Below are 144,179 nucleotides of genomic sequence, written 5' to 3'. Positions count from 1 at the left end.
CATCATAGTCAACAAGATTTTCATCATCATTGGAATAGGAGGTGGTGGGAGCAAGGACAATACGACCAAACACATCATGATAGGTTTGGGATTTCATGTTTTGATGATGATTCAGATGGGAATGGGGTCTTGCATATGGATGAACACAGAAGCTCATGGTTGGATTTGGATTAAGTGTAGATTTTGGATTGGCTGATGAAGGATTTCCTAGGGAGAGTCAAAGCTGTATGATAGACCTAAGGAGGATTGGCTGGAGATTTTTGGCTTTCCTGTGGATGGAAGTCTTCAAGGGCATGCTATCAAAAAGTGAGAGTTTTGCTTTCCTATGCACTGGATTGGTGGAGATTGTGTCAACTTAAGGATAGACTAATGATCCTATGGGCATGACACGAGATTGACTACTTGTGGATCCCAACCTTTAGCTCAAGGTGATGAGGGATAACAAGTGACAAAGCTAGATTACCCTAGACAAAGCTCTGTCAAAGGGATAACCTTGGTGAGGCTGGTGGATTGGTTGGATTGATTGGATAGCAAATTCTAGCAGAATGACAACAACTCTCTAAAGGCTTGGGTGTGATTTTGGATTGGGTTGCTAGCTGGCTGGGGGGGGATGATTTGGAGAGACTTTGGATTTTGGATTGTTCTAAAGCAAGGAACTAGATAGATTCGGTTGCAGCAGGGGAGCTTGGATGATTTTTTGATGAGGCAGTGACTATGCTAAGTATGCCTTGAGCTGGGAGATTTCTGCTTTTTTGGGATTTTGACCAAAGTTGGCAAACATTCATTCAAAAGCTATGAACAAACAAGCAGACAAAATTTTGGAGCAAGCATGTCAAACACACCAACATCCTAGGAAGCTTTCTATAGGATGAAATTTGTTATAGCTAGGGAGTCCTCAATATACGCAAGGTACGTGAGGCCCAAATCCGTAGATGAAACCAAAAAGATGTCACATAGCCGAGAGGAGCGGTAACCCACTTCTCCTCTTTCACTTCTCAAGGGTATAAAGTTCCTTGAGGCTTAGCCCGAGTGACAAAATCTTGATTCCAAGAGAGGTGTCTTTGGATTCACCTCCCGATTTTTATACTCCGTCGAAATGCTGGAGTTGAGGTTGTCCCAAGGGGTCCCCAAGAAGGCCTCCTAAAAAGTGTAAAACCAGACCACATACATGATCTAGGGCTTTAAAAGACACACGTTTATTCCAATTGATGATTTAGATTTTGTAAGCTATGATTGAAGACACTTGTGATTATGGCATACAATGTTCATTCCAATTTGACAGCATCGTCAGCATAATGAAAGTCGAGAGATCGTCAACATAAAAAATGTGAGCGTCATTGAAAATGCATCCAAACCATGCAATGTTCATTGATTGTTAGGCATTCAAGATTGAGTGTGAGTTTTTTTTAAGCCCAAAACAAAGATGTGTGAAACTCGATTGCCAAGCGTGCACCCAGAGGCCCTCCACGTCAATATTTGTCCAATTTTTATGCCCAAATGAAGTGTGAGCAAGATTAATGCGCATTTAAGAAATTTTCTAACTTAAAAAAACCACTAAAGACCCAAGTGAGTGGAGTTTGATCTTTGTGGAGCACTTAACACCCTTTTAGGTCGACCCATCCCCATAGATGGTGCTGAGATTGCAACCAATGGTTAAATTGATGGGTGATTAAAGAGGGTGAGTCCAACTACAAACTTACTCAAAGCGTCTTTATTAGTTTTTATAACTTAGAAGATTTCAAAAATGTGGATTCTTTTTATGCCCCAAAAGATGATTATTTTATCTATGGCATTCAAGATTGGATTTGTTGTTTTAATAATGCATTCATAAAAAAAACAAACTTGATTTTAATCCATGGCACTCAAGAGTGATTTTAGCAACATGCATTCAAAGACAAGTGATTAAACATTCAAGTTTTTTCCTTTGAGCATTCAAGATTGAGATTTTGTGTGTTGTTTTAAGAACTTTGAAGTGCTTTGTTTTAACCTTAGATCATTCAAGATTGTTTTTGACTTAAAAGTGAAAATGACTCTTTGGACATTGGTTTTCATTCAAGATTTTGTGTTCTAGTTTGCATATTTTAAGCCCAAAAATGATATTCCTAGATTGTTTTGATGCATAAAAAACCTAAGAAACATTCAAGATTTTGCAACAAGACATTTGTTTGTAACAAATAACAAAGCTTTTAGGACAATTTTTGGCAACCATTTAGGACTCTTAGTTTTCATGAGATTTTTAAAAGAACTTTAAAATACTTGCAAATGAGGTTCATTTTATCTTTGATTGATGCTTTGAGTTTGATTTAGATTTTAGTGTGTACTTAGTGTTGATTTTGAACCTTTTGAAATGGAAACTTGAAGTTCTTTTTAAATTTCCAAAAATGAAGTGTTCCTAACTTTGCATGAATACATCTAAAACCTTGATGTTGCAAGGATGCAAATGATTGGATTGGTTTAGTTTCACTTGTTAAAAGATTTTTTCTTTTTTGCAAATTTTTAATTTTTTAATGGATTTAAGTATGATTTGGGGGTTCATGTTAAGCACTAAAAAGAAGTGTGTATGATTTTGCTTCCTTAAAAAAAAATGGCCAAGATCTCCCACAAGAAGAAGAAGAAGAAGTAGATGGAATAAGAAGAATATAGACAAGAAGAGGAAGAAGAATTCCAAGTGCTTTGTCCACCTATAAGCTTGAAAAATCTGCAAATACTATGAGATAGACTATGACTTCCTTTGTCTTCTTCATGTTCATGTGGACCTACAAAACCAATTTATACAATCCTACCAATCACAAAAACAAGAAAAATTAGCAAATGACATACAAAACTTGACTAAAAAAGCTAATGAAGATGACCCATGCGGGGTCCCACTGGGCGTGCCAAAATGTATATGACCAATGTTAGTATGCTAATAGAAACCAAATTTAAATAAAGCTTCTACAAACTAAACAAAATTCATAAACTTCAAGATAGACTAAGATGAGCTCTCAATTGAGAATATGAGCCATTAATGGACTCTCTCAATAAGAAGCTCTCTTGTTGAGTGGCTTTGTCTAAATAGATAGGATGTATGCTCAAGCTTATGCTTCAAAAATGGCTTCAAATGGAGTTGGAATTTGGGTGTGAGTGTATGGTTTTGATGTAAAATGGCTTCTTAAAATGGCATTATGACTTTATTTCATGGATTGTGTTATTTTGCAAAGGAGAAGGATCCAATTTGTAGGCAAGAGGCTTGAGGGATTGAGGGCTAAGATGCAAGGATGGGAAAAAGCTCATGGAGGGCTCATATTGCATGAGAGGAGAGCACATGGATTGTGCTTCCTTACAGCCAATCAGGGAGTGACACATGTCAGAGGGTGAGAGGATGGAGGAAAGGGGAAAGATGAGTCAACAAAGGAGGCTCAAGGGATAAAATCTTCATAAAGACCCTCATAATGGCTTGTAAGAGCAATAAAAGGGCTTTGGAAGAGTCATTTATGACCTTGTGGGCTTCATAAAATTTTATGGTTGAGATATTTTGAGGGAGATGAGAGCAATTTTGACTTGGGCTTGATTAGGAAGGTTTTAAGCTTGCTTAGGATTGTGCAAATTATTAGAGGATGGATTAGGATGGTTTAGGATTAGCTTAGGGATAGGCAAGTGGATGTCATTTAATGAGGGTGGGTGAAGGAGGAAATATTTGTTAACTTTGGCTTGGGTTAGTAAGTTTTAACCCATGTTTAGGGAATGTGACAAGGTTAGGAGGGGATTAGGATTATGTTTAAAGACATCTTCTAGAAGAGTCTAGACTTTGGATGAGGATAAAGACTTTCTAGAATAGTCTAGAATTTCCTAGGATGAGGATGAAGACTTTCTAGAAGAGTCTAGAACTTCTTAGGATGAGGATAAATTAGATTTTTAGGAAATAAATAAAATTTTATTTATTTCAAGGGTTTGGGTTGAGGAGATATTTATTAAAACTTTTTTAATAAACACGAGGATTAATATTTAATCTTAATTAAATATTTTGAGTTGGGATTAAGGGTAGGAAATGATGGGATTAGCCTTTAATCAAAATTAAAGAAGGATTAGAAGATTTTGGAAGAGGTTAGCGGTCTTAAGGAAATTGGTCAAGTTTTGGGCAAAAAATAATTTATTTATTTATTTTGGGTTTTTTGGTCAATTTATTAATTAAATAATTAATTAATCAATAAATGATGATGTCATCAAGAATTTTTCAAAAAATAAAAATACTTTATTTTCTAAAGGTTTTTAGGTGTCTACACAAAGAACCTGTTATCATTTACTGTGATAATACAAGTACAGTAAACATGTCTAAGAATCTTGTTTTGCATTCTAAGACTAAGCACATTGCTATAAAGTACCATGTATTGAAAGAGAAAGTTGTAGAGAAAGAACTTAGACTGGAGTACATTAACACTAAGGAACCGATTGCAAATATTTTCACAAAGGCCTTACCAAAGGATACTTTTGCGTACCTAAGAGGTATGCTTGGGGTTATGCCCCTGCTTATTTTAGAATAAAAGATGCAAAAGTACATTAGTCTAGGGTACATAGCATCATTGTTATATTGGATTGAATGTTGATGCTTATTCAATGGGGGAGTGTTTATGGTGAACAGAGTCAGCAAATGACTCTTCATTATTGTTAATTGGTATACAATAGTGTCTTGAGACACTTGAGTTGTTTATGGATTTGTATACAAAGTTGTAAAGCAATAAACTAGCTTGTGTTCGTACTAATAAATTATTAGATGTTCAAGAAAATTGAACCATTTGTGTACTATCTTTGACATTGATGTCAATGGGGGAGAAGTATGGCATGAAAAAAATTATGGGGGAGAAGTGTTGTAATAAAGGATTTGCATAAAGCAAGATTTGAGTGATGAAGAGGATTTGAAAAGACTTGTTGGTATTCTTGGAACTAGATGGTTTTCATCTATGTTGCCATCAATGCCAAAGGGAGAGATTGTTAGCATGAATGTTGATGCTATGGGGGAGCATTGCAAAACATTATTATGATGTATTTATAACTGTGTTTGTCATTGATGACAACATAGTAATAAGTTTGTAAGAGACTGACAAAGTAGCATACTGTGATTTTTGTATTGAGAACATTATATTACTTATCTGATGATGCACAATTATCAACACATACTACAATGTCTATTTATTACATGGGCAAGTGCATAGAACCTGAATCGACAGTGTATGGAAGATATGATTGATTTATAGAGAACTATATAGAAACAAAGTATCAGGAAAGCATTTTCTATTACATGATTGCTATAGTTTGTTACAATTGCAATGAAGGGATGCATAGTGAACTAGAGATAGTTTACTTATTGTTGATGACATCAGAGGGTGCGCATGTACGAAAGTTACACGTGTAAAATTTTGTGTATAACTGTGAGCTGACATCATTAATTAAATGTACATTTCATTTAATTAACATATGATAATAAAGTATGAAGCTGACTTGAGGTTTTATTAATTAAGTATGGTATAAAGGAAAGATGTTTTTCATTTTTTATAAACAAGGAAAAAGAGAAGACTTATGAATTACTAAGCAACAGAGTAGAGTGATATACTAATGCGTGTAAGTGACCTTAAGGGTTACTATTACTGATCACAGATTTCTAGGTCTGATTACATGATCTAAAGCTGAAGGAGTCTGACATATTGGATAGAGGAAGAAGTAAAATCCTTTTACACATCTATTATTCTGAAAGGAATAATATTGAGGTCAATTTGACAGTGGGTTCATTGATTTGATCCTGAATCTATTTGGACAGTGGGTTCAATTGCTTTCCACAACTCCTAACAAGGTTGGCACAACTCCTAATAGGGTTGGAATCTTCTAATAAGGATTCAAAGTCTCTTAACAGGGACTCTTTGTACTAAATATTTTAATAAACTCCTAACATGATCCATTCTCTAACAAGAAATTTTTATATTAGTACATCATTTTGTGGGCATCATTCCCACTGGGGTTTTCCCTCTGATCAAGGGTTTCCATAGTCAACACATCTGGTGTAATTGTTTATATGCATCTCTTTATGATTATTGTTTACTTTGGTTGAATGGTAAAGATTTTTTAAAAGGATAAATGTTTTAAATTATCATATAGCTAATTCACACCCCCCTAGTTATATTGGTGGACTATTGTTTCTAACAGGTTCAATCAAGTGGGATTCTCTTCAGGTAGCAATATTGCTACATGATCAGTCTCCAAGTGTGAGATTGTTGTTTAGTGTGGAGCTTAACTAGTTAGTAAGTGGGAGATTTTTATCTTATGGTGACTAATCAAGTAAGTATTGTACGCTCACCATGTGTCCACATCAAGATTTAGGGGTGAGATACTTTGACTACCAAGTTTAGAGGTAGAGCCCCCAAGGAATGTTTTTGGCTATTGGTTGACATATTGTAATTGAGACAAGCTTGCTTTAAGTGGCTTAGGGATATGGATTTGTATTGGAATGATGATCTACTAGCTTCTTGCAATGATATTGAGTTGCAAGGGATTGAAGATTATAATCACATTGAAATCATTAGATAATAATATTTAACTCATTGTTTGGTGAACGTAGCCCAAGTATTGGATGAACCTCATTAAATATTTGTGTCTTGTGTTATCTTCTGTGCACTTTAATTTTTTTCTAATGTTGGTTATATTTGGATGTGATTATTATTCTATCTTTCTAATCCTAGTACTAAAGTCCTATTATAGACTACCCCATCAAAGTGTTTTATCCCATTATTACAGTGTTTGGCATGTTAATGGGTTTGCATAAAAGTTTATGTTAAGAACTACCTTGCGTAAAGGATTTCATAAATAACTTGTTGAAACTGTTAGGAATACAACAAGAAAATGACGTATATAATGTACTCTTCAAATGTTGATAAGATCTACTAAGCTATGTTCTTGACCATTACTTGATCATGTAGCCTCTTTATAAGTTATTTAGTGACCTTATCTCAATTCTCTAATTCTTTCACCTATCAGGAACTCTTTTCAACTACTTGTTCCACATCACAACTAAATCCTTATAAAGTTTCTTTACCTTTGACATTTAAGCCTAATTAGGGTTTTAAATATCTATAAAGCTTTCTTTACAATCCACAACTACCTCAAATATTCTCCATTTTTTGAGCACATTAGCTAGATATGACTCTTGTTGTCATTCCCTTGGTAAATTATTTCTTTGTTCTTACTTGAAAAAATATGCCTTGAACTTGTCATTTAGATTTTTTTACCATTCCCTATAAATTATTTCAATTGGCTCTTCAATCTATGTCCAATATTTTCCTTTTTTTGTCAAATTCACTGAATCTAACTTCAACATGATTGGTTTTATCAATTTCTCAAAATTATTTATCTATCACCTTCTTGTTGTCTAGTTAGATAGTGGTATTCATTTGTTTACGTATTTTCCTATTCATTGGTATCTCTCGTTCACTGATAACATAATCTTTTCCTTTTTACTGCCCAATCTTCACCTATTGACCTATTCTATTTACCTATAAGTCTTTACTTGTTTGCCTTTATCAATAATATTGTTCACCCATTGACCCTTAACATTTTCCTATTCACCTAGTTGTATATCTGTTTACTTGTTCATTAAAATTTCTCACCTATGTAATGATTTTCCAACAATGCTAACCATATCTTCCAAAATCATCATCAATGTGAATATTTGGCCTCTATAATCAACACTTTTACCTAATCCCAAGCTATTTTCTTTAAATAGAGATTGCATTTGTGTTGAATATTTTTTCCTAGAGAATACATTCCTATAATAAGGTTAGTTATTTAAAATGCTTGTTTTTTTAATCCATTCTAAAGAAAAACATTGGACACATGAAGAAAATATTAACCTCATACAATTTTTTAATAATAGGCCTTTTCTATTTAATTTGTTCTCATAATCCATTCACAAGACATTATTTATTAGGGACATTTCATTTTATTAAAAAATGGAAATTAGTAAGATCGACTCAAGAAAATGATTAATGGTAATATAAATTTATGAACCCAAAAGTCAAAGCACCTGTAAATGTAATCTAGAAAATCCTTACAAAGTTACAGATCAACTATTCTAATTAGTTTGAAGATGTAACTAAAGATAAACTAGATCTATTTTTTGAATGATAATTTATTTCACCCATGCATTAAAATGAAACTTCTAGTTAACAATTGAATTATCTTGTCCAAAACCAATAAAATTAGATCTATTTCAACTTTAAATGTTGGTTAAGTTGCTTTTTCTTCTCTAACAATTTGGTCTTCATGCTCTAAAATAGATATAACAGGTATGACCACTTTTTTGGGAATGATCAATGACAATACACTACATGTACAATAGAAAATAGTCTAGTCAAAATCCATCAAATCATTAGTAATAACCAAATTTGAAGTGAATGGTATTTCATGTAATTTCTAATTAGTCACTAATTAAAAATAAAATAACTTGTGCTAAAAATATTGTAAGACTACACACATACTGTTGAGATTATGTGTGTTGCACACATTGCATAATATTATTTATATTTTTTTTATTTATTTAATACGTAATTTTGCAACTAGGAACACCTAGATAGATGTGCAACATTGGGAGATTTCCATGGAATATTATTGATGAGTTATATTGACACATTTTGATAATATTGATGTAATTATTTAATATTGGGGAAAATAATTAAATGCCCAGTATTAAATGTGGGTTAGTGAAGGTTTGGTATCACATGGTTTATGTACTACCACTTAGTGGTTTTGTGGGAGCTTGCTTCTATATTAAAAAAAAAATAACAAGGGTAGTTGTTGAGTAGAGATAGGTTAGCCAAGAGAGTACTTGTGAAGGTTAGAAGGATGGCATGGGATGTGCGGACTCATGTTTGTTCACATGGATTTCTTGGTTGTGGCTATGAATTTGAAGGCTAACATGGTTGTATTGTAGTATTATTTTGTTGAATAATACATGGTGTTGGATGCTTTTGGAGGCAGGTTTTTTCTATAAATGAGGGTTTCAAAGAGTATATCTTGTGTCATATTTTGTGGGCATGTTATATTTTCTCTTTCATGTGGATTCTAAGTATTTATTTGATTCAAATCTGTTATGGGTTAAGTGGAAAAAATGATATTTTTGGTCATAAGTTTCCTTACATATACAAAATACTTAATATTAGTAACATAACAAAAATTAAAAGATGCAAAAACATTGGTAGAAAAATATCTACTAGTGACACCGCCACCTCCCCCCCCCCCCCCCCCCACCTCTATATATACCACTTAATGCAGAGAAAACAAAGGAGAATGAAGTTCATATTGCTACTATGGAAGGACTGATAAGTACTTTTCATATGTTGAGTATGCTAGTGTAGAATACCTTGAGGATACCTATGAAATTTGGGAGAAGCTTAAGATTATGTATGGAGGAGACAAGCATGTCCAAAAGGCAAAGGTTGACAATTTGAGAGGAAAACACAATAACGTAAGGATGAAAGGAGAAAAACATTGAGGAATATAGCAAGAGAATAAAAGACATGGTGATTAGCATAAGAGTAGTTGGAGGTAGACTGGAAGAAGATGATGTAGTAAGAAAAATACTAAGGAATCTACAACCTCAATGTGCAATAATGGTCTCATCCATTAAATAACTCGGATCACTGGAGAAAGTTGAGGTATCTCTTAACTCCTTCATAGGTAGGTTGACTACATTTGAGTTCAAAAACTGACAACAATCAACCAAAGGGTGAATTCATATTCAAAGCTTTAGTCACACCTGTTGCACCTAACAAAAGAAAAGAAGTGGAAAGAACTTCCAAATACATAATAGATCTTGAAAGTCTCTTTACTAAGGAATCTAGGCAAGAAGAACTAGAGGCTTTGTTTACAATAAAATGCCAAGAGGTAAAGGGAAGTACAAATCTAAACTTTCTTTTAATTGTTTTTACTATAGCAAGATAGGTCGCATAATTGCAAGATGTCATGAGCCGATTAAGAAAGAAAAGAGCAAGAGATAAACAAGATTCAAAGGAAAATAGAAGAATTGTTATTATATTGGTTAAGAAGGTGTGACTAATGAGGAGTCAACCTATTCTAATGATGAGGAGTAGGAAATACCATTTTTTTACTATAAAGGAAGAAAGGGTGGAGAGATCCCTACTAACAAGAACCAACCACAATAAAAGATAGATCATAGATAGTTGTTAATCTCACCACATAACTGGTGATCAATTTTTTTTTAACAAGGTAGAAGAGTATGATAGAGAAATGGTAAAATTTGATAGTGATTCTTCATGCATGGTAATAGGTAATGGTACCATATCCTTAAATAACTCCATTGATTGTGAATATTTTTATCTAGTGGAAGGTCTAAAATATAATCTATTGACTATATCTCACATGAGAAATAAAGGTCATAGGTTTGAGTTTAACAAAGGGTCTTGAAGGATTCTTGAAAAGATAGGTAACCTACTGGCTATAGGTAAGAAAAGAAAATGTATTCTATTTTATCTAAATACTTATGTAAACAATTATTCAATAGCTAAGTTTGATAATAGATTGTTGTGGCATAAAAGGTTATGTCATGTAAATTTTGAAGGCATTGTTAAGGTAGGAAAAAAATGTGTAAAAGGCTTGTGTCCAATCACAAATCCTAACAATGTCGTTTGCAAAGATTGTCAACTAGGTAAGTTGGCTAGTTCTAGCTTTTCTAGTAAGTCATTTCCTTCTGAACATATATTAGAGTTAGTGCACTCTAACATCTATGGTCCTATGAGGATTAAGAGTGTATCTAATGATAGATATTTCATGATGTTCATGAATGATTTTTCTAGGATGATGAGGATTGTTTATTTAAAGGAAAATTCAAAAGCCTTTCACATGTTCAAAGCCTTCAAAGACAAATTAGAAAGAGAGACTAGTAAGGCATTGATGTGCTTGAGATCAGACCGAGGATGTGAGTTCACCTCACATGAATTTGAGAACCACTATGAGGATCATGACATCAAAAGATAGGTGTCAGATCCCAAGATACCATAATATAATGGTGTTGTAGAAAGAAGGAATTTTAGATGTCCATTATTAGATAATTCAAGTTCTACATTAGGTTACAAGTGTCCTAACTGAAGGGAGGAATCTTCATAAGTTAGACAAAATATGTGAAGGAGATTCTAAAGACATTTGGTCGAGAGGATGCCAAATTGGTGGGAACCTTGATGGTGACCCATTGTAAATTTTCAAAGGAGGATGAGAGCTTGGAATTAATGAGACTCTACCAATCTATGATTGGTAAAATTTAGTATGGAGTGCACTATAGATCATACATTATACAATTTGTTAGAATTGTGGCTAGATTCATAGCCAATCCAAAGGAATATCATTTAGTCACTATGCAAAGGATCTTCAAATACCTTAAGGGCACAAAAGAGTATGGTCTATGGTATCCCCACATGGGAAAATTTGAACTCATTTTTTTCACTGAGAAAATTGGGCAAGGAGCATAGATGACATAAAGACCATGAATAGTGGTGCATTATTTCTTAGAGCAAGGCTAGTGGCTTGAACTAGTAAGAAGAACTACATATCTTAGTCAACAAAAAAAATAGTATGCAGAAGCAACAATGAACTCTACTAGCCTTTGTATGCCTTGAGTGTTTTTAAAATTCCTAGGAAGTTTTCTTTGGCAATTGAGAAAATTTAGAAATAATTCTTATGGAAGAAGTATAGAATGGCTTTAATTTCTTAGGACAAAGTTTGCATGCTAATCAATAAAGGAGGATTTGGCCTTCGAAGGTGATATCTATGAATGAATATCTGCTTGCTAATCTTATTTGGAGATGGCATCAATGGGAGGGAGAATGGAGAGACATTTGGAATGATAAATATAATAGGAAGAATCAAGGGTAGCCTATTCCTTAGTAATGAGGCTTCCCAAGGAGGTTCTATAATCTAGGAACATGTTTAGAAAAATAAGTAGATTATTAATAAAGGGGTCAGATGGAAGGTTGGAAATTGTAGGGCTATTCATTTTTGGGATGATATTTGGATTCTTGATTGAAGGATTTGAGAAAATATGCAAATCAAATCCATGAAGCCCTCAAATACTTGCATGTAGAAAATGTGTCACAAAGAAGAAAAAGACAAGAAAAGGCAAGGGTTTTCTCTAAAAACACACAAATTGTATATTCAGATAAAGAAAAGATAAAATATTACAAAGAGATCAATCCTTATAAAAGGAGATCGAAACCCATAAAAGGTAACCTAATAAGTTACTAAGGGTAACCTAAAGGTAAAAGCTATTTTGTGAGGCCTCGCCCCCAACCCATCGTAGCATAGTGATACATTACTCTTATTTTGTTATCCGCGACTCGAGATGTCGAGACATTATCTGATGCTTAGAACATATTTTATTATTTCATGTTGTGTGATGTTATTTTTTTCATATATATTTGATGATTGTCATTTAATGTTCATGTATCTGTATGTTGACGAAATCAGTAGATGTAGGATTGAGATGTGATTTAAGATATTTCAAATGGTTAAGAATTATATAGGATGAAGAAACTCTTATTTGATGCATTTTTTAATTTATGAAATTTTTTGATACATATACGTTTATATACATGTGATTTTCAGGACTACTGATGTGTGCAATGAGTGTGCAGATATTTAGCCGAGAAACCCTACGGAGGAACAAAACTGATCTCCATGTGCTAAAATTTGGAAACCCTATTGTTCGTAATTATGTTCTTTCAGTGTCGCTTGACACTCGTAAAATGTTATGTGCTTCGGTATGCTGGTTAGGGTTAATTGTTTAACCTTTGGTTTCAAGTTAGTGTCAATTTTCTATTAGATTCTTAATGAGGGTTAGTCGTCCCTAATTCGATTTAGGGCTAGATTGCAAGTTAGAGTTGTTAGATAGACCTATTTTATCTCTAGATTTTTATTTGACTCTAACCTCTTCCCTAAGGCTTTAAAACATGTTTTATTCTAACCTAAGGGTATGGGTATGGGTTAGGGGTCTTTTCCAACCCCTAAGACCCTAGCTTTGACTTTTGAGGGCACTCAAAAAGTCCCTTTTTGCCTTTGTGCGAAAATTGCAAGTGGTTGTCATGAGTTGTCTTACCCACCTCCTTTTAGGGTTTAACCAAGGTGTAGGTTGAGTTAGGAGGTTCTAGTGTGGCTAGTGGGTGGAAATAGTTATTGCTCCTTTTGGGTGGTTGAGTTGGAGGCTTATTTAGAGGCCTTCCTTGGTCTAGTGGGGGGGGGTTACCCAATCTCTAAATTTGGAGAAGACTTCTTGAAGCTTGAAGGAAGGAGGGATACTCTACTCAAATTTGTTCATTGCCATTACCTCTTTGAGAAGGTAGGAAACTCCCATCTCCCTTATTCAGTTTTTATGTTTTGTTTCATGTTCTTGTTACCTTGTTGTTATTTTACTGTTGTATGGTTGTGGGTATGTTGGGAAGCTTTGTAAACCATGTCTTTTTGGTTGTTTTCCTTTCTTGTTTATGTTTAAAATTTTGAGTTTTCCTTGCATGGGTGTTTTGGTATTACTCACCCTAGGAGAGGGCAGAAGTGACCAATTTTGGGAGAGGTCTGTTTAGTTGGACTCAAACCTGTGTAGAGTCTCTTCTCAGGATGAGAAGAGGGATAAAGGGTAGGGTGTTATGGGCCCCTACCCGTCAGCACAAACCTGGTATGAGTCTGGCAAGTTTAAATGGAAGAACGGAAGTTCTTGGTTATTGGCCCCGATTGGGCATCTGAATTGGTGTTGTGCTTGACTTCTCCAGTTGAAAGAATCCACCTCTCCCTAGTCTTGATTCATTGTGAATCTTAATGTGTAAACCATGTGTGATTATGCATGCTCGATGTTCTTTGATTTAGCTTGGTTGTCACCCGATCAGTTATTGTTTTCCTCCATGATTCTTGAAATGAGATTCAGAAAATATAACTAACTCCTTGATTGGATCATGAAGAAAATTTCATAAAGTTGTTGATATTTGGGATTGAGATCCTACTGTAAATTTGTATTTTAAACCTTATTGCATATGGAAATGAAGCCAGGTTTTCTTCCTGATTCTTTCCCGGCTGAGCCTTGAATCAGGTTGATAATAAGATAAGTGATTGATTAAATTTACTTCTCTTAAAATTTTCGTATTCTATGTTGTCATATGAATGTGTATCATAGATAGGATGCAACAATGATGTTCAAATTATGTATGAATAAATTTGTGATGTATGGTGATGCCTCTATTCATATGGACGGTAGTGAGAATTATTACTAATCCATGTAAATGCATGATGCCTTTATCAAGTGTGAAATGATTTAGTTCATGGTTGATTGTGTTGAAATTAAATTTGCAAGAACATGTGGGAAGAATTATGTCAAGATATCCAAGCTACAATTGAAAACATGATAGAGAAATAACTTTGTGTATTTTGATACTCCTTTCAAAAGGAATGGAACATTATCATTTTGATCTCTTATTTTCTCAATTGCTTTAAGACTAGTTTAGTCATTATGTTGTTCCAATGTTGCTCCATCAGTTTTATTAGATAGTTAAATGAATACGTAGATGATTATTTCATGTAATGTGGTTTCATTGAAATGCATGGCCATTTGAGGTTCATGGAATTAATAAACTAGAAATTTATAAGAGAATGCATACACCTAGTGTGGTAATATAGTTGCAAAAGAAAAAAAAATATACATTGAGTTTCAAGAGAGAGTAGACAAATTATCAAATAATCCACCTACAGGATGCTGGAGTTTGTATGAGAGAATGTAATAATTCTTGTTTTGTAACAGAGAATATTCTAAGAATCTATTAGTGTTTAAAATTAGAAATAAAACAATATATATATAAATGATATCTAATAAAATGCATAAGTTATTAAACCTTTATAACTTAAATATCCTAAATATCTATCATCTACCTAATAAACTTTATGCCTTAAATTCTTACTCTAGTCCCCTTGGGCGTCAGCCTTTTGGTTGTTTATTTTTAATTGGCTTTTTTTTAGCAAAGTCAATTTGCTATGATGGGAGGGTGACGTCACCTGTCACCACATCCCATCCCCATCCGCTTTTCGAATGTGTTGCCCTCTTATCATGGTCGAATTTTGATTTGGTTATATCTTGTTTAAGTCTTGTTTTTTTTCCCCACGTTACCTTGGTCTCCACCTTTTATGTGATGGGTTTGCGTGTGGTTTGAAGTCTGGGACAGAGTGCTGTACCCTGGCCAGCGCTTGGGAAGCGCTTGGCCTTGGGACGCGCATGGAAGGGAGTAGGGGGTAGTGTTAGGATTTGTATAGGTTAGTGTTAGGTATGTTAGGTGTGGTGGTTAGTTAAATTGAGTTAGATAGTTTTTTTTTGTTAGGAAACGTTATTAAGTTAGATTTGTGATTAATTTAATATATTAGTTAGGTTAATTTAGGTTTTATATTATGTTAGTTAATTTTAAATTTTAAGATTAAATTAGTTTTAATATGTTAGTTTAGGTTTAGGTAATTATTGTGTTGTTTATTGTTAATACATTTATGTATGTTAATCGTTTTAAAATTTATATTAATGTAATATAGTTTAGATTTTAATTAGTTAGTAATTTTAAAATAGATATATATTTTAATATAGTTAGTAGCTATTATAGTTTTAATTTGGCGTTATTTGAAATGGTTGTAGAATGGTGATTTTATTTGAATTAAAAGGATAAGTTTAATTTTGTTATAATGTAAGTATCATGTTAAAATTATATTATATTATAGGTTCTATCATCATTTAACTTATGCAACTTTAGTTCTCTACTAATATGTTTTTTTTTAAAACTAATTGTCGAAATGTTCAAAATTAATAAATTTTTGATATATATATTCAGTTTTAAATTTTAGTTAATCGTTTTTTTTTAAGAGTGACTTTACAATATCGGTTAGATTGTTAATCAACAATTGTCAAAGAGATTTATAGTTGTTTTTGATTTAGATACCTTTCAATTAATCTAAATCTCAAATACATTACATTTTCATTTCAATAATTGTTTCTTATTGTTGAAAGTAAATGTAGGACATGAGTTTATCAATATCAATCTTATAACAAAAGTTTCAAATTTTAAATAATGTAATCGCCCTCATGTTTGTAACCTTAAGACGTAATGTAGAGAACCTTTACTAAAACTATTATCAATCATTTCAAACCTAGGGCATGTTTAATTATTAATTCAAAAAAAAAATTGTGTGTGTTTTTGCCATCAAGTTTTGGGCATGACATATTTAATAATTACTAATTAATTATTAAATAGAGAAAGCAAAAAATGCATAAAGTGAAATCTTAAGAAGGGAGAAAAGGTAATTTAATTAATGAAATTAAATTAACCTTTTTCTCTAACACCCCCCCCTTTAGATGAGAAAAAATGCAATTACAAACAAGCTAGAAAGAGCAAGGAAAATACAATGCAATGCAGAAAGCAAACTTCGGTCCCGACAACAAGGCTTGATGAGGTACCCAATCACAAAAAAATCTCTATGAAATGGAGAAACAAAGAAAACCCAATGGGAAAAAATCTACTCCAAAAAGAGATACCTAAAAACCCAGTGAAGGACTACATAAGCCTCTATCTAGAGGAATGTTCTAGAAAATAGGAACATAGAGTGATCATGAAGAAAACCACTAAAGCATGAAGAAGTTGCAAACTTTGTTAAAACAAAATTGCTGACCTATAGAACCTCCTCTGAAATGAAACATCAAAGCCTAAAGAGATGATCAATCAAACCAAGGAAGCATGAGAAACAATAGGAACCCCCCCTAATGCAGACAAGGCAGAGGTGATAGGCAACTAAAAAGTGGGCCAAAAGAGCTGCATGTTAAGGAATCACAATCAAGATGCACAAAAAAGTACATAAGTGTGTACTGAGGTGATCAATCTCAAATGCATCATGAAGCTAATGTCATAGAAAGGACACTCATTGGACAAAGGAAGATGGCAAACAAAGGCAAACATCAACCTCCCTATGGCACTTTATCAAAGTAGTGTATGTACAATAGGACACAAGGCATAATGAATCCCAAGAATACAATAATCTATACGAATGTCCTCATATGAGACTACTTGAATCAGAAGGCTAAACAAGGAAAACAACTAAAATGAAAATACAAATGCAATATGGCACTTTATCTTAGTGCATTTGCATAAAAATGCTTATAGATGATACCAAAAATGATAAGAAAGGGAAAAGAGCTAATACAATAGATAGTACAACCCAAAAGAAGAGATCCCATGCCATGAAAATGATCCCTGGACCTAAAATATCCAAGATATCCACCATATTGCAATAAAACAAAAAAAATGATAGAAAGAGCATGGAGTAGAATCTAGAAAAAATTACAACATTTTTGAAAAGTGGATGGAACCAACTTTCCAAAAATATAACATTTTCAAAAAATGGAGATGGGATGCTCAAGATATGCCCTTCGAAGTGAAAAAATGAACATCCAACTTTGACTGCCAAAAATGGAAACTAAAATATATCAAAACCAAAAAAATCTTGCACCATTGTTTCCATCTTAGAATCAGCTTTCTAGCGCTTCTTTTGGATTGGAAAAAGACCTCCATATGCTCAAGTTATGGCCAAAAAATGATAGTAGGTCAAAAAAGGACCTAAAGGGCATGCAAGAGTGCTAATGCAGTATTGACTTCATTATTTTATTTCATTAAATTTGATGGCTTACTCATCATCACAACAAAAATAGATTTCCACATGGCATCCATGCAGCAGTGTGGGCCCAGATGCTGACTTGGCACTTGACACGTGGCAGGTGCTAGTGATGCAATGCAGGCGAAGGCAACTGGGCTCTGGGGATGATGGAACAATGGCCATAGAGTGGAGTAGGGCAGTGGAGGCAAAGCACTGTGGGGGCATCGCTTGTTGAGCTATGATCATAGTGGAGGTAGGGTGGGCCACCGGTGGCTGGCAGTGCCAGGACCACTGGCAGTCTACCAAAACCTCTAGTAGTTTCAGTGGTTGCCAGTGGTTTTTGCTAACTGCAATGACCAAAAAAGATATTTTAATTTTTTTAATGATTTTTTTAAATTTTTGCATCTTGAACTACGTGCAGAGGCCGTATGACCTTGCTAGGCAAAAAATATTTGTCTCCCAGATCAACATTGTCAAAATGGACAAACTTTATATGGAAACAAGGGTTTTGACACCTTCTAGATTTATCCATGAGGTTTGTTTGGCCTCAAGCAGCTCCAAAAATTAGTAACCCCCTTATTTCCTTAGAAAATACCCTTGTTCTTCTTTTTTCTCTAAATGTTGAACAAGCTATAGCAGATCTGACTTTGATACCATGAAGGATTTGAGCAAATATGTAAATCAAATCCATGAAGACCTCGAATACTTGCATGTAGAAAACCTATCACATAGAAGAAAAAGACAAGAAGAGGCAAGGGTTTGCTCTGAATACATGCAAATTGTATATTCAGATAAAGAAAAGATAAAAGATTACAAAGAGATCAATCATTATAAAAGGAGATCGAAACCCAAAAAGGGTAACCTAAAGGTATAAGCTATTTAATAATTACTAATTAATTATTAAATAGAGAAAGCAAAAAATGCATAAAGTGAAATCTTAAGAAGGGAGACAAGGTAATTTAATTAATGAAATTAAATTAACCTTTTTCTCTAACATTGATCATACCCTCAATTTTGATCAAAGGTGGAATGGATTTATGGATCAATGCAAGAACTTGTTTGGAATTTTTGTTGTTAGTTATTGGGAAGAGGAAAAATGGGTTAACCTTAATAGAGTGGATAACAATCTTAATGATCTCAATAAAATCTTGAATTTTATTTTTTTAGTTCAAGAGGAGGATGCTTTAATATAGAAATATAACTCCAATGGACTATTTTTTGTTTCTTCTTTGTATGCCAATGCTTTTGAGGAGTATCAGGCACCTTGTTGGGCTAAAGCTTGGTATAAAGGAATTTTTCCTAAGGTTAATATATATATTTGGATTCTTTTGCAGGATAAAATTCTAACCACTAATAATTTGATGAAGAGAGGTGTGAATTTTTTCAATAGATTCTATCTTTGCAAGAAAGTAGAAGAGTAGGTTAATCATTTGACTATTCACTATTCTTATACTAGAAGGTTATGGGAAAGGATATGTGGTTTACTGGAGTTCGTTTGGGTCTCCCCCTTACTATTCAAGAGTTCTTTAAAGGATGGAAGTCTCCCTCTCATAATACATTGATTATGAAGCTTTGGGATTTCATCCTCCCTTTTCTTTGCTAAGATGTGTGGAAGGAAATGAATGATAGGGTGTTCAAGGGTAAGGCGACTAATTCTATCCAATTATTCTATAAGATTAAACATATGGTGATTGAGAACATTAGGACTATTGGGAAAGGGCATCAACCTCAGAATGAGTGGGAAGAAAAATTGATTTAGAATTGGAACTTGGAAGGGTTAAGTGTTTCTCAAAATGAGAATAACCTTAGGAATTTGACTAGGTGGGATTTCCCTCCTCAGGGTTGGTGTAAGATTAATTTTGATGGGGCCTCAAAGGGAAACCCAAGGATGATAGGTTGTGGTGTCATCATCATAAATATGAATGGGGATAGTTTGGGTGTGATGGCCATCCCTATTAGGGAACAAACAAATCATGTGGAAGAAGCTAGTGCTGCTCCCTATGGTCTTTAGCTATGCAAGAGTATAAATTTGGACAATATTATTAATTATCTTAATAAAATTAACAACCCTTCATGGACAATTTAAAATATTATTTGTAAGTTCATTTGTTTAATTAATTCATTTGAGACTTGTATTATCACTCATAACTATAGACAAACTAACCATGTTGCTGATTGGGTTGCGAACATGGCATGCAAAAGTGATGAAAAGTTGATTTGGAATCAAGATGATAATATCCCCATTGAGAGGTTATCCTTGATTGAGTATGAAAAGGTAAGAAGTAGGCAAAAAATTTTTATTAATGATGATTAAGGAAATAAGGATTAATTATTATTTGGGTAGATTTGGGGTGTGGCAGATTGTGATTAGGTTGGCACGAACTTTTCATTCATTGCCACACAGATTGTAGACACATTTATTTATCAATTTCCTTTGCTATGATATCAACATTGGGCTTTTCTTTCTAAATTTTTATTCTAAGATAGTGAGAATCCACAATAGATTAAAGAAGATGGGAGGAAGGAGAAAGAGGGTCAAGCCAACTAGCTATAAGGACTGGAAGAAGAAGAAGAAGATTTGGGAAATTCTGGAACAAGGGAAGTTCATGGGTTTTATGGAGAAGCTTAAAGGTAGCAACCCTTCTATTACCTGCCAATTCATTAAGACTTTCAAGGATTTGAGCATTTTGGTGGGTAATAAGAGAATGGAGGTTATTGAGGATATCATTATGGAAGCTACGAGATTGGACATAGAGGGAATCATTTTTTACAGAGACAAGAAGCTTTTGAATTAGGTTGTGGAAGAATTTGTGGATACTACTAAAGAGCATAATAGACTGGTTAAAATTGGTAATTCTTAGCCCTAGCTCTATATCTCACTCTTGGAGGTTTTTCATGTTTGTTGTTATTAAATACTTAACTTTGGATAGCTGCTTTATTAAGTTATTTGGGTACCATTTTATGCTGTTAAACCATTTTAGGCATAGGGTGAGGCTTAATCTTCCCTTCTATGTTAGGCAATTGTTGTGTAATACAATGTTAGCTCTTAAGAATGATCCTGAGGGTGAACATGTGTGTCATGAGGGTTTAATGGTGCTATTTATGAACCTCCTCAAATGAGAGAATTTGTGGATATAGCTAAAGAGCATAACAAACTGGTTACAATTCATAATTCTTAGCCCTGGCTCTATATCTCACTCTTGGAGGTTTTTCATGCTCATTTTTATTGAATACTTAACTTTGGATAGCTGCTTTATTAAGTTATTTGGGTACCATTTTATGCTAGTAAACCATTTTAGGCATAGGGTTAGGCTCAATCTTCCCTTCTACCTTAGGCAATTATTGGGTAATACAATGTTAGCTCTTCAAAATGATCCTAAGGGTGACCATGTGTGTCATGAGGGTTTAATGGTGCTGGTTATGAACCTCCTCAAATTAAAAAAAGTGGATAGACCCTGTTACATTAAGAAAACTTTGGAGTGTGAGACTGATGGGAGTAAACAAGATGAGGTATTTGATGAGGATACATATGATGAGCTTGAGGAGTTAGAGGTTAAGAAGACCAAAAAGCTTGATCCTAGAAGCTTTCCTAGGAAGGAAAGGAAGATTAGGAGGCTGATTCTTAGATGGATATGGATTCTGAAGAGGAGCATGGAATAGGGTAATAGGAAAAGTGGCACTGTTGGTAGGGTTTCTAGAAATAAGGGGAAGAATATGGACATGGTTTCAAGCATACCTTTTGATGATTAACATCTGATTAAGAGGATGGTGAAAAGAGAAAAATGCATTATCTCAAGGGAAGGTGGATGTTAAAGGGCTTGAGGAGACTGATTGTGAATGAGACAATTTAGGCGAGGATGACAATGAACTTACTCATAACAATGTCAATGATGTATAGGGGTTTTTGAAAGGGATCTTTGGTAATCCAGGGCTTATGAAGGACATTAGTAGTATGTAGTAGCAGATGTAGGACATCTTGAGAGAATTTGACCAACTCAACAAAACTACTAGAGGGGAGAGAACTCCAGGACAATATATTGATAAAATTTTTGAGGTGATTGGTAATACTGAAGGGTTTAAGAATCTTATGAAATGTATTCCACCCATGGAAGCCAAGAAAAAAGCTTTGCATCAACTGATTAAATATTTTCAAAAAAAGTTGGATGGTCTAGATAACATAATGGTTTATATAGAGAAGATAGTTAAGAAACTGGTTGATCAAAATTGTTCTATTCTGAAGACTATGGTAGATAACATTAATACTCTTTTGAATAAATTTGAACAAGGGAAAGGTCAAGGCTCCAAGGAATTGAAAGATGACCATGGACCTAGCAAGCACACCAGGGCTAACTCAAAAAAGATAAAGGTTATTAAAGCCAAAGAAATGAATGATTTGAAGGCTTCTGCATAAAACATGAATATCCTTGCAAATAGGTAGTGGATTTGTTGAAGACCTTGTAGCTATTTTTTTGCTATCATTTCCTATTGGTTATTTTTGGCTACTTGTTTTAGCTAGTTCTACTCTTAGGCGCTAATGCACAGTTCTTTTGGGTTTTTCAATTTTTTTTACCTTGTTCCTATGTAAAAGGTTTTGGGTCCTTTAAACCTATTTTTACTTAATCAAAACAATGAAATCCACTTCGATTACTTGGATAAATAACTAGTTGAATGAATTTGAGAGAAATTAGAGGAACCAATGGTTATCAACCATTATAATAGAAGTGCAATAGACATACCAAAGAACCTAGTTATTCACTCTAAGACAAAGCTCATATCAATCAAATATCATATTCTCAGGGAGAAAGTATAGGAGAAAGAGGTAACATTGGAATACATACCAACAAAAGTAAAACTAGAAAATATACTAACAAAACCTTTTCAGAAGGATACCTTTTAGTATCTTAGAGAAAATCTAGGGATGTTACTCCTATGAAGTCCAAAGTAGAACAAAGGATCAGAGACCAATCCTAATCTCCAATGACTAACCATATAGTGGATTGATGAAAAATATGGGACTACACTATAGGGGGATAAATCATTAAGACAAAATATGTACCTTTGGCATTGTTGTTAAAGAGGGGAAGTAAGAAAGGCACAAAGTTCCAAGAAAACAAGATAGAAAAGGGGAAGGGCAAGATATTCAAGGAGAGAAGTTAAGAAAGTGATGTTTAACAAGAAGAGAGTGACATACTATAGAAGAAGAAAAAGAATAACTTGAGTAAAGAAAGGGGCAAAGCAACCAAGGACAAGGCAGGAAAAGGTAGAACAAGTCCATGAGCACAGAGATGAGAAATTAAAAAATGACAAGAAATGAACTTGCAACAAGTGACATCACCCCAGAGGGGATATGTGGATCAAGAAAAGAACAAGGTAAAGTCATGAATTTATTTGGTATGAATTAGTCAATTATAGATATGAAAAAGGGATGGTTATCAATATAAAAGTGTTGTCATCAATGACAAAGTGAGACATTATTGACATATGTATAAAAATAATGAGGACCAAGACCATTGGAGCTTACTGGTGTGACCAATTATGAGTTGGTTTTTAGTCATATCAAAGAGTAAGACATAGTATCAACTAGTACACAGTTGTGACCAATGATGTAATGTGTGCACATTAGTGCATCTCTTGTCCATAGGTGACTAGAGACAAGACACAATTATGACAAGTGAAGGAAGTCATAAGGAAATTGAAATTTAGTCACACTAAGCTATGTATGTAGGCACAAGTTGCAATAAGTCAAGGAAGCATAAAGGATGAAGTGATAGGAGGCCACAAAGACAAGTTTGAGCCAAGGTAGCTAGATAAAGTACAAAACAAAGATGCATGTGATTGATACATCATGAAGTAGGTGGATTGTGCCTAACATCCCAATTAATAGAGTTTGTACTATTACATCAAGGGGAGATGAAATAATTTTATTTGAATTCTTTCCAAATGGACAAGCTATAAAAATCATAGAACATCCCCAACTTCTATTTGTACAAGGTACACCTGATGAGAATGGCACATGATAGTGACATGAGTACGTGCTAAACATAGGCAGGTGAATCCAAATTCTAAATTTTTCAAGTAAGGACTATAGCCAAGTGATCAAGGACCATGTGTAAAATATTAGATTGCTATTTCAAAGAAGAAGATTGGATTTCTATTTTAAAGAAGAAGATTAGATTGTAGATTGACAAGAAAAATGCTAGAAAGTTGAGTTGAGTGTACTCCCCAAGAAACAAAGAAGAGGAAGAGATTAGAGCAAGGTGTGAAGGTGAAGTGTGTTGATGAGAGACGATGTGCCAAACAAAAACAATGATGAAGTGTGCTATAGCTAGAAAATCCAAGAATATTAAAGAATGTGTCAAAGTTGAAGACTCAAGAGAGAGTAGAGCATGTTGTAACTGGGTCAAAGAGGCATAAACATGATCTATTTCAAGCTAAGTGAATTTTAGAGGTGCGATGGCAATTTAGGCATCATAATTACATAGGTGATTTTCAAACAATGATATCTTGAGCATTTGAACTCTTTTTTTGAGATTTTTTTAAATTTGGGTTAGAATTTCATATTTGGGATGTTTTAGGTGATTTATTCATCTATGTTTAAATATTTTAGAAAAGTGCATAATCACATTTCTAAAAAATCCAAGGTCTCATTCAGGTTCATATAAACTCCTCTTCGGGTGTATTTTTTTTGTAAGTGGGATTTTTTTTTTATAGTAGTGCTATCAATTTATAATGATCATGAACATAAATTATACTTTTATAATATGTATTATTTTTTCAATTATAATGTATAGACCTTAGTTTAATCTTTTTCATAATGATCTATGTCTATTAAATAATCTGATTGCAATAATTATATACATTGAATGGAGAGTTTAAGAAATGAAACAAAAAAGAGAAAAAAATATTTAATAAAAAATATAGTAATAAAATGTTATTAAATTTTTGTTATAAGTTTTTTAAAAAAATAAAAAATAAAAATTCAAATTAGGAACAATTTTTTTTTGTTCACCTAATAGCTATTAAACTTATCCATCTTTTAGTTGGTATCTATATAAGGTCCAACTACTTCTACATGTTCTTGTGATGCAGAGAATCCTACAAACCAAACAAACAATATGATATTTCTAATCCATTCATCATCAATTAAATAATTTCATTATATAGAGGCATTTTGTGAGGTAAAACACAACATGTTTTAATACAAAAACATCAACCTTTCTCCATTTACATATCCTGATTTCTATATCTGATTACATTATTCGTAACTTCTAATCCTAAAAATTTATTGCCAAACCCTTTTATGGAATAGTTCCAAATTAGGAATAGTAAAACATATCCAAAGACGAGCCAAAAAAAATCCATTACAAGTTATAGTCTCTCCACATAGACCCATTTTCTCTATCATAAATCATAAGTAAAACCAGTAACCCTGCATAGGGCATCAAATAACTTCCTCAAAATGACTTCAAATGAATCCAAAATGATTTATTCTCAACCTTATATGAGTTTAGTTTCTAAATATATAAGCAATTAATTCTTGCAATTCATAAATCATTCTACAAGCACCAATCATTGTCTGCAACTTCAATGGAGAACCTTAAAAATCAATCTTCATTAAAATGAACATAACTTACACATATCTAAATGAAAATGACTCAAACCAATTGGAAATGAAAGATCGTTTACATATAATTCTAATGAATATAACTAGAGTTTTTATTTCATTCAAATGTGTCTATACCAAACATTAAGATCTGACTATAGTTGGGCATTCTCAAATCTGCAAATAACCACTTTTACCAAAATGATTATAACTTCTTCAAAACTTAATGAAATTTCTCCAATCCAAAAAGAGAAAGAATAATATTGATGTAATAATTTTTATAAGGGAAAAATTCACCCAAGAACTAAGAACTCAAACACAAGCACAATTGTAGACCAGAAAGAGAGATTATGACCAGAATGACAATATATTCATTCAATATGCCATGTTAAAGTACACTAAGAGTGCCTATATATAAAGGCCTTTGAGATACATCTAGAATGCCTCATAATCAGCATTGTGATATGTAATACAAGTAGGCACATATCCACTAGATATGGGTTATCCTCCATTAAGCATGGAAGTAAGTGCAGTGATGAGAGGATAAGCCTACAAGCGTGTGACACACAAATTAGTATTATAGACACCACATGCTAAAATAGAGTTGCATACTCCTATATTGTCAACATGACAACTCAAAAAGGTGCACAAACTCCTAAGTGTCTCACAAAATAAAATAATAAAATAATACATTAATCTAAATAAACTTAAGTAAGTGTAAATAGTAAATACGTATTTATACCAATAATTCATCCTACTATTCAAATTTATAGAATATACATGGATTCTAGACTGTAAATCGCCGTACAAGACCTGGAACCAACACAAAAATAGTTAACACCAATCAAAATGACAAGTTCTTAAGAAACTAATTGATTCAAAATAATCTCTTCTTCTTCTCATTCATCATCTCTATTTGGAATGACCAATACAATGCTTTTATAGTGGTTGTGGTGGTTTACAACTTCCCAACCACCTTTTAAACCAACCCATTACATTCTTTTAACCCTTTTGCATTTTTGACAACATTTTATGCACTTTATGAACTTTTGAATTAAAAATTTCATATAAACCCAACCTAGACCAAAATTATGACTAAAATAAATTTAGATCTCTCACATTAAGATTTTTAACCTCCATTTTTATTTTACTTTAGGTGCCTCTGCACCATACTCCCAACCTTGAAAAGTTTCCAAGTCCCTTAGAAACATGGAATCAATAACCTGGAAGAAAAAAAATTAGACCAAAAATCCTCGTTTTTGCCTTCATTTTCCTTTGCCTCTTCATGCCTTTACATAGGACTGCCCTCAAAATCACCTTCTCAAATACTCCTATCAATAGAGCATTAATGGATGTAACTTACATGATGCCTTATTAGTTAGAGATCCACCTTTACCATGTTGCTTCAAACTCATCAAAACCAACTCTCCATGTGCCTTACCTAGGAGTCTTTCTCATTGCCTCTCTCCCTAGTCTCTTGGCATCTACTGGACCTTCCCATGGCCCTTGATATAACTTCCATATATCAATTTGATGCAAATAATCCTAAAAACCAAACAAAAAATATGATCTTTTTGATCCATTCATCATCAATTAAATAATTTCATTATATAGAGGCATCTTGCGAGGTAAAACACATGTTTTAATACAAAAACATCAACCTTTCTATATTTACATATCTTGATTTCTATATCTGATTACATTATTCATAACTTCTAATCCTAAACATTTCTTACCAAACCCTTTTATGGAATAGTTCCAAATTAGGAATAATAAAACATATCCAAAGTTGAGCTAAGAAAAGAAATCCATTACAACTTATAGTCTCTGCACATAGATCCATTTTCTTTGTCAAATCAAAAGTAAAACTAGTAACCTTGCTTAGGGCATCAAATAACTTTCTCAAGACAACTCCAAATGAAGCCAAACCAATTTCTTCTCAACCTTATATGAGTTTAGTTTCAAAATATATAATCCATTACTTCTTATAATTCATAAATCATTGTACAAGCACCAATCATTGTTTGCAACTTCAACGAAGATCCTTAAAAACCAGTCTTCATTAAAATGAACATAACTTACACATAACTAAATGAAAATGACTCAAACTAATTGGAAATGAAAGCTAGTTCACATATCATCCAATGAATTTAACTAGAGTTTCTATTTCATTCAAATGTATCTATACAAAATATTAAGATCCAACTGTAGTTAGGCATCCTCAAATATGCAAATAACCACTTTTACCAAAATGACCGCAACTTCTTCAAAACTTAATGAAATTTCTCCAAACCAAAAAGATAAAGAGGATTATTCATCCTAATATTCAAATGTATAGAATATACACAGATTCTAGGCTTTAAATGGCCATACAAGACCTAGAACCAACACAAAAATAGTTAGCACCATGTAAATGATAAGTTCTTAAGAAACCAATTGATTCAAAATAATCTCTTCTTCTTCTCATTCATCATCTTTATTTGGAACAACCAATACAATGCTACAACTTCCCAATCACCTTTTAAACCAACCCATTACATTCTTTTAACCCTTTTGCATTTTTTATAGCATTTTATACACTTTATGCACTTTTGAATTACAACTTTCATATAAACCCAACCTAGACCAAAATTATGATTGAAATTAATTTAGATCTCTCAGATCAAGATTTTTAACCTCCATTTTTATTTTACCTTAGGTGCCTTTGCACCATCTTGGCACATTAGTACAATTAGAGGGCATAATCAAGGTTCATTTGCAACATTTCCTTTAGTGACATCACGACCAGTTTCCAAATTCACATTGTCATATCACGCTGTATTCTCATGCATGAGCTATGTTGTACATGCACTGATGTAAAGTGTTATCCTTCTTTGCATGTTATCATTGATCACACATTTGATGTAATGCTTTAGTACTTAGTATATTAGGAAGTATCTTGTGAGACTTGGTGCATGGATCAAGTTGAGATTTAGAATGGATTAATTTGTCATTGACAAGTATTCAGTTGATGATCAAGTAGGTGCCTTTATACTTGATCTTTACAATATTGCTATGGATTATTTATTTACTATGGTTTCTTTATGTTCTCTTCTTATTGTATATTTTCACCTCTCTTTTGGTGGCAATTTTTATCTTACATGGTTTTCTTCCTTTACCCATTTGCGATAGATTACTGTTTCATTGTACAAAAGTACCTAACAATGAGTAGTAGTTGGGATCTATCTTTTATTGTTAGATTTTGTACATTCTCCTTGAGGTGCACTTAAAGGGGGTTTTGGTGTGACTAAGGTATTTTATCTTGATTACTAATTGGTGAAATACATAAAATTAATTGGAGCATATCGACTTTATGTGGACTTATAATGGATATAATTTTTCATCTTAAGTGGGTGATCCAAATTTTGTGGTCTTATGACTTTATCACTTTCAAACTTTGTTGCATATGTTGCATGATAGTTATTGCACATTGGAGGATGATCCACCTAAAGTGGGAATGTGACTCTATCTTGGGTGGATAATACGTTGTCTCTTAATTATCATTTAATGAGAAAACAACGCTTCTCATTGTCTCATCCACTCATTTGTATGCAGCCTAACTACATAATAAGGGGGTCTCTAATATAAGTTCTTCCAATCCTAGTGATTCAAGTGACTCTAGTTGAATCAATTCATTATATTCACTCCACTGCTTTGCATTCTTGGTGATGATATAGTTCATTCTTATCATATTATTTATCCCTTGTTATTGTATTTTTCATTGCCTCTAGATATTGGATGGCTAGCTTCATAGCCAAAGATCTTATTGTTGGAATCTGTAATGCACTACCAAGGAGCTCAAGAGGAAGCATTATTATAACCCAAAGGAAGATGTCATAATTTTTTTTTTGAAATATACACATAGAATTATACTTGAAGAAATGTTTATATCCAGGGTCGGGTTCCACCTAGGTTCCTTTGGAAATCCTAAATAGAAGAGATAAGGAGAAATTTGAGCCCAAAACAACCACCCCAAAGGAAGATCAATCCGTTGAAATCCATACCATAAGAGTTTTTATACGAATCAACATTCTTTTCCTCATTTTCACATGGCTCTACTAATTTTTTTTTCATAATGATATCTCCTTTCTAAAATAATAAATTAAACACAAATCCTCATCAAACTAACCAACTTTTTCTCTTTGTAACTCTCCCAAAAATCTTGTAGATATCTCCTAGGTTTTATATGGAAAGAATGAAATTTATTTCAATATGCTCTCCTTTGAGAGGAGTTGCATGAAAGTGAACCAGTTCCTAACTGACTTTCTAACTATTGGTTCATTAAACCAATTTTATATTATAACTTCAAGTCCTAACATATTTTTTAATTAATTATTTAATTTCTTATTCCTTCTTAAATTACTAATTAATTAATTAATAGCATTTGATAGAGGCTAATTAATATATCTTATCCCCTCTTAAATATAGTATAAATAACAATATAATAGTACAAGTATATACTTTAATCTCATTTTATATATTTCCATTAGCTTTTTACCATCTTTAGTATTAATAATTAATAATATTAGAAAACCACCTTTTCCATACTTTACCTTATACAAATATTTACAAATTATTTAATAGACACATACACGTAAATACATTTTTTTATAACTTGTGTGTGTTTGTTTGTGTGCACGAATGTGTGCATGTACACATGCTTGTTCTTGTACACGTAACCCCCCCCCCCCCCCCCCCCCCCGTGTGTGCGTGCACGTGGGCGTACACGCACGTGTGCATGCACGTGCGCACATGTGTGTAATTGAACCTCCTTTTATGTATATTACCATTAGCTATTGAACATAATCACTATTAATAATTAATAATATTAGAATACACCTATACCATACTTTACCTTACTAAAAATATTTACACATATTCAATATCTAGAAATAGCAAAATACAATTTTATATAACATTTATATGCATGTTTGTGTGTCTGTATAGAGACACACACAAAGCACTAACATAGCTTTCAACTATAATGTGGGGGAACCACAATATTAATAATGCATACACACAATACTATAGGATTTGTTTGTATAATACAATAAGATCATGCACCTAGAAATAAGTCTAACATCCAAAAGGGGTCAAAATAACTAACTATAAAATGTCCAAATTACCACAAAATCAAGCAAGGTCAACTTTAATCAACAAAGCAATTCAGTTTAGACTCCTAACCAAGCACAAATCCCTAAAAATAAACATAGAAAGGGTCAAATAAGAACATCCCAAGAACTAAGAAAGAGCCTATAACACAATGGAAACTTGTGAGCCTCTTAACTGTGAGGTCTTGTGTTCAAATTTACTTGAATTTAACAATAATAATAATTAATTTAAATAAATAACAATATTTAACGAAGGCTTCAACCATTTACCTATTAAAAAAAGGTACATCCCAATGAGGATCCATTAATGAGATGAATAATAAAACCACATGACAATATGAGTACTAGGAACCAATTTAGAACCATTCACAAACAAGCTCAAATTAGAGACGTGCATGTTAGCCATCCTGACAATCTAACCAACTATGTAGATGTCTCATTATTTTCAAATAAGACAATGGAAAAGTAAGACTTATGGTTAGGGGTCTTTGTACATCTCTAGTAAACAACCATCATCATGGATTTTGAGGGAACTCTCAGACCTATAGATCCAAGTGAAGTCAATGCTTTGTACTTCCAAGTCTACATCATAAAAATAATATAAGGATGCATATACATAGACACACATACATCCACACACACATATATGTACATATACACATATAAGAAGATAGTGTAGACAATGATAGGGATTGAGACATCATGTAGATGTCACTAGATGAGTGAATATGACTTTGTCCCTAGTCATATATTAGGTAGATTGTAGACGTGAGAAAGCACACACATGTAAGCATCCAAAATATATATCCAAAAAATTAAGTAAGGTAAGCATCATGAGTAAGGTAAATAGAATAATGGTTAGAGTATAATCATATTGGTATGAATGAATACATACATATTAATCATGATAATTATATGTAGATTGATTAGTCCAATAATCATAATCATCAATCATTAAGGAGAACTTGAGATCATATTCTTGAACAAATAACGGGAACATGAATAACCTCCATTTATCAATTAGAATGCAAACATAAATATATCATGATCAACCCTTAAATTGTTAGTCATTATAACTAGTTAATCTAAAAGTAATTATAGTCATAAAAAAGAAAACACACACTAATAAAATAGGTCTATCATGTACCCACACAACATCAACCACATATGAGAAGATCCTAGAGGCTAGAATACATAAGCAGAGATGATTACATACAAATGAAGTAACTAATAGTCCATTGATATGTTTATCATCACCAAATCTTAGATTGTGAATCTATTATAACTAAACTAATAAAATTGATGAAACAAGAATATCAATGTCAACACCTAATGTAGACCCATACAAATAAAAAGAAGCATACAGGATCCTGCATCATTCACTAAACTCCAACAATTAATATCAAGGACATGTTGGGGTTAGAGGGGTATTACAAAATGTTGATATGTCTAATAAAGTTTGGCAAAGCTTTTGTGCAGTTCTTGGAATAATGTTTTCAAGCCTAAGAAAGCCTCTTTGATACGAATCCTTCTTTATAATATGTTAAATAATGATGTGGATCTATGCAATATTTGTAGAGTTTCTAAATTTGTCAAGCATTTTTTGAATTGTTTTACAACTAAAGGAAAATAGGAAATCTTATGCAATGTTCTTGCTAGTTGGAATAATAGAATAAAGTGGAATGACATTATGTATGGAAATACATAGAGTTTATCTAAAGAGATAAATAACTCATAGCCATTGTTGGCTACTAAATTTTTATTCCAAATTTGGATTTATAAGAATGAGGAGAAATTCAAAGATAGGGGGAGGGTGTTTACCGAGTTTACTAAGAATGCATATCCTTAAAGGTTGACTCAAAAATCAATGTCACTGTGTAGATCTTGAAAATAAATTTGAAAAGGTGCTTGAGGAAGGACTCATTACGGCCAATACAATTAAATTACTATACAACTGAACATGGGCCAACAATAAAAATGGAAATCAATCATTTCTACAAGTTGTCTTGGAGTTTGTTAAAAAAAGCACAATGTGAAGCATACTAAGGACGATTGGCGCCTACAACCTAATACAACATTGTAGGACTATATTTCACACTAACAAGGGAAGGAATGCAGTGCATGGGGAGGTTAGATCTAACATAAGTTTGCCATCTAACATGTAGAATAGGAATCCAAATAGTACGAAGATGTATAGTGAAAACAAGAACTATTAAGATATGACTTAGAGAAGATGGATTGTTTAATAGTATTAATAATTTTTATATACCCTATTTATTTTGATCTCTTGACTTATTTAGTAAAATAACTTTTTATCATTATTATATTTATATTTGTATAAGAATTTAATGTAATCTCTTTGATATATATAAATATTAATCATTACTACTATATATTTAATTGATAAAATTGATTAAAAAATAAAACCATCTTATAATACCTTTATTTCCATTCCACTAGTTCTCTTTAATTATAAATATTACACATTTTATTTTTAATTTAAGGCGTACTAATTCAATAGCATACTTGTAATTTCTTGATACATATAAATTATCATGATTTTATATCTTCTTAATTTTCAAGTATATTTTAAAAATCTCTCTTAATTTAAATAACGTACAATTTCCGTAGTTGTATACCTAATAATATGGACAACTTCAATATGGATGTAATGTTTCGATTAGGAAGAAACACAAGAACTTAAATAGTTTTATTAATATTATTTTTTATTTTTTGGCGTGGCAAAATTTGGTGGAGCCATTTATGAATACAATATAATATATTGCATTTTATAGAGTTTTCATAAGTGGGTCATAACACCCATGAGATCGTTTTTTTTCACAATAACTTTTCAAACATTACAAACACTTGAATTGTGAAATTTAATTTTCCAAGGAGGTTGAGATTCCCAAGTAAATATGTATTTTGATGCATTTGTAGCATGTGTCTAACGTCTTTTGGAATTGATGTTTCGTTTGTTGTATATGAATGTTAATCTTGTCATTGTTATGATTTTAAATTTCATTGTAATAAAGGGCTTTGAGAGAATAAATATTTTTAAAAATCACGTAAAATAAATAAGGGGAATCATTGGCATATGTTTTGGGCAATATGACAAAATGGATATGTTTTTGTTCTTGACTTTTGGTTAAAGATGTATTAATTTAGAAATATGTGTTTGTGTTCTTGTATTTGATTGTAAAATGATTGACATAAATTTCTTAAAAAATATTTAAATTAAATTAGAAAAATATAATTGTATTGATCTTTAGAATTGTAAAATTTTAATACTTAGTGTCAAATATTGATATATATTTATGTTTAGTAGTGATATATGTGTTAGTATGAATGTTGATAGTATTCTTATGAGTGAGTATCCTAGCATTGTTCGAGACATGATTCAGAGGTTGTATATTGTATTCATGACTATATTTGTCATTGATGTCATCATATTGGTTATTCTGTGAAGATTGATAGAGCAACAAACAAAGATTGAGGTTGTGCTGTTAGAGGATTGAAGATGAGGCTATGTGTAGTTGAGGACATGTTCTATAGAGTGTCTTGATGACGCGACTAAGTGTGCATGTGGAAAGATGAAGACAATTGACAATTATTCAAGATTTTTTGAAGACACCATTCAGTCGGAGTTCCTGAGAAGTTGTTGATGATGTTTGATTATATCTCTTAACAGAGATAGAATATGGTTAAATATTGTCATATAGAGATAGAGGACATGATGAAGATGTAGTGGGTAAATGCACACATCTCGATGAGGATCAAGTGAAGAGTTATGAAGATTGTGACCCAACAGTTTGGTTGTAATTGTGAAAAGTTATAATATTGTAATGTAACATGTTTTGAAATATCTTAAGGTGTTCCTATATTGTAGTTGCAAATTGGGATAGCTTCAAGGCCGACTCAATAATTAGTTTTAGGACTTGGTATAAAGGAAATATGTTTTCCTTGAGGTATAATGTGGAATATGTGAGATCTAGTGCGGATAGTTGTGTAAAGCGAGTATGCAAACTTGTATGTGAGATCCAATGAACCTAATATTGAATATCTTTTAATGAGAGAATTGTTTGGTGCAGTTAAGGCATGGTGAGATGACACAGAGACTATATTTGGAAAAAAGGTCGTTGTGGACAAGCTATTTATTGGTATAATTATGAGAAGGATAGTACTAAGGCATGTTGGATACTAAGTTTGGCGATCTTACCCTAGAAGCTATTTGGATAGTAGGCCCTTCTGCCTTCCTCAACTCCTAACGAGATTGACATAACTCTTGATAGGGTTGGAATCTCCTAACAGGGATTCAAAGTCTCCTAATAGGGACTGATAAATAATGAATGCTATTTATTGACTCTTAACATGACCCATCCTCTTACAAGGAACTTATATATTAGTACATCATTTTGTGGGTATGATCCCCACCAAGGTTTTTCCTCTAATCAAGGGTTTCCCTAGTTAATAAATATAGTATTATTGCCTATGGTTATCTTCTTATGGTTATATTTAAAATTTAATAAGGTTAATAATTTTTTTTTAATCTAATAATTGATTCATCCCCCGCCCCCCTCTTAGAGTTATCTTGGAAGACTTTACTTTCTAACAATTGGTATCAGAGCATTAGATCCTTGAAGGAAAATCTTAATAGCTTAAGGAGATCTATAACGAGTCATTTAAGAAAAGAAGTCTAAAGTTTTATGGAGTTAACTTTGATAGTTGGAAAGAGAAGATGAAGACACATTTTCTATGCATGGGGCCATGCTATTGGTTTATCACTAGGAAAGAGAAGGAAGTGGTTGAAGAAGATGAGTTAGAGGAGTGTATTGAACCTTAGAGAGAGTTGTTTATGTGTAAGATCCTTGCTAGAGAAGCACTTTTGATAGCTCTTCCTGAAAATGAGCACAACCAAGTAAAATATTTGAATTCAACACATAAAATTTGGAAAGATTTGGTATCTACTTTTGAAGCTGATAAGCATGCTAGAAAGTTTAGATTGCAGAATTGGAAATGTTTATTTCAAGAAGCTAAAATGATGGAAGATGAATCTAGAATAAGTTATTTTGGTAGAAACCGGAGATTATTGTAGGAATTAAGGCCTATGATGGAAATACGGATGAAGATGAAATTTTATGGAAGATATTGAAAACTTTGACATGTGCATATAAGAAGATGACACAAATGATTAAACAGGTTATACCTTGCATAGAAAGATTCACAAGAGGGACTCTTCTTGGACGATTGGATTCAACTAAGATTAGTTTGAGACAAAGTGGAGATTTTCCTAGAATTGAGACTTCTTTTAGTATATTAAATGTTTGACCTACATTGATAAGAAGTGCTAGTACTAGTGGAGAGTATACTAGCACTAGTAGAGGAAAGTCTAAAGAAGACAAAAATATTCAAGAAGGAATTGCCCTATTTGTGAAAAGAAAACCTAAAGGTAAGAAAATATTTAAATGATGGACATGTAATGAATATGGTCATTATGCTTCTAAGTGCCCTAAAATAGTAAAGAAGTATAAAAGAAATTTCAAGCCTAGGAAGACTAGAGAATGTCTTTATGCAAATGATGAGACACCTACTATTAAAAAAAATAAGTATTCATCCATGATTGGAGGTTTGCAATATCTAACACACACAAGATCTAATATACCTAATGCAATTGGCATTGTGGCAAGATTTCAAGCCGATCCTAAAGAATCACATTATGCAAAAAGGATTTTAAGATATTTGAAGGGTACACTTGATTTTGAACTATTGCATGATAGATCAAATGAATTTACCTTATATGCATACACTAATGTGAATTGAGTAGGCAGTGTGGATAACAGAAATAGTACAAGTGGTGGAGCATTTTTCTTAGGAAGAAGAGTGGTTTCTTGGATAAGCAAGAAATAAGACTATATTTGAGAGAACATGACATAAGCAGAGTATGTGGCAATAGAAAATAATTGTAATCAGATCATTTGGATGAAGAAAATGCTTAAGGATATTAGAATGGAGTTTATAGAGTCTATTATTAGACATTGTGATAACACAAGTACAATAAGTATGTTGAAGAATCATGTTTTACATTAAAATATAAAGCATATATCTATTAAGTCTCATGTTTTGAGAGAGAAAGTTGTAGAGAAGGATATTAGATTAGTGTATATCAATACAAAGGAGTAAATATTAGACATATTTTCAAAGACTCTATTGAAGGATACATTTGATTATTTGAGAGGTATGCTTAGGTTTATGCCCTTGCCTACTTCTGAGTAGTTGATGCAGCAATTAGATCAGTGTAGTGGTAGTAACACTACTACATTTGGGCCTAAATTATGATGGCCACCCATTGCCCAAGCGACACCAATAGGAATTGACTCCCTTCGGGTGAGCATCAGAGTTTTTCCATTGCAAATTATGACAGAAAGGGCTTCCATCACAATTGCAACGAATAAAGCTATTATGAATTGAAGCCAGACAAGGTAGTACATTGTCACATTTGTGATGGTTATCCATCAGACATGTCATCACATGTGTGACATGTATGTAATTCTGTGGGATCGACAACCAGCCATCCAACCTATCCATCGCCATAGTGACAGATTGTGGTAGGAATTTTTTGAAATTAATGACTAGCCATCAAAATTGTGATAGCTTGCTGTATTAATAATAATAATAAAATTTGCAAAAAAAGTTGAATAACTATGATGCTCTCATAGCTCATAGTAGATACATATAGTTAGTTGTCATGCAATCTATTGGTAAACATAATTGTTCTTCCTTGATTATGACTCTTGAAAGCCCAAATTAGGAACAATATCTGATTACAATAACTAAAAAGCCACTTATGAGTAAACTGGCTTCTCTCTGAATTGATAGGTATAGCTCCCTATGGTAAATTTGCAACAAATTATATTTTGTTTCTAAAACTAAAATGGGGGTATGTTCTTGACTTGAGAATAGAAGAGGTAAACCAAGCTAGACCTAAACAAAATCTAACTCAGGCAAAAAGGATTTCTAAAGAATTGATTAAGTTTATGAACCCACACATCTTATGAACTTATAAAGCTCAATAGTATAATTAATAATACTAAACTTAGTTAATTTTAATCTAAACTATAGTTAGCTTAATAGGAAAAATGCTTTAGAGATCTCTCTTTGAACATGCAATGACACTACTTATCACATCCATTTGATGCTTTGAAATAGAGGAGCGAAACTTTGTTCTTCCTTTGCTTCAATCAGACAAAAGAAAGCATAAAACTACAACTAAAAAAAATGGAACAAATAATAATTGATACAAAAATATCATTAATTATCTCTAAAACATCAAGTATTTCACACCAAAAATTTGTCGACCTTTTATTTATCTTTCAATTTCGTACATATATGATTTTGAGATTACCGTTACAATGGAAGTTCAATCGGTTCATCTTCTCAAAACTGATAAATAGCAAGACACTAGTTTGTCATATTACAATAATTACATATGAAAGCAAAAAGGGGTGGAAAATTTGAATCACTTTGACTTCTTCCCTTTTTTTACTTTTTCTCTATAGGCCTTAGTGGCAACTATGATTGGGATGAGTTCTTCATGCTTAGGCATGTGTATGTTGGTGTATCTCAAGAGCCATTTGGAAATTTCTCTTGCCAACTTCTTCACAGCATTCAATTGATTTGGTAGCTCCTTCATGGCCACATGTATGCATCCGCTAAGTGTTTGGAGTTCTGCAACTCTATTTTGACTATTGGAAGACACAACATAAAGACTATCCAAGAATTTGGAGAAATTTTCCTTCATGACATTTATCTTGATGAGTTCTTTTCCTTGGCCACTCATTTGTGAATTTGTATGTAGCCCCTTCATGAGTTTGAATCCTCTATCTTGGGTCTTCTTCACTTTATCCTCTATTTCTTTAAGTCCTTTTTCTACTGATAGGATCATTTCTATCTTGAACTGCATGCTTTGAAGCCACTGAAATAGAAGTTTGTCTCCCTTTGGCAAGATTTTTTCTTCAACAACTTTTTTTGACTTCATCTTAATGGTCATATTTAGAAGGGAGACACAATCATCGCACTTTGTCCTTTCTCCAGCTAGAATATTTCTATTTGATAAGATGTTATCCCTCTCTGCTTCCAACCATAGGATAACATTACCAATTTGTTCTATAATAGTGGCTCCTAATTTGAGCTTGTCAATCCGTTCCTTACCAATTTGACCAAAGTGACTATCTTCGTGAAGTTGAGAGATGAGGGCCTAAACCTCAGCAGCAGTAGGATTTTTGGTTACTAGTACTCTAGAGATAGCTGCCAATGGAGTAACCAACTGTCTGATAAATCTATTCAATTCTTCTATCTCATCCTTCATTTTGGTCTTTGACAAATTTAGACTTTCTAATTGTCCATCAATCACCTCATTGGTTGACTTCCACAAGCCAACTTCGGTGTCATGCCTAGCCTCCCCAAGGTCCACTAAGTGTAGAGTAAAATCATCAGTAGTCATATCTTTAATCCTTCCTCCTTTGTTGGGCTTGGCTATCTCCATTGTTAGGTGCCCAGTTTCTGGATCTCGCCCAAGTATAGAGAAAGTATTCTGCTTCTTTACCTTATTTAATGTAGATCCAGAATGAACTACAAGAGATACAATGTCTTTGGCAGGAATGCTTTCATCTTTTCTTTTCCTCTTTCTTTCTAGAGTATCCTCCAACCAGGAATCAATGCCTATAGTAAACATCTTCTTCTTAGCTGGAGTGATTGTCATCGCAATTGAAGAGAAGGGATTCTTTGAATCTTGAGAAATGAGCTTTGAAGAGCTCTAGCATTTATCTACCTTTGGAGTTTTCTTCATTGCCTCATTAGACTCAATAGACTCACTACTACTGCTCTTTCCATCTACCAAATCTACTATCTGTATTGGGGAGCCACTTGGTTGTAGAAGTGTAGCACTCATTGGCAAAATACAGCTATGATGAGGAGAGCGAACTGTAGTAACATGGGGAGAAGGAACCTAAGAAACATGAGGGGATGGAACTAGTGTGACATGGGGAATGGAACTAGAGTGGTAGCACTATCCTTTGGATCCTTTGTCTTCTTCTCTTTAGCACCAATTTGGATTTCAATGACTAGGAGGGAGCCACCATGACAAGTCTTAGCTATAGGAATGCTCTTGTCTAGAGATTGATCACCTCCTCCCAAAGGTTGAGCTGGTCCTTGAGTGGTAGCTATTGTTACACTCGGTGTAGCACTTTGGGAGGAAGAAGGTGTTGTAGCTGCTGGAGAGGCTTGAGTGGTTGTATCTTTACTCTGGCTCCTCTTGGTTGTCCATTCAACCCACTTCCTAGTTCTCTTGATGATTCTAGCCATCATAACATCTAAATCCTCCTCAACATCCTCATAAGGCTCCAAACTGATAGGAATGCTCCTTATCTTAGTTAAATATGTATTGCTATACATATTTTGTCCATCGTCCTCCAATCCTTTAACATTGAAATTGATACCATATGTTTTAATATTCTTCACTATGAGCCTAGAAAAATCACGATCTCGGCTTTCAAGTTCATCTTTACAATCCACCTAATAGTCTTCAATAATGGTAATGTGTTTGATCACAATTCCAATCTGCAATACATCCCTCGCATATCCATTCGAATGAAACATAGGTCTCATGACCTCATATGCCTCCAATATGTATTTCATCTCGAACACTTTGAGCATATTCTTTGCATCAGAGTGGGACTTGCAACTATAAGCTCCAACTTTCATAGGGAATTCATACCTTTTCTTCTTTACGCTCCCACTTAGCACATTCACCTACACCACCTACCTCATGATCTCTATCAACATGATCATGCCATTTGGGTACCTAGGAAACTTCAAGGGGAATCCATCAAAAGTTGCAAGATGCAAATATGAGAAAGATGAGAACTGGATAAAATAGTTCCCGAATTGACTAATAGCTACCATTGCCTCTAGGATGAATCTCCTCTCCAAGCATCCCTGGAGTTCCCTACAAATTCACATTGTAAATGCATCATTAACTTTGACATATTTTGCATAACTATTTTGCAATTACAAACATGGATAGAATTCATAACATTTCACATCATCGGGAAAGTTTTCTATTCTTGGAAGGCCTAGCCACAATTGTACAGATGCTAGCATATAAATTAGAAAGGAAGATATATAAAAGGTGTTGTAAAACTTTGCAACACTGAGAGCTCTAGATGGATTCTCACTTACCTCATGGGCCCAATCAATATACTACGTATTTGAACAAATAATTTGCATTAGAAAGAAATATGGTTCAAAAAAATTTAGAGCCTCTACCTCACCTTTCAATCTGTGCTGGAGAACCAGAATGTCTATAATCTCAGGCTTGAGATCAGTACCAAATAGTGTTTTGGGGACCTTACTCTTGGCACCCCATGACTTTTGAAACTAGGGTCACATGATTTCTTTCCTCCACACCATCTTCTTCAAGGAGAACTCAGAGACTGCTCCTCCTATTGTCAATTTTGAAAACTCCTCTCATTTTGGGACTCAGAGGCAATTCACCATAGTTTGCCTATCTATGGAGATTAGTACTGTGTGATCAAGTAGTAGAATTTGTCTGGTATCCAGATTGTAGTGATTTATGCATTCATAAATAAATTTTGGAGCTTGGACTGCCACTAGGAAATTAGCTGCCTCTACTAGTCCTCTTCCATGGAGCTTCTCAATTATAGGATGAATCGACTTTGACCTCAGCCTCCTTTGCAAATCTTGCATATCATAAAAGTGGAATGAAGTATCTATATAATTCTGCAATGTGGACTTAATCCCATTTAGCCCATAAAACCCCACAAATTTGGTTGCCATTCTATTTGAGAATGAAGTAAATTGAAACTTTAAACTTTAGATGAGGCATAGATAATTGAATTTGCAAGCACAGAGAATTTGAAAGCATTGTGCAATTTAATAGCATAACAATTCAAGAAAAAGAGGTAGTTTGAAAAACTATTATGTTTACCTCTATATAGAAATCCCAATTCATCTGTTAATCTTCAGGATCTGTGCCACACGAATGAATTAAAGGATAAATTAGTTGAATTAGTAAATGGGGGAGCTTCTAATAGACATTTTAGTGTCTTTTCACTATTTTCATGCACCCAATGGTAACTTTCCTTTCTTTCATACTTACCTTTTCGTTTTCCATTCAGTTTCAAAGAATTAAGAATAGAGTACTCCATAAGGAAATATCTGCCTAGTCGGATTCTACTTAGTATACCTTTCCAATAGTGGTTAGATTGTTTCCATTAACATCTTAAGATGCCTTATGTGTAATTCGTAAGCCCAATCTACTTATAAAGTTGATTTCTTTATGAATGTAGAAAATCGCCCTCATGGGTTGAAAACTCGCCAAGGAGAAGGCAATTTCCATTTTTTTTCCCAGGCTTTATTTACACTTTGTCTTTTGACTTAACATTTCCTCTGGGTTTGGAAAATTTTGAAAGGACTACGAAAGTCGAAGGGGGGCCCACTTCCTTGTCTCTTTCCTTCACAATTACCTTTGGCAGAAAATAGACTTCATGGGTCGAAAGCTTGCCGAGGAGAAGTCATTTTTGGGTTTTCCACTAAGGATGATTCTAAGCATCATGATGAATCCCAAATGTTTCCCAAGGCAGAAACCTATAATGAAAATGTGAATTTTCCATAAAGCAACTCATTATCTTCTTACCTCAATGTGTAAGTCTCATTTGTTAATCTTTGTAGGAAATCACCTTCATGGGTTGGAAACCCGCTGAGGAGAAGGCGATGCTCAATTTTCCACAAACTTCATTCTTTCTCAGGAAAAACATGATAAGCCATGAACAAGTTCAACTTTGTGAATAACTTTACGAATTGCAAGAATCTCCTTCGAATTAGGTACTAAGCTACCCATAGACTCATGACATCAAGAAAAACCCACCCAGCCATAAAATGTGGGAGAAGGGAAAGATGAAAAATCCGATGGAGACTCTTTTCACCTAAGGGAAAAATATAGACTTAGACATACTTAGACCAAACTAAGACATAAAAATCTCCACTTTTTCAAAATGGATACAGGGTGAAAAGTGGGGCAACACAATCATAGGTCAATATTGAGCTTCACTTGGTTTTGAGAATAATTTAATATTCTCTACTAATCAAGGCCAACCACATGAAGGTTATTGCATTGAATTTGTTTATAGTCTAGACATGATTTTGGAATTGCTTGATAGGCACTATATGTAGTGCAATGAGCAGATTACTGAGGTTGATGAACCTCTCTCTGAATATGAGTTCATATACTCGATAGTAGATTTCAAGTATATTAAATTTTCATTGAAATTTTTATTAAGTTATTAACTTTTAAATATGGGTAGTTAATAAAAAGATTAATTTGGCTGTGGTTTTTGTAGAAATAGATGTGATTTGGGCTATGCATTTGTGAATTATACATCTACTAAAGCTACATGAAAGTTCTATAAAACATTCCACAACTATCATTGGGCTGAATTTAGTTCCAACAAGATTTATGAAATTACATATGCCAAACTCCAGCTACTGTGTGATCTCAATGAAAGAGATGTGTGTGTGTGTGTGTGTGCGTGTGCGTGCGCACACACACATGCTCTACTTATTATAGTTTTCTATTGAACTAATATTTGTATTATCTATATTGAAAAACCTTTCACACTATTGTTTATTATCTTTGATAAGGTAGTCATCTTTTAGAGGATCACTTTAGAAATGCTAGGCTTGAATGTGACATAGACAACCTTTTTCCATTAATCTTCGATCCTCCCTACAATGGGCAGAATTTGACAGTCACAAGAATCATCTAGTTTCTCCCAAAAGATAAAAATAATAAGAAAATTAGTTATAGGGGCAAGCGTGTTGTAGTCTCCTGATAATGTTCATAAAGAAAGTTTAATTTCTCAGTTATAAGGGATATCAATGAATTTCACTGTATGTATGTATATATATAGAGAGACCTTTTTTAAGGTTCTTATTACATCTTAGCACAATAGAAAAATTGATCCAGTTGTATACATATTCCAAAATTCAAATAATAAAATAATAAAACTCACTCAACCCATGCTAGGTGACTTATGTCAAAATCTTGCACACAAATAATGTAGAGTTAATGGGAAATATGTATATATATCTGTATCTCTACACACACACACACACACACACACACACACACACGCGCACACACACACACACACACACACACACATATACATACATACATACATACATACATAAAAGCAATTAATGGGAGAAAGAAGTAATTGGGGTAGAGATGTTGAGGGTGATAGGTGGCATTCTAGTATAGACTATAGGCATGTGGATCATAGACCTTGAACTTCTCATCATGGCACAAGAAGATATGAAGAAGAGAGTGGTGGGAATGATTGTAAGACTATATTTGATGAGAAAGATTCCCAAAACCCTGATAGGAGGTGAGAAAAAAATAGGAGCGTAAATGATGACATTGATAAGATATGTGCATTTAGAGGTAAAAAGCATTAGGAAGACAGTAATAAATATGATTGTTAAGTCAACAATTATAAAAACATAATAGTCAGAGAATGTTTGCATGAGCCTACAAGCTCTTTGAGATATTATTTTGTAAAATTTAGTATGTACAAGGTATGAGATTTATTTTCCCTTTCTATAGACATGTTACTAAGAAGTAAAAGGTTTTATATTTTAGTTTTCCATTGACTCATAATCTAGTATGGTGGCTAATATATTAGAATTTGGTAATTGCAAGATTTGTTTTTCGCTATATTTCAAAATAGATTTAAATTTGTAAATTGGCCAAACAATCTTTTTGGGCTCACCATTTCGAAAATAATTAGAAGGTTGTCTAATTAATATCAACAATGTACTTCACTTGAAACTTCATTTTTACCTTAAATGCATCATGCAACAAGAATTTATGTTTGAAAAGTGTTTGGGCCACTCATTTTTTGGTGGTACTATTTCTTAAATTATTCAAAGTTAACTTCTTGTTAGTTCATGGTGGATTATAATGTATCTAAAAGGAAATAGTGAGTTTGTCAAGGTTTCGTGTCAAACTACTTGTTACTTATAAGTTGTTACTAAAACTAAAAATGTAGGCAGAAGTGATGATTCTCACTATTGTAATAATGTTGTTACTAATGTTTTCATAAAACCAAACTCATACTGATAAAGCAACAATAGTCTTGGTGAAATAAAAAGCACTTTAGTAAAACTGACATTGAATTAAAATTCAAGAGCCATTTACTTAATCTTGTTTGTGATGTATACACATAACTTAGTCAAGCATAACCCAATTGAGGGTATTATATCAAATAGGAGATGTTCCATTTTTTGGAATCTAGGACTATTTTTGTATTCCAAGTATGTGAGGAAAACAATTTATTTTGACCTTTTTTATACATACGTATACATGCATATATATACATGCATACATATAATGTCATTGTTTAGAGGTAATGTCATTGTAGCAGAAGCTTGTGCAAGGGAATGAGCCTCGTGAGTTAACATATAATGTCTTAAAATAATTAAGTGCTACCTAACTATGTCCAAGGCGTCTATGTACTAGAGTACTAGGATGCCTACATACTCATATCCATGGGATCAAGACCCATGAACTACTCACTCTAACAAATATGTAGTTATGGTTTCTAATTGTTTTAATGTAGATACATTTCTATGACCACTAGTGAACTTTACTCACTTAATACAACTATTCACCATCATACACCCACTCAGGTGAATTAGGTGGTTTTCTATAATTACAATATTGTAATACCCTAGTGCAACCTTTGTGTTATAGTTTACAGTTAATGTAAGATTAACCTATATACATCCTAACTCACTCCTTATATGGTTATGTTTAAAATTTTGTGACAATAATCAATGTGACAAAAGCTTGTTTAAAAGCACATATTCATTTAATTAAATGTAAGGTTGATTACCTAAACATCCATATGTGTATATGCATGGTAAGTTACATGGAATTTCATGAGATCAATCTTTAAAGTACCTAGAATTTCCTCATTGCCTCCTACTACTCTCAGGGGAAGTCCATCTTCATTGCTCATGAGAAATTCATTGCACTAGTACATCTAGGAACATCCTCATTTCCTCCTACATAAAATGAATCAAATATTACAAAATGCCTCCTAAGAAATAATAGTTCAATTGGAATAAACACATGAAAAATGAGAGAGAAAAAGAGGAATCTAGTTACCAATAGGCATTGCCATTGCATTTGTGGCCATGCTACCTATTGAGTGAGTTTATTGTTTTTCTATTATGCCAAGATCTCTCTATTTATATACATACATACATACATACATACATATACAATTATATACATATACATATGTATACATACAAAGATCACAAGGGTATGGCAATGAAATGCAATGATCATTGGCTTTGTTCAAGTCCTGATTTTAATAAAGTAACAAAATTTTCAGTAAAACAAGTATGAAGTGACATAAATTGATCATCTAATCAATCCTATAAACACTTTATTTAAATGCATCCAATCATTACCTAGACGATATTATGCACAAGATCTTTACTCAATCACCAAGAGATAATATAATCTGTAAGTACAAATTTTTGCATACTTAGTTTGGTATGAATAGTTTTGATTGAATGCAAGGATAATTTCTTGTGTGAATTCAAGACATGAAATGATTAATTTAATTTAGAACAAGTACTATGCAAGTGTGTATGTATGCATGTAAAGCAATTCACATAGTGAACTGATTTGCATACATATATGCACATAGGCATACAATCATCATGATTAGTTATTCTTGATTCTAACCAATGCTATTATATATGAACAAGAGCACATAGATCATAGGGGCACAATAAGGCAATGAAATGCAGTGACCACAAGGTGTTAGAGAAAAAAGTTAATTTAATTTCATTAATTAAATTACCTTTTCTCCCTTCTTAACATTTTTCTTTATGCATTTTTTTTCTTTCTCTATTTGATAATTAATTAGTAATTATTAAATAGATTTCACCTTTAGGTTACCCTTTCCAAGTTTCAATCTCCTTTTATAAGGATTAATCTCTTTGTAATCTTATATCTTTTCTTTATCTAAATATACAATTTGTGTGTTTTCAAAGAAAACCCTTACCTCTTCTTGCCTTTTTCTTCTTTGTGATAGGTTACCTACATGCAAGTATTTGAGAGCTTTGTGAATTTGATTTGTATATTTGCTCAAATCCTTCACGGTATTAGAGCCATATCTACTATAACTTGTTCAATATTTAGAGAAAAAGGGAGAACAAGGGTTTGACGAATCAGATTTGGAGTTTTTTCAAGTATTTCTTAAGGAAATATGGGGTTACTAATTTTCAAAGGTTCTTGAGGCCAAACAGACCTCACAGATGGATCCAGAAGGCATCAAAACCCTTGTTTCCATATAAAGCTTGTCCATTTTGGACAATGTTGATTTGGGAGGCAAAACATTTTTGCATGACAAGGTCATATGACCTCTGCATACAGTTTGAGATGCAAAAATTTGCAAAAATCACAAATTTTATTTTGAAAAATGGCTTTTTTAGCTATTGCAATTAGCAAAAAACACTGGCTGTCACTAAAACTACTAGTGGTTGCAGTGACTGCTAGCGGTCTCAGTACTGCTAGCCACCGACGGCCTGTTGTACCTCCACAATGGCCATAGCTTAGCCAATAGTGTTGCCATGATGCTCCACCTTTGTCGCCCTACTCCACTCTATGGCCACTATTCTAGCACCCCCATGGCTCAGTCACCTCTGCCTATGTGGCATCATGAGCACCGACTACCTGTTAGGTGCCACGTAGTTCGAGACTCAAAAATTTGCAAAAATCATAATTTTTTTTTAACAATGGCTTTTTTGGTTGCTGCGGTTAGCAAAAACTACCAGCCATCGATGGTCCACCCTACCTCCATAGTGACCATAGCTCAATCAACAATGCTGCCACGATGCTCCACCTCCATCACCCTACTCCACTCTATGACCACTTTTCCACCAATCCCCATGGATCAATTGCCTCCACCTATGTGGCATCACCAGCACCTGCCATGTGTTAGGTGCCATGTCAGCACTTGCCACATGTTAGGTGGCACACCAGCACCTACCACGTGGCAGGTGCCAAGTCAACATTTGGGCTCATATTGTCGCATGGTATTTTTTTTGCTTTGACAACTAGTAGGCTGTCAAATTTAATGTAGTAAAATAATGATGTTAGCATGATGTCAGCACAACATCAACACTCCTGCATGCCCTTTAGGTCCTTTTTTGACCTACTGTCAATTTTTTGGCCGTAACTTGAGCATACAAATGTCTTTTTTATATCTGAAAGAAGCACCAAAAAGTTGGTTTTGAGTCAGAGATAGTGGTGTAGAATTTTTTTTTGGTTTTGATGGAGTTTTCTTGCCATGTTGGGTAGTCAAAGTTGAATGTTTAGTTTTTCACTCCAAAGGGCATATCTTGAGCATCCAATCTCTATTTTTTGAAAACATTATATTTTTGAAAAGTTAGTTCAGTCCTCTTTTTAGAAATGTTGCAATTTCTTCCAGATTCTATTCCATGCTCTTTCAATCATGTTTTTTCTTTTTTTCACTATGGTGGATATCTTGGGTGTTTTAGGTTTGGGGATCATTTTCATGGCATGGGATCTCTTCTTTTGGGTTGTACTATCTATTGTATTAGCTCTTTTCCCTTCTGATAATTGGTGATACCATTTGTAAGTATTTTTATGCAAACACACTGAGATTAAGTGCCATATTGCATCTGTATTTTCATTTTAGTTGTTTGCCTTTTTTTGCCTTCTGATTTGAGTAGTGTCATCTGAGGACACTCCTATAGATTATTGTATTCTTGGGATTCATTATGTCTTGCACCCTATTGTACATGTACTACTCTGTAAAGTGTCATTGGGGGGTTGATGTTCACCTTTGTTTGTCATCTTCCTTTGTCTAGTGAGTGTTCCCTCCATGATATTGATTTCATGATGTGTTTGAGATTGATCACCTTAGTACACACTTATGTACTCTTTTGTGCATCTTAATCATGGTTCCTTGACATGAAATTCTTTTGGCCCATTTTTTTAGTTGCCTGTCACCTCACCCTTGTCTGCATTATGGGGTTCCTATTGTTTCTCATGCTTCCTTGGTTCAATTGATTAGCTCTTCAGACTTTGGTGTTTCATTTTACATGAGGTTCTACAGATCAGCAGTTTCCTTTTGATAGAGTTTGTGGCTTCTTCATGCTTCAGTGTTTTTCTTCATGATCACTCTTGTTCCTATTTTTTGGAAGATTCCTCTAGTTGGAGGCTTTTGCATTCCTTCACTAGGTTTTCAACTATTTCTTTTTGGAGTAGAGTTTTTCCCACTAGGTTTTCTCTATTTCTTCATTTCATAGAGATTTTGTTGTGTCAGGGTTCCTCATTAGGCCTTGTTGCTAGGACCCAAGTTTTCTTTCAGCATTGCATTGTAGTTTCCTTGCTCTTCTTGCATTGTTTATAACAACATTATTTCTCATCTTAAGGGGGGGTGTTAGAGAAAAAGGTTAATTTAATTTCATTAATTAAATTACCTTTACTTTCTCTATTTAATATTTAATTAGTAATTATTAAATAGATTTCACCTTAAGGTTACCTTTAGTAACTTATTAGGTTACCCTTTTTGGGTTTCGATCTCCTTTTATAAGGATTGATCTTTTTGTAATTTTGTATCTTTTCTTTATCTGAATATACAATTTGTGTGTTTTCAGAGCAAACCCTTGCCTCTTCTTGTCTTTTTTTTTCTTTGTGATAGGTTTTCCACATGTAAGTATTCAAGGGGTTCATGGATTTGATTTGCATATTTGCTCAAATCCTTCACAAGGCAATGACAACAAAATCCTAGATCTCCATTGATCTACACCAATGTTCAGAGCTCTCCACCCTCTTTCGCACAAAGCTCTCCACAATCAATCAAAACAAATGGGAAATGATAAATGTCATGTTTTTTTTTTTTTTTTTTTATAATCCATAATCCACAATCCAAAAGATCTCTTTGTATATATACATACATACATACATAGACACACATATATGTGTGCGCATGTATGTATGTAAATAAATAAATAAATAAATAAATAAATATATATATATATATATATATATATATATATATATATATATATATATATATATATATATATATACATACATACATACATACATACATACATACATACATACATACATACATACATCAATGCACTTTCTAAGAGTTTACAATTGTTCAATAGAATCAATGTTTTACAAGAAAATGTTGTTGAAACAATACATAAATTTCTTAACATGAGAGGTTTGCAAGTGAGGGTGTTGACTAATCTTGAAAACTTGGATGCGGAAATGAAATCTATCTATGATCAAACACCTATGCTATAGGTAGATATTCAAAAGTTTGATAATCAAAATTTAAGGCACGAGAGCACAAGAGAAGAAATGACTTTAGAAAGAGAATTAGGAGGAGCAGCTTTAGAAAGAGACTGCACGGTAGAAACAACAACTAGACAACATAGAGGATATTATGGGAGCCATTGGATAGAATCCAGGAAAGTGTTGCAGTAGGTACTATGACATTGGAAATACCAGTTAAATTAGTTTAGTTGCTAATTAACTAGGTTGATTACATCATTATTATATGATCCAATGGTAATGTTAGTTATTATTTTGACATACATGAAAATATTATTATTATTCATTATTATATATACATACATACATGAAAACAACAATGCACTTTCTAAGACTTTACAATTGTTTAACAAAAAATTATTTTACAAGAAAATGCACTTGAAGAAGTGTTAGCTTAGAAGTATGAACATGGTGTTGAAATAGTATAGAAAGTGAAAACTTGAATGCTGAAATAAAAGCTATTGATGATCAAACACCTATCCAGAGTTGCAACACAATGTGAAGTTAATTTGAGATAAGGTAGAGGTAGATATTCATAAGTTTGATAATCAAAATTGAAGATATGAGAGGGAAGGAGAAGGGCCAGCCTTAGAAAGAGACTGCATGAGAGAAGCAACATTTAGACAACATTGAGGATATTATGGGAGCCACTAGATAGAACTCAAGAAAGTGTTGTAGTAGGTACTATGACATTGGAATCACTTGCAAGTGTCTTTGAGAATTTACAATCCAAATATCAATGCTTATAATAGTGTTTCAAGTATTGGAATAGTCTCCTTGTGATGATCCCAAGTGTCAAATGCTTATAATCATGTTTCAAGGTTGGGAACCACTTCAACATTCTTTGCATGGTTTAGAGGTCATGTCATTATGGCATAGACTTCTACAAGGCAACAAGCCTGATGATTATGGCATTTACATAGAAGGAGAACTTGCTTCAACTCCTTGCACTCAACTCTTCACCAAAGTTATTCTTCCAGCAGTGAGAATAGCTATTACAAATTCCTAGGAGCCAAGGGACCCTGAACCTATGCTATATTTTCTAGAGACATGGGAGAAGTTACTACCAACTTTAGTACTTCATAACATTTTGGATCATATAGTGATTCCCAAATTAACTACAATAGTAGATACTTGGGATCCTCATTGGGAGAGCATGCCAATACATGCAAGGTTACATCCTTAGATTCTATTGTTGGGCTAGCGCATGGAGCCTTTATATCCAACCATTTTTTATAAATTGGGGAATGTGCTTCATGCCTGACATTCAAGTGATACATCTTCATATGTAATTTTATCACCATGGAAAATTGTATTTGATCCTACTAAACAGGAACAATTGATTGTTCATTTTATTGTACCTAATTTGATGATAGTTCTATAGTAATTTTTAATCAACCCAACTAATTAGAAACTAGACCCAATTTACTAGGTTATGGATAATTTCTTTCTAAAAATATCTGCTATGATATGCTTTTGTAAAATTTATTGCAAACTCTGCCCTTTTTTCATGATTTGCATTATTTTTTTGGAGGATCTTGAGGTAAGTCACTTAGTACAAGTTGAATGAGTTTTATTATTTTATTATTTGTATTTTGGAATATGTATGAAACTAGATCAATTTTTTTTTGTGCTAAGATGTAATAAGCACCTTAAAAAAGATCTCTAAATATACATGTTTAGAAGGAAATATAAAGAGTTATATCTATTTAGAAGGATAAGAAACAAACATTTAAATAGCTCTTGAAGAAAATGGCAGAGCTAGGACATGACAATAAAATCATAGGGTAAGGGCACAACATGAAAATGAAATCATAGAGCAAGGGCACATAGATGACAAGGGCATGACATGGCAACAAAATCATAGAGCATGGGCATGGCAACAAAATCATAGAGCATGGGCATGGCAACGAAATCATAGAGCAAGGACACAACAATGAAATGAAGAGATCACAAGGGCATGACATGGCAACAAAATCTTAGAGCATGGGCATGGTAAAAAAATCATAGAGCAAGGGCACAACAATGAAATGAAGAGATCACAAGGGCATGACAACCAAATTATAGAGCAAGGATATAGAAATGAACTACAGAGATCACAACAACAAAATCATAGAAAAAGTGCATGGTAACAAAATGTAGAGATCACAGCAACAAAATGCACCAATCATAAGGGCAAGACAATGTTCATAGCTCTCCACCCTTATTCAAAGCTCGCAACCCTCTTTCCCGTACAACTCTCCTCAATCAAAAAAAATGGGGAATGATTTATGTCATGTTTTTTTAATACTCATGGGGTTATAGCAATTATGACACCAAAATTGGTATTGCAATGACATCAGGGACAATTACAAAAAAAATGAAAATCAACACAAATTACAATGTCGTTTCAAATTACCATCATAATTTGACCCCAAATGTTATAGAGTAGAGCACTATTTTTATTGTCTAGACACAATGCTTGATGCTTCCTCTATGGGGGAGTATCTATGTTTGTGTTTGAGCTTGGTACAGTTAAGGCACAATGAGTTGATAGAGAGATTGTATTTGGAAAAGAGGTTATTGTAGACAAACTATTTATTGATACAATTCTAAGAAGGATAGTACTAAGGCTAGTTGGATAGTGAATTTAGTGGTCTTGCCCCTAAAGTTGTTTGGACAATGGGTCCTTTTGTCTTCATCAACTCCTAAAAATGTTGGCACAACTCCTAACATGGTTGGAATCTCCTAACGGGGGTTCAAATTCTCCTAATAGGGACTAATATGCAGTGAATGTTATTCATTGACTTATAATAAGGTCCATCCTCTTACAAGGAATTTATATATTAGTACATCATTTTGTGGGTACCATCCCTACCAGGTTTTTTCCTTTGATCAAGGGTTTCTCTACTTAACAAATTTGGTGTTACTGTGTATAGTTATCTTCTTATGGTTGTTGCTCTTGCTAATTACATATTTTAGATTTAATAAGGTTAATAATAGTTTTAAAAATCTAATAGCTGATTGACCCCCCTCCCCCTCCCCCTCTTAGTTATCTTGGTGAACTTTACTTCTAACAATAGGTTTATATTTAGCTGGTGTTTTCGTATTTATTCATCTTTTTGTGAGATGGATTCTTGCAAAAGATTATAATGAAATGTAGATTAATATAATTTAAATGTCTTATATTTAATAACTTATTTAATAAATAGATGATAAACCTCATGAATTTAATGAGTAGTCGAGACCGTCAAATGAATTCTCATATATCAATCTAATCATTTTATGTACAATGTTGAACATTTATTGAAATCAACCATCTACTAAAAAATTAATTATGTGCCTTTTGTATCTTTGATTTTTTGGACAAAGTAGATTTTACAATAAAATGTTCCTAAATTTTCTTAGCAAGAAGGGAATATAGTCATCCCTTTAACAAATTGACTAGATCTACTAACATGAGGGGAAAAAACACCATCCATACTAATCAATTTTGATCCATTATGTAGGAAATCCAAATACAACTCGAGTGCTAATGTCATGTATGAACCCAATAACAAACCCAAGCACAAAGTCAGTAGGGTAAGGGAAAAGGGAGACAAATATGCTTGAAATAAAATAGGGCGATACACCAAGATTGAGATTTTAATTTTCTCTTTCCTATGATTGCGGTTGAATTCAACAAGACCGTAACACTACACTACCCATGTATTATATCAGCTTTATCTTTATGTAAAGGTAAGCAATAATACAAAAACCTTGTGAGGAATGTTGCATTCATTAATAAAGGTTAATTAATAAAAAATGGCACACTTGCTGAAGGCTTTAGATGATGAAATACGTGCAAATAATAGGGAAAGATTGTAAAATCTTTTTGAAGTGTGGAATAGGTAAAACCAATAATTTTTTTGAATTCAAGAAAGACAAATTGTAGTTATAGAGAAGGATTGTATAAGAGAACTAGGAAGAAGAGCCTAAATGAAAGTAAATCTTTTCCTTTTAAAGAGTTCAAACATAAATGTGATAATACCATAGGGTTGAAACACTAATTAAGGGTCGAGTTACAAGAATAGATCAAATCATAACAAAATCTTATCTTGACATTCTAGATCATCTTAGATGTGATATAGGAAGGCCCCATAAATGACTCTACAAAAAAAGATTAATATACAACTCTACAATTACACAATGATCAAATCTCTGATGGTGTGAAAACATGACCTGATGCTATCTACAACTATAAATAAGAGTGGGAGGATTGGAAGAAAATAACAAAAGCAATTACAATGTCATTGCAAGTAGAATATCACTAAAGAATTAGAACTTCTTGTTAATGCTTTGATACCTTGATGTTTTTCTTAGCACCAAAAAATGACTGTCTAATCTAATTTCAACAAGGGGAATAGATTCATGCCACCTAAAAATACATCCATTGATGAAGAAAAGTACCTCCAGGTTTCTATTTCATAAATTTCAAATTTCCTCAATGCAATTTGGCAAAAAGTCTCATTTCACAAGGATGCATCTACCTACTTGTGATTTGGAAATAATTACCATTTTGTAAGGCTTCTTTTTCTCCCTAATAAGTAGAGAAATTATTATCCTTCTAGCTTAAATGTCATCTTGGTGAAACTTTGTGACAATGTCAAAAAAAGTAAACAATTTAGCGGCTTAGAGGGGATGCTTGTGTGCAAAGTATTTAGATTCATATCCTAGAAATCCATTGGGCATGGATTCGTATAACCTAAGAAATATCTCTAGAACTTAAAATAACACCAACATTTTTTTTTCTAAAGGAGAAGTAACTATGCTTATGTACTTTTTGGAAAAAAACTAGAAATTAATCCTACTATATACAAAAAATGTTAATATTCCTTTAGAAGGAAATCTTAAGATGAGTCCCATTAACTAGAATGGGAAGTATTTCAATACTAACCTTGATACATGGATTTTTAAATCCTCCTTACAACTAGGTATGACATGAGGACCACTCCACATTGCATCATATTTGGGATTTTTATCTAGTTTAGCTCTTTTTGAATCCCATTTTAGAATAAGATCATCCTCTGTGAAGACTCTAACAATAGTCTTCTTATCAAAACAACTATTTGAATTATTGCTAGTATGTCTCAAGTGGATGCATAGACTAGTCTTTGATTTCTTCTAGCTCTACAACTTCAATTAGCCTAACTATTATAGAATCATCTTTAATTAGTTTTAACTAATGAACTAACTCATGAGAGGGAAACTTTATGGAGAGACAAAGGCTTCCTTCTATTCTATTTACTAGAATAAAGGGTGAATTGTTAATTTATAACTTAGGTGTAATTTTGTCAACCCATAAGGTTTTCCTCAAGTTGGTATACCAAGACCTCTAATAATATGCTATTATATTTAGTGTGCAAAGAACATTAACATAAAACTTAATGTCCACAAACTAAAACTATAACAAAATATGAAAGGACGAAGGGAACAAAAAATAATAATGCAAACCAAGTATGGTGAGCTCCCCAAGTGTAACCTTGATGCTTAGATATGTCCAAATGATGGTTAAATGTGTGTTCAAGCTTTAGATGTTTGGATTATGATCAAGTTTGAGGGTGAGTGAAGGATTTAACAATGGAAGCATGAGTGGATTTTATCATTATAAATGGTATTTTGATAGTTTATGAGCTCTCAAAATAGCATTATAAATTTGCATGAAAAAGTGGATAATTTGTGAGAGGGGAGGGGTCCAATTTATAGGCCAAGGGGTAGTGAGATGGAGAGCCAAAATATAAGGATGGATGAAGGGTGAGGGAAGGCTAGGATTAAAGGAGAGGGAAGCACATTGATTGTGCTTTCTCAAATCCATATCTTGTGACAAGTGTCACAAGGGGATTGGATGAGAAAGGAGGTTCAAAATGGGTGGTCAAAGGGAGTTATGAGGGAGGAGTGTGTAAGAGGGATGTAAGAGGCCTTAAAGAAGCACTAATGTATGTTGTAGGAGTTGATGAAATCCAACTCCACAGCTCGCCAAGATCACCTGCATGCAAATAACCTATTAAAGGGAAACCAAGGAAGGAAGAGGTGGAGCTTGGAAAAACCTTGAACTGACTTGAGAGAGAACATATTGCAAAACAATGAAAATGTATTTACAATGAAAATGGAAAATGTGATGTGAAAATACAATGAGAGAGTCCAAATATAAAGGCCTCATGGAAGTTTGTAGAATAAGCTGGAAGGAGGTAGAATATAAGGTTGACAACTAAGCACACTTCCACAAAAACATGGAACATGCTAGAAGGGAACAAACTCCTATGTTGTCAACAACTCATCACTACAAAAATTAAATGAATGCATTAAACTAAGTAAGCTTAAGTAAATAGAATAAATAAATAATTATTAATGATTTACTCTAACACCCCCCTTAAGTGAAACTTAGGGGAATGCCTTAAGCTCACAAAACTAAGATGAAAATGCAAAATGGGTCCCAACAATGAGGCCATGTTAGGTACCCATGTATAATGCAAAGAGATGCAACCTCTAAAAATGGGGAAAGAGAGAAAACCATGTGGGAAAAATGCTCCCCCAAAAAGAGGTAAGAACCTAGTGAAGGACTAAAGAAGCCTCTAACTAGAGGAATGTCCCATAAAACAAGAACAAGGAGTGATCATGAAGAGCATCACTGAAGCATGAAGAAGCCACAAATTCTGCCATCAGAAAGAAAATACTAATCTAAAGAATTTGCATGGAAGAAGAAGACATAAACTGAGTGTCTCTATATGGTAGATGATCCATCTCACCGAAATGCATAGGTAGCTAGCTATTACAATTGCCTTGTATATAGGATCAACCACTGAATACATAGCTCACACTATCAAACGATTGAACTAAGGATGCATTAGAACAATAGAATAATCCCCCCTTAATGTAGATGGAGTGAGATGACATGAAATTGAAAAGGTGGGCCAAAATCCTCTATAGACATAACCAAGAATGATGAGAGAGGGAAAGAGTTACAAACACCTATAAAGACATGGTCACACCGACATTGCATGGGGCTAATATCATGGAAGGGACACTCACTTGACAAAGGAAGAGGGCACAAAATGGCAACAACTATCCCCCCCATGGTGCTTTATAAAAAGAGTGCAAGTAAAACTATCTCAAAACAACATTCATGAACCCAAAATGCAAGAGTGGCACTTTATCTTAGTGCATATACATAAAAGTGCTTACAAATGATGTCAAAAATGATCAAAAAAGGAAAAAAGATGATACAAAAGATAGTACAACCCAAAGCAAAAGATCCCATGCCTTGAAAATGATCCTCAAACCTAGAACACCCAAGATATCCACCACAGAGCAAAAATACAAAAGATATGATAGAAAGAGCATGGGCTAGAATCTAAGGAAAAAGATAGCATTTTTAAAAAGGTGAAAAAATCAGCTTTCTAAAAATATAATGTTTTCAAAAAATAGACATGGGATGTAAAAGATATGCATGCTAGAGTCAAAAATAGAACTTCAAACTTCAACTACAAAAATAGGAAAAAAATTATATCAAAATAAGAAAATACCTACACCAATGTCTCTGTCTCAGAACCATCTTTTCAACACTTCTTTTGGATCAGAAAAATACCTCTATATGCTCAAGTTATGACCAAAAAATTGCAAGTAGGTCCAAAATGACCCTTGAGAGGTGCAAGAGGCTGATGATGCAAGATGATGTCAATAAAAGACTACAAAAAATTTGACAGCCTGGGGCCTGTCGTGGAAAAAGGGGCCACATGGCAAGTATGACTGATGTGACAGGGTCCACATGGAAAAATGCCACATGGCACCCATGCCACGTCTCAACCTATGAGGTGCTGATTGTATAGAAAACTCTCCACGAAATAGGTGTAGACTAAAGTAGAACTAGGGTGGAGTAGAAGTAGTGATGGTGCCATGGATGGGTAGAGAACCCTGGCAGAGAGGAGCACAACTCTGGCAGAGCTACAAAAAGGAGGAAGAGCTACTAGTGGAGGTGGCAGCAGGGTGGCTCGACGGAGGCAAGTAGGCCAGGGCTACTCAGCAGAAGCTCAGCTGACTGCAATGGCTAGTGAACTGAGCACAAGATGTGTAGCGGTGGCTACTTGGAAGCATGTTGGCAGAGTGCTTGTTTTTAATTTTATTTATTTTTTTTGCTGAAAATGTTCGTACGACCTTACGGAAAGCCATGCAACCAAATTTTTTTGCCTCTTGGAGCTCTGTCTCCAAAATCAAATTTTTTTATATGAATCCTGATTACAAATAGCTTTCTAGATCCAATGGCAGTGTCTATTTCGGCCCAAAGTGCTCCAAAAAAATGCTCTTCCCCCTGCTTGAAAAAAATTGTACATACAAACTAGGGTTTGTGTCTTTGAATTATGGCTTCAAAAAACTTCAATGAAGCAGCAGTAGGAAGGCTTTGATACCATGTAGGATTTGATGAAATCCAACTCCACAGCTCACCAAGATCACCTGCATGCAAATAACTTATTGAAGGGAAACCAAGGAAGGAAGAGGTGGAGCTTGGAAAAACCTTAAACGAACTTGAGAGAGAACATATTGCAAAACAATGAAAATAAAAAATGTGATGTGAAAATACAATGAGAGAGCCCAAATATAAAGGCCTCATGGAAGCTTGTAGAATAAGCTGGAAGGAGGTAGAAGATAAGGTTGACAACTAAGCACACTTCCACAAAAAGGTGGAACATGCTAGAAGGGAAAAAACTCTCGTGTTGTTAACAACCCATCACTACAACAATTAAATGAATGCATTAACCTAAGTAAGCTTAAGTAAATAGAATAAATAATAAATAATTAATTATTTACTCTAACATATGTAAGATCCTTAAAGTCTCTTGGACAGGAATGCAAGAGGGATGGGATGAGAGTTTGACTTTGGTTTGGTTTAAGATTTATTGACCCTTTGTTAAAGTTGTGCACATGTTTAAGGAAGAGATTAAGCTTAGCTTAGGAGGGAATTAGGATGCAAGTGACATGATAGAGGGATGTAAGTGGGATAACATTTATGAGGTGGGTTAATTATTTGGCTAAGTGAGGTTAGCATAGGTGAATGGGTTAGATTTAACTAATGATAGGATTTAGGAATAGTTAGATGTTGGGGATTTGATTTTTTGAATGATTTATTTAATAAAAGGGGAATTTGGAATTTTATTAAATAGACACAATACAATTATTTAATTTAATAGAAGAATAAGGATTTAATTGATATTTAGCCTTTGGGTTTGTCATTTGATTTTATCGATTGGGATATAGTTAATTGAATGGATTAATTAACTAGGGATGATGATTAATTAATTAAATATTTAATATTTAATCAATAATTTCCTAGAAGATGACTAAATATGATTCCTTAATGATGTAATCAGATTTAGGTGTCTACATTTTGCCCCTCTTTGACATAGTGTTGGGACAATATTATTTCAAAGAGGTTCAAACATAAATGACACAAATAAGATTTTTAAACTAGCAAAGTTGCCCCAATCTTGAATAGAAAGAGGAGAGATTGGACTATCTGATGCTGCCTTAAGAAGGTGACAAGGAGAGAAGATGAGGCTTAGTAACTTCTTGAAAAGTGACAAGCAACTAAGGTGAGTAAGAATTGGTAGATAGGATAAAAGAGTTTAAAAATTGTGAATACGAATAATAATAATAGGGTTGGCATGAAAGGGGTTATTGAAGGAGGATGGGGAGGTAGGACACCATAGGGGGCCTACAAGAGGGTCTAGGAGGGCCACAAATGAGTAATTTCTCTCATAATTGTAGCGACATATTGCGACTTGTGAGCTCTTGGTGAGAGGAAGTGATGGTTGCATAAGGATGACCAAAGCATCAGGCAGACGTGGTATAACACATGTGAGCATGATGGACAACAAACCATTCAATAGAATCAAAAAAATTTCTTTTAGATTTTGGCTTGTTGAATTTTAGTGTTCCCAAAATTGCAAAACTATGTTCCTACAAGAACAAGTTTGATGAGTACGTGTAGGAATCAATAGGACAACAATCTTGTAAAAGGGTCAAGGTGAAGGGGTAAAAGGGTCATCCTAAGAAGCTTTGGAGGGAAAGCCAATCTGAGATGAGGTTAAGGATAGATAATAGATATTATAGTAGGAAAGTATTCTCATTAGCTAGAATGTAGTCCCATGGGTTATGGGGTATTAACTAGGGGAGTCAACATGGGAACACTTGTGGGGTAAAAAGCTAGACACATTCCCACTATAATCTATAGCTGTGGGAATGCGGGGTCAAGGATGGGTTGTGAAAATAAAAACCCACTTGCAAGAATGTGCTCAAAGGGGTAGCTAAGTGGGCAAAAGGGTGTCAAGAAGGGGTTTGGTCAATACAAAACTGACATGTGTTTTTGTTTCTATGGATACAGTGGTCACTAATTATGTTGGTGTCATAGAAGTGATATGCTACAGTAGTGCAAGCATGAGAGCAGTTCACACTAGTGGACTGGGTGAGGATTAATGCGATCAAGCTTTCCCAGACCTACATGACAATGATGATGGTGTTGAGTGAGTGGTGAGAAAGTGAGACATGAACATTTCATCTACCAATAGACAAGAGGACTATGATATTGGAGGATGTTTACAAGATATTTAGACTACCAATGCAAGGCATACTTATGATGGGTGCAAGGGGAGTGATAGGAGAGAAGGTAGTGAGGAGGTTGGTGGGGCCTAGGGTCTAGTTTAGGATTTGGAGGGTGCAGTTCATGTAAGGTGAGCATTTGGATTGGGTGGTGCTAGATAGCTAGATTTATTTCTAAGTCTGTGGATTAATTTTGAGGTATATCGCCTCAAACACAAGCAGGACCGGAGTTACTTTGGCATTGATCCTAACCATCATCTAGATCATTGATGAGGGAGTCTCAATAGCATGGGGATCACTTATGCTAGCATAGATGTACAAGGACCTTTATTAGATTATATACCAGGGCACAGGGCATCACTAAGGGAGAATGTGGGCTTTTTGACCCTATTATAGGTGTGGACATGGTAGCACATTGTTGTGTTTAGATTGGTTGGGCAAAGAGATAGCAAGCTAGAGGAGCCTATGGTTTATAGTTGGGTAGATTCGCTGACCTACCACCATATCAAGGAGGTGGATTACTAGAGGGTGCAGATTGATGAGATTAGGGAAATGACTTGGAGACCATACCTTAGTCACATGCTATGGGAAAAGGAGAGGTAGTAGCAACCATATATGATCTCACCATGCTTTATTTTTTGGTGATGAAATTATATTGCTGAGTAGCATTGGCTTGACAAGGTGTTGCAATAGTTTGGATGGACACATGATATGTTAGAGGAACTAATGTGGTACTAGCAAGTGATGAGGGAGTTGGTGACCTTGTCTAGGCTACCACTACAAAGGGAGGGGTTATTCTAGGAATGGTTGGACATGCCACCACAAGATTGGGATTGGTTTTGAGAGTTAGTAGATGTTAGGTCCATACAAGGATACAGGGACCAACTTTAGAGATCAAGATCTATAACGAGGGTACATGTGACAAGGGCGATAATGGTGGCAAGGGAGATTGCCTGAGCGACGAGGAGGGGGAGATATGAGGTGATGGGGTTGAGATAGTAGGAAAAGGTGGTGGTGTAGGGGGAGGCACCACAATAGAGGAGATGGTGAGAGGGAGAGGAGGAGGAGAGCGGACAAGGTGAGAAGAGGCTACATAAACATGAGAGAGGAGAGGGGGCACATGGGCACATTGGAGGGGGATGAGGCAGAGGTTCATCATCTAGGGGAGGGGATGGTGGATTGGTGGAGAGGTATGCCTCCCTACAATAGGTACATAAGGCTACAAGCCAATTGCTTTGGGATACATAGTAGGAGAGTGACTAGCTCAAGATCAAGATAGACTAGTTTTGGAGGGAGCAAGATGCTATCTAGGGATAGTTAGACAGAGTAGAGATTGAACTAAGGGGATTGTGGCTGGATTCTTGGCACTTGGGGGGAGGTTAGAGGTAGTGGAGGCTAAGAGAAAAAAGCTCTAGGGGAGAGTGGATGGATTACAAGTTGAGAGGGACATGATGGTGGTAAAGGTGACAACCCTCATGGTACAAATGGCAATGGGGGGAGGGTTGGAGGAGTTAAGATGGTTGAGGAGAGAGGTGGAGGATCTGTGGGAGATCATAGTATTTTATAGGGGGAGATACCATGTAGCCATATTGACTAATTAGATAGAGCATTACAAGCATCCAAAGCAATAAGGGGACAACCGACATACATACAAGGATGTAAGCTGGTGGAGAGAGTGGGTGGAGTATAAGGGGATCCTAGAGGAGGGGATGGGTAGAGGATGAGGCCACCACCATCACTGACAACATCAAGAGATTTACAGAGAACCCATATGACTCTCATGAAGAGGGGCCGATGTATGAGGGCACAAATGAGTAAATGATATGTTGCATTTCTATTATAGGGTATTAGTTGGTAAAGACATGCATTTTATGGGTATAGACCGGTGTGTTCTTCTATTGATACATATACTATACGGAATTTGTATTATTAGTGGATGTGAACTATGATAGACATTTTTGTATTCTTTCAAGGTTATTCATTGTAGGATATTATATATATGATGAGCATTCTTTGGGGTGGGAGATGTGTGTTATTAGTATTGTGCCCGTGTGATTTTGTTTTGTGCCATATTTTTCCATGAGATGCATAGGATATATTTATGAGATGGACTAACATGAGTTATGTAGGATGTGATGCTTTATATGAGATGGATGATATGCATAATGTTACCCACATTTTTGATTTGGGATATGATGCTTTTATATGAGATGGATGATATGCATGATGTTACTAACATTTGTGATGCAAGATGTGATGTTATAGCTATATATGTATGAAATCATGTTGGTGTCATTTTAACAATGTATGTAGTTATGAGATGTACCGAGTGATTTATGATGTGAAATATGTAATGGTTTTAAAAAGTAATATGTATATAAAATGCAAAAAATGATAATGAAAAATGGATTGAAAAATGCAAAGGATATCTAAAATGTACTATGAATGAAAATACAATGGACAATCAATTGAGTTTTAAGGAAATGATAAAAATGCACATGATAAAAAAAGGAACATAAGGAATAATGATAATGTAAAAGGACAACTAAAATAAAATGAACTAAAGGAAGTAATGAAAATACACATGATTGAAAAGGAACCTAGGGAAATAATGATAATGCACATGATAAAAATGAAACTAAGAAGATAATGATAGTGCATATGATAACTAAAAAGGTAGTGGAAGGGGTGAAATTTTTTTTGAAGCTTGAGGGTGGGGTGCTTCATAAAGAAGGGCCACCATGTAGTTTTAAGAACTTAATATGATATAGAAATACTGGGGATATGTCAAGGTTACTTGGAACATTGAGGCCTTGTTGTCAGTATTACATAGGATTGACTCAAAAAAAATTCAAGGATTGCCCCAATGTTACACATGAATCCTAGAGGAACTAGAGTGGAAATGACATGAGGTAATCCACAAGCAAACAATATTTCCCAAATGCACCATGTGATCAGAGATGATCATATGTTTGAAACATGCAAGGTTCACATCTGATTGACTCACAAGAAAAAATGAAAAAGAAAAAAAACCTGATCAAGATCTTTCTCTCAAATTTCCCCACTTTTAGCACACCATGATATAAAGGATTGTGGTGACTTTGAGAAGGGAACAACCAAATTTCTTTGAAAAGATACCTGTAAGAACCAAAGTTTGAAATTCCTAAAATAAAAAGAAATTGAAAGAAAGAGTAAACCCATAAAAAATAACATTTTGCAAAAGATATAAGTATAAATGGATATCGATGAACCAAGATTAGACATGAGGAAGGATGTATCCTATAAGGACCCATTGATAGTATTTGGGACTACAAAGAACTTGGAAAAAATAACCTTTTTAGAATAACTCTTTGGTGACAAGAATCTCGTCGGATGGTTCTAAAAAAGGACCTTGTTAAGAGAACAATGGGCTATGACCAGAGGCAAACTGACATGAAAACTGAGAGAGATACAATGGGACCAAGCTAAGGACTAGCTCTAGGATATATAAAAAATTGATGAAGATATTTATAAGGATCACTATACAAAATCTTAGTATGATGGGACATTTAGCATTATAGGTTAGTAGTTTTGTTAAAAATGAAAAAAGATCAAGATGAGGAGATAGTGGAAATGAGATATGGTTCACTGATTTATAATACTAGGGTATGATACATGGATATGATATATAGAAAGGATATAGGGGATATGATATATGTAGGAGATGATGATGGTGTAATACTATGCATTGATTTAGATGCCAAGTTTAGGGGTTGGGATAATGATAGTGATAGCGTGGCAATGGGATTTTGGAATACCCTAGGAAAATGAGGAGATGAATGACTAGATGTGAGGAGAGATGTGAAGGGAGATGGGTGTGGTTCACTAATAGATAATGAGAAGGTCAAGTACACATGATGCTTATTGCTAAATTTTCACGATAGTACCTATCTAAGGCACTTGAATTTGTTAGAGTAATGCATTAATTTTATTTCATTTATTAAATTACCGTTACTCCATTCTTAAGATTTCATTTTTGCACTTTGAATTCCCATTTAATAATTAATTAGTAATTATTAAATATCATTTACCTCTTAGGGTTTCCCTTTTAGATTTTCTATCTCCTTCTATAAGGATTGATCTTTTGTAATTATCTCTCATTCTTTTCAGTCTGATAATATAGTTTTCATATTCTCAGAGAAAAACCCTTGCCTATTCTTTGATTTTTCTTCTCTGTGACAATTTCTTGCATGTAGGTATTCTTTAAGATTTGTGGATTTTTAATGCTCAAATCATTCATGGTATCAGAGCCAAATCTATTGTAGCTGTGTTGCATAAAAATGTAACCAAGGAATAAACATCAAGCAACTAATGCACATTCCTACATTATCATGCAAAACCTCAAAATATGAAAGAAGACATGTAAATAAGCAACATGAAACAAAAAAGAGCATAAACACATTCAAAATATCACTATGCAAACCTCATGAAACCACAAGTGAAGATGATTTCATCACTCATGGGATGTGGTTGCTCACAAATCTAGCAGCATAAAAATGAGGTAGATAGTAGATGTGGAAATGAGGAGAGGGCTCTCCTTTTATAGGAAAATGGATGCAACGGATGGCTAAGATCAAATGCAAGATGGAGGGCTAGGATCCCTCAGGATTGATGAGGTGTCAATGAGGTGGAGGACAAGTAGACTCCACATGGATTAGGTTTTTGACCATTCAAAGGGGGCAATATGCTCACACATGTGTGAGCAACCTTTGATGGTGACATGATCAATGAGGTGTGAGAAGCATGGTTTCTCACACATGTGTGAGACAACTTGATTTTCATGCAAGAGGTGTGAGAAGGATGGCTTCTCACACATGTGCGAGACAACTTGACTCTCATGCAAGAGGACAAGTGTGCAAGAGGCATGCAATACATGAGGGATAAGGAAAGTGTGAACATCTCTCACACATGTGTGAGGATTCCTCACACATGTGTGAGAACACACTTAGGATTAAGAGGTGATTAGCTAGGATTATTAGGAAAAGAAAGCATGATTAATGAAGTGGGTTGGTTTAGCATGATGGGTTAGGTAGGCTAGTGAGGTTAGGTGAGGGTTAAATGTAGGAGCCATGTGCTCAAATAGGATTAAATGCAATATTTAATTCCTAGTGGGATTAGGAGGGAATTAATTAAGTAAATGACATATTTAATTAAAGTGAAAGGGGTTAGATGCAAGGGGAATAGGTTAAGATTTAAATAAACCTTAGTTTATTTAAATCAAGGAAAGGGGAATAATTTAAATAAACCTTAGTTTATTTAAATTAGGGTAAGGCAAAAGTACTTAAATAAATGCAAATTTATTTAATTAAGGTAGGGGAATTAAATAAATAATGAATATTTATTTAATTGGCTAGGAACGGGTTTTGGACAAATTTTGGTGTCTACAGTAGCTTCTTCAGTAGTTGGAGAAAAAGAAGAATGGGTGTTTGACAGAATATATCTGGCATTTTTTGGGCTTTTTCTATGAAAATGGGTGGGTCTGTAATTTTTAGAGCACTTTGAATCTAAACAGACCTCACAGTTGGTCAGGGTATACTTTACAAAGAAAAAATAATAATCTCCATTGACAAATCACTCATAGTCTCTCAAACAATGTGTAAAATCTGGGCGAATTGTGTTATTTTAAAACCACAAAAAATTTATACATTGGCGAACAAAAAATAATAATCACAGTAAAATTTTAATTTTTTGGGTGAATCATTTCATTATATTCAAGGTTAAAAAAAATATATGCGAAGTCGATGGCATCAGAGGTTCACAAAGGGTTTCATCAGTTTAAAGTTGGCAGTTGCGAAACTGTGAGAAAGGCTTTAACAGGTCTATCACAATGTCACTGTCAAAGTGAAAGTTAATAGTTTGTGTGTTGCAAAATTGTGAGGAGGGCAGAGATCACATCATCACTAGTTGAAAAGATGTGTGTTGCAAAACTGTGAGGAGGGCAAAGATTGCATCATCGCTAGTTGAAAAGATGTGTGTTGCAAAATCGTGAGGAGGGCAGAGATCGCATCATCGCAAGTTAATAGTTTGTGTGTTGCAAAATCATGAGGAGGGTAGAGATCACATCATCATCGGTTGAAAAGATGTGTGTTGCAAAACTACGAGGAGGGCAGAGATCACATCATTGCTAATTTAAATCATGGTGAACTTTTACGTTGCGAAGTCATGAAAAAGGGAGATCACACCATCGAATTTTTGCAGCGGTTAAAGGGAAAAGACTTCTAGCAGCCGCAAGACCATGATGGCAAGTATTTTCATGTTTTGAGGTTCTAATAGAAAGATATGGTCATCGTACAAAGCCATAAAAATTTAAGATAAAGCTATCTTCGCCACTTCACACCGGTTAGAAGGAAATGGGTTTTCACAACTGCGAGACCGTGATGTGAAAAGTTTAAGTTTCAAAGCTATGACAGAAGGGGAATCTCATTGGAAGAGGATATAAGGCTTATCACAGGATCACAAGGGTAAAGTGAATATTTGATTTAATAGTTGCAATAGCCCGAGAAAAGAAAAAGAAGGGTTTCATAGTTTGACGAAAAGAATTCAAAGTTAAGTTAAACTGCTTGCGATAGAGCACAGAAAGAAGGGTTTCACAACTCATAGGATTTTAAAGCTTGAAAGGACAAAAGAACATGTTCTCAAATCTATTATCTGATTCCCAACAGTTGATGAGTTGACATTCTAAGGAAAATGAAATAAAGACTGACCTAATGTGGTACTAAGGTACTTACTACAGGTCGATATCCATGCACATGCAAGCTTTTAAAAATTTTAAGTCATTAATGTCATCACCAAGTTGCAGAAAACTAGTACTACTATAAGCTAAACATCCAAGGATTATTCAAGTACCAGTTATCGAAGCAAAAGGTTTACAAGGCAAATTGAATTCTCAGACATCTAGAGCTAATAGAGCCAAAAGAATTTGCAGTAAGATCAGAATGGTAGAAGCAGAATTATTAGTAAAGAAGGGCACTGGAGAGGGTAGCAAGGTTTCATTGTCTACCAAATTTGTGGAAGAATGGTTGAAGATTCTCCCTAAATCTTCCAATGCTCAAAGTGCTAATGTCCACACATTTAGAGATGCTTACAGCTTATGTAGAGATGCTCAAGTACCGTACACCAATGGAACTGAATTGTTCTGGTACTTTTACAAGAATAGGGTGCAGAAGGTTCCTGTCTCAAATCCATGGAAAAGGAACCTGGGAAAGTTGAGAATGCCAAAGGTATACGTGGATGTTGACCTTATCAAGGCACTGGTAAATGCATAAACCAACCACTTGGTCCTTTCATAGAAAGGATATGAGCAGTCTCTGTAAGTTAAGTAAGGATGCTTTTGTTGAAGCATTTGATTTGCAGGGTCCCATGTTAGTTCCTATTAACCTGGAAAAATTGGAAGCAACATTTGAGAAACAAAGAGATTTCTATACAACACATGCAATGGTGTGACATATCCCAAGGGAAAATCAAAACAAGATGAAAGGAGAATTCTCGAAAATGGTTACTGATTTTTATACCTTTGTCATATTTGTGTGTATACTTTCAGAAAATAGTTTTCAGATTGAACAAACTATTGGGAGTAGATGGATCCATGGATGCCTCCCCAGCATTGTATGTGATAGCTCTATACATTCAGGACCCACATAATAATGTGGGGTATGATTTTGGAACATTCATTGCTGATAGTATTCATCAGCAGATGGTGACAGCTGAGCAAGGTGGTCTTGATAATTTCAAATTTCTACATTACTCGTTGCTTATGCATCTCATCCTCTTCTACAACGTGGGCCATGTGGATTCTAGTTTCATTGAAGCTTTGGACAATTTCGGAGTGGCATTGCTTGTTCAAAGATGGACAAGATTATGGTAGAGGTTCTACTCTTTTTCTAATTCCCTCTCTTTTTATAATGATTTTTTTGCAACTATTCATAGGATGTTAGGTTCAAAATTGGAAAGATTACCTAGGTTAATCAAGAAGATTGTTAGACCAACTATGTGTTTTGATGATGAGGGACCAATTGATCATGATTGGGGTAGTGCCTTTTTGTTAGGAAACTGTACTGTGATTAGAATTTTTGGTTGTTCCCAACCCCCTCATTTCTTACCAAGATATGTACCGGAGAGGGTGGGTGTAGTGGAAATTTTCTGGCAGTTGTTATCCATGAATAGAGAATATCTAGGGCCAACCATTAAAAAGGGGTCTAAATTTCAAAGTAGGGGATTTTGAAATTGGTAAAGAGGCCATTGAGGAAGTTGATGCCTTCCTAAGAGAGTTAAATTTCCCCACTACCCCCACTAGGGTTTATGACCCATATAACATTGTTACAAGTTCTCTTAAACAAATGAGGGGTTATAATGTCATCATTGGAAGGAAAATTTGGGAAGAGGATGTCATTAGGGATGTATTGTATGAAGATGTCTGTGCTGATAGGATGCAGAAGTGGAGAGAAATCCTCTCAGTAGAGGACGAAAGGAAGAAAGTAGATCCTAATTTTTAGGGCTTCTATTCTGATTTAACCTATTTTAAAAAAATTGATAAGTCTATTGAGGAGTTCGATAACATTATGGTTCAAGTTCCTCAAAATGCTAGAGATAGGGTAAACCATTCTTCTCCAAAGGCAGATGTTGTATTGGAAATTAGTGATGAAGAAGACCAGCCTGGCCCTTTAGATTGGGATAAAGGGGGAAAGAAGAAACAAAAATTGATTGAGGTTCCTGAAAAGGCTAGAGAGAAAGCCTTACAAGTGCTTCCAAAAGGAACTAGGTATTTTGATGATGCTAGAAAAAAGTTCTTAATTGATCAAGCTACTGAAGAGGAGAGGAGACCCAATAGTTTAGAACTATAGTCCATGATGCTAGATGAAAGAATTATACAGGCTCAAGAATTCATGAAGGATGATGATTTTATCAAGAGTGAAGAATTCAAAAGTTTTTTTTATAAAATCAAATAGAATGAACTTTCTTTGCATGTAAAAATTGGAGACACAGATGAAAAAGTGACTGAAATGGTGCAGAAGCTCCAAGCGTATGATCCTAACAGTGAAAGCCTCACTGTAGAGGAGGCTAGGGAATTGGTACAAAGGAGTGGTATGATAGTTTTTCCAGGATGGGATATCAGTTCATCATTCTTTCTTGATCAAATGAGGAGACAAGAAAAATCAATCTCTTATGAGGAGATTAATCCATTTGGTGAATTTCACGGGGCAGGATTTAATATAGACACTAAGACAATGGCTGTTTAGAGTGTAGCTACAGAATCAAAGAAGCCTACCTTGATGGAAATTAAAGAGACATCGAAAGGTAATGCAATTTTCTAGAATGCACATTCAACTTCTTTAGATCAAATTTACAACCTCCAAAACACTACTACTATGCTAGACAAGAACAAGATTGATATTCTTCAAGAACAACTAGTGCAGACATATGAAAAGTACCTTGACACCAGGAAGAAGTATGAAGAGGAAATGAGAAGAACATATGTTCTGCAACACGCTTTGGAGGAATCAAAAAAGGAGAATGAAGATTTGAAAAGAGAAGAAAGGTCACTAAGAGTAAGGGAGGTACAAGACCAAAATATTCAAACTAACTAGATAGCAGAAGAACCACATCAAGTAACACATATGGATGTGGATGAGTTTGAGATTAGCAAGGATGCAAAGATCAGGACAATGAAACAATTTTTGATTCATAGAATCACTGCTTTAAAGAGAACCTCTATAAATGTAGATAGTATGTACATTACTCTGTAGAGTAATGAATACCAATGCTCTGAGGCTTTATCACTATTATCTCCATTGTTTGCCCAGTGGGGGCCATACATTCAATTCTTTGATAGGTTAGTTCCTTTACTCACACAGAAAAAGGAACTACCTAAGGAGATCATTGTTCCTATAAGGAAAATGATACATCAAGTTAAAGAATTGAATTGATTCATCATTGGTAAGATCAAAGCAGTAAGGGGAAAATTGAAAAGCATAGCATTGGGTATCCCAAATTTCATTCCAACAATTTTGAACAATGAACGGTATGTCAAATCTTGGCAAGAGTGGTCTGAATCTTTTGATCTAATATTAGACCATCCAAGATTTATAGCATTTTCAAGAGGTGAATCAAGTGATCAAGTTGTATATGATATGATTGATATGACATAAAAAATTGAAGTAGATATGAACAAAATTACTGGAGAGGGTAAAGCCATCACAAATGCAAAATGGACTAAAAGCATTAGTTAATTAGAGGCAGTTAGAAATACAACATGGCCTGTTGTGGATATAGATATTGCCATCTGGGAGGTTATAGAATATATCAAAGCAATCCCTTCAGTAGAAGATGATTAGCACAAAAGATGGTGGCCTCGGGGAATCAATTGGAGGACAAGTGTTGCAGAAGAATATCAAAGAGAAGTTGTTCATCATAACAGATTACCTTACCTTTGTGGTACATCTACTGTGGGTAATGCTACAGTTAGAACTGGAAGACAGGCTTAATGATCACTTGCCACTTGTCACATTTTGTAATTGTTTCCCCTTTTTCTGTTAAAATATGTCACAAAAGGTTTCAACAAATTGTAATGATTATCTTAATTGTTGTTATCTTTTGTCTTTTTTAATGAATCATGATGTAACCTTTGTAAGCCTGAAGCTTGTTGCAACTCAAGTGATATAAATATGAGTTCCCAAGGCTTAGAAATGGTCCCATCTGTTGTTATTTTTCAGATTAAGTATAATTTTCTTTAAGAGCAGATATTGTTCCAACTCTATGTATTTCAATTTTCCATTATGTTTTGTAGTTAGTAGTTCTCTATGATATTATGGGCTTTGCACACATCTCTATTATCTCTTTTTTTATTATCAAACAACTAAATCAAGAGAAAGATACAAAAATAACATTGTGTCAAACCTATTTTCCTAATCAAAAACATTGGTATTACAATATGAATAGAGTAACAACTAACAAAAATCTTGAACTCAAATCAAGAGAAAGGTACAAAAATAACATTATGTCAACAATAGAGTAACAAAAATATTGAACTCAATTTTTGTAAATTGTAATTGCAATATGACTGAATAATGAATATGGAAGAACTAAAGTAGACTCTAGAGTATACTGTATACCTATAAATCCCTTAGAACTGAATGCTACATTACTAAATCACAATTCACTTCATTGACTTAATCTTAAATGTGATGCTTCTATATCCCATATGGACTCCAGAATCTAGATCCTAAAACTGAAGTCTGAAAAGTACTAATAGTTTCCTCTTCATTCTGAATCGGGTTTTCAAAATCCGTAAAATCTTCATCTTCATTTTGACTTTGAGACCTAAATTCATCATTTATGTTGGAGTCAGCAATAGAAGTAGAACCACCATCTTTTAAAGTGTTGCAAAGGCCTTGTCTTTCACGTGTGGAATTCCAAATGGCCAATGACCTATCATAAGGAAAATCTCTAACATTGTATTGATTTACAAACAACCTCAAACAAGTTTCCAAATTTTTGTCTAGTTTGTTTCTGACATTTGATTTCAAAAACCCCAATGCACTGAAAACTCTCTCATCTTCCACCGACCCTAATATCATCGTTTGACATAAATCAACAGGTTTGAAATATTCTGATATTGAAGTATGTAATACTTCACTTTGACTTATCAATTTCCAAAGCCTTGTTATTGCACTAGGATCGAATGGATTCTCAAAGTTTTTCATTTGTTTTTTCATACACAATGCAAAAAGTTTACTTTGATTTTTAAGATTATTTGAATCTAAGATTCCTTGTACTAGTTGTCCATTGCAATCTGTATGCTTTGAAAACTGTGTTATCAATTCATCAAGTTTATTATGAAACAAATTTTCATCAGTTGGATTATGTCCAAAGTGTTTCCAAAATTGAGGAAACAAACAACTCATGGCTTCAAGAATTTCTTCTCGAGGGAATATTTCACTAATCTCACTTGAAAGTTGGAAGGAAATAGACTTCACATTTTCACTAACAGATTTAACAATCTTGTCAAAATCATCCTTTCTAACTGGTAGTACTCTGCCTCTCTTGGTTGTTTTAGATTGGTGCATTGGTATTTCAAATCCTTTCACAAACACACATAGCTCATTTTTCCCATTGAATTGTAAAAAATTTTCAGCATGATTCAAATCTATAATTATCTCCCACCTTGAAAAAATTGGGCTATGACTTGAGAGATTTGAATACAAAGAATCCAGAGCCATGCATGTCATTTTACGTAAATCAGAATACTCATGAATATACATAGTTCTGTCTTGGGCTTTCTTAACAAGTTTGTTCATTAAATCTAGCATGGGGAGAAGATTGGCTAAAGTTAATAGGTTATCTATATCACTTAACTTATTTAACAAATCAGGAGCTCTATCCACTGTAAGGCGTTGGTCATATAGAACTCCAATCAAGGATTTATATTCTACTATAACTCATTCTGTTGGTCCATGCAAAGATATCCATCTGGTCTCAATATCCTTGAGAATCTTATTTCCTGCTGTTACTCCCTTAGAAAAAATCTTAAATTATGCGAAGTTTTTAGGAATTTTGCAAAAGTACGAGTGGAGCTCATGGATTAGATCTTCAACTTTTGACATTGTAGGAAAAGTACTTACAATTTTATATGCTAAATTCATCCGGTGGGCCATGCAATGTATGCCAAGCATGTAAGGTGCAATACTAGTTTTTAATCTTGCACAAAGACTAGTCCTTTTCCCTTGCATTACTGTAGCTCCATTAGCTTTGACACACACTAAATTCTTTGCAATTGTCAAGTCATCCATACCATCAATTTCATTCAAAGCTTTCTTAACTTCTAAATATAATTTTTTTGCAGTTGAATTGGCCCTCATTTTATGAACACAAAGTAGATTAGCTTGATGGACATGATCTTTTACAGTATATACCTGCATACAGACCAAAGTAGTGTTATCTACTGCAGTGACTTCATCTAAGGATAATGAAATGAACTTGGATTCTTTTACTCTCTCCTGTACATTTTTCTTTTCCACCTCAGCAAGACAGCTTGCCATTTCCCATCCAATGTATATTGACCAATGTGACACAGGATAGTGAGGAACTCTCAAAAAAGATAATAAATTACCATATTCTAAAAATTCTCTCATAGGACACCCTCTAGATAGAATATGAAAAATAACACTCATTTGAATGGTCTTTGTCAAGTTTGCATCATTGGCTGCATGTTGAAGCCCATCCTTGATTGGATTGCCACTACTGCCACTACCAATTACCACTATTTTCTTGAAATTCTCTTCATACTCTATGGAATACTTAACATGAAGGCATTCTTTCTTTGATTTCCATCTCACTGCCACTACTTCCTTTCCATCTATGATTTGTTTTTCATAAACATTACCAATATGTTTTTCTATAGTGTTGAGCTTTAACTACAACTTTTTCTCTCTTTTATTTTTCTAGGTACAAATCATACACTTGAATTTTGTTGGTGGTTCATATTGTTTGTGACTGGTTCAATAAACCAGTACTTTGCTACCCAATCAACCTAGAAAGTCCTTTTCATTTCCCACTCCCAACCCATTTTTACATTGCTTTTTATTTTCTTCCTACCAACATCAATATTATCTTCTGTTGTTGGAACATTGGTATCCTCATTTGATGCATTTTGATTTAATTGAATAACAACCTACTCTTCTAGTGGTGGTGAGGTATTCTGATTTCCTTCTGCACTTGTACTTGCCAAAGTTGGTGGACCAAAAACATTGTCAATTCCAACGAAAGCCTTTATGGTAGTATCTCTAAGTTTTTGGCATTTTGATGTAAGATTAATTCTTTCACTACTCTTGGGGGTCTTAACCTTGTCACTTCCCTGAGAGTGAGCAATATTAGTTACAGACTCACCCTCCCCTGACATCTCAATCCACTGATAATCCATTTAAACTTTACTTCCCTGAGAATAAGCAGTATTACTTTCAGACTAGGAATTGAAACTTAAAGAAAAAAGTTAAATTTCAAATCTGATTTTTGACAGTTAGTGAATCGACATTCCATGGAAAAGGAAATAGGATATTGACCTTAGGTGGTCAATATCCATGCATGTAAGCTTTAAAAACCATTAACGTCCATTTTTTGAAAAATTTCTAATGAAAATGAGATAAGAAAGGAAACTATAGATAAGCTTCTAATTAAATTAAACTACATAAGCTCAAGGAGAGTATTTTATAGCACAGTTGCACATACTAGTGTACCACCACTTGGGGAAGCTATCTATGGAGTCTGAGTCTTTCCCGCGATGTGTCCTATGTTGCCAAAAATTTGATGGAGTGCTAGCAGTATTTAGTGAATGTCTCATTGCTTGGGCAAATTTGGATTTATATACAAATCAATACAATTACCAATTTACCACGCCGAACGAGCCAACTCCTCCACAACAAAATGAAAGTGTGTTGGAAAAATGAGCTGACTCCTCCACTTCCCATAACGTGAAACGAGGTGACTCCTCCATGGTAAAATGAAATTGGGATGGTGAATTCTCCCATATTGAATTAAACAGAAACTTGAAACCTAGCAAACATTCCACGATAAGTGTTACCTGGTCGGCTGCGTGAAAGGCGAATACCACTAGGGAAAAACTCAAACGTAACATTTGCCTTGGCGATTACAATGCTAGGCAACCAGGTAAACCAAACAAAGCTTGGTGACAAGGAAGCCATGGAAAGGCTTAGAAATCGCCAAAAATAACATTGGCAAAATGTCAAATTTGCCAAAATAAAAAAATTTGCCACTATATTATACCCTGTAGTTGGCTTTAGAAGATGTCAAAACCCTATTTTCATATAATTCTTTTTTATTTTTGACACTAGGAAAATTTGAGGAAAAAATTGTTTTGTCTATCAGGGTCATATAACCATTGGCTCACTATCTAAGATAGAAAATCAACAAAAATTGCTATGAGAAAAATATGATTTAAAAATCACATGCAATTTGTCTTTAAACATCAACATTCACCGCTCTGCCTGTGGTCTCTACTCCATTTATGACCAATGGTGGTGTCACCATCCTCACTACCTATGCCTAACCTCCACTCACTGAGCCTCTAATTTGCCACCTCTGCTTGGTTGTAGCTACACCTTCACCATTATCTTTGCCTACTCACACCACTCACACCTGGCTCTATCATCCTTCCATTGCCCACAGGCACCGTCCAACACTCAACCCACCTATTATCACTTACGGGCCCCTTGGTAATTTTTTTTGGTGGTTTCAATTTAGTTTTGCCCTTCTAGAGGCCTTATAAGTTTTTTGGATCAAACTTGAGCATATGGTGGTGTTTTTTGATCCAAAAGAAGTGCTAGAAAGATGATTAAGAGATGGAGACAATGGTACATGTATTTTTTGGAATTTTTTTTTTCAATTTGTTGCTTTTTTTTGCACTTTAAGTTCGATGATGTCTTCAATCTTTCAAGGGGAGTAACTTATTTATTAAAGCTCCATTTTCTAATCTGGAAAGCTCTTCTTGAGCACTTTCCAAATTCTTTGTCATTTCACCAATATTTTAAACCAGGTATTTGTAATACTCAATTGAAACTTTTTTCTTTATTCTTGTATACACATTCCCTCTGTAAGTTGGGGTTTGGTTTTTTACATTATGACAAGTATTTTACTATTATTTTCTATTATAATATCAACATATTAGAAAACTTCAAAACCCCTTCTTAAAACTATTGGTGTAAATAAGTATTTACTTATTACACTTAAGTTTATTTAGGTTAATGCATTATTTTACTATTTATTTAGGTGAGACACTTAGGATTTTGTGTACTCTCATAGATGTACACAACTTTAATTATTCACATGGTGTCTACAACATAGGAGTTTGCATCATTCACTAAGTTGTCATGTTGACAACATAGTTATTTGCACTCTTAATATAGCACATATTGTCTACACCACTAATTTTCATGCTACACCATTGTAGGCTTATCCTTACATCATCACATTTAATTTTGTGCTTAATGGAGGATAACCCATATCTAGTGGACATGTGCCTGGTTGTATGACTTATCATTATGCATTCTAGAAGCTCTCCTAAGGCCTTTATATTCAAGCACTCCTAGTGTACTCTTGATATGGCTATATGGCATATTGAATGAATATCGTCATTCTTATCATACTCTCTCTCTCTATTCATCTACAATTGTGCTTGTGTTTAAGTTCCTTGGTCTTGGGTGAATTTTGGCCTAAGCCAAATTCTTACATGGTATTAGAGATGAGGGAGATTCTCATCACATAGTCATTCAAGACCATTCATGCTTCAACACCTTAGCCTAAATCTAGAGAATCCACATAAGTTGGGAGCATCTAGAGCTAGATCTAACCTCACCATTACATCCAGAGTGTTGATTTGGTGAAGATCGACTATAAATTTTTCTATGCTGAGTGAAAGTTGATCATGAGGCAAATTGTTTTTGCAAATCAGAACCCGGAGGCCCCAATTTGCAGTTTAGGTATAGTCATTTAATTGATGTGATAATTTATTGTTTAGATCTACAATTTATTTATTCTTTGCATTTTATTTTCTGAACTGGTATTTTCAGATTTATTAGTTGCATAGGTAGAGAATTTTTTTTTAGCCGAGCCTAGCTCACCTTTGCAATTTTGGTGGAATATTTTTTATTAGTTGTAGGTTATTATATTTGGTGGATTCTTTATTCAATTTTTGACTCATTCATTGTACTGCAAATACGGGGATCAACACAGATAAATTTGGGTAAACCTCTGGTCGAATCTGGCGAGAGCCTCTTCAACAACTGGCCAAGCAAACTACCAACTAGTGGTCCTTCAAATTTTGGCAAGCTTCTCTATTCATACCACAATGCGCACTATTTTGTTTTTACATTGTAGAGGGCAGCTTTGAATCTGCATTGGTATTACACACCCCACAAATGTGGGATTTATATTGAAGTCTGGCATCGCAGAAGCAAAAACCAGTGCCCACAGACTTAACTTTATGCTCACCACACAAGTATCTTTGGTGGACAACCTTCTGATTTGGAAAAACATTTCTTGGCATCATGTTGTGATTCTCGATGCCAATTTGGATATTTTGGCACTGTTGCACATGATTCTTTGATGGACAACATGATTTTTTGGCTCCATGTGGTGAAATTTGCTGCTGTCCACGTTTACACTATTAGTCCAATCAGCCTTGCCACATCCCTATCACAATAGATGCCACATGGCCAAATCCATGCCTGCCATGTAGGACTATCCTACCACATTGATAGCTGACTAGGTGCCACGACATGATCTAAGTCAATGAAGTATAGTCAAACAGTGATTGGGATTCTGTATAGCCAAGTCAACAACACATCATCAGACATTTCATATCCCAATTAGTGCTTACATGGTGACATGCCATTTTTATCTACCACCTATGCATACAATCCATACAATTCCATATGAGTGATGTCATCACTAACATCATCACTGGGCTTAGAGTCGCTAATGTCATCTAATTATCAAGCTTAAAATTGATGGTCATTTAACCATCATACCAAGCCAAATTTGAATGCATCAACAACCATATGACCATCAAATTTAACCCCATCATTCATTGATGCAACTCCTCTCTAGATTGATTTTCAATTTTGTAGTCCGACTTTAGGAGGCATTAACTTGGACATCTAGACTCCAAATCAAGTACAATTTTTTTGAAAGTTGGGTAAAATTTCCTAAACTTTTTAGTGGTACAACTCTTTTCTGGTTTTGGTGCATAGATTTGTCAAAAATTATGTTTTTTGGTGACTGTACCTGCATAATCCTGCATTTTGAAACTTCAAATGCTCCATATGGGCACATCTAGAGTCAAAAATAGGTTCTATTTTTTTGAAAGTGCATTATTATTTTTCTACTTTCTAGATCTACTATTAGATTGTAGGGTTGTGTGGACAAAAGTGCCACTTTCAGCAATAGGGCCTTTCCTTGCTTTGTAATGCTTCAGAATTATAGCACATTGTAAAGTTCCATATTTGTAATCCATTAAGAGGTTGTAACAAGAAAAATTAGAAGTCCACAAAGGCAAAAATTGGTAAGTGTCCCATTGTAATTGCACTACTAATAAAGTGCCCAAAGCATCTATTTTGGGGGTGTTTCTTGATTTAGTGAAAAGGGGGGGTATTCTTGGTGTTGTGTTCTCTCTTTTCTACACTTTTCTTTCATTTTCTATTATATGGGAAACTTTAAGTTTCCAAAATTAAGTCCTCATAACTATGCTACATGGTCCATAAAAATGTGTTAACACTTAATGCATAATGGAGTTTCACAATATGTAGATGGTACTCTTCATAAACCAGCAAGTGATAAAGTATCAACAAGTGATATTTCAGCTTGGGTAGCAATAGATAGGAAAGCCCTAGGTGAAATATGTTTGGGGGTTGATGATAAGATCATGTATCAAATCAAGAAGTGTTCTACATTCAAGGAAGCTTGGGATACCCTCGATAGCCTATATGGTAAAGTGTCTAAAGAGGATATTTTCAAAATTGAAGATGAGCTTGTCTCCTTAGATCCTAAGTCATTTAATTCAATATAGGATTTCATTATCAAGGTGAATGAACTAAAGACAAAGCTTACTAATTGTGGGAGTTCTATCAAAGATGATAGATTGATTTATCTCATACATAACAAGCTGCCATCAAAGTATTCCACATTTGTATCTTCTTTTAACACCTCTAAGACTACCTTAGGGTCTACTTATAAGAAAGTCACTTTTGATGAATATGCTAAACTATTGGATGAAAAAGAAAATAAGTTGAAATCAATGGGGATTCTCAAATCACTTTTGTCTAAAGCATTGGTGGCCAACAATGACGGTTCTCAAAATTCAGCTAGATAGTCTTCAATTAAAGGAAAGGGTAAGAAGAAGTGGAAGAAAGACAAATTAGAGGATGCAAGAAAGACAACACCAAAATACAATCAACAAGGCAAGTCCTAAAATTCCAACAAGAAGAGGAACAACAATAAGGAGAAGAAGAAGTGCACTTATTACAAGAGAATGAGTCATGAAGAGCATGAATGTTATCTTAAGAAGATTGATGAGTTGACCAACATCATGAAGAAATATAATGTTCTATTGCCTAATGCTTATAAAGATAAAGGGTCTTCTTCAGATTCAAAGGGCAAAGGGCAAGCACTCATGGCTAATTCCAACACTTCAAAGGAATGGATATTTGACGCAGGTGCCTCTTATCACATGGGTTCTTCAAAGGAAGATTTCTCTTCAATGAAGTAATCAAAGGTACCACACATCTTCATGGGAAATGATAGCAAAATGGAATTTTAAGGGAAAGAAAATGTGGAAATGGAAAATTGATGGGAGACCCCTCCAACATGGCCAATCATGGCAAGAGTTTGCAATAGTGGAAAAATTTCAAATCTGGGAACCATGGGGTACAAATTGTTTATGAAGTAGCAATATTATGTTTTAATGGTGAAATATAGCATTAAAATGTATTATAAAGGCATTTCCCTTGTATTAGGAAAGAGATCTCCATGAGGAGACAATAATGCATTAAAATAGGAAATATGGTTTTGTAACCATAACTATGTAACCGATTGCAACTCTTTAATAGAGAGCAAGTATAAGGAAAGAGGGGGATAGGGCCTTGTAAGGTTCTAGCTAAGTATGGCCCAAATGCCTACAAGATTGAGTTGCCAAACAATCTAGCCATCTCTCCCATCTTCAACATTCAAGATTTGGTTAAATACAAGGGTCCTAATGTCATGGAAGAGGAACACATCATAGAGGTAGATAAGAATATTCCAAAAATCAGTATTCCTCTCCAAACCAATCCTCAAGCTGAAAAAGTTCTAGATTCAAGAGTAAAGAAGAAGACTAGGCATGGAATTTATATGGAGCATTTAGTAAAATGGAAGAACCAGCCTAAATTTGAAGCGACATGGGTAGCTGAACATGAATTCAAAAAGAGAGGTATCAGTCAAGATCTCTTGAATACTGACCCACCTTAAGTTTTTTTTTGTCATAGGGGGAGAATGGTGCAAGAGCACCTAGGAAATATGCCAAGTTTCCTAAATCATTTTTGGCTTGTAGTGGTCTTGGCTAGACCACATGAATAAGGGCTATGGGATAAAGCCCCAAGTGTGTGAGTTGTGTTTGTAAATAGGTTTTTGTTGTGTTTGAGTTTCCAAGTTGCTTCTATGTTGGCAAAATTGTTTAAATTGCTTGTTAGAGCCTAGAATGGTCAAACACTGACCAAGACCCCAGGAGGATGGGAAACATGGAAAATATGTTAAAAGTTGTAATTACATGGAAATAGGTTCATTTAACCATGTTTGAGGTCATGGAGCCATTAAATGCACAATAGTGCAAAAGTTGCACTTGGCAACTTTGCAACTTTGCAAAGTTGCTTGACAACATTGACAAAAAGTGCTAAAACTTTATAAGGGCTTCAAGAATCAGTTGGAAACCTATGGGATCTGTTGATTCACATGGGTAAGAGGTATTTAAGACCAATCCAAGTTAGTTTGAGGGTTGGCATATGCTTTTGTACGAATTTTGGCATTGGAATGAAGAGCAAACTGAGCATTTTGATGACAGTTTTCTGATTTCACCCTTCATCCACACCTTTAATGGATTGATAGGGTTGTTGTTTTCATGTGATTTTATAGTGTATGGAATGTATATGCTTTGGTAAAGAGTAGGAGTTTTTTTGATCAGTTTCATTACTAGTTTGAAAAATCTTTTTAAAGTTGCCAGTTCGCTGGTCTGTACACAGCAATCAGCAAAGAAATCTCTATAACTTGAATTCCAATGGTGGAACCATGATGGCCTTTTGGAATCAAGTAATAGACTGTATAAACAATGTAAATATTTATTTTTGTCTTATTTTGCAGAGGTTTTTTGTTTTTTCCAAGAGGCCCTAGGCGAGTTTGCATACCCGGCTAGGCAATGAAATCAGCAAATAAGTGTTTGAAAGGGGCATAGAATGGGGTGTTGGGTGCAATACAAATTCATGGAAGGAAAGAGTGGTGAGTGAAGGAAGTTAATTCTAGGAGTTCAGTCATTTAGAGTCCATTTGAGTGGTGGAAGGAAGAACTCTCTATATTCCTGTTCATACAAACAAGAAACCCTTGTAAATAGACATATTTTTGGAAATCCCTTGTACAGATGACCTGGGTGTTGCAGACCTGAAAAATCTTCAAGGGGAGCCAAAATGGTATCCAAATCATAAATTTTTTTGAGTAATTCTTAAGGGTTTGAGGAGATATAAGCCAAAAATCAGTTTTGGAGGCTTAATTTTGTTATTAGTCTTGGTAGCCCTCTTAACTATGCAATCTTCAAATCGATTGGAAACCCAATACTCCAATTCACTTAGTGATCCTAAAAACTATTGAATGAGACCTAATACAAGCCTTGGAATTCAATATAGCCAAGAATGCACTCCTGGAAGCCAGTTGTCAAGAATGGTGCTATGAGAGCACTAGGGAGACCCCATGGTGAAATAGAGTTTTGAGTTGATTGGTGAGGATTAGTGTAATAAGGGAATAGAGAGAAGATTCCCTTGGAGTAGGGTATAGGATAAATACCCTAAGAGGCTAGGAGAAAGCCTAAAGTGAGTTCTAGTAGTTGAGGCTAGAACCTTGTTCAAGATCCTCCCCATCAAAAATGGAGAGTTTCAAAATGTTCTCTATGTTCCAAACCTACATTCAAATCTCCTCTCAATCTACCAAATCACTCACCTTGGAGATGGACATAGAGTTGAGTTCCTTCTAGACTTAGTAAAAGTGCATAGTCTAAAAGATAACTCCTTGGTTACAGTGGGGAAAGTGAATCATAACAAAAGGTTATACTCTTTCTCTCATTTTTTACCCAAGTCTCCTTCAAAGGCCTTGTTAACACAATCAAATTCAAACATGCAATTATGGCATGAGCAATATGGTCATCTTGACTTCTACTACCTTCAACAACTTTGCCCATATAGAATGGTGAAAGGTCTACCTCAAATCAACTTTCCCAAAGATAAATGTTCAACATATTTAGTGCAATACATCTAGAGGGGAATTTATAGAAAAGGAATTCTTCAAGAGCACAAGGTGTTCTACAGATGGTTTACATGGTATTAGCAGGTCCTTTTGTAGTTAGCCAGGGTTGCTACATACTTACCTTTGTTGATGACTTTTCAAGATACACTTGGGTCTCTTTTCTTCATAATAAGAATGAAGTGTTGGACAAGTTTCTAGCCTTCAAGATGCATGTTGAAAATAAATCCAGGAAAGCCATCAAATTACTCGAAATGGACAATGGAAGCATGTATGTGAACAAAAGACTTATGGACTTTTTCAGACTTGAGGGAGTTGATCTTTAGATTGTATTAGCATTTAGTGCACATAAGATAGATGTTGCAACTTTAAGGATCTAAACTCTTAAGTCTATGGCAAGTTGCATGATACAAGCCAAGTCTCTAGATCCATCATTAGAAGTTGAAGCAATCTCAAGTGCCACTCACATTCTTAATCATTCTCCTCATCTAGCCTTAGATGGTAAAACTCCTTTTGAGGCATGGTGTGACAGAAAACCTATTGTGACACACTTTAGAGTCTTGAGTTGTCCTACATGGGCAAAGGTATCTTCCAGGGGATGCAAGAAATTGTCATCTTGGCCTTGTACTTTCATTGGTTATGAAGACAGTGTGAAGGCATATAGACTTCTAGATCTAGAGACACATCAAATTTTTGTGGAGAAGGATGTATACTTTGAGGAAAGTTCACCCAACATTTTCTCTACTTCTCTCTGCACATCATATAGTGTGGAAATTGATAGTGACACTAGTGATAATGCTTCAATAGATTCAAAAATGTGGGGCTCTATCAATAGTTATAGTGAGAGGTCACTACATCAGTTCAGTCCACATGCATACATAGCCACAGTGGTAGGTCCAAAACAATAGGGTACATCCAGTCTTCTAGGTCCAACTTTAGTGATAGATTTGGGGGATATTATTGATGATCTACCTCTTCTTCTTGATGTAGAAGTACCTTCTTTAGTTGTCATGAGGGCTCTAGACTCTCGTGTTCATTCTCTACATGATCGATTGTCATAGGTTGAAGTGATTGTGGGTACTTATGATCAACAGTTGCAGTAGGGTTCTTCATTAGTTGTAGAGACAAACAGTTCTTTGAGACAGGTTCTTCAGTCAGTTGAGTAGGTTTTAGAGACATCACTTATCCATGGGATTCTTTCCACACACAATAGAAGCATCTCATTTGTACCTTTCGCATTGTTTCTTCCTAAGGGGAGGAACACCATTTTGTAGTCTTGGATTAGCTTCTTCATTGTAGCAGTCACTAGCAGGCATTCTTCTTGTGGGGGGGGGAGCCTATCCTATCTCTCTTCCTCTTCTCATCATTTTCTTATGTATATACTAGATATATGTCATAATGGGGGGATCTTGATTACTCCATTCATTCATACATTGATTCATCTCTCTTTTTGGGGGAGGATTTTTCCCATGAGGTTTTCCCTCTTTCTCCACTTTATGAGAGATTGCATCTGCATTATGTACATGGGTACCTAACATGGCCTCATAGCTAGGACCCATCTTGCATATCATTCTAGATTTTGTAAGCTTAAGGGAATTCCCCTAAGTTGCACTTAAGGGGGGGTTTTGGTGTAAATAAGTATTTACTTATTACACTTACTTAAGTTTACTTATGTTAATGCATTATTTAATTTTATTTCAGGTTAGACACTTAGGTGTTTGTGTACTCTCACAGATGTACACAACTCTAATTATGCACATGTTGCCTACAACATAGGAGTTTGCATCATTCTCTAAGTTGTCACATTGACAACACATTTATTCACACTCCTAATATAACACATATTTTCTACACCACTGCATTTGCATGCTACACCATTGTAGGCTTATCCTCACATCATCACACTTAATTCCATGCTTAATGGAGGATAACCCATATCTAGTGGACATGTACCTGGTTGTATGACTTGTCATGATGCTAACTTTTATGCATTCTAGAAGCTCTCCTGATGTCTTTATATTCAAGCACTCCTAGTGTACTCCTAATATGGCTATATGGCATATTGAATGAGTATCATCATTTTGATCATACTCTCTCTCTCTCTATTGGTCTACTATTGTGCATGTGTTTGAGTTCCTTGGTCTTGGGTGAATTTTGGCCTAAGATAAATTCTTACAAAAATAATGGTTGAGACCTCTTCATGTCTAATACTTCTAAATCCACACAACTATCACACATGGAAATCTCATATGTAGTGACTTCTTTTTTTAAAGGGTTTGTGGTCTTGTTTAGATACAATACAACCAATATTTCAGAGTCAATACCAAAATTTATAGAAAATGAATAAGATGGAGGAAGCCATGAGTATACTTTCTTTGAGTGTTTTAGACAGCTTATAGTTTCACCTTGATGAGTGTTCCACTCCTCAAAATATGTGGGACAAGTTTAATGACTTGTTTGGAACCATCAAAAAGTTTAGAGTACTTTATATTGAGGTAGAGCTTACTTTTCTTGTACCCAATGTTTTCCCCTCTATCGAGGACTTTTGTACGAGGTTTAAATAGTAGAGAACTTTATTACATGGATGTGGGAAAGAGAAGATAGATTATGAGTGTATCTATCTAATTCTATCAAAGCTTCAAGGAAACTTTCATATTTTCTCTTCTACCCACTTTTGAGGTCTTTTGTGATATCTTAATTAGAGAGAAGTCCAAGCTTACACAGTTGGATACTATTACTAACTCAAAGACATAGGCATTGGTTTCTTAGAAATCTACAAGTAAGTTGAAGCATAAACCAAAGCATAGGACAAATTTAGCAGGTAGTGAGAGTTCCTCCAAGCTTACTCCTAAATCAGATGCTCAAAAACTCTCTGGGAAGGGTAAATCTTCTAAGTCTAGTGAGTCTTACTCCAAGACTAAGAAGTACATAAGTGATCCTTGCAAGTTTTGTGGCAAGAAAGGACATCCAATTTCTATGTGTTGTAAATGTCTTAAGGCTTTAGAGGAGGCCATACAACAACATAGTATTGCTTCTCCAAAGCCACCACCTCCTCTTTCATGGAAAGGACATACTCTTTCTACATGAGATTTGTCTTTTATAGCTTCTTGGATTCTTGATTTTGGAGCTTCACACCATATGGTACATTCACCTAATTTTGTTACCTTACTTTCTTAGAGTGTTACTACACATATTATAGTTGGTAATTCTACATAGCTTTTAGTTACAAGTTTAGGAACTACCTCTTTAGAAGGTGGTTCACTATAGGATATTCTCTTGGTTCCTTCCATTTCTAAAAACCTCCTATATTTCTTTTAGATTTTTCATTCAAAGACTATTGAGTTCTAACCACATGATGTGGTTATTCAAGACCTTCATTATCCTAACTTGATTGTTGCTACTAGAAATGTTGATCTTCAAACTCACTTATATTAGTTTGATGACTTTTAGAGCTTTAATTCTATAGGTTTTTCTCTCATTTCCCATGTAGACATAGTGATCAAGCTTTGGCATGAGCATTTTGGCCATGTCAACTACAAATTTCTACAACATATGAGTACACAAGAGCTAGTGATTGGGCTACCTTAGATATCTTGTACTAATGGTGTGTGTCAAGGTTGTGCACTTGGCAAACATCATAGCGATCCATCTCTAAAATGTAGATTCATATGTGTTAAGGCACCATTAGAGTTGATACACAATGAACTTATGTCATTTCCCACTCCATCTTTTTCAAGTGCTCAATATGTTCTCACCTTCATACGTGACTTCTTCAAATGCACATGGGTGTACTTTTTGAAGTACAAGTTTGATGTCTTTGACTCATTTTGAATCTTTAAGACATTTGTGGAGAAGTAGTCTCATCTTTTTGTTAGTTGTATATGCACTAACAATGGGGGAATAAGTAAATCAATCTTTTAGAGAATTTTTATTGAGCATAGTTTACAACTTTATTTCACGGTTCCCCATACCCCTCAATAGAATGGGGTTGTAGAGAGAAAGAACATGGCTTTATAGGAGATGAATAATTATATGATACAATCTCAAGCTATGAGCTCTTCATTTTGGGATGAGGCTATCAATTGTGCCAATTATATTCAAAATTCAATGCCTCACAAGGCATTGTGACATATGAGTCCTAAGGAGGCTTGGACTCATGTCAAGCTAGATTTTTCTACTTTCCACATTTTTGGTAGTGAGGCTTGGGAATTTATTCTAGATGCTCATTGGAAAGCCATGGAGAAGAAGAGCCAACCACTCATCTTTTTTGGCTATTGTGAGGATATAAAGGCATATAGGTTATTTGATCTTGATTCTAGAGATGTCTTGTTTTGGTGAGATGTTTAGTTTGATGAGCACTATCCTTAGATGGAGCCACCATCACCATCTTCTCCCTCACTTAATAATACTCCCTCTACTCCTCCATATAATTATGCATCCTCTAAGGAAGATCTTGGTATTGATCCCCCTTCACCACCTTCGTAAGTTATTCTACAAGTGTCCAAGTGGGCTCGTGATACTATTGATGTAGCAGGACCTCTAGCAGGTGATCCTATAGATTCTCCTCACACTCTTGCTCAGACCACTGGTATTGACCTCTTGAGTCATGCCATTTTGGATAATCCATAGAGTTTTTCATAGGCAACATGGCATTTAGAGTGGGATAGGGCTATGGAAGAGGAGTACTCTTCTTTGATGAAGACCCACACATGGGATCTTTGTCCTCTTCCAAAAGGAAAAAAGTTAGTTCGATGCTGGTGGGCATACCATACCAAGTATGTTGTAGATGGTCCTATTGATAGGTACAAGGAATGTCTTGTTGCAAAGGGATTTTCATAGGTTAAGGGTATTGATTACTCTAAGACATTTTCTCCTATTGCCAAGATGAATTCTAGTCACCTTGTACTCTCTCTTGCAACTTCACAGGGATGGACAATTTTTCAAATGGACGTGAGAGTGCATTTTTTATGGAGTAGACTTTCATGAGGATGTTTATATGGAGTAGTATCATGGTTTTGTACATGAATCTTCATTGGTATGTAGGATTTAAAGGTCTTTATATGGTCTTAATAAGACCCCTTGAGCTTGGTATGAGAAGATAGAGTCCTTCTTGCTTGCTTCACAATTCACTTGGTTCATTCTAATCCTATAGTTTACATTAAACATCATGGGGCCAACTTATTTATACTTGTTCTTTATATAGATGATCTCATCATTACAAGTAGCTCATCCTCTGTAGAGTGTTCAACAAGCCTTGAGAGAGTAATTTTAGATAATCGACCTTGGACTTCTGTACTATTTTTTGAGCCTATAGGTTATTCAATCTTTGGATAGGATAGCCATACTCTAGCAGAAGTATACTCTTGATATGCTTTAGAGATAAACATTCTTTATTGTAAGCCTACTCCCACACCTTTTCAGTCAAGTGTTATTTTATCTACCACTTACACTACTCCTACAATGGATGTCACTTTATATAAATAACTTGTGGATAGTTTGTTGTGCCTAACACACACACATTCTAACATTTCCTTTGTGGTTGGACTTGTCTCTCAATTCTCACATGATCTACATGAGATTCATTGGAAAGATTCCAAATGCATCTTGATGTACATTTGGGGTACTACATGTTACGACATTCACTACACATTAGGGGATCCTCTCATTGTTGGTTTTATTGACTCAGATTGGGTTGGTGATATTGATGATCATAAGTCTACTTATATATTTTTCTTCTATCTTGGTTCTAGTCCTATCACATGGTCTTGCAATAAGTAACATGCTCATGCATTATCATCTACAGAGGTAGAGTATAGGGAAAATTTGCTAGCTAGTTAGGAGGTTTTATGACTTCGACAATTGATGATAAAGTTTGGAAATCCTCCTAATAGTCCCATCTTTTAGTGGTGTGACAATCAAAGTGCTATATACATTTCCTGCAACCTAGTTGAGCATCAAGAGATTAGGCATGTTGAGCGTCAAGTGCACTTCATCAGGTGTTTGATTAAAGATGGCACTTTGAGCTTGGAGTACATTCCCACTACTAGGCAGGTTGTAGACATCTTCACTAAACCTTTTTCATCCTTGCGATATCTTCAATTGCATTCTATGCTTGGGGTAAAGGAAGTTGTCCCTGGGGGGTCTAACTGATGAGTCCTTCCTTCCTTCTTTTCTTGTTATCTCTTTTTGGATTAGGGTTTTTCCCACTAGAGTTTATCTATTTCTCCATTTCATAGACATTTGGTTGTGATTGGGTACCTCATTATGCCTTGTTTCTAGGACCCAAGTTTTATTTCAACATTGCATTGTAGTTTCCTTTCGCTTTCTACATTGTTTGTAGTTGCATTGTTGCTCATCTTAAGGGGGTGTTAGAGCAAAGTGTTAATTTAATTTAATTTATTAAATTAGCTTTACTTCCTTCTTAATATTTCACTTTTATATGCACTTTTCATTCTAACTTAATACTTAATTAGTAATTATTAAATGTCATTTACCTCTTAGGGTTTTCCTTTTAGGTTTTTGATCTCCTTATATAAAGATTGATCTTTTGTAACTATCTCTCATTCCTTTTAGTCTACAAATTCATAAAGCCCTGGGAATACCTACATGCAAGAACCTATCACAGAGAAGAAAAAATAAAGAAGAGGCAAGGGTTTTTCTCAGAGAATATGCAAACTGTACTATTAGACTGAAAAGAATGAGAGAGTTACAAAAGATCAATCCTTATAGAAGGAGATAAAAAACATAACGATATTTAATAATTACTAATTAGTTACTAAATGGGAATGCAAAGTGCATAATGTGAAATCTAAATAAGTGAGTAAAGGTAATTTAACAAATTACATTAAATCAACACTTTACTCTAACATAATTACCAATTTTTTTTCCATTGGATGCTTATTTTTTTACAATTTTCTTTTTCTTTTGTCAATAGTTTGATTTTTTTGGTTCCTTTTGCAGGATTAGTAGAATATATTGAGGGGTTTAGGCATACAACTTCTTGAGGTGAATGATGTTGGTGGGATCATTCAATGTTTCACCCTCAAGTGTTGATAGATGTGCCAAAAGATGTTGTGGCAACAATATATGGACCAAGCCATGTGGGCTCAAACTCACCCTTTTTCACAATCTGCTTACGCTTTCAAGTTTTCTTTAAGGACCATTACACCCACTTGAAATTTTCATGGGTAAACCTTCTGTTTGAAGTTGAGCTTGAGATAATTTTGATAGAATGTGAGATGGCCATAGGCATGTTACCTTCTTTCATCTAGTTGATTTAATTGTGTGAGCCTGACAACTCTGAAGTCCTCATTTGATATTTGTCCTCATGAAGATATATGCAAGGATGGGAGTTCAACCTCATTAAGAAAGAGTGCCTTGACACCATAGACTAGGGAGTATGGAGTTGTGCCTATGGATGTGTGGCGAGAAGTATGGTAAGCTAATAAGGTTGGGTTGATTTATAGATGCCAATTGCGATCATAATTATTGACAACTTTGTTGAGGATTTTAAGTAGGGTTTTGTGAGTTTCCTCATCATGACCATTACGGTGTGGAAGGTATGGGCTAGAAAAAAAATGGTTAATGTGGAGAGAGGTGCACAACTCTTCCATATTGAGGTTTTTAAAGTTATCTCCATGGTTTATAAAAATGGTAGTAGGGATATCGAAGTGGTATATAATGTGGTAGAGGATAAATTTATATACTTGAACTCCTATGGCAATGACAATTTGGAATGCCTCCAGCCATTTAGTGAAATTATCTATTGTGGTGATGATCCATTTGTGGTCTTTTTAAGATGAGGGTGCAAAAATACCAACAATTTCAAAGCCTCAACATGTAAACAACCATGGTAGTACAATAGGTTGGAGACTTGAGCTAAAGCTCATATTAAATTTGTATACTACTGACAAGGTAGACACCTTTTGACAAGCTCACAAGAATTATGTTCAATAGTAGGTCAATGGTATCCAACTTTGAGTACTTGACTAGCTAGGACTATACCACTCATGTGAGTACCACATAGTCTAGCATGTTAGTCTTTGAGAGCTATTACAACCTCATTTTTGTCTAAATGAGAGAGAGATAGAGAGTATTTTGATAACCTCAATGATATATGGTGTTGGCTATGATATTATAGTGGAATTATCCACAAATGAGGTTTTGGCATTGGGTTTGTGTGAGATGAGGAGATATGGCACCATTTTTTAGATAACTATGAATTTTATCATACCAGGGGATTTGGAACTAACCAAGATGCATACCCATGTTGATTTTCCATTATCACATGCATGCTCATGTAGCTTATCAACTAATAACTCATGTTGTGTAGCTTCCTAAGGAATTTCCAAGAGCAAACTGATAGTGGCCATGGTATCTACAACCTTACTTTACAACCTTGGCACTTGAGTGAATTGAATCTGAGTGAAATGTTGCTTTAACTAATGAATCAACTATTTTTAAGGTTGGAGTTTTTTATCCTTTATTTAGTATTCATCAAGGACTTGGTTGATAATTATTTGTGAGTCTCTAAAGACCTGTAGCTCTATTATGTTCCATTCAACCACTATTTTGAGGTCTGCAATAAGAATCTCATACTTTGATATGTTGTTTGTGCACTAGAACCATAGTTTGAAAGATTTAGGATTGTAATCGCCTTGAGGTTGACCAAAAATATTCTTCCTTTGAAGCCATGGGAGGTATAAGATCCATCAAAGTATAGCTTCCATGATGGTTATTCTTCTATCCTGTAGAGATGTTCATCTAGAGACTCCATAACTAGAGGGTAATAATTGGCTAAGGGTGCATCAGCCAACTGATCTTCTATAACTTTTCCTTTGATTTCCTTTCTATGAACATATTGGATGTCAAATTCACTAAAAACCATGACTCATTTTGCTAGGCTTCTTGAGAGTACTACGCATAATAACATGTATTTCAAAGGGTTAGTCTTAAAGATGAGTTGTATAGTATGACTCAACATGTAATGGCAGAGCTTCTGAGTGGTGAAAACCATAGCTAAACAATCTTTTTCCATAGGAGTGTAATTAAGCTCATAACCAACTAGAGTATGACTGATGTAGTAAATTGCTATCTCTTTCCCATTGTCATCAAATTGTGCTAGAAGTGCACCTAATGCTATTGGGGTTGCGATTATGTACAATATCAATGACCTCCCAAAAATTGGTTGAACTAAGATAGGTAGGTTGGCCAAGTATTTCTTGATCTTCTTGAATCTGCACTAACATATAGGATCTTATATAAAACTCTGATCCTTCTTAAGAAAATGTGTATGTAGACGCTCAAAAATGGTTCGCATCTACGGTTTGATCTAAATGAAGCTCCGTTTGACATATAGTGCACTCTTTGAAAAAAAAAGTCTTCACCTCATTCTAACTGGTCCTCATCTTATCTCTTCATTCTTCTTTCATTCATTTCTTCATTCATCACCATGATCATGTGTTCCAATACACCAAATCATCTGCATCTTGTATTCCTACATTCCGACATCATCCTACACTGTTTGTCAACCTTCTAAGACTTTCCACTTAGTCTAGCCTTAGTCTGACCTTTTTTTAACCAAGTTTGACCAAATGAAACAAATTTTGACTAATTTCACTCATGTTCTAACCTCTTTCCACCATTTTGGGCACTCACACAAAGTTTCAGGTCCTTCTAAGTCTGGTAGGGTTGTTTTTGGCCCCCAGAGCCTTCTAGGGAACAATCTACACTTTTAGGGCACACTTGGGCTTCCCAAGTGCACCATGGGTGCACATGGTACTGTCATGGCACACTTGGGCTTACCATTTGGGGTAGTAAGGTTCCTAAGACTACTCTTGAAGACCCTATGTTGCACTCTGAAGGCCATAATTTTTGCGTTTCAAATTCAATTTTTGAACTATTATTTGCATTGGATTTGTATCTTTTTGGTGAACAGATTGAGCTATCATTTTCATTATTTGGTAACTGTGTTGAGTGGTAACCCTTGAAAATACTCTTCAGCCTCTAAATCAACATCACTTCTTCATACTAATTCATTCCATTTTATCATCCCACTAACTCTGATCTATTGGCCAACCTAATTGTATCTTAATAGTGTCTATCATCATCATATCCTTTTTCACATCAATTTCACACTATTTTGGAACTATTTCAACATCTTCACAAATCATATCAAATCAACTTGCAACCACTTCAAATCAACACGTGACCACTTCAAATCAACTTGCAATCATATCAAACAAACTCAGAATCACCCCAAATCAACTAAAAATCACTTGAAATCAATTTGAATCATCACAAAGCATATCAAACATCCTAAATCAATCATCATTTTTATGATCTTAGACATTTTTGTGGCTTTCAATGCCTTGGAAACCTATCAATCTATCAAATCATATCAATTTGACCTTAGTACTATCATGGCCCTCAGTGCTAGGTCAAACTATCATTCATGTCATTTGATCTTTGGTATTATTGATTCTTTCAATGTTGAATAATGGCATTATCAACCATTTTAATAATACTGACATCGTCTATCAATGTTATTATGATCAACCATATCAATCAATCTCAATCCTGTAACATTTACGATATCAGTTAAATGTTACGTATCTTTAATTCAAGTCATGTGTCCTTGGCATGTTATCAATTTTGATCAATCAATAAATTTGACCACGGATTTGGTCTACTTGTCATCATCCTATTCAATCCATATCATCATCATATTTTCATCAAAGGATATTGTTGCACTTATTTAATCAATTTTGCCAATCATTTACTAATTTTCTCTATAGGCTTAAATAACCCATAATTTAATCCTATCATTCTTACTAATTATTCTTCCTAATTATCCTCATTAATTAATTGATATTTTCTTAATTAATTGGCTCATCATTTGCAAACCATGGAAATTCTTAATTTCCTAAGTCACATTTTCCTCCATTAATTCCATTTTTACTAATTCCTATTTGTGAGAAATAATGGATTTTTAATTCAAATATTCCACATAATATTGACATCATCATTACACTTGGGTGTGACACCTCATTGACTCTCCTTTGGCACTTGGCTAAGATATGTCATAATCCAATATTCTTATTCTCTTACACACATCCATATTTGGCTTCTTTTGTCATAGATACTTGGCTTTAAGTGGGCTTGAGGTGTCATATAATGCATCATAGATTCTCAACCATATTTAGCTTTGTTTGACTTCCAAGCATCATAGAATCCTACACTTGGCATCTTGTGTCATATGCATCATAGATTCTCCAAGGAATCTCTTTCCATGTTGCATATCCAAGGTGACGATTCCAATGCTCTCATCCTCCGTGTTGATTATAAAATGAGCATTCTTTCTCTCATTTTAGGTCCCTAATTCTTAATTCATTCTGGTCCCTAGTTTTCTTATTTTTTCACTCTTGCTCTCACATTCAAATCACATCTTCAAGTATTCTCAATAGCACCATCATTATCATAGACTTTTGCTTCAATATTGTGTGCACTATAGGAAAATTTGGATCTATATTACATAGAGAAGAAAGGAGGACATGGGAGCTACAAGAGAAAGAGAGAATTTTTAATATTGTTTTGGTTTCTTATTCATTTGGATTTCATGGTAGACTAGAGGGTATTAATGTATGATTATTTATTTTTTGATTTTCTCATAGTATGTTAGACATTATCCCATTTTCTAGGACTACATTTTGGTGAACCCGACGTGAACATGCTTATCTAACTTGGGTTTTCTTGTTTTGTGCTTGTAGGTGCAAGGAAGGAGCTCACTTGGAAGGGTATAAATACTATCTACACTTCCTTATCACATCTAGATTAATTAGGGGGTCCAATAATATGGTTATATGCTTTCATTCTATGTATTTTGTTAGCTTGTAGCCCTAAGGTGCACTCTACTCTATTAGGGCACACTTGGGCCCCTAGAGCAGTTTTGAGGGCCTAGAAGACACCATAACCCTTGTTTTCTATTCTTAACTAACCAAATGTTCCCAAAAACTAATAACTACACCCTTCTAAGCCCTAACTACACCATGGGCATAGTCTACACTATCTAGGTGCACTTGGCAGTATAGGTGTCAAATTTTTCAGTTTCTAAGTCTTGATTGGGCACCATTTCCCCATAATTTGTCACTAACCTCCCAATTGCACCCAAAAACTAAAAAACATGACCTACTAAACCCCAAGTGCACCATGGACATAGTTAGCACTATCTAAACACACTTGGGGGCATTCTGAGCCATTTTGGCCTTCTGGAGTGCAGTCTACTCTGTCAAAGCACACCTGGTTCACAAAGAGCACAAATATCACTTAGAATCTACATTTAGGACTTCTATATTCTTCTAGGGCATAAGTTATATGTTTTTGAGTTATTGATGGTATGTTTGTAGCATGTGGCAATCATTGGATGAAGACATGATCATAACAAACTACTAATGCTTGCTTTGCAGGACATTGTCGAAGACATTGTGTGTTTGTGAAAACCATGTGTCTGGATTTCTTAGGTTAGATAACACTTCATTTGGTGCTTAAAATGAACTTTTTGTTTTCTTCTTGGCATCTCTATGGTTTTTAGAACCTTAGGGGTTATATGGACATATCCTCTCCCCTCACCATTTGTGGATCTTGGGTGTAAGAGAAATCCATGCGACTTTTATAGGAAGCCTGCCTTGGACCAAGATATCCAATATTGGGTATGCTAGGTCAATGTTCCAGCCCCTATATAAAACTTGATTATGGTGAAAACCATGTCATTGGTATTGCTGCGTGATAGCTCTCCTCTAGTACCCTTGCGGTGCATCAAACCGTAGTTCTTGGAGTTGGGAGACCTTTTGTGGAAGTTTATCATTCACTTGCTGAACAAAATGCCCTTACTAAAAACCTTGTTTTTGTGGCCAAAATCCTTTCTATCCACTAGCTCAAGGGGTCACCCATGCCTGTGAAGACATCCTACATTCTTGCAGTCCTTAGTAGAGGCAACAACCCCTTTTGGAAGTCATGCCCCTTGGGAAGCAAATCTTGGTAGCCTCAAGAAGTGAGTGTGATATAAGGGGGAGCCTATGGTGCCAAGATCCTAGGTTTTCCACTCTAGATAAGTGTGGCTAAACTTTGGTTCAAGTAGTAATTCAGTGGATACCAGTCCTAAAAGCCTAGGTTATGGTGTGTTTGTTCACTTTTAACAACTATTCTTGTCTTAATGTGTCTTGTGTGTGTGTAAAACATTAATCAAGATAAAAGCCAACATTAAAATTTATACCTTGGTTATTGTTTACATCTTCTCCAAACATCAAACATTATCAAAATTTTACAACTTTGGTCAAAACTTTTCAAACTTAAACTTGGGAAACATGGAACACTACATCCCTAGAAGTGCTTGGCATACCTTAGGTTGCATCCTTGCATAGAACCACTTGCATTAACCATAGTTTAGGCCTCATACTTTCATCATATAGGCTTCATTTTGAATCTTTTAGTCCTCACTTAGTAGCCCTCCTCTTTCACATTATATTCATTAGGGTTTAGTTTGCATCCTTCATTCTTTGCATTTCAACCCCCAAACTTGCATCTTGCATCTCATACCTTGCATATTTGCATGCCTAAGCTTCATATTTCATGCTTTAACCATCATTCTAGGTGTCATAAACATCATTTTGAGCCTCCATTCTAGTCTTAACATTGTCCTCTATTGTTTACCTCATTGCGGCATCAATCTGGAACACCCAACACCTAAAATTGCCTTAGTTTCAGCCTAGCTTCCCAATTGCACTCTAAAACTACCAAATACACTCAAACTACCCCCAACTACACTATAGGCATAGCTTTTACTATCTAGGCATACTTGGTAGTCTAAGAACCTAGTTTGGGCTTCTAGACAACATTTTGAGGCTTCAACAGTGTGCTTAGGTACTTGGATAGGCCCCCTATCTCAACATGCCCTGATTTGCATTCTACATCTCCTAAACTTCATTATATTCACTTAGGACATCATTCCTTAGGTCATAACCTCCATTCTACATCTTGTAACCCATCCTAACATCAACCCCAACATCCTAGCTTCCTGGCATAACAACTTGACAACCACCTTGCTCAGATTCAACAGACATTCAACCCAACATCCCAACTACACCATGAAGCTACCAACTATGCCCAAACTTGCCTCAACTCCACCATAGGTGTTAGGATAAACCACAGAAAGAAATAAAAAACTACATGCAAATATAACTAATAATAGAAAATAATAGAACACATAGAAATGAACACAAGGCACCAAGATTTAACGTGGTTCACCCAATCCCTAGGCTACGTCCACCAAACAGCAAGTCCGATCTTATTAAAATCTAGTTATTACAACCTGATTACAATCCATAATCCCTTACAGCTCAATACCACCACAAGAACCAATTTCATATCACAACATTATAAAAAATACCCAACCCTAAGCCCTTTTATACAAGTATTAAACTGCTTTAGGGTTATAACATGTCGGCCATATGTTGGCCATAATATGTCGGCTACCATGTTGGCTACTGCCCAAAATTTTTTTTGAACCCCACTATTTATGAAGTATGTACAGTACTTTCCTGATCAGTCACCAAAATCTAACAATCTCCCACTTGGGGACTGATCAGGCTCCACACTAAACAACAATCTCCCACTTGGAGACTGATCCTGTAGCAATACCACTACCACATGGGGCTCCCACTGGATCAAACCATCCTGGAATCTACTGTTCTTTTATTCATGTTCAGTCTAAAAGACCAACCAAAGCTGAAGAGGAGTTCAGCTTCTCCCTTGTTACAACCTTTGTCAACATATTTGCTGGATTGTCATTGGTATGTATCTTCTCCAGCTTTAACTGGCCATCCTCCAAAACTAACTGAATGAAATGGTACCACAACTGTATGTGTTTGGTCTTAGAATGCAGAGCTGAATTCTTAGCAAGATGAATGGCACTCTGACTATCTTTGAACAAATAATTATCCTTCTGAGGATGTCCCAATTCTTCCAAGAAGAACTAAAGCCATATCATCTCTTTGGCTGCCTCTGTAGCAGCAACATACTCTACCTCTGTAGTGGAGAGAGCATTAATCTTCTATAACCTAGAAACCTAGCTCACGGCTGCCCCACCAATAGTAAAGACATAACCTGTAGTACTCCACTTGGTATCAATATCCCCAGCCAAATCTGAGTCAACATAGCCCTATAAATCAGTAGTAGAGCCCCCAAAGTGTAAACACTTATTGGATTTTCCTCTCAAATATCTAAGAATCCACTTGACAGCATTCCAATACTCAAATCCTGGATGACTCATATACCTGCTAACGACTCCCACTGCATGTGCAATATCTAGCCTAGTGCATACCATGGCATACATCAAACTTCCTACAGCTGAAGCATAGGGTACCTTGGACATCTTATCCTCCTCTTCCTATGTCTTGGGACACATCTCCTTAGTCAATTTCAAATGACCAGGTAAAGGTGTACTGACAGCTTTAGCATTCTCCATAGAGAAATGTTGCAACACCTTCTCAACAGAATAAGCTTGAGATAGCGTCAATGTTCTGTTCTTCCTATCTCTGCAAATCTTCATACCAAGGATTTTTTTTGCTGCCCCCAAATCCTTCATAGCAAATGCATGTGCTAATTGGCATTTCAGCCCCTTAATACGATCCATGTTAGACCCAGCTACAAGCATATCATCAACATATAAACATAAAATAATGTAGCTATCATCATCCAACCTCTTAAAATAAACACAGTAATTTGAATGAAACCTATTATATCCATGCTCATGCATAAAACTGTCAAATTTCAGATACCATTGCCGAGGTGCTTGCTTCAAGCCATGTAAACTTTTCTTCAATTTGCACACTAAGTTCTCCTTACCTTTGACCTCAAAACCCTGTGGCTGAGCCATATATATTTCTTCATCCAAATCACCATGAAGAAAGGCTATTTTAACATCCATCTTCTCTAAATGCAAATCTTTAGTAGCCACAAGACTTAAAACAGTATGAATAGAAGTCATTTTAACAACAGGAGAAAATATCTCATCAAAATCAATTCCCTTTTTCTATGCAAATCCTTTTACAACTAACCTGGCCTTAAATCTTTTCTTACCTCCTTCCTCTTCTTTCAACCTGTAAACCCATTTATTCTGTAAAGCCTTTTTACCTGTAGCAACCTTGCACAAATCCCATGTCTTATTTTTCAGCAAAGAGTCCATTTCATCTTTCATTGTAGACTCCCACTGAATCTTAGTATCCACCTGTACAGCTTCATCATAACTTTCAGGTTCACCAGCATCAGTAAGTAAAATAGAATACAAAGAGGGAGAAAACCTTTGTGGAGGTCTAATTTGCCTTGTTGACCATCTAACATCCATTGGTGTGTGTGATATTTTTTTTTGCAATTGTTGCACATCATGAGGAATGGCTAGAACATCAGCTTTTGGAGTATCATCCAGCACTACATAATCATCTTCTTTCTTCTCATGTTGCTGCAACAGATCTTTGTACAACACTTTCTCATTGAATATGACATCTCAACTTCTAATAATTTTAAGATTTTCAAAATCCCAAAGCCTATAACCAAATTCATTAATGCCATATCCAACAAAGACACATTTCTTTGATTTAGCTTCTAGCTTGGTTCTATTTTCAGAGTCTATATGAGAAAAAGCTTCACAACTGAAGGTCTTGAGAAAAGAATAACTCACCTTCTTACCAGTCCATGCTTCCTCTGGAATACCATAGCCCAAAGGAGTAGAGGGACCTCTATTAATCAAATATACTATAGTATTGACAACCTCCACCCACATGTGTAAGGGCAACCCAACATGCAACCTCATGCTTCTTGCGCACTCCATTATAGTCCTGTTCATGCGTTCAGCCACTCCATTTTCCTGTGGAGTCCTTGTAACAATTTTTTGTCTATGAATACCATTAGTGGAGCAATAATCTTCAAATTCATGACTGCAATACTCACCACCATTATCAGATCTGAGACATTTTAATTTCTTACCAGTCTCATTTTCAACCAAGCATTTCCATTTCTTAAAAGTTTGAAATACATCAGATTTCTGTCTAAGGAAATAAACCCATACTTTTCTAGTTGTGTCATCAATAAATGTAACATAATAATGAGAGACACCAAGGGAAGATACCTAGGCTGGTCCCCATACATCTGTATGCACAAGCTCTAATTTCTCCTTTTTGTTTTCCTTCCCTGTCTTTATAAAACTCACTCTCTTTTGTTTTCCATACACACAACTTTCATAGAAATCCATATTCACACATTTTAGACCTGGTAAAACTTTCCTTGAATGAAGTACTTTCATACCTTTCTCACTCATGTGCCCAAGTCTATTGTGCCACAGCGTTGTATCAGAATCTACAACAACTATTTGTTCTCCCTGCTCAACTGTAGTAATTGTTCCTGAATATTCATTTTTCTCTGAAACAATTTAAAAGTAGAAGGAACAATATGACCTATACAAAGATATAAGGTGCCTACTTTCACACCTTTTGCTACTACAAGGGAACCTTTTGAAACCTTCCAATTTTTATCATTAAAAGTAACTACACAACCCTCATCACCAAGTTGCCCTGCTGAAATTAAATTTCTACTTAGTTTTGGAACATGTCTTACCTCATGTAGTAGCCAATGATTCCCATTCTGTAGCTTAATCTTAATTTTTCCCTTTCTAACAATCTAACAGTGTTCATTATCCCCCAAATAAACAAGCCCAAAATCCCCTTGGACATAATCAATGAAATAACCTCTATGAGGTGTAGCATGAAATGAAGCACCAGAATCTAAAACCCATGAATCATCAACACTCTCTAAAGACAGAAGCAAAGCATCCTCTTTGGATTTGTTACTTACCACATTTTCCTCCTTGTCTCCATCTGATTTATGTCCTTCATTTTTTTTTCGATTCCAACAATCTTTCTTTTTGTGCCCTGGTTTCCCACAGTACCAGCAATCATTTGGTCCTCTCGATTGAGACCTCCTCCCCTTTGACTTTCCTCTTGATTTCCCATGATTTCCAGAGTTACTTCCTCTTTCAGTCATTCTGCCCCTGCTTTGTGCATTTAAAGCACTTCCTAATGTAGATCCACCTGAGGATTTTCTACGAGTTTCCTCACTTAAAATAACACCGATCACATCATCATATTTTAGGGTACTAGATCTAGGAACAAAATTACTCACCGCCATTACCAAGCCATTCCAGCTTTCAGGCAAAGAACACAAAATCAAGAGAGCCCTAATTTCTTCATCAAAATTGATACCCACAGAAGATAATTGACTAGCAATAGTATTAAACTCATTTAAATGATCTACAACAAATCCACCTTCTGCCATTTTCATATTAAATAAACGCTTCATGAGAAATACCTTATTTGAAGCGAAGGGCTTTTCATACAGTGTCGCTAGGGTTTTCATCAAATCTTCTGTCATCTTTGCTTTTGTAATATTAAATGCCACTGATGGTGCCAAGCATAACCGAATGCTTCCGAGTGCCTTTCTGTCCAAAAGATCCCATTCAGCCTCTGACATAGTTCCCTGATTCTTGGCTTTTCCTTCCAACGGCTTCCATAAATCCTTCTGATATAAATAGTCTTCCATTTGCATCTTCCATAACTAGAAGTTCTACCCATTAAACCTATCAACCCTCAACTTACCCTCATCTGCCATTGCTCCCACTCAACTGTGAGACTCCCACTTAACCGTGAGACTTTCCTGCAGAGGATAACTGAAAGACAACCTTGCTCTGATACCACTTGTTAGGATAAACCACGGACAAAAATAAAAAACTACATGCAAATATAACCAATAAAAGAAAATAATAGAACACATAGAAATGAACACAAGGCACCAAGATTTAACATGGTTCACCCAATCCCTGGGCTATGTCCACCAAACAACAAGTCTGATCTTATTACAATCCAGTGATTACAACCTGATTACAATCCGTAATCCCTTACAGCTCAATACCGCCGCAAGAACCAATTTCGTATCACAAAATTATGAAAAATACCCAACCCTAAGCCCTTTTATACAAGTATTAAACTGATTTAGGGTTATAACATGTCGGCCATATGTCGGCCATAATATGTCGGCTACCATGTCGGCTACTGCCCAAAATTTTTTTTGAACCCCACTATTTATGAAGTATGTACAATACTTTCCTGATTAGTCACCACAATCTAACAATAGGTGCATTTGTACTATTATAGTGCACTTGGTGCTGTCAAAGCATATTTGGGCACCTGTATGACCATTTTTAGCCTCCAAACTACATTTTAGGACCCCAAAACTGCATTTAGGAGCCTTTAAAGGTCCTCATTCTGCACATGACCCAAAATTGCATCTTGCACCCAAAATATCATTTTGCATCTTAGGACCTTTTCATATTGCATATTTGATAAGCATAACCACTAGTTTGGGTCACCTAAACATCATTTTCAACCCCAAAACCTTTGAACTTAGTCAAAAATCTGAACAAAGTATGAGTCTTAGAGTACCTCCTAGTGTTGATGGATAATGGATCTTGACTAGTCTTTTTATCTTTTCTTATCATTTTCTTTGGTCAAAATATTTCTATGTCTTGATATATTTGACCTTGTCATCTTTATCATTTTGATCTTTTTGTCTTTTATCACTTTTTGGTCAAGATCTAAAGTCCATTATCACAAGGTTAAACTCCTAGACAAAATATTTTCTAACGATTTCACCTAAGTTCAAAACTGTGCATATACCTTTATCATTAGCATCATCATAATCTTAGTGTCCCCAAACATCATTTTGACTTACCTAGTGGTATATTCCATTCATCTTGCATTGTTCCAAAATCTTAGCATCATTTCCACTATCAAACCCTATCAACTTCTATTTCAACCAAACTGTCTTCTTGATCACTTATCCTCATTTTCCATAACCCAAACGTCATTATCAACCCTAGAACACCATCCCTTGCATAGTCTACCTTTCATACATCAATCCCTAGCATCATTACCAAGTCCAAAATCCAACCCTAACCTTCATTTTTCATACTATATGGTAATTTTCATCTCCTCTGGTCAACCTCCAAAATGTCACTTTTCATTTGCATTTTCTTAGTTTCCCTAGGACATTTGCATCTTGCATATCAAAACCCTACTCAATCTAGCATTTTTCTAGGCTGCATGACATCCTTACACACCTAAAAAAAAAAAAAAAACACTCATATCTAAACCCTTAGGTATCATGCTAGCACTCACTAGGACATAATTAGCTCAAAGACCTGAAGAACTTTATCAACCTTTGTCTTTTGAGGCACCAAAAAAACAAAAACCTTGTCCAAGAAAAAATAAGAGCATGAAAACCTAACAAATATTTTACAAATATCAAATTGAGGCATTACAACCTTTACTTGCGGACCCCTTAAACATGTATTTGCAAGATCACCATAACCAAGAGATGATGCAACAAACCCTAAACAATGCACCTACCATGAGGTTTCCTTCAAACACTTCCCCTACACATGGGATTGTTCAATGGAGTCCTCACTTTGAACCTATATTCATGCCAATACCACCCAGAGGTGGAAGTGTACCAACCACACCTAAGGATGAACAAACACACTCCTTTGAATTCAACAAACTCAATGCAAGTACCTTCAACTCTAATACATCAAACAAACAAAAAGGGATTGTACACCTAAGTGATGACTCTGACATTGAGTATGGCATCATTGATGAAGAAATGGTTAGGGCATGTCAAGACAAAAAAAATTGCAACAATTTTAAGCTTTTGGTAGCCTAAGAAATTGTCAAATTCAACCCAAACTTGGAGGGACCTAAGTACAAACATCAAACCAACACAACAATTGAAAACATACAACCCATGATCAATTTAGACTTAGATAAGGGGAAAAAAAAACTTTGGAGTTTTCAAACACAATAATGACACCTATAAGGTCCCATGAAGAATTAACCATTAAAATCCTCCAAAGTACATTTGAACACATCAACATTAATCCCTTATTTGATGAACCACAACCAATGAAGAGAACAAAGTCTCTTCGTAATTATCCCAAAAGGATGCTAAGACTTGATCTTAATCACATGGTCCAACAAAAAGATGTGTCTAAAGGGACTTGTGCTCTAGGGATGCCAAACATACCTCCTTTGGAGGAAAATCCACAAAGTGTACCTTTGCTCCTAACTCTACCAAGTGTCATGAAATCAAATGTTATGGAGCCTCCCACGAGTACACCATGTGAAACATCAAGTGCAACAATCCCTATTGACACACAAAGGAAAAGTCTTATTGATATTACACCTATTCCCAAAAGGAATGTGCCTCATTGTCAAGTCAATATGATGTCCCAAGTAGAAACCTCTAACACACAAAGGTGCCAAAACAAAAATGTCATCATGGTGGTCAATCTTCAAGGAAATAATCAACTCCCCCAACAACATCAACCTATAATAGTCCAAGGGCTTAATGTTTCCAACACACATTCAACATATCAGCAACAACAACAACCTCAAGTGGTACAAGCATCCAACCTCACTAACACACAATCCAATTTAAACCCACTTGACTTATATGCAATATATCAACAACAAATCCAATACCAACAAGTGATGTTTTGTAAAAAATAAGAGCAACTCAAACAATAGTTGGAATACCAAAGAAACCTTGAGCAAAAATTTCATACTAGCAACATTTGTTACAATAGTAGCACATGCCACAACAACCTCAATAGATACCTTTACAATAAAAATCACATACATGGTCTCACATACAACCAACAAATATATCCCAATAACAAACACATCAAGTGTCACAAAAATAACACATGGTACATCAATTGTAGTTAATACCACAACAAGTGCCACATCAAATACCACAAGAAGTACCCCAACATGTGTCACAACAAGGACCCTTTTTTCTTTGAGGTACCAACATACCTCCACCACCTAATGACACATCTCCAGACTCATTAGACACAAAAATGTCAGAACTGAGTAGACATAGCTCTCGCAATAGCAAACAGTCTACTCATAGGCAGAAAAGACTTGAAGGCAAAGATATTATGCAAAACCCTAATGAAGAGCTATTACAAAAATTCAAACATTTTTCCAAACAAGTCAAGGCATTAGGAGTCCAAAAAAGTAGGCTCTATATGCAAAAAGGGACCTATGTCCTAATCCATTTGAGAAAAAATTGTATATGCCTCCATTCCCAAAAAACTTTGAGGCTCCAGGATTTGAAAAATACTAAGGAAAAGGCAACCCTATTGATCACATCTGAGAATTTTATGCCTCTTGCAATAAACTCAGTGATGAGCCCACTTATCTCATGAGACTATTTCCTCATTCTCTAGGTGGGCCTAGACTTGAATGGTACTCCAAACTTCCTGGTACTATCAAATCTTGGTAGAAACTTGCAAACAAGTTCATCTCCCACTTTTCCTTTAACATTACAAATGAGGTGACACTTTTCAATTTATGCTCAACTAAACAAAAGATGGGAGAACCATTTATCACATTCTTACTACGTTGGAGGAGCTTAGTCAATCAATGCTCACTTGACATTCCTGAAGAACAACAAGTTAACTTGTGCATTGAAAACTTAGTCCCAGACTTAATGTACAAACTCAAAATCAAGAGTCTAAGGACCATTTCTAAACTGATGAAAAAAGGGGCTAGTATTGAAGATGCTCTTATCTATAAGGGAACCCTCAAGATAAACAAGGACAACACAAACATCAACTCGTCTAATGATAAGGCAAAAATTTTCTCCAAAAAAAAAAATGTGGTCAATGATGGCATTGTGGATGCCTAAATGATTAGCATAGCACAACCTCAACTAACTTTGAAAGGTGCAAAACCTACAAACTCACAAACTCCAATCAAACATCAGCCCCACAATAGAAGACTGAGACTTCCACATAGGACAAACCCCGAAGACACCCTAGAACCAAGGACAAGAAACTCACACCAATTGGGATTCTTCTTGAGATTGCACTACAATAGCTACTTAATAATAATTTCCTATAGTTACCCCCAATCAAAGATGAACCATTAACTAAAGTAGATTGGTGGGATGACAAATTTTTTTGTGATTACCACCGCACCGAAGGATATAAGACCTCATCATGTTTCCAACTAAAGCACACAATACAAGACCTTATTGATGATGGTGTGATCACAGTTGATCCATTACTACTAGCATCCAGCTTTGATCACACTATCTTCAAAGATCCTTTGGGTAATCATGACAAAGAGAAACCCTCCAGTTCAAACTCAAAATCACAAGGTAATGTGAAATACACATGCACTGCATATGACTACACTATTAACTATTTCAATGAGTCAAATTCCTGCATATCCACATTCACCTTAAAGGCTAAAGACCCTCATTGTGCTATCACTACACATCATACCAAGATCACCCTACCTGGAGCCCCATCTAGACCTACTGCTCCTACTAGACCTACACCCCCTAGTAGACCTACTGCTCCTACTTCATCTAATTATAGCCTTGTTGAATAGCTCAACAAGACCCCTATTCAAATATCCATCTTGGAACTATTATGGGCATCTCCCCAGCATTAGAAGATCTTGGATCATGCCCTTAAAGAGTTAGTAGTCCCAGATAACATTGATGTTGCCCAGTTCCAAGCCATGGTTGGGAACCTATTTGCATCACAACATATCACCTTTTCCCTCAGGATATTCCTAAAGACAAACCCAACCACAATGATCCCCTTTATCTTGAAGTCTTTATACATAAAGCCAAGGTTAGACATTTCTTGATAGATGGAGGAGCAGGGCTGAATATCTGTACACTTAAAGTAGTCAAAGGTTTGGGTTATTCTGAAAATGATATGGATCCCTCTCAAAGAATCACAATAAAAACCTATGATGATGGTGAACGCTTCTCCAGGAGTGTCATCATATTACCTATCAAAGTTGGTCCAGCTATTGAGAACACATTATTCCATGTCCTAGATATAGGAATGAACTGCAATATGATACTTGGACACCCTTGGCTTCATGCTATGCAAGCAGTGCCCTCTACATATCATTAATGTCTAAAGTTTTCCTACAATAATGTGGAGGTTACCATCCCTGGTGATCTAGATCCTTTCTAGTTTTGTGAAAATCTAAGAGATGCTACTACATACCAAGTCCTAGCAAAAAATGAAGCACAACCCACAAATTCCTCTAAGTATGTGGCTACTGATATACTCCTCAGTAAGGCCAAGGAAAAGCTAAAGATTGAAGACAACAGGTGTGGAGAGTAATTTTTGTCTCAAGTATCCCACATTAGGGAGTCACCACTTTCTTCCCAATATTATGGTAAATCACAACTATTGCAAGACCAACATTCAGAGATCAGTACACAAAGTGCCACTTCTATCAATGAGAATACATCTGTATGTATTGAGAAAGTAGAAGTAGAACAAAAACCCACTTTGATATCTCCTCAAATTCGTTGATTCGAAAGAGGTAGACACTATCTTACATGTGGTACACAATGGTATATCTCAAGGTCTTTCTAGTGGTTTGATCTTAGCTACAGACTCGAAATGACTCCTACATAATTATGGTTAGTTGTGTGTCCAAAGATTATCAGTTAGTAGCACCAACAGTAGATTTCTTCTCGGTAGTCATTAGCAACATTCTTGATTCCATCTAAAGAGTCCTAAAAAATAGCAAAAAAAATAGCAAAAAGTCATGAAAAAAGAAAAGAAAAAAGTGGAAAAAGTCATGAAAAAATGGATACCTTGATGAAAACCTAGCAAATAGGCATCTTGGGATGAAAATTTGAGTCAAGAGAAAAATTTCATCCAAAAGTGAAAACCTAGGAAACAGGTGCTTTGGGCCAGTACCATGGTGAAAACTTGGCAAACAGGTGCCATGTGTAATTAGTTCTTGCTTCTCCATCTATTGGGATTCCATCTAGTTTTTGCCCCTTTTGTCATTCCCTGATCATATCCTTTGTATTACAAGACATCCCTACATACTCTGTCATTGGCCTTTGTACATAGTCTGCATCTTGTTTGGGGGCATATTACCTACATGGTGCATGAGTTTGAACTTGAACCGGGGGCATATCCTTAAGAAATTTTATCCATTGGACCTATCACATAACTGATTGGAGCTAACACTTGTATATGCTTATACGATCCTGAAAAAAATCCTAAAAATTCAAATATGATCCTGGAAAAATTCTAAAAACCATAAAATGTCTTGAGAAAAAACTATAAAACATAAAATGTCCTAAAAAACCACTAAAAAAATCATAAAATGTCCTAAAAAAACCCTAAAAATTGTAAAATGTATTAAAGAAACCAGTCACACCAAAAACATCAAATATCCTAAAAACCCTAAAAATCACAAAACCCACCAAAAACTTGTAATAAACCTTGTAAATAGCAACTATGGATAATTTTCATGAACACTTGCACTTTGCATACTGAAACTCAAAGCACTACACTTCAATTACAATCACACCTATTTGAGCAACATGAACCAACAACGAATCCAACATGTCACTATGAACCTCTCAACTAAATCAACAATTGCAACCATCACATGGTCAACCTATCAAATGTTAATTGATGAACTAAAACACTAAAAAGAAAGTAATAATGGACAAGAATAGTTGTTGACTCATGCTATTTAGTGAGTGATTTATTTTTTGCTTTGGTTTTCTTTGATCATGTTCCTATGCTACTCAATGATATAAACTGATCTATGAGAGTGGCTAGGAGGGTTCATGGTCATCTTTTAGTTTTTGTTTATTAAAATGTACCTTGGAGAGTCTGGGGCATGTATATATGCCTTAGGAAGGATAAGGTCATTTTTTATCTACATCGTGCTTGTTTACACAAAAGGTTTGCATTAGCACTCTAGCCCTTTATGCCATGATGCGTTGTATTCCATTTGCAATATCAAAATAAAGCTCCATTTTGACATGTAGTGCACTTCACAAAAGCAAAAGTCTTCTCATCATACTAAAAATTCCTCATCTCATCTCCTCCATCTTCTATGTCTTCTTCATCCGCTACCTTGCATCTCATTATCGACAAATTGACCTATCATGTGCATATCTCAGTCAAATTTTTGAGGGGGCACCCATATATATCATTCCTACTAGGGCATGTTGTTATGGCCTTCTCATCAGTGTTCTTTGACACAACACTCTAAATCACATTGTATCAAAGAGGGGCAAAATGTAGACACTCAAAAAAGGTTCACATCTATGGTTTGATCAAAATGAAGCTCCATTTGACATATAGTGCACTCTTGGAAGAAAAAGTCTTCACCTCATTCTAATTGGTCCTCATTGCATCTCTTTGTTCTTCTTTCATTCATGTCTTCATTCATCACAATGATCATGTGTTCCAATACACCAAATCATCTTCATGTTGCATTCCTACATTTCGGCATCATCCTACATTGTTTGTCAACCTTCTAGGACTTTCTACTTAGTCTAGCCTCAGTCTGACCTTTTTTTAACCAATTTTGACCAAATGCAACCATTTTTGACTATTTTCACTCATGTTTTGACCTCTTTCCACCATTTTGGGCACTCACACAAAGTTTTAGGTCATTTTGAGTCTAGTCGGGTTGTTTTTGGCCCCTAGAGCCTTCTAGGGCACAGTCTGCACTTTCAAGGCACACTTGGGCTTCCCAAGTGTACCATGGGTGCACTTGGTACTGTCATGGTGGACTTGGGCTTACCAAGTGCACACTAGGTGCACTTGGGGCAGTAAGATGCTTGAAACTACTCCCAAAGACCCTATGTTGCACTCCGAAGGCGATAACTTTTGCATTTCAACTCCAATTTTTGAACCTTCAGTTGTGTTGGATTTGTATCTTTGTTGTGAAGAAATTGAGCTACAATTTTCATTATTTGGTCACTATCTTGATTGGTAACCCTTGAAAATACTCTCAAGCCTTTGAATCGGCATCACTTCTTCATATTAACTCATTCCATTTTATCATCCCACTAACTCTGATCTATTGGCCAACCTGATTGTATCTCAACAGTGTCTATCATTATTATTTTCTTTTTCACAACAATTTTACAACATTTTGGAACTATTTCAACATCTTCAAAAATCATATCAAATCAACTTGCAACCACTTTGACCACTTCAAATCAACTTGAAATCATATCAAACCAACTTAGAATCACCCAAAATCAACTCAAAATCACCTACAATTAGTCTAAATCATCACAAATCATATCAAACATCCTAAATCAATCATCATTTGTCTAATCCTAGGTATTGTTGTGGCTTTCAGTGCCTTGGAAACCTATCAATCTATTAAATCTTATCAATCTGACCTTAGTACTATCATGGCCCTCAGTGCTAGATCAAAATATCATTCATGTCATTATGTAAAATCATGGCATTATCAACCATTTTAATAATATTGACAATGTCCATCAATGTTATTATGATCAACCATATCAATCAATCTCGATCTTGTAGCATTTAGGATATCAATTAAATGTTACGTATCTTTAATTCATGTCATGTGTCCTTGGCATGTTATCAATTTTGATCAATCAATCAATTTAACCATGGCTTTGGTCTACCTGTCATCATCCTATTCAATCCATATCATCGTCACATGTTCATCAAAGGATACTATTGCACTTATTTAATCAATTTGGCCAATCATTTACTAATTTTCTCTATACGCTTAAATAACCCATAATTTAATCCTATCATTCTTACTAATTATTCTTCCTAATTATCCTCCTCAATTAATTAATATTTTATTAATTAAATGTTTCATCATTTGTAAACCATAGAAACTCTTAATTTCCTAAGTCACATTTTCCTCCATTAATTCCATTTTTACTAATTCCTATTTGTGAGGAATAATGGATTTTTAATTCAAATATTCCAAATAATATTGACATTATTATGACACTTGGGTGTGACAGCTCATTTATTCTCATTTGACACTTGGCTAAGATATTTCATAATCCAATATTCTTATTCTCTTATGCATGTCCATATTTGGTTTCCTTTCTCATAGATTCTTGGCTTTAAGTGGGCTTGAGGTGTGATATGACGCATCATAGATTCTCAACCATATTTAGCCTTGTTTGACTTCCAAGCATCATAGAATCCTACACTTGGCATCTTGTGTCATATGCATCATAGATTCTCCAAGGAATCTCTTGCCATGTTGCATATCCAAGGTGATGATTCCAATGCTCTCATCCTCCGTGTTGATTACAAAATGAACATTCTTTCTCTCATTTTAGGTCCCTAATTCTTAAGTCATTTGCAGTCCCTAGTTTTCTCATTTTTTCACTATTTCTCTCAAATTCAAATCACATCTTCAAGTATTCTCAATAGCATCATCATTATCATATACTTTTGCTTCAATATTGTGTGCACTATAGGCAATTTTGGAGCTACATTACATAAATAAGAAAGAAGGACATGGGGGCTACAAGTGAAAGAGGGAGTTTTAAATATTTTTTTGCTTTCTTATTCATTTGGCTTTCATGGTAGACTAGAGGGTGTTAATGTATGCTTATTGAGTTTGTGATTTTCTCATAGTATGTTAGACATTAGCCTATTTTCTAGGTCCTACAGTTTAAACTTTTAGCATTTATGTACTAGCTATGAGATAAACCATCTTACTAATTGCAACTTTCCCTTGAGAGAATGAAGCTATTGCAATGTTTTGGGAGGAGGCATATCCATGATGGCTTTGACCTTCTAGGGGTTAATCTTAATATCACATCTTGATACAATAAAACCTAAGAGCTTTCCAGGAGAGATGCAAAAAATACAATTCTTGGAGTTAAGCATGAGGCGGTACTTTTCTAGCCAATCAAACACTTCTTCAAGGTGAGATAGGTGATCAACAGGATTAATATATTTGACCAAGCTTTCATCTTCATAATCTTCAGGGGTTTTATGGATGATGTTATGGAAGATGACTATCCTAGTTCACTGGAAGGTTACTCCTATGTTCTTTAATCCAAATGGAGCCATGTTGTAGCAAAAGGTCCCCCAAGGGATGGTGAATGCTATTTCATGTTGATCCTCTTTTGTGATCTATATTTGATTATACCTAAGGAAATTGTCCATGAGGGATAATAGTGCATGGCCTACTATGAGATAAACAATCATGTTGATATTTGGTAAAGGGAAGTCATCTTTTAAACAAGCCTTATTGAGGTCCCTAAAATTTGTGTAGATTTTAATATTAGTAGAGGGCTTGGTGATGGGTAGAATGTTGGAGATCCAGTCTAAATAATCAATTGGGTGGATGATCTTTGTATCTAGCATATTTTTTAAGTTTTCTTTAACTAGTAGAGAGACCTTGGGATGCATCTTTTAGAGTTTATGCTTCACTGGTTTGACCTTTGGATCTACTACCAAATGGTGTACCAGTAATTTAGGATCGAGTCCTCATATGTCTTGGTAAGACCATGCAAATCGACCAATATTTTCCCAAAGTACCACAATTGGAAGGTCTACTTGATTTGACAGTAAGGATGATGCAATATATGTGATCCTTAGTGTCTCTATTAGACTAATGTTGATTGGCTTGGTGTCCTCAGTTAGGATTAATGATAATGTAGGCCTATGATCTTGTGGGGGGAGGATGAAATCTCGATCTTCAAGTGTCTCCAAGAGGTTTTCACTTTCAGATACGTCCTTTATTTTTATTTCATTTTTTGAATGATCCAATGGTACTCCAGGAGAATTTTCACCATAGGATAACTTTTCTTTGATTTTTTTGTTTTTTCTTTCTTTATTGTGATCATTTTTGTGACTAGAGATCTCATCCTCCTCCTTTGGATTCAATCTGTAGACATAATTTGATGGTGGTGGATTTTCGTGTGATATTTTGGTTTTAATGAATCTTAGGAGTGCATGCTTCATAGAAAACTCATGAACATGGATAAATATTGGTTAGCCCCAATTAATAAGTTTAGGATGAGTGAGGGGAAGGTCTATGAAGTTGATGGATAGTTCATAAAGCATAGAGGCTCCTAAGATGAGTTTGTCAAGGAACATATCATTGTAGGATTTCTTTTCAACTTTCTCAAGGATGTCTTTAACTTCTATGAGATTTCTCTTAATGTTTAAATAGACATGATCATCTTTAGTAGTGCCCCTAGTTATGGGGATTCCATAGCCTAGACATTTCTTCCTCTCCTCTTTGTATGCTTCTATTGGTTGTATGATGCATGATTCTTCATGTCTTAGGCCACCTCCTTGACAATCCTACTATTCGATAGCAATTCAATATGAGTTTGGATATTTCTAGTTGAAGTACTCAAGGAGTTTTTTTTACCTTTTGGGGGTGGGTCTTTGTATAACCATGTACTGATGTCAAGGGTTGTTTCTTTTGCATTGAGAATCTCGTTGGAAAAAAATGTGGTGGGCTCAAGTTGTTTGAGTTGAGAAGTTGTATCTAGTTTTTTTCCCTGATAGGTTAGGTGCCCCTAATTATGTGGGTAAAGAGGTGGAGCACCAACAAAAAAGGCATCTGAGAGACTATATTAACCACAACCTTGGTAGTTGATCTTAATAGTGGAGAGTGTGGAGGCTAAGATGGTGACTAGATCATGGCAAGTATCAGAAGAGCTGGTCAAGGTGGTGCAAATATTAATTATGGGGAAATGATTACCATAGGATACTTCTACTGCATTGTAATATATAAAAGGTTTGGGATTGGTGTGGAGGGTTATCTCAGTACCATGATGTAGAAATTTGACACACTAGTGATAAGTGGAGGGGACAGCTTTTGTAGCTTGAATTCATGGTTGGCCAAGGAGGATGTTGAAGGGTACATTAAGATCAACCACATGGAATATTGTTTCTTGAATAGCAGGGCCAACTCTAATAGGTAGCAAGATGGTTCCTTCGGTGGCCAGCTCCAAGTTATCACACACCTTGATAGTGATGATTTCATTTATGATGCCTACCTTAGTATATCCTACTTATTTGTTAAACTTCAATGTACATAGGTTTAAGGTCAATCCATTATCTATCATGACCCTCTTGACAATTAAGTTAGAAACCATGATAGCTATGTGGAGTGGAAGGATGTGATCTGACTCAACGACATGATGTTAGAAGTTAAAGGATAATGTGTATGATGTAGATAGATGAACTACCAAGTTTTGAAATTTTGTACCATTGATATTAATAGGGACATGAGATTCATGAAGTGCACTATCAAGGATTTGTCTATAATGTGGAGTAGTGTGTAGGAGATCTAGGATAGAGATTTGGGTTGGCATGTTCCCAAGGTGTTCTAGGATATTGTACTATGGTCTTGATAGGGTAGGCACAAATGGCCCAATGATATTGAGTTGAGTTTTTTGTGTAGTGATTGCACATTGATTATTATGGCCTTTGGCATTGGTCAAATTAACATGAGACTTATCTTGGGATATGCAGCCAATAAAGCTACCATTGTCTAGGTATGAAGAAGTGTAATCATGTAATCTGCTAGTTTTATCACCCTGCTTGGTCTGGGTATTTTTAATTTGGGTAGTGTTGTTAGTATTATTGTTTTGAATAGGCACTTTGTATTTTAATTGGTGTTCAGTAGAAACACATTCTGATAGATCAATAATCCTGTGTTGGGAGAGGTTTTTGCACCTATTGGGTTCTCTTTTTGGTCAATGAGATCTTTTAAATAATCCTCGAGTTATATGCATTTGAGGGTGGGGTTTCCTTTTACATGATGAAATTTGCAAAACTCATTTTCTTTGTACCATGTTTCCTTAGGTTGACTTTGATCTAGTGGTTGTGTTTGTGGGTGGTAGATAAGATTTTCTTTGGCCAATTTTTCAAAAATAACATCGAGTGGCTCTCCCAAAGGGGTGTATACTAAAGGTTATCTTTGGACCCATAGTTTTCGTCCAGCTGTAATAGTTATGGTTTGATTTTTTGGTGTTTGGTGAGTAGGTGTTTGAGTGGTGGGTTGATATCGTTGTGGTGAAATTTGTTGGTAGCTTTGTTGATAGTAGGTGTTCTGTAGGTATGATGACTATTGCTATTTCTATGATGGTTGGTAAGGAGTGTTTGATATTCTAGTTGTTGTACTAACCACTTGGATATGCCAGGTGTCTGTGGTCCCATCTATGATTGTATTCTTATTTTTGTTCCAATATTGTGGTTAGTCATTGTATTGTCCTCTCTCTTGGGTATTTTATTTGTAAATTTTAATGACTCCATCTTTAATGTGTCCTTGCTAGAGGCCCATGCACTTTTCTTTGATGTAATTGTATCTTTGTAAATAATTCATAATCATGTGGTGTGCAAGGCTAGGATGTGCATTGTTAATGAACTTCTTGATAAGGTGGCATTTGGGTATAGTGCATGAGATCTGAGTTGTGAGAGTTTTCCATCATTGTAAGTAATCAGCAAGGCTTTCCCCTCCCTTTTGTTTGGTGTGGACTAGATCTACTACAAATAACTTAGTTTTGACTAGGTGAGCATATTGGGCCACAAAATCTTTTGAAATATCAACATAGGTATTAACCATGCCTTGAGGTATGTGATAGAACTATTTGAGAGTGGGGCCTCCCATAATTTTAGGAAAAAGATGCAAGAGGAATATTTCATTGTAGGCCACTTCTTGGTAGTGCATATAAAACTCTTTGGCATGCATAGTTAGATCTCCTTTCCCCCTAAATTTATCAAATTTGGGGATTTCAAAGTGTTTAGGAAAGTGTGTCATTGTTATAGTATTGTCAAATGGATATGGATAGTCATTTTCAAACTTGAAGGTCTTATATTCTATTCCATTGTGTTATTGTTGGTGCCCCAAATCCTAATGCCCTTGATGGAGGGTATGTATCAAATGTCATAGGTGAATATGGATGAATTTGGCTTGTATACAATGATGGATGGAATTAAAATTGTACTATTTTTGGGATGGGATTTGTGAGTTGTTGGGGTGGAAGTTGGGCATATTGTTGTCCTTGTTGGATGTGGTTTTGGTAGGTTGGTTGTTGGGGTGAAGGGTTATGAGACTATTGTTTGGCCAGATGATTTTGTATGGAGGTTTAAATATGTGATGGTTGTAGTGGGATTTGTTGGAAGGGTAGTGGTGGTGGATATATTAGTTCTACATGTTGGGATTGTGCACCTTGTTGAGGTGGCAACTAGAAGTTGTATGGAGCTAAATAGTTGGTGTAAGGAAATGTGAATATTGCTAGCACTGACTATTATGGTCTTGTTTGATTACTTCCTAGGGGTGGCATGGAAAAATAACACTAGATGGTAGATGCGGAGTTGACCGAGGATGGTGGTAGTGGTTGTAAATTCGTTATGAATGGATTTTTGGTGAAAATATTTGTAGTTGGTCCTTGTGTCTATGCAAAATTTCAAGGACCTATTGGAAATGTGGTGGCAATGTTTTGAAAGGGAGCAAATGGGTTCATACTAATATTTTGTGTGATAAAAGGTAGATTTCTAGACCCTGATGGAGGCATTCCTATGGTGTACTAAAATTCTAATTAGATGTTCTATTGGAAGTGGTTATTTGTAGTGCAATGCTCCACCTAGATAACCTTGGAACACAAGGATAAATTATGCACTGAATAATTTTTTTAAAGATAAGTTACTTAACAATAGAAAAAGTAATGTGCAATAATGAAACACTAGGACAAGGTGATGCGAATAGGGAATATGGAAAGACTCACATGTTCACCTACACTTGCAGAAGTCTCACAACTACTTCCAAAGATCTCCAAGCTCAAAACTGTAACTCACAAACCAAGACCACATGAATCTTGAGAATATACCAAGCGGATATTCTTGTTCCATCCCAAGGTAAAAGCTCCTACATTCTTAGGAAAACAAGTCCATATCCACAAACCAAATCATAATCACAATTTACAAGTAGAAACTAATAATGGTCAAGTAAAAGATGAGGCCCAAATTTTTAAACACTCATCTACTAAACACCATGTTGAAAGATAAATGTTGAATCCTAAAATTTTGCTAGGTCTGAAATCCTAAAGCCCTGAAAATTGGCTAAGTCTAAATTTCTAAAGCCCTAAAATTTCCTAGAATCTACATCTCATCTCGGAGAGTTCTGGAACCTATCTCAAATAAATCATCACATATATTAAAATATTTATACTTAAATGATATATTTAAAACCCCTTAGAAACATCTATAGAACTAGGAAGGAGTGCAACCCTAAAGGGTACTCCAAACACCAATATACTCTCAACCAAGAAGTCTAGAGATACTTGTTGTTTACCCAAGTAGATTTTTGCAAGAAAACCAAGTGACACTTTAATATAGCTATGAAACATTTCTCACTATAGCCAGGTGATACTTTTGCCAAGGAAATTTTTTTCCCTATAGCCAGGCAATACTTCTTAGTATGGTTAGGCGATAGTTCTTAGTAAGGTCATGCAATACTTCACCAGTATCGTACGATATTTTGCACTACTATGGTGAAATAATTTATAAAATTGTATGAGCTTTCTCCTTAAGGCATGCGATACTCTTCCAGTATCTCCCAATGCTGAACCACTATTAGCCAATATTGAAAAGAAACAATCAAAAGAATAATTAGAAGGGTAAAAGAGTTAGAACCTCCACGTCGAGGAGTACCAGATCCATTATAATCGAGGCTTCGATACACAAATTCATGAAATACAAAACACCATGAAATAGGAAGTAGAATACAACTATCCATCTAATCCATAACAACATATGAAGGAATATATGAAAAGAAACATCACAATGAACATACATGGTTCATAAACCAAACATCATATGAAGGATAACATAAACAATAAAACATCAACATAACGAAAACTTGTGCATGGTTCCTCCCAACCATAACATCATCATGAGACCTTGATGGTCCTAGTCATCCTGCATCCATAACATCCAAAACTACTGACTAGATTCTCAAAGTTGTCTTATGAGGATGTCACTACTAAGACATACTACAACATAAGAATAAGGAAAACTAACCTACTAAAAGTAAAGCATTAGATATTCCAACTAATCAAACCCATCATCTAATCATATGCTAACCATCATAATAATAAGAAATATAACAAGCTAAACCAATAAGAAATAGATATTCCAACTAAGCAAATCACATCATATAATCATATGCAAAACATCATAATATAGGAATGCATCTAATAAACTAACATTATCTAAACATGATATCCAAGCATTCCAATGAAAGAATAAATCATAAGGAAGCATCCTTTGAAACTTGAAGTACCAAGTGAAAACATTTAACAATAGTTGCACTGGAATAATAGACCATCTTTGTATACCAGTTCCCAATAGTGGTAAAGCTAGCTATGCCTCCCACCCATGTGAAACCCAGTCCACTATTACTGTGATGATGGAGATAATGATCCAACCATAAAAACAACAAAGAAAACATCAATGGTTATCACTCATGTCGAATGGTAATGATGAATGAAACAAAGATCATGCAAAAATGCAAGTATAATAGGTCCTAGTCAGATACTCTATGGATAAATATGTAGGTACTTTGGTAGAGAGTTGGTAACATACTAACAAATCATTCCCCTTGGTAATCCCTTAGGGGGCTCACATGGTGTGTCCGTGGCTTAATTGCAAGGACTACGAATCATTGACCATACCCCTTGGCACCACCCTTGGGAGGCTAACTTTACATTTCTTATCCTATTTAGTTTTGAATCAACTAATTATCACTAATTAGAACTCCTTAACGCCAACCTGGGCTAGGACACCACGGTTGTGAGAGAAGCCTCTCCATCGACCTTACCCTACATACCCATGCTCATCCAATGATGAGTACATGTAGGAATGCATTTTCCTAACCCAACCCCAAATGATCATACACTAGTACAAAAATAAATAAATATGTGACCAGAAGAACCACTAAAATTTGTATATATATGACTATAATCAATCATGTGTCTAATAGTAGTTAATATCTAGTCAATTTATAACACTACTACATTTACTACTAAATGATTCAAGTCACTTATTTGATCATTGACTTAATCACATATTTAGTGGTATATTAAGTAGTATATTTAATCACATATTTAGTCATGTTTGATAGTTAATTTAGTGACATATTTAGTGGTATATTTAGAACCATACTTAATCACATATTTAGTATATTTACTCACATATTTGGTAGTGTATTTAGTAGCATATTTAATAGTATATTTGGTCACATATTTAGTAGCATATTCAATAGCATATTTAGTCACATATTTGGTAGTGTACTTGGTCATAATAGGGCACGATGGAATCAAACCACCATCTTCCTACTTCTAAAGTAGGTGCGCTTCTATTAAGTTCGCACCCTTTAAAGAATACATAATAAATTATTATTTATTTCATTTTGATTTCAATATGGAACCCAAAAAGGTTATACACCTATATTTCTTGAAATAGGGACAACAAGGCAACATCCAATCAAGATGATAGTTTAAAGGCTCCTTTTATTTCAAAAAATAATCCTAATTTGTAAAACTTAAATCAACCAAAGGAAAAAGGAATTGCGGTAATGGATTTTAAATTTAAAATAGTGTCTAACTTTTTACTAACAATGTAGAAGTGTATGTAGTGACTAGAAGATTTCTTCAAGTGTGTCATCCAAAAAAAGACACTTTGTACTAGATACAGTTTCATTGGTTTAATGACACACTCTACACTAGCCATTGACATAACACTCCACTAATAGATGAAAAACCACCAGTCATAAATAGATGAGCCAGACAAAATACACACTAAACTCTTCATAATCCATACCATCCATGTACCTATCAATACAAGAATGTTTGCTTGCGCCTCATTTTTGTGGTTAGCCATCTCTAACAATTTCTCCAAACTTAGATGTTAACACTAATAATACAATGAGAATATTTACACAACAATAAATAATTCAATTGAATAATATTCTTAGTGCACACAAATAACTATTTCTAAAAACTTAAATGTAACACTAAAATATAGTGAAACTATTTATACAACACTAAATAATGCAAAACAATGATGTTTTCAGTGCACCAACTTCTTCAAAATTAGTTGAGATCATTCACAAAACAAAGTACTAGGCAAAGTTTGCAACAAAAAATAGTATTGAGTTGGACAAGGATAAAAATCTCAAACTAGGTTGTTTAGTCCCAAAAGCATAGTTCTTGTGAAACATTATCCAAAAATTTGAGTCGATAAGTGTTTACTAAAAAATATGCAAATAAATCCCAATAAAACATCACATAAGAATAGCAATCACCAAGCTAACTAGGCAATGATCTAGTGGTGTAGTAGAGAAATTTTCATGTTGATGATGGGCTCAAGATGTATTGGCCTTACTTCAGAAGATGGTGAATTGTAGGCTACACTAGTTTAAGTTGGATGGAAGTGAGCTCTGACAAAGTTTGGTTTCTCAAGTAAAGCTTCTAAGTCTTGAGAGTGTTCTAATTTTTCCATGTTTCATTCCCCACATGATTAGAAAACAAAGTAGCATGAGTTATTAGTAGTTTATCAATTCTAGGAAACAAAAATGCACCAAATACCTCTTGCTAAATTTGTTGTGCACCACCCCTCCTTCCATCCATTATTTGTCCTTCTTGGCTTTGCCTTTGTAATTGAAATGGTAACATAAATTTTGCATTTGTGTCATTCTAGAATGAATACCATGTAGCAACTATTATTGATAACCAAAACCTATAGGCTATAAGGAATTACAAGAATCAAGGAATTTTTAGCCAAAGTAACTCCTCGTGAATCAAAATTGAAGTACTACCCATCCCATTTACTAACCTATGGAGGAATTAGGACATGAGTACCTTGATCATAAAATAGTTATTGTGGGTTGAGCCTTGGAGCACTAGGATGATATGATGATAAACTATTTATTTTTGTAGTAGTAACTCCAATAGGAGCTCTCCTAAGAAAACTAATCCTAGCATGACAATAGATCAAGCATTTACACTGTATGAAAGAACTTGAATCTTCTATACATCTAGCAAATCAATATGGGCATCTTAACTTTTTACCACAAGAAATCTACATACCTATAGTCTCACCCTTCTCTCTAGTTTTCATTGAACCAATGCAACATAAAGAGGTTTTATTCAAGCCATGTTTCCACTCATCTCAACAACCTAAAATTCATGAAAAATACATCACATTCCAAACCATGCCATGCTCCAGAGGATAGAAAACTAGAAAATCTAGTTAGATACTATGAATTCAAACAAAATATCTAACATGATAATAAATAACATCTTACAACATGCATAACTTCTTTTGGAGAAGAAAAAGCCATAAACTCGAAGCCCCTAATTTGACCTTCAGGTCCCTCAAAACCTAAAAATAGTGGCATGATGTTGAGAAATTAAATACACAAATAAGTAGAATGTTTTGCATGAGAAGCTATAGGAGATGAATTTAACCATAATGTAATCTTCAAGAAAATAATAAAATGAGAAGAACCTTAACAACATCATAGTCATGAGAAGACATACCTTGCAAGATGTTATGGTACCAAATTTTGAACACTCTGGCACTCAACTATGCTAGCAATCTGCACTCTCATGCCTGGCCAATGATACAACTGCCTCAAATCTGCATGTAACTTCTTAACACTGGGGTGTGTTGCATAAGGTACTCTATGAGCCTCAAGTACAATGAGCTCGTGCAAACCCCCAATGGAAGGTACATACATATGTCCCCTATGCCGCAAAAGTCCATCAGAATCCAAGGAATACTCTGCAAACTTCCCTTCCAAGGGTCTCTGAGAATGTACTAACTGACTTACTTCTACATAAATCTCATCAGCTGATAAGTGCTGCAAAATATGCTCTCTCAAGTCAGTGCAAGTAGTCACAGATGAAAGTTCATGGCGCCTTCTGCTTAGGGCATCTGCAACCACATTCTCCTTTCCCTTGATGTAATGAACATCAAAATCATACTCACAGAGGAACTCCATCCACCTTCTTTGCCTAGCATTAAGGTTCGGCTGAGAAAATATGTATTGCAAGCTCTGGTGATCGGAATGAAGCTCGAACCTATGACCCAAAAGGAAATGTCACCATCTCACCAAGGCATGAACCACTGCCGCTAGTTCTAGGTCATGAGTAGGATAATTGAGTTCATGAGTCTTCAACTTCCTAGAATCAAAGGAAATAGGTCATCCTTCCTGCATAAGGACTACTCCTAAACCATCTAAAGATGCATTGGTGCACACCACAAAATCTGCAATAGGATCTGGTACTACGAGAATTGGTGCACTCGTGAGGGCTCTCTTGAGCTCTTCAAAATCTCTACCGCACTTCTTCGTCCACTCGTACTTCTTTCCCTTCCTCTAAAGAGAAGTGATGGGGTGTGCCAACCTAGAGAATCCTGAAATGAAGCATCGGTAGTAACCTGCTAGCCCCATAAAGCTCCTCACTTCGATAACACTGGTGGGTGCTGGCCAATCCATGATAGCCCTGATCTTTGATGGGTCTACTGAGACACCATCACCTGATATGACATGACCCAGATAATGTATCTTAGGTCTAAAGAATGTACACTTCAACAAGCTACCAAACAACTGATTCTCTCTCAGCCTGTGCAATACCTATCTCAGGTGCTCTTCATGATCTCTCTCATCATGAGAATAAATCAGAATGTCATCAAGAAACACAACCACAAACTTATCCAAAAGGTATGAAATACTCCATTCATGAGGCTCATGAATACAGCTGGAGCATTCGTAAGGCAGAAAGGTACCACGGTGAACTCATAGTGGCCATACCTAGTACGAAAAGCTGTTTTAGGGATATCACTATCCACAATCCTCAATTGATGGTAACCTGACTTTAGGTCAATCTTTGAAAATACTCGGGCACCCTGTAACTGGTCAAAGAGATCATCGATTATGGGAAGAGGATATCAGTTCTTGATGGTCACCTTGTTCAATTGCCAATAATCAATACACAACCTTAGTGATCCATCCTTCTTCTTGACGAAAATCACCGGTGCACCCCAAGGTGACACACTAGGTCGTATATGCCCCTTCTCCAAGATTTCTTCTAACTGAGCCTTTAGCTCACTAAGCTCATGAGTAGTCATCCTATAAGATGCTCTCGAAATTGGCTCAGCTCCTCGCACTAGGTCTATGTGGAAATCCACTGCCCACAGTGGAGGCATACCAGGAAGCTCTGAGGGAAACACATCTGCAAACTCCTGAAGGATTGGAAAATCATCAAGGGATGGCTCCCTTTCTGATTCTTCCTCTTGGTCACTGATAGTGATAGCAAATAACTGACAACCCTTTCGCATGCACCGTCTAAGCTGCATAGCAGAAATCATACGAAGGGACACTGGCCTCTTCACTCCAAAGATCTCCCTAGAGATACCATCATCATCCACACATTCCACCCTTTTCTGTCGATAATCCACCTTGGCGTTGTGGGAATAAATCCAATCCATGCCAAGGACAACATCATAAGAACCTAGAGGGGTAATGCGCAGGTCAGTCCTAGTTGACATGTCTCCAATCTGCATCTGACAACTCTGCACCATGGAACTAACTGACACTCTAGCTCCTGAGGCTAACTCTACCTCCCAACTAACATCCTATCTAACTGCCACTAGCCCACAATGCTCCACCACAAATGGAGATATAAAAGAGTTAGTAGCTCCGGAATCAAATAAAACTGCAACCATATGGCCCTGTATAATACCTGTAGCCTCGATAACTGTGGCCTGATGCTCAGCCTGGCAGTTGTTAACTGCTGCAAAAACTCTATGGGATCTGCCCATGTCACCAACTGTCGGCTCTGAAAAAGCCCTACTCTGACCACTGGATGCCTGTCCCTGCAGACACTCCCTAGCTATATGACCCATGGCACCATAAGTGTAGCATGGTCTGCGAGAATAAGACCGTGCGCCCTGTGACCCAGACTGCTGTGGGCCTCCTGATCTGCTAGAGCCGCTGAATCCTCCCCTAGAAGACTGCCGAGTCTTCACTGACTAAGACTGTGGGGCCTGCACTTTCTACTCCTGCCTAGGACCCTGTGACTGCCACTGCTTGGGCTTAGAGCCCTGATAACCATGAGAAGGTTTTTGCTACTTCTGTTGGTGTTTTGGCTACTGAGGCTGTTGGCCCCTCGAGAACCCTGCTATAAAATTCTGATTCTCTTTCCAAGGGGGTTTCTGCTGGAAGGAGTTTTGGTTTTGAGGCCGATCTCGTAACTCCTGCCTCCCTTGAGTATCCTCAGCAACTAGTGCTAGCTCCACTGCCTGTCTGAAAGTGGTAGGGAAGGCCATCCTAACTGGGCCCTGAAGAGAGAAATTCAGACCCATGATAAAGTGATGCACCCGTAGTTTCTCGTCCTTCATGTATTCCACATAGGGAAGGAGCTCGAGAAACCTACTCTCGTACTGAGCCACTGTAAGGCCTCTCTGATAAAGAGAATGGAACTCCTCTATCTGCTTCTGCCAGAAATGCTCTGACAAGTATCTCTCTCAGAATCTTTCTAGGAAAGATTCCCATGTGAGGGTGTCCATCCTCACTCCACCAATGATCTCCTCCTGATGCCACCGGTTGGAGGCATCCCCTCTCAACTGATGAACTGCAAGTCATGCTTTTAGATTACTCCCATAAGGGTGTAACCCAAAACACCATTGTAAGCTCTACAACCATGCCTCTGCTACTGAAGCCTCAGTGGTACCGATAAACAATGGTGGTCCAAGTCGAATCAATTCCTTGATGTCATCCCCTACATGCCTACGAGGTTTGTCAAAAGGGGGTTCTCTCTGGTGTATGGACTCTTCCTCGTGATCACCCTGACCCTCTATCTATCTCGATGGGGGACTCCTAGTCCTCTCTTTGACTCTGGGCCCGCCTCCTCTGGGTCTCTCTGCTTCCACTACTGGAGTCTGCTGGACTGGTTGAACTATAGGTACGACTCTCTGCTAAACTACACCGATCAAAGTCTGGAGTGCATCAATTATGTCCTGATTTGGGTTCGGTGGTGGTGGAGATGGTGGTGGAGGTGGAGGTGGTGGTGGTCCACCCTCCTGTCCCACTCTACCACCCCCAGTCTTATGACCTCTGCCTCACCGATTGTGAGTAACAGGTGGCATCTAGACAATTAAAAGTTTGAGTTAAGTTTAGGAAGCATAATGGTTTAAGGTTCCTAGTTTTGAAACAAACTGGGCTCTGATACCAAAATGTCATGCCCAAAACTTGAAGGCAAAACACACACAACAAATTTTTTTTTTTTTTTTTAAAATTAGACATGCCCTAGGTTTGAAATGATTGATAATAGTTTTAGTACAGGTTCTTTACTTTACGTCTTAAGGTTATAAACATGGGTGCGATTACATTGTTAAGATTTTGAAACTTTTGTTACTAGATTGATATCCATCTTAAGTTATGCTATTTAAGGATTAAATGTATCAAAAGATATTAACAGTGTAAGTTTCACTTAACTTTTGACTAAAAGATAAAGGAAACAATCTAACATTTTCTATTGGTTTTAACATTTACATTAATTTGCAATGATATGCAATCAAATTTTCTTACATAACAATGTACATGAATTCGGATCTAAAATATCTTGCAATAACAAATCAATCAACAACTACCTTAACATTCATTCAAATAGCCAATTAATCGATAATTTAATCTACTTAATGGTCAAACAATTGGAGTACGTTTAAATTAAAACTAGCTAATTAGTATTTAAACATAACTAAGTAACAAAAGAAATATTAACAATTACAATCAACGTCCTTAAACAAACATAAGATAACCTTAAACTTTCTTAATTCAACTAATTATTCTTTAACAATTAAGATTTCATTTTAAACTAACTAGATATATATATATATATATATATATATATATATATATATATATATATATATATATATATATAAAATTAATAATGTGAAAATGAAACTAAGATCAAATAATTAAATAACTAACTAATCTAAGACTAAACCTAAAGTTTAAAACTAACCTAACACTATCTCCTAATCTAACTACAACTAAACTAAACTCTCAACACTCTAACATATTTAATAACATTTAAATAAAACACAACTTAACATAATTAATAAACTAACTAAACTACGATTAAGCAAAAACTAAACTAGAGTCAAAAACTAAAATTAAATAAACTAATCTATACTAACATCAAACTCCCCTCCTAACCCCTACTCTACACCTCCTACTCTCCCTACTACAAGGGTCAAATTGACCACCCAACTCCTAGCATGCTGCGCTTCCCAAGCGCTGCACTTGGGAAAGCATGCTGCCAGTTGGGGGTATGTGCATGACAGCACACCTCTCTCTCCCAAACACATGCGACCGGGTGAAAAAGAGAAGGCAAGGATCAACTTGCTAACTTTTATCAAAGAAAAACATTTTGAAATGCTCCCTTCCATGCTGAGCGCTCAAACTGGAGAGGGAGATGGTGATGTGACAAGGGGGGGATGTAAAGTTTTAACATAAAGCTATCTCTTTATCCCAAGCCCCCACATTTTAAGAAGTAAAGACAAGCACAAAGTCAAGGGGGTGCAGAACAGAGGTGATGTCATCACTATGATGGCACAAGGACTATGTTACCAAAATAAACCATTTTTTTTAATAAAAGAAACCTCCTTCAACCTGACGTCCACCAAGGAGAGGAAATACATTAATGGCAAAAAGTTTTTATGGTAAGAAAGGATATTAGAATATTTAAAGTTATAAAGGTTTAATAAATTATGCATTTTATTAGGTATCATTTATATATATTGTTTTATTTCTAATTTTTAAACACTAATAGATTCTTAGAATATTCTCTGTTGCAAACCAAAGATTTTCACATTCTCTCATACAAACTCCAGCATCCTGTAGGTGGGTTATTTGATAATTTGTCTACTCTCTCTTGAAACTCAATGTATATTTTTCTTTTGCAATTATATTACCACAATAGGTGTATGCATTCTCTTATGAATTTCTAATTCATTATTTCCATGAACCTCAAATGGCCATGCATTTCAATAATACCACATTACATGAAATAACCATCTACGTATTCATTTAACTATCTAATAAAACTGATGGATCAACATAATGACTAAACTAGTCATAAGGAATTTGAGAAAATAAGAGAGATCGAAATGATAATGCTCCATTCCTTTTGAAAGGAGTATCAAAATACACAAAGTTATTTCTCTATCATGTTTCAATTTTTGCTTGGATCTCTTGACATAATTCTTCCTACATATTCTTGCAAATTTATTTTCAACACAATCAACCATGAACTAAATCATTTCAAACTTGATAAAGACACCATACATTTACATGGATTAGCAACATCTCTCTCTACCGTCCATATGAATAGAGGCATCACCATACATCACAAATTGAATCATGTATAATTGAACATCATTGTTGCATCTTATCTTTGATACACATTCATATGACAACATAGAATACGAAAATTTTAAGAGAAGTAAATTTACTCAATCACTTATTTTATTATCAACCTGATTCAAGGCTCAGCCGGGAAAGAATCAGGAAGAAAACCCGACTTCGTTGCCATATATAATAAGGTTTAAGAAAAATACAATTTACAATAGGATCTGAATCCCAATCTTCAATAATTTTATCAAATTTTCTTCATGATCAAAACAAGGAGTTTGTAATGTCTTCTAAATCTCATTTCAAGAACCATGGAAGAAACCAATAACTGATCGGGTGACAACCAAGCAGAACCAAAAGCACATCAAGCATGCATAATCATACATGGTTTACACAATAAGATTCACAGTGAATCAAGACTAGGGAGAGGTGGATTCTTCCAACTAGAGAAGTCAAGCACAACACCAATTCAAATGCCCAATCGGAGCCAATAACCAAGAATCTTCCGTTCTTCCATTTAAACTTGCCATACTCATACCAGGTTTGTGCTGACGGGTAGGGGCCCATAACACCCTACCCTTTATCCCTCTTCTCATCCTGAGAAGAGACTCTACACAGGTTGGAGTCCAACTAAACAAACCTCTCCCAAAATTGGTCACTTCTGCCCTCTCCTAGGGTGAGTACTACCAAAACACCCATGCAAGGAAACTCAAAAATTGCAAACATAAACAAGAAAGGAAAACAACCAAAAGAAACAAGGTTTACAAATCTTCCCAACATACCCACAACCATACAACAGTAAAACAACAACAAGGTAACAAGAACATGAAACAAAACACAAAAACTGAATAAGGGAGATGGGAGTTTCCTACCTTCTCAAAGAGGTAATGGCAATGAACAAATTTGAGTAGAGTATCCCTCCTTTCTTCAGGCTTCAAGAAATCTTCTCTAAATGTAGAGATTGGGTAACCAAACCACTAGACCAAGGAAGGCCTCTAAATAAGCCTCCAACTCAACCACCCAAAAGGAGCAATAACTATTTCCACCCACTAGCCACAGTAGAAACTCCTAACTCAACCTACACCTTGGTTAAACCCTAAAAGGAGGTGGGGTAAGACAACTCATGACAACCACTAGCAATTTTCGCACAAAGGCAAAAAGGGACTTTTTGAGTGCCCTCAAAAGTCAAAGCTAGGGTCTTAGGGGTTGGAAAAGACCCCTAACCCATACCCATACCCTTAGGTTAGAATAAAAACATGTTAAAAGCCTTAGGAAAGAGGTTAAGAGACAAAAATAAAATCTAGGAATAAAATAGGTCCATCTAACAACTCTAACTAGCAATTTAAGCACGTAACATTTTACGAGTGTCAAGCGACACTGAAAGAGCATAATTACAAACAATAGGGTTTCCAAATTTTAGCACATGGAGATCAGTTTTGTTCCTTCATAGGGTTTCTCGGCTAAATATCTGCACACTCATTGCACACATCAGTAGTCTCAAAAATCACATGTATATAAACGTATATGTATTAGAAATTTTCATAAATTAAAACATGCATCAAATAAGAGTTTCTTCATCCTACATAATTCTTAACCATTGAAATATCTTAAATCAAATCTCAATTTTATTGATTTCGTCAACATACATATACATGATCATTAAATGACAATCATCAAATATATCTGGAAATAACATCACACAACATGAAATAATAAAATATGTTCTAAGCATCAAATAATGTCTCGACATCTCGAGTCGCGGATAACAAAAATAAGAGTAATGTATCACTATGCTACGATGGGTCGGGGCGAGGCCTCACAGTTTTCTTTGTAAAAGTGACCTAATTCATAAATTAGGTCTCTTTGATCAATTAAATATTAGGACCCTTAATGGTGAGATCATGAACCCAAATTGAACTATGTTGTATGAGGGAAAAAAGGGTACTCAAAGCCATATTTTGTTTGGTGGGTTACTTGGAAAGTCTAGAAGTTTTTCTCATTGCTATGGCTATGTAGCCAATTTATGTGTTGCAAAGTTTGCATACAGAGAAAGGATACAAAGTAACATTTGCAATTGGCTATTGAAATTGTTAAATATTGTGGTAGATAATTTTATTCTCTCTTTGTATTTAGGGTTCTATTGATGCATACTTAAAATAACCTTGTGGGGAATCTAGATTAATTTAATCCGTTTCTCAATTTTACCTACTTACAAGACTAAAGGATGTTTTTGTTCATGTAAATATGAATAATAAGATTGCTCAAAAACTTTATAGAAATATTGGCTTCTCTAATTTTATTTTGATTTTGTAGCTATATATTTATCTCTTCATTGAGCACATTCATGATGAATGTTAATTTTATGTGTATAGGTCGTTGAAGCCACAACAACCAACTCCTTAGGAGAGCAAAAACAACTAATCATGCTTGAACATCAAATCTGAGTTGACTATTGGATTGTATTTTCCATTTGGGATTTTTGGGATTTCCCATCTTCAATATTTTTTAGAAAAGTCTATTTATCTAGCATATCAAGAATTATAAGGATGAGAGAGGTTGAAAGTGACTCACTGTATCTTCTCTCTTTAGAATTTATCAAAATATTGATTTCTATGTGATGCTTATCTCTTCCCCACTATCTCTTTTCCCAATGCAGTTGATGTTCTATAACTAATTCTCTAATTTACTGAGCATGCAATTTGTCTCTAGAATAAGCTTGTCTACACAAATAAGAGTTGGTGCTTATACAACCAGAGTGAAAGGCTGGAGCATATAAGATGTAAGTTGTCCTTGTTGGTTCTTGCAAGTTCATATTCTTCAAACCCTCAATTTGGACTAAATTTTTTGTTGTACTAAACTTGGTAGTGATGTACAGGTTGATAGCCTTGGCTTATATGTATATAGAATAATTCCTACCAAAAAAAAATCAAATCATAGAATATCTTGTTCTATATTATCAAGTTACCTATTGGATACACTTGAGGTTGTAACATCACCATTTTTAACTACTGTAATCAAATTTTATCAAAATTTCTATTGTTTGTGCATTTTGAATTTCTAAGTGTTTTCAATGAAGTCTCCTATTATTAGAAGCAAAATCTATAGCTCATTTTAACCTTGAAAACATGGTACCCTACCATTTGGTTTAGCAATTTTTTCTGAGAGTTGTTATTTTCTTTCTCATACATGGATTATGTTGAATTCCTATAGACCCTGCTACAATTGTAGAATGCATATTAGCAAAAAAATCTTTGTTTGACTAACAACTATTTTGTACTTGGAGTTGTTGATGAGGATGCACTGTAGTGGTCAAGTCACAACACTATTGTGTTTGCCGCCAAGATTCAAGTGTTTCTTAAACCACTAATTTAGAGTGCTTCCACTGGGCTAACACACTTAAAGGTTGTGGACCTTTGCTAGGGGTTTGAAACTTTGAGGCCCTCTAATAATGGTCTTAATGATAAAGTCAATAGGCTCAGAGAAGGCTATGGACTCAAGTTTACCCAATAAAAAGATGTTGGAAAACTGGCTAGAGATAGTAGAAATATTTTGGAGCTATGAAAAGGTGATAGAAAACTAGCCAGAGAGAAAATATTTTGGAGCTATGAAAAATGTTAGAAAGCTTGCTAGAGAGACTGAAATATTTTGGAGCTGTAAAAAGATGTTGGTAAATTGGCTAGAGAGATCAAAATGGCTATTGATTTCTATAAGGAATAGTAGAAGGAAGAATAAGAAGACAATTTTAATGTCTACAAGGCCTATAGAATCAACCTAATTTCATTAAGTAAATTATTTTTCTATGTAAGTTGATAATGAGCCATTCCAACTTCTCAATTTTACTCCTTATTGAATATCATGAGCTAGCAGTTAAGATAGATATAAATTTTCCCCTTCCATCTTTGTGAACATCACACTCTAAAAGGTGTTTCACAATTCCCACTTCCCTAAAATTGCACCAAATAAATGCACCTTTTTTTAAAAAACTTTTAGATGGAGTTCTTCCTAAGCCTATGTCTGAAACTTACATGCAAGGGATTTATAAAAGTGTGTTTGAATCTGATTATACAAGTGTTCCCCACATGAGCATGAGAAAATTAAATCAGCTTGAACTAGGTTCATTAGTCTACCTTTCCACTTCATAAGATTCTCTAGCTTTAGGGTAATTCATGATTCATCAAGGAGCTCATTTCTGCCCTAGTTTATAAGAGGTATTCATTTTAAGGTTTTGGACTTCAGTTTCAAGTAGGTTTGCATGGATAGGTATCTAATCTAACTATGGAAGATGACCTAGAATTTATCCAAGCTATGATGGTCCTTGGATCCCATTCGTAGTGCATGCAGGATGTAGACAATTTTAGTTTCAAATGCCTTGGCAAACATGTATGCAAAATGTGGAAGCATATAAGGCATAATAGTACTTAAATTTTTGACAAAGAGAGGAATCTAATGGAGAGAAAGATAATCAAAATGAGATGATCGTATATTATATCAACTATATTCTCCAATCAGAATCTTCACCCTTCTAGAATCTACACCATACAGTGATCATTCAGGCTATTTGAAAGTTCAAAAATTATACGTTTTAGGTGGACAGGTAAGACAATATTTAATGGTCATTTTCATTGGCATGGCATATCAAAAAGAGCCTACTAGAGATAATAATACAAATTTAAAGGGTTATTAGATAAAGAAGCCTAAATCTAGCAGGAAAAAAACTAATATTTAGGATTGTCTAGATTAGTAGTTTCCCAATCTATGCTTGATATCCTTGGTATGTAGAAATTATTTAAATTCCTTGTTCCAATTGGCTTACCATGGGGTGTCAAGGGTTTCTTCTATTAAAAAATGTTTAATTTGTGGCTTGAATATTTTTTATTCTTGGAATTGAGCTTAAGGAAAATCTTTGTGCCTGAATTTTGTATTCTATTTCATTTCATTTAATTATACTTGTTTCACCAAAAATTGTACAAGATGTTGTGAAAATGGATCGTAAAAAATTGAAAGTGTTATATACAATGTGCATGAACATTTTTATATGGTGTATGGCTCAAGGCAAGAGGATATGCTAAATTAATATATAAATGTCATGAAATGGGTGTGTTGTAGTCTATTAATTAATATATTAGCATAAAGAACCCCATACCAAAAAATGCTCAAGCCACCAATGTTTTTTTCCTTGAAATGACTAACTAACAACTATATTATCAATTGATACAACTTCATTCAAGTGACATGTTAGGATTGCCTAGCTAGGCTAGTTATGATGCTATCAAGGAAAACTATCTGGGAAATCTCACAAAACTACTAAGTTTTATGCTATTCCACATATCATCTAGAGGAAAACTATAGCATATGAATAGAATCTGAGCTTGTGCTTTATATAATGGTGACCTTAAGGGAACCATCATTTTTTATTCTTTATTAACTCTCAACATGTGAAACTGAAAAATATAAGTTTGTTTGCTTGTTAGAAGTTAAAAGATAGGTCATTGTTTTGTGTGATGTAATTACAACTTAGCAATTCTTACACACAAAAAAAAAAAACCCAATATCACATTTTAACTTCAAGGTCTTCGAACCCCCTTTTCCTCTATTCAAACTTCAAACCACTTCTACTTCATTCTTTACTTACTTTCCACATTTATAGCAACATTTGATACTCTATAGTTTCATCTAAGTAATATTCTCAACTTTATGCTTTGACTACCCATTTCAGCAAACTATTGATTTGAAACTTGCTAGGGGAGCTTTGTGATTTTTTCATAGCTGATCTATTTGGATGCTAACATTGCAAAGAAAACAAGCAATCTAATTGCTATCAAAAGAATGGACATAATTATCCATAACACTTTTCAAAGACTAACTTTACGAAGAATTTTTGGAGTGACACAATGTATTCTATCTCAAATACCAAACTTTCATAAAGTTTGGGGTCTTTCAATAATTGCAAAAATAATGACCATCTCCTATGCAACAATAGGACTGAGTCTTGGCATGAAAAAAGTAGTTGGTATTCTTTTTATCCTTTTCTCTTTTAGTTTTATTAGGATACGTTCTGATGACACTCTTATTCTGCTCTAGTTTATTTGTATAGTTTAGATATTTTCAAAATCCTATCAAATGCACCACAATCCCTAACCTTTAAACTTCTAATGGGACTCCAAAATATTGTAAATGTAGAAAATGGAAATATTTATGAAAATATAGGTAGAATCAGCTTGAGCATAACAATATCCATATCATAGAAAGCTTGTCTTGTCCTCCAAGCTATTGGCGACATAGTATTTACTTATCCATACTCTATCATTGTCATAGAAATGGAGGTATGGAAAATGTTAGTAAATAGGCTGTGCAAAAATCTTCTTTTAAGTTGTAATATAAGTGATTATAGATTTACCATATTATCATGCAAGATACTTTGAAACCAAAACCTCCAGAAAATAAAACTATGAAGAAAACCTCCATGTTTTCTATAACAAATAATTTCTTTTATTTTTTTGTGGTTGCTTTGGGAATGCAAAATTTGGAGAGAATGCACCTAGAAACCTCTTGACAAGTTTTGGTTTTTATGAGCCTTACTAGTTGATTGACTTTGCCAATGCATTTGTAGTTCACATGATGGGGGCATACCAGGTTAGAATTTTTGAAGCCTAGTTTTTTCTCTCTATTATTTTCAACTACCAATTGCCCTAATAAGTTTTAATCCAAGGCTAGAAGTTGAACCCTTCATAGATGAAAATAGTTTTTTTCATAACATATCTTGCAAGTATTTTGTCAACCCTTGTTTGATTTCATCGAAGATTGGTTTCTGAACAAGTGGTCAAATAATAGAATTATCAATAATGCATATGGTGTGCCTATTCCCCTACTTATATTGCATTATGTTAATCTATTTAGGCTATTTTGGAGAACTACATTTGTTGATCAACTACTAGTATTTCCATTTTGATTCTATCTTTCAATAATATTCTTGGAATTTTGGGTGCAATTAACTTTTGGCCATTGACAGTGTATTTCCCAATGGGAATGTATATTGTAAAGAATAAAGTTTGAAAATGGATGATTACCTAGTTTCTTATGCAAGCTTTTAGTTTCATTTGCCTTCTTGTCTCAGTGGCAACTTTGCTAGTGTCAATTGAAGGCCTTGTTGAAGGTTAGTACATAGAGAACACATTATATCTTCAAAAATTCCATTGTGAAAGTAGACTCAAGTGGTTTGCAAATGATGTTAAATATATTTTCTACCATCAATGAAATAATTCATTTTGAGAATGTTAAAATATGCATTGAGAAATTACATTACATAGGCATGATAAACAATTTCCATGATAATAATAATGAGGTTCACTCTAGCTTACACATATCAGAAAATATATATTTTAACCCTTACAATTTGTTAATCTTGAGTCCCCCTGGCAATAGGCTGAATTTTTTTCTATCTTACAGGTGTTTGACTGAAAATAGTTGAATAGATTTATATTCGTTCCATGATAAAATTCTATCCTATTACCAAAGGCAAATACAAAATAGTTCTTTTTCAATTATTAACAATGATTCTATGTTATAGTTGATATAACTTATGTTGGTGAAAGGATTTGATCTTGTTAACCATGATTTGGTATGGACCATAATGAATTGATAGAACTCTATGCATTGGTCATTCCTTTAGAAGATTTAACAACAATCAACAAATGTCTTGGAATGTATCTATACTGACATAGATCATGTTGGGTTATATAATTTTGTTGATTTTTTTCCAAGATCTCTTCCACCTATTGTTCTTCCAATGCATTTTATAGATAGACAATCCTTCAATAATGTAGGTTTCATTTCTCAAAATAGCTCTTAAATCAATATATGATGTTGATGCATGATGGATCTCTAGACCAAAACTTTAGGTATGTCTACAAGGGGGTTTGCCTATATTGAACTAGGAAACTATAGTTACATTGGATGTATAGAAGAAGGTGGTCCCTAAATATTCATATGTTGAATTTACATGGTAATATTCTCAAAATTATTTGATCAAGGACTTTTATGCCCAACAATTTGTAGGTGGAATTTTATACTTCATTTATGTAGGAATTCATTAACCTCATAGTGTTTTTCCAAAGCTTCCCATGAATCTATTATCTCAAATTTTGAATATGGATAGTGGTATCAAGAATTATAGTTTCTATTATCAATTCCCTATGATGTTCTTCTTATAGACTTGTGATCAAGGGTTTTGTAAATTTGCCTATAGCTATTAGGACACAGTCATGTGATCTTGAATGTGGTGTGAGAATGCCTCCAAGAAAGTTAGAGGAGGTTTGTTCCAATTCTCATTTCAAAGTAGATAAAATCATTATATATATTTGCTATCATTCTTTTCAGATCCACAATCTCTTAATTGAGATCAAAAACTTGAGCCTCATATAAAATTTTTTAATGGTTGGGAATTCCAATGGTATTAGGAAGTTAATTCATTCATCAATTAAAAAGTATTGATTTCATGTATCTTTTCATAACATTCCTATTTCAAAGTGTCCAATTTCTAACATGAAATTTGAATCCATTTAAAATAGTAATGTCTATTGAGAATTCTGCTTCATGACTGATTCAATAACTATGTTTTTTGTTTTACCTTTGCTAATTCTATCCATGTTTGAAGAGTCATTTTATCTTGCATGTTGCTATACAATTTTTTTTTATCTCACATGCCTTTGATGTGTGATAATTATAAGGACTCAATAGAGCATGCAGTTCCAAATTGGCCATAGAAAACATTAGAACTTCAAATTTTTTGTTTTTTTTAGAATGGTCTCTAATTCATATTTGTGTGTGTGTTGTTTATATGTATTATAATATTTGATTTAACCCTTTCATTATTGATTCTCTATATGGAAATAATATCTTTGAAGTGATCAATATTTAATGCCTATATCTGTTGTTATGTTTCAATCACTTATCCCTTATGAGTTAGGAAGGTTTAAGTGCATCTTATTGGTTCATTGTAACCACATGTAATGTTTTTTATTGGCCATGTAATGTTTTCTTTACTTCTAATCTGCTCATTATTGTTGCTTTCTATGATTAGTGTATGTTTCTTGCTTCTTTCCTCTATTGGACTATGTCTTACTTTCTAATTTTGCGATCTCATGGTTGTCTTTCAAATACTTCCCTAAATTTGGGTTATCCCTATTACTTTTATTGCAATTACTATATATTTTGTAGTCTTCTTGACTAAATTTTGGCTATGTGAGCATTTAATATTTCTCTGTCTTTACTTTTTCTTACAATTACTTTCTTTCAAATCTGGTATAGATTTTTGGAGTCCTTAAGAGTATGACTTTTTCTTTTTTCTTGAAGTTAGCATCATAGATCCTCCTTAGACATAGTTGGCAACTTAGGAGTAGGTTTTTCTTCCTCGACTATTCACCATGGACTCTTGCTTCTCTAGTTTCTTTGATTAATGTTTTTCCTCACTTGAGTTCTATTTTAAACATCTTGAATTCCAACCATTGTGGTTTTTTATCTATCTGGCTCTTTTGACAGAGGTATGAACTGATATTAAATCAATAAGGGTTTCATCCTCACTCTTCTTGGTTTTTCAATTTTTCACCTATTTTGATTAAGTAAAAATAGGTTTTAAAGGACCCAAAAACTTTACAACATCAAAATTCTAGAAAGAAGTAGGAGAAAAGAAACCAAGAACAAACATGAAACAGACCTCAGATAACAAAAAGAGGTCACAAAGGATAGTGCTAGAAAAGACAACAAAAGTTTAGCAAAGGTACAACAATTGACTAGCTAAGGAGTGTTGATCAGATTCACAACCTAGTCCACCAAAGAATGCATGGTTTTAGTAGTAGCTTTCACCTCGTCTTTCCTACTAGTTTCCTCAATCTTCTTTGAATGGGCTCGGGTACACATACTAAGTCCTTGAGAATCAACCCCTTGGGGAGAATCTTGGCCTTTATCTGCCTCATTCTTCTTCAATAAATTAGTGACATTATCCACCATTTTCTTAAGCTATTTATCCATGTTTCCCACCTTGGTTTCAAGTTTTGACACCTTCCCCTAGAAATTGCTAATGTCCTTATCCATAACCCTCTGCTTAGCTTCCATCATAGGAATCTTATGCATAAGATTTTTCACTTCTTCAACATTTCCTATGACCTCTGAGAGCCTGTCAATATGTTTTCCTAAGGTTCTTTCCCCTCTGGCCATTTTGGAAAAATGATCCATTTCCTTCTTCAGCAATTACATTTTATACTTTAAGATGCTAATGTCCTGAATAGAGCTAGGGTTTCCAAACAAGCCTTTAGAAGACCCTAGCCCACTACCTGCATAATCACCCCCATCAAATTTAGACCCCTGATCATCATCATTAGCATAGTCAGAATCCTCTTTAAACTTTTTAACATTTTTATTATCTTGTTGCTATACAAACTTCCTTTTCCTCTCTAAGCATTGAGCCAGAGGCTCATCATCAGAATGAGGAGAAGCCCTCTCATCATGACAACCTTTTCCCTTACCTATCCTACCTCCCCTATTTTTGATGTGTTCTCTGAAAATTTCTTCTACATAATCACTTTCCCTCTCTTGGTTAGAATCATCCTTCATAGTTTTCTTTTTTCTTTTTCTCATTGCTACCACCTGACCCTCTTTTTGGGCTAGCCAAACCTCCTTCAGCCTCATCTTGTATATCATGGTCGAAGCCCTTTTCTTGAAAGCTCCCTTTAGTATCTTGATCTTCCCCTTTAAAGTTCCTAGGTTTTGGGATTTTTTTAGATTCGAGCACATTCATGATCAAAACCATGAGCCCTTCATGTAACACATGTTCTCTAGTCAGGTCACGCTGAATGGCTTGAGTAGAGATGGCAAGAGATTGTAATAAGTAGGAAGGAAAATTCACCCTGATATTATGTCAAAATGATTTTCCATCACAAAGTGATAACTATAAAACTTTGTATATCTACCATCCAATGTCAAGTATTCCATAATAACAAAGAAAACAAACCACCATGGACGAGACACAAAAGCTAGGTTGAAGTAAGAATTACCTATCTTAACCATACAATTTCTTTCTTGTTTAGTCTCAACAAATTCATCAATTGCCTAATCTGAGATCTTCCTTTCCTTGTAGAAATTCATCCCGTCCAAATCAAAACTAGTAGCCTCCATGATGGTCTCTTCCATGACCTCCATCCTTTGATTCCTAACCAAAATTGAACCATCCTTCCAAGATTTTAGAAACTGGTGCGTGATTGCATGGTTATTTCCTTTAAGTCTCTCCATGGAACCGATAAAATTGCCATGCCTAAGGATATCCAAAACCTCTAGTTTGTTCTTCCATTCCACACAGCTGGGCAGTTCAACACATTTCCTCTTACCCCCCATTATCTCTGTAATAGAAGCACTAGTTTTCTCAGATTAAAAAGCCCCAAACACTTTGCAATCAGAAGCACTAGTTTTCTCACACTAAAAAACCCCACCACTACCTAAAAATGGATAAGAAGGAGTAACCCATAATCTATACGAACTGCCCACATTTCCAAAAATAATTTCCCGCCTCACTTTGAAGAAGTAAAAATCATAATTCCTTGACAACAGCATTATTAAGAGATTTTTGCTGGAATTTCCATTTTTCATGCTTCACATGCTCGTGACCATCAGTAGGTAAAATGTCATATGAATCCCATATGATCTTTTGATCAATACAACATGCCACATTTGAAGCCCAATCAGCTAAGCCATTTTCTTCCCTATAATTATGGGATATAATGCAATTTTGAAAAGAATTAATAATATAGCCTGCCTTAGAAATAATGTTGCTAATGGTCCATGAAGGTGGGTAAATTTTCTTTAAGCATTTTATGATATTGAGGGAATCACCTTCAATCCAAATGTTCTTCAAATTCAAGTCTTTGGCATACATAAGACCATAAAGAGCAACAAAGGCTTCTGCTACATGATTGTTTTGACTCCCCAAAGGTATTGCCATACCACCAACAAAATCACCATTGGAATTTCTAATCACCACTCCACAACCAGCGATGCACGGGTTCCCTTTCAAGGCCCCATAAAAGTTCAACTTAAACTAGTTGGTTAGAGGACAATCCCATCTACTGCTTTCCCTTGGGTTAGGATCCTTTGAGTTCAGTATCAAACTCCTGATATTCCAATTATTAATCACCCCTATATCCCATTCATTAGAAGATTGTTGTCCCATACCAAAAATTTTGATATTTTCATGCAGAAGGACCTTGATTTTATGGAAAACCTGAATAGAATTGGATTCCACCCCTCTGAATATCTTATCATTATGTTCTTTCCATACACCCCAACAAAGATAAGGAAGTATAAAATCCCACAATTTAATAATCAAAGGGTTCTATGAAGATGCTTTTTCAACAAGAGAAGAAAAACTAGATGGTAGCATGAGGGACCTACTCCATGTTCATTAAACTCCAAATTTTATCCCAAATCTTATTAGTAAAAAAATAATGAAGCATAATGTGATCCATTTATTCCTCATCTTTCTTACAAAGAACACATCGATTAACAATGAAGAATCCCCTCTTCTTAAGATTATCAAGAGTTAATATTTTGTTTTGCAAAAGAATCCAAAAAAAGATATTAATTTTAGGAGTCATACCTTTCACCCAAGCCATAGCCTAGCAAGGAACATCATAATCCTCAAAAGAATTAGCATAAGCTGACACAATAGAGTACACACCACTAGGATCATTTTTCCAAATCAAAACATCCTCTTCATGGTTCAAACAATAAGCATTCAAGCAATTAGCAAGCTCAGCCAAATTCAAATCCACCCTAAGAAGATTCACCCACAAATCATCCTTCTAGTAATCACTGACCAAATTACTAAACTAAATCTTGCACTACTCCATAAACCCATTCCACCTTGGGTCTTCACATAGTGGGTAATCCAAAATCCAAATATCTTCCCAAAAGAGGATTTTCAAACCATTTATAGCCTTCCATTTAACTCCTTTCATTAAAATGTGTTTAAATTTCTAAACGTTCTTCCATATCTGAGATCCCCCTTGCTCATAATCAAAAAAAAGGAAATGCTGAAAATCAAAGTTATCCCAGTTATATTTGTCATCCCAGATATTCCTCCATTCCCCCTTTTCCATATGCCATCTCCAAAGAAGTTTAGCTAGTAAGAGTTCATTCATAAAAGAAATCCTCTAAAGCCCAAGCCCTCCCTTCCCCTTGGGAATGCAAACATTCTCCCAAGCAATGAGAGGAAATCTCTTTTTAGTTTCCATACCTATCCACAAGAAGGTTTTATGTATTTTCTCAATAGCAAGTGCATACTTTCTCAGGATTTTAAAGACACTCAAAGCATAGAGTGGCACACTTTAGAGGATAGATTTAAAAACAATAACCTTCCTAGCCTAACTAAGGAGAGATCCCTTCCAGCTAGCAAGTTTCTAGTGAATCTTGTCAATCAGAGAGTTCCAAAAACTATCAGGAGGAGACAAACCCAAAGGTAGCCCCAAATAAGAACTTGGCAAGGTTCAACTCTCACACCCAATAATCATTTTAATCTTTGATTTTCTTGCCTCACTAACATTGATAAAGTAAATCATACTTTTATTCCAATTAATGGTTTGGCTAGTAGCATCCCCATAGTCAGTCAAAGCCTTCTTAATATTCCTAGCATTTCTCACCAAGGCCTCGCCCATGACAATAGAATCATCCACAAATTTCTGATGCGAGCACATTATAGAAAAGGATGAAGGGTTGAGACTCACAAGGTCTCCTCTCACAACCATATTATTAATAGATCTTCCCAAGCATTCAGCCAAGATAATAAAAAGAATGGGAGAAATTGGGTCTCCCTGTCTAAGGCCCCTAGAAGCCTTAAAAAAGGAGGAAGGGGAACCATTAACAAGAATAGAAAAGGAAGCCAAAGAAATTAACATAAAGATAAGATCCCTGAATCTCTTATTAAAACCAAATGCTTCCAAACTCTTAAGAAGGAAGTTCTAGTCAACTCTATCATACACTTTAAAGAGGTCAAGCTTAAGTAGAAACCCTTCCTTCTTAGACATCACAAGAGAATGAATATTTTCATGAACCATTATAATGGAGTCCAAAATTTGCTTGCCAGGAATAAAACCATTTTGCTGACTAGAAATAATAATCAAAAGAATGGAAAGAATTCTAAGGGTCAATACTTTGGAAATAATCTTATAAAAATAATTACATATTCTGATAGGTCTAAAATGATCCAAAATATTAGTACTCATCTTCTTAGGAATAAGGGCAATGAAGGCCCCATTTAACTCTCTAAGGATGTTTCTCGATCCAAAAAATTCCTTAACACCCTTACAAACATTAGAACCAATGATATACCAATATTTATGAAAAAATAGGAAGGGAAAATCATCAGGACTAGGGGCCTTATCACCCTCAAAAGAAAAAATAACCTTAGAGATCTCGTCCAAAGAGGGAATGGAAGTTAGGACAATAGTTTGACACATAATAAATTTGTCACCTGTTAACACTTATCAAACAACTATATTTCTAGAAGATAGAGAAACAATAGTTTGACACATAATAAATTTGTCCCATCGTATGGTGCAATATGGAATATAAATTTCAACCAAGGGTCTAATTGCATTTGTAATTGAAAAAATAGAAGGATTTCTCATTTTTGGCATATCTGTAAATAGTTTAGATCATGTATGTCTACAATATCTAGCTGTATTCTTATATTCTCCAACTTTGATCTTCCACAAGGATGTGTGGTGTCCTAACATATTGGGACATCTTGAAAAATATGTTGTTAATAGAAGTGTTTGGAATGAGAGTTTATTTTTCTAATGAAGAGATGCATCCCTTTCATTGGGTGGTAATATACAAATTAAGTTAGTGGCATATAAAGAATATGATCCAGAGTTAGAGTAGTACATGATACCAAAGAAATGAAAGAGCTTTAAGGTAAGGATTCTGGGTAAAATTACAGAAGATTTTGAGCCAAACTCCATATAGTAGTAGGGATTGATTCTAGCGAGATCAGACACATAAAAGCCATAACATTTATTCAGCTTTTGACTTTAATTGTGTTTTTAAGACATGAATAAAATAAATTCCTACAACTCATAAACTATAATTCTTTGATCTAGGAATAAGTAATAATATTTTAAAAAGAGAGACATTGATGTTTAACTTCAAACAAAAATAATAGACGTGAAAATATACATTGAGATCAAATAACTGTCAAAACAAAAAGCCACAATTTTTCTTCTAGAACAAAGAAACTAAGCATGTGATTTATAGAAAAAAAGAAATGTTTTCTTTGAATCAAAGAAAAATAATTTGCAATAGCAAAAGGAAAATGAGAAATGAGCAAGAATGGAAGATGAAAATAAGAGGAGTGGAAAATACCTCTTTTACTCAGTGAAATCCAAAGCGCACGACACTATATGAAGTGAGAAAAAGCCCTACAAATACTGAGCACAAGGGGGGCAGTCAATGCCCATCATAAATGCTAATCTACCATGGTAGGAAAGAGCCATAGTAGGTTGTAGAGCATCACTATTGGAAGCTACACATGATAGAAGGATGGCATAGTAGGTCTGTGGGAAATGCTGCATAGAAGAAGCATCACAGTGTAGAAAAATAAGTCATGGATAGACAATGTCAACCATATCCCTCGATCGAGAACTATTCCAAAATTAAGCATGTGTAATCAGCATCAGAAAATGGGATCCCAAGTTGAACAGGACAATTCCTAGTTGAGAATCTTGTAGTAAATAGCCTAATTGGCTCAATACTAAATTTTTCAAAACTATAATACTTTAACTAGCACTTTTTCCCCCATTGGTTCAGGAGTCTCACCAATTCTTAATGCTACAATATTGTGTTCACTTTTTAATTTTGAATTACTTTTAATTAGTAAATTTAAATTTTTTCCTTCCAATTTCCTTTAAAACTGAGCTTTCACCAAATTAATCACAAATTTGCATTCATCTTCCCAAAACAACATCAAAAGTTCTTTAATTTCTTCTTTAAAATGAGGAGAGGCATAGGCTTTTAATAGTTTTTAGATTTTAGATCAATGGCCATGCTTAAATTTCCTCAAGTGCCAAGATTTGTCTTATAGAAATCTCCTAGGATTAAAAATATTATGCTCTACCTACTCATGCTAAGACACATATGGTTGTAGCTATTCCCACTATAGGGCAAAAGTGACATGAATCACAAGGTACCATGTCAAGATGAGTAGATAACTATTTCTTGACACTAGGATATGACCTTATGTTTATGCAAAAATAATTTTTTTTATAGAATGAATAATATTTTATTCCTGACAAGTAAAACCAAGCCACTTGTCTCCTCCAACAACTATCTCTTTGATCACATATTCTATGAATCTTTGCACAATCTACTCCTATTTAGGATCCAAAATGTTACGAATAAGTTCAACCTTTTAAGTATACAACATCCTATCAAATTCATTAGATCCATTATCTCATTTCTCTATATGCCTCTTATACTTTTGAATAGCAACAAAATCTATGAGTTGACATTTTCAGCAACCATCTATATGATAAAAAATATAACAAGACAATATAAGCCACCAATGTAATATTAAAAATAACCCCCACAAAATTTACTACTATTTAATATTATTTGTATATAAGACTGCAAAAGTAACTTTCAACTACATACAAGATGAATAAAAAGCAGAAACAAGTAAAAAATAAAAAGAATAGCTAAGGCACCAAAGCCTCAAAAATAGCTTAATCTAGATAAGTTTACAATGAAAAAATGTTGCTCACTAAAAAGCTTCACTAATCTCACATTTGTAATATCAACCAAGCTCAAATGGAAAAAGACAAGTATGCCAATTTTATTATATATTTCACTATCTTTTCTCTTTGCAATTTGTGTACCTGATATGCTTGATATGGGATGAAATCCCTATAAAAATAGTTTTTTTGGTGGTTTTTATTAGGACATAAAAGTCATTAGTAAGTGAGCCTTAACATAACCATAGGTTAGGGAATTTCCCTTTAAGCTTAGGGGTAAAAGTTTGGATGGACAACAAAGACTATTAATACCATACTTTATTAACTCCATCTATTGTAATCAACATAAAAAATATTCATATT

At 34.9% G+C, this 144,179-nt stretch overlaps 1 pseudogene; it reads left to right on the top strand.

Moving 5' to 3' along the window:
- The first annotated feature begins 57,827 nt into the window (after positions 1-57,827).
- LOC149536345 (amino acid permease 6-like) lies at positions 57,828-134,094 on the top strand (annotated as a pseudogene).
- Positions 134,095-144,179: the final 10,085 nt, after the last annotated feature.

Source organism: Cupressus sempervirens, chromosome 10, assembly GCF_028749045.1.
Source record: "Cupressus sempervirens isolate cs-2001-9-10 chromosome 10, ASM2874904v1, whole genome shotgun sequence".
Classification (NCBI taxonomy): Eukaryota; Viridiplantae; Streptophyta; class Pinopsida; order Cupressales; family Cupressaceae; genus Cupressus; species Cupressus sempervirens.
This window is presented reverse-complemented; position numbering and strand designations above follow the sequence as displayed.